This window comes from Thalassophryne amazonica, chromosome 19 (assembly GCF_902500255.1).
Source record: "Thalassophryne amazonica chromosome 19, fThaAma1.1, whole genome shotgun sequence".
Lineage (NCBI taxonomy): Eukaryota > Metazoa > Chordata > Actinopteri > Batrachoidiformes > Batrachoididae > Thalassophryne > Thalassophryne amazonica.
In genome coordinates this window covers 14094674-14238852 of record NC_047121.1, presented here as the reverse complement: position 1 = coordinate 14238852, position 144179 = coordinate 14094674, and positions in this window count along the sequence as shown.

Sequence of the window (144179 nt, the reverse complement as noted above, 5' to 3'; positions counted from 1 at the left end):
GAGCAGTGCAGAGTTTGGAGCTGTGCAAATCAGAATGGAGGACGATTCTTGTTTCTTGCCTGCAACAAGACAAGAGTCCCAATTAGTGACTTTAATCCGCACAAAAGTGACTCACGATTGACATTTTTAATTGGCTGTGAGAGGGGTTAAGAAGCAGACTTGGCGCTTCTGAAAAGCAGAGAAGCAATGAACCAATGAAACAGTAGGTCAGAGCACTGCTTCGCTGCTTTAAGCTTCAAGAACAGCCACTGGAGAAGCGGTTGACAACGTAGAAAAATGATCATTTTCCCGACAAACACCTTCAAAAACAACAGCCGGTCCAAAGGACCGATAAGGGAATTGTTAAGCAAAAAAGCTATTGATGTCGGTGGATCGAAGCATTTCGTGCCATTTCCATTTTGCGGCTTTGTCTACCTACCATCGGTTTGTGGCTTTTTATGGCTTTTTATGACAATGTTGTCTGGTTTGCAGCTTTTTCTCCACTGAGGAGATTTTTTTGTGCCATTTCCGGTTTGTGCCTTCATCTACCATAAGAGCATGCTTTGCGGCACTGCGCGGCACTTCACTCGTATTACAAAGACAAAACGAAGTTGCTCTTTCAATCTTATGAGGGGCATCAAAGTTTACCTGATACAAGGGTATTTATATCCATTACATGCTCCTTTATTTTAATGAGTTACAAGATGATAACATTTATTGTTTTAAAATTATTGTCTAGGTGGGATGAACTAACTCACACAATCATCTATATTTTTGTTATCCAAGCACTAAGCCATTGCCAGCACAATGACAAATACCCAGCCCAGTCTCACTTTTTTGTTGTTATTTTTTGTTTTGTTTTGGGTTTTTTCCATGATACTGTCAGGAAATATATTACATTTTTCATATCACAGTTATCTGTTGCTGACTAATTTTAACCGTAACCATAATCGCATGCCTCTCCTCCAGGGACACCCCAAATTTCATGACACCATCATAAACATTTTTGTGATACCATCATGAATATTTACTGTATTTTGTGAGGGTACCAAAAACTAAAAGATTAAAAAACTTTTCCTGACGCCATCATGAATGTGGCATGAGATTGGATTGTGAGTACCATAGAGACGAAAAATATCCTTCATTTGGTAGACTTTCTTTGTTGATTCATTTCAAATTTAAGTTCACTTCAGTCTTTGTTAGTGCATGTTCATGTCTGTCTATAATCTGCTGGTTCCCACTTTGCAGAGCATGTGGAGTTATTTGCATAAGTAATGATTTCTGCCAGCTGTTTTTATCTTATTCATTGTTCAGGGCGACTTCTGGATCTCAGATGAGTTCTTTCAGTTCAGTACATGTCTGGTAGAGAGTGCAGATGTTGCTGAGTGGTTTATCTTACTTCTTACACAGACAGTGTTGGCAGATGCCAAAAAATATAAATAAATAAAATAATTGTGCAGACAGAACTATTGTAGTTCTAAAACAATACAAAAATAAAAAAAAAACTATTGGTTATTCATTTACAAATGGCAGTACATCCACAACAGTGGCCCATGTAAAGTGAACAAGAATAAAAGTGTGCTGTACAGCAGGACAGTGTTGTCATGTGCTCACAACTTGAGAAAATGTGGAGGCATGCCAAAATTATTAGAGATTTATGCTGTTTTATAGCCATTGATTCTACATGGAATAAAGAGCTGCATTATCATGCAGAAACATCTGCCAACACTGTGTGTTGGATAAAATAGTTGGAAATCAATGGGGAGCCAAATGAATCTGAAGACATCTTTTTACGCATGCACTTAAAAGCTTTGGTTAAGATTCAGTCAACCATGACTGATGCACTGCTGCAGTCTTAAAACCTTTCAGTATTTAATGCACATGAATGCGTGTGAGGTTGCATGTGAAGCAATTATGCAGGTTTGTTATTGTGTTTGGTGCATGGATTTAACCCCCACCTGGAGCAGACAGATGGTTACCTTCAGGAGATAAAGATGGACCACAGCTCTGCCTCATTTGCCAATGCCCAGACGCAAGGCTGTTGCATGAGGAGTTAGATCTGGCAACATACAGCACCACTAACTGATAACAAATTTTTGTAGCATATAACTTGTGTGACTCTTGCTTGCCTCTACTGGTGGTTGGCTCTCACTGCGGTATTGTATCACTTCCTGTTCCGGAGCACAGCGGTGTTTTTCTGTATCTGTTAGCTGTTTAATCTGCGCAGTTAGATTGATCTAGATAATCTAGATAACTAGATAACGATTTGTTTCACAGTGTAATCTTCACGTGCCTTAACTAAAGCACTCCCTCTGCTGAATCACCTCTAAATTATTTACACATTATTCACTTTGTGTGTTTTTAGGAATCCGCTAGCTTAGCGCAGCTACTAGCTCTTAGCCGGTTTAGCGTGGCGGCTTCTCCTGTCTCTCCCGCACTTTTCTGCTCTGGGTGTGAAATGTTTAGTTATTTAGTTATTTTATTTAGTTATATGTAGGACTGCTTTTTTGCATTTACGCAATATCTCTAAAATCAGAAAGGTCTTGTCTCAGAGTGATGCTGAAAAACTAATTCATGCATTTATTTCCTCTAGACTGGACTATTGTAATTCATTATTATCAGGTTGTCCTAAAAGTTCCCTAAAAAGCCTTCAGTTAATTCAAAATGCTGCAGCTAGAGTACTGACGGGGACTAGAAGGAGAGAGCATATCTTACCCATATTGGCCTCTCTTCATTGGCTTCCTGTTAATTCTAGAATAGAATTTAAAATTCTTCTTCTTACTTATAAGGTTTTGAATAATCAGGTCCCATCTTATCTTAGGGACCTCGTAGTACCATATCACCCCAATAGAGCGCTTCGCTCTCAGACTGCAGGCTTACTTGTAGTTCCTAGGGTTTGTAAGAGTAGAATGGGAGGCAGAGCCTTCAGCTTTCAGGCTCCTCTCCTGTGGAACCAGCTCCCAATTCAGATCAGGGAGACAGACACCCACTCTACTTTTAAGATTAGGCTTAAAACTTTCCTTTTTGCTAAAGCTTATAGTTAGGGCTGGATCAGGTGACCCTGAACCATCCCTTAGTTATGCTGCTATAGACGTAGACTGCTGGGGGGTTCCCATGATGCACTGTTTCTTTCTCTTTTTGCTAAGTATGCACCACTCTGCATTTAATCATTCGTGATCGATCTCTGCTCCCCTCCACAGCATGTCTTTTTCCTGGTTCTCTCCCTCAGCCCCAACCAGTCCCAGCAGAAGACTGCCCCTCCCTGAGCCTGGTTCTGCTGGAGGTTTCTTCCTGTTAAAAGGGAGTTTTTCCTTCCCACTGTAGCCAAGTGCTTGCTCACAGGGGGTCGTTTTGACCATTGGGGTTTTACATAATTATTGTATGGCCTTGCATTACAATATAAAGTGCCTTGGGGCAACTGTTTGTTGTGATTTGGTGCTATATAAAAAAATTGATTGATTGATTGATTGATTCCTCGGCCTCCTTTAGCAGTAATTGTACTTGTAATAAGTGTAGCTTATTTATAGCTTTGGAGGCCAGGCTGGGTGAATTGGAGACACGGCTCCGCACCGTGGAAAATTCTACAGCTAGCCAGGCCCCTGTAGTTGGTGCGGACCAAGGTAGCTTAGCCGCCATTGGTTCCCTTCCAGCATATCCCGAGCAGCCGGGAAAGCAGGCCGACTGGGTGACTGTGAGGAGGAAGCGTAGTCCTAAACAGAAGCCCTGTGTACACCGCCAACCCGTTCACATTTCTAACCGTTTTTCCCGACTCGGCGACACACCCACCGAGGATCAAACTCTGGTTATTGGCGACTCTGTTTTGAGAAATGTGAAGTTAGCGACACCAGCAACCATTGTTAATTGTCTTCCGGAGGTCACTAAAATGAACATTGAATAGGTGTGTAACTTTGCAAAAACAATGTCGGACTCTGTAGTTTTCTCTGGACCCCTCCCCAGTCGGACCGGGAGTGACATGTTTAGCCGCATGTTCTCCATGAATTGCTGGCTGTCTGAGTGGTGTCCAAAAAATGAGGTGGGCTTCATAGATAATTGACAAAGCTTCTGGGGAAAACCTGGTCTTGTTAGGAGAGACGGCATCCATCCCACTTTGGATGGAGCAGCTCTCATTTCTAGAAATCTGCCCAATTTTCTTAAATCCTCCAAACCGTGACTATCCAGCGTTGGGACCAGGAAGCAGAGTTGTAGTCTTACACACCTCTCTGCAGCTTCTCTCCCCTGCCATCCCCTCATTACCCCATCCCCGTAGAGACGGTGCCTGCTCCCAGACCACCAACAACCAGTAAAAATCTATTTAAGCATAAAAAATTCAAAAAGAAAAAAATAATATAGCACCTTCAACTGCACCACAGACTAAAACAGTTAAATGTGGTCTATTAAACATTAGGTCTCTCTCTTCTAAGTCCCTGTTAGTAAATGATATAATAATTGATCAACATACTGATTTATTCTGCCTTACAGAAACCTGGTTACAGCAGGATGAATATGTTAGTTTAAATGAGTCAACACCCCCTAGTCACACTAACTGCCAGAACACTCGTAGCACGGGCCGAGGGGGAGGATTAGCAGCAATCTTCCATTCCAGCTTATCAATTAATCCAAAAGCCAGACAGAGCTTTAATTCATTTGAAAGTTTGACTCTTAGTCTTGTCCATCCAAATTGGAAGTCCCAAAAACCAGTTTTATTTGTTATTATCTATCGTCCACCTGGTCGTTACTGTGAGGTTCTCGGTGAATTTTCAGACCTTTTGTCTGACTTAGTGCTTAGCTCAGATAAGATCATTATAGTGGGCGATTTTAACATCCACACAGATGCTGAGAATGACAGCCTCAGCACTGCATTTAATCTATTATTAGACTCAATTGGCATTGTTCAAAATGTAAATGAGTCCACCCACCACTTTAATCATATCTTAGATCTTGTTCTGACTTATGGTATGGAAAGTGAAGACTTAACAGTATTCCCTGAAAACTCCCTTCTGTCTGATCATTTCTTAATAACATTTACATTTACTCTGATGGACTACCCAGCAATGGGGAATAAGTTTCATTACACTAGAAGTCTTTCAGAAAGCGCTGTAACTAGGTTTAAGGATATGATTCCTTCTTTATGTTCTCTAATGCCATATACCAACACAGTGCAGAGTAGCTACCTAAACTCTGTGAGTGAGATAGAGTATCTCGTCAATAGTTTTACATCCTCACTGAAGACAACTTTGGATGCTGACCCGTAAGTTGGAGAGGAAATGGCGTCTCACTAATTTAGAAGATCTTGACTTAGCCTGGAAAAAGAGTCTGTTGCTCTATAAAAACGATCCTCCGTAAAGCTAGGACATCTTACTACTCATCACTAATTGAAGAAAATAAGAACAACCCCAGGTTTCTTTTCAGCACTGTAGCCAGGCTGAGCTCTATTGAGCCAAGTATTCCTTTAACTTTAACTAGTAATGACTTCATGACTTTCTTTGCTAATAAAATTTTGACTATTAGAGAAAAAATTACTCATAACCATCCCAAAGACATATCGTTATCTTTGTCTGCTTTCAGTGATGCCGGTATTTGGTTAAACTCTTTCTCTCCGATTGTTCTGAGTTATTTTCATTAGTTACTTCCTCCAAACCATCAACATGTCTATTAGACCCCATTCCTACCAGGCTGCTCAAGGAAGCCCTACCATTAATTAATGCTTCGATCTTAAATATGATCAATCTATCTTTATTAGTTGGCTATGTACCACAGGCTTTTAAGGTGGCAGTAATTAAACCATTACTTAAAAAGCCATCACTTGACCCAGCTATCTTAGCTAATTATAGGCCAATCTCCAACTTTAATTTTCTCTCAAAAATTCTTGAAAGGGTAGTTGTAAAACAGCTAACTGATCATCTGCAGAGGAATGATCTATTTGAAGAGTTTCAGTCAGGTTTTAGAATTCATCATAGTACAGAAACAGCATTAGTGAAGGTTACAAATGATCTTCTTATGGCCTCAGACAGTGGACTCATCTCTGTGCTTGTTCTGTTAGACCTCATTGTTGTGTGGGTCGCCCGACGAGGAGGTACTGCTGGCCAACACCAGAGGGCGCCCTGCCTGTAGAAGAGCTTCAGGCACCAGAGGGTGCAGTTCGCCGCCAGGAGCTCCAGGGACCCTGACAGCTGTCACTCATCATCTCATCATGCCAACCATAAAAACCTGGAGAAGACACCACACACCTGCCGAGAAATCATCTGAAGTACTCAGGTAAAACTCTCAGCCATCTTCTTCTTGTTCAGCTAAGCTTATTGTCGCAACGTACTTTGCTGCTAAGATCGAAAGGCTGTAATTTATATTCTGAGTTTGCAGACATTTCAGTACACTTGCAGCTGGTCAGGAGGAGTTGGTGTTCCCGCTCCTCAGCTGTTAAGTGTGATTTGGGATCTGCACGACTGTAGATATTGTGAGAGTGGGATGTGGTGTTTTCTCCCCTGTATCAGAACTCTGCTGACTGTTTACTGGGTGTGTGCTCACACACCCACTCTTGACTGTTTCTGCTTCCTGCCAGCAGTACCCAATCTGACAGCTGGAGACGGTGGCCACCTGGTGACTCGGGACTTGGCGGCTCCAGTGTGTTCCAGATCCGTTGGCGGTGGAAATCGTGTGGGTCCCGACTCCTATCTGGACAGGCGTCTCCTATCCTCGAGCCTGCCCACACGACACCAACTGTATAATTGACTGTAGTATTGAATTGAATTGTATCTGTATCCGTTGTGCACATTTCACAACATTAAAAGTGTTACTTGTTATTTCCATTGACCGTTCATTTACGCCCCCTGTTGTGGGTCCGTGTCACTACACTTTTACACAACACTCAGTGCTGCGTTTGATACTGTTGACCATAAAATTTTATTACAGAGATTAGAGCATGCCATAGGTATTAAAGGCACTGCGCTGCGGTGGTTTGAATCATATTTATCTAATAGATTACAATTTGTTCATGTAAATGGGGAATCTTTTTCACAGACTAAGGTTAATTATGGAGTTCCACAAGGTTCTGTGCTAGGACCAATTTTATTCACTTTATACATGTTTCCCTTAGGCAGTATTATTAGACAGCATTGCTTAAATTTTCATTGTTATGCGGATGATACCCAGCTTTATCTATCCATGAAGCCAGAGGACACACACCAATTAGCTAAACTGCAGGATTGTCTTACAGACATAAAGACATGGATGACCTCTAATTTCCTGCTTTTAAACTCAGATAAAACTGAAGTTATTGTACTTGGCCCCACAAATCTTAGAAACATGGTGTCTAACCAGATCCTTACTCTGGATGGCATTACCCTGACCTCTAGTAATACTGTGAGAAATCTTGGAGTCATTTTTGATAAGGATATGTCCTTCAATGTGCATATTAAGCAAATATGTAGGACTGCTTTTTTGCATTTGCGCAATATCGCTAAAACTAGAAAGGTCTTGTCTCAGAGTGATGCTGAAAAACTAATTCATGCATTTATTTCCTCTAGGCTGGACTATTGTAATTCATTGTTATCAGGTTGTCCTAAATGTTCCCTGAAAAGCCTTCCGTTAATTCAAAATGCTGCAGCTAGAGTACTGACAGGGACTAGAAGGAGAGAGCATATTTCACCCATATTGGCCTCTCTTCATTGGCTTCCTGTTAATTCTAGAATAGAATTTAAAATTCTTCTTACTTACAAGGTTTTGAATAATCAAGTCCCATCTTATCTTAGGGACCTCATAGTACCATATCACCCCAATAGAGCGCTTCGCTCTCAGACTGCAGGCTTACTTGTAGTTCCTAGGGTTTGTAAGAGTAGAATGGGAGGCAGAGCCTTCAGCTTTCAGGCTCCTCTCCTGTGGAACCAGCTCCCAATTCAGATCAGGGAGACAGACACCTTCTCTACTTTTAAGATTAGGCTTAAAACTTTCCTTTTTGCTAAAGCTTATAGTTAGGGCTGGATCATGTGACCCTGAACCATCCCTTAGTTATGCTGCTATAGACTTAGACTGCTGGAGGGTTCCCATGATGCACTGAGTGTTTCTTTCTCTTTTTGCTCTGTATGCACCACTCTGCATTTAATCATTAGTGATTGATCTCTGCTCCCCTCCACAGCATGTCTTTTTCCTGGTTCTCTCCCTCAGCCCCAACCAGTCCCAGCAGAAGACTGCCCCTCCCTGAGCCTGGTTCTGCTGGAGGTTTCTTCCTGTTAAAAGGGAGTTTTTCCTTCCCACTGTCGCCAAGTGCTTGCTCACAGGGGGTTGTTTTGACCGTTGGGGTTTTTCCGTAATTATTGTATGGCTTTTGCCTTACAATATAAAGCGCCTTGGGGCAACTGTTTGTTGTGATTTGGCGCTATATAAATAAAATTGATTTGATTTGATTTGATATAACCCAAAACCCAGAGCAGTTAGAGGCATTCAATCCTTTGCAGCATCCAACAGAATTGACAAGCCTTTCTTGGCCATATCTTGCAAAATGTGAAGACTGATCCTGCATGCTTTGGGGAATTGCATCATCCAGCTCATGAGCAGAACCAGCAATGATGACTTATGGTCAAATTTTTGCAGTTTTTCCAGGGCCTTTAGGATGACAAGTAGGGAATATTTTGACCAGACAAAAGCAGAAATGTGGTAAAGGACCAAACAAGCTGGATTATTTGCAATAGTCCTTGCTGTGGCATGGTCAGCTAAAGCCAAAATCAAGAAGCTGTCTTTTTTTTCTGTTTGTTTTTGTGTGTGAATCTCTAATTTGTGCAATATGCATTTTAATGTGAAATTGCTGTAGCTGCTATTGGCATTTATTTCAAATGAACTCTATTTTGATCAGTCATTCTATATTTCATACATTCTTTCATAGCAACTCATATACAAAAACAGTATTTTGTAGCCACTCCAGTACAACTGGACACCACAGAGGAGAGAATCACATGGATGTAAGAGATTAACTACCTTTATTTGCAACAAGAATGGTCCGATCAAAAACAAAGTCGATGTCGAAACAAGCTTGTGGGTTAACCATGGAGACAGGTGCAGATGTGGTACATTGACAGGCAGTCCGTGAAGCGATAGTGTCTGTGAGGAAAGCAGCAGATGAATTAACCACAGAATGAGACTGAGATTCAGTCCAATGATCAGCAGGTAAGGTTTGAGTAACACAGGAAAGCAGCAGGAGCTGGCACTGGGAAATCAAACAGAAGAAGAACATGAGAGAGCAGGCATGAAAGCTAGATAATCTGGCACTGTAGTGAAGGCTGTGAACAGATACAAACAGCCCTAAATCAGAAAAAAAATTGTGAACATATTGAAAATGCATGTCATTTTGACATCATATTCAGCAACATCAAATAATAATTAACAGCTTTCACTGGAAATTTCTATGACTGGAAAAGAAGAAATGCAAATGGAAAATAGAAATGCAATTAAAAAAAACAAAATTCCAATGACTTAAAATGCCATGACTCTTATCCAGTTACAAGAAATAACTCTGCTGTTCACTTTTCAAACTCACACAGAGCTCTGACATACAGGATCTGCTGAATTATAAATGACACAATGCCTGACAATTCATTCTGTATCTCCGGATTGTGACGTTGTCCACCGTTGTCAGTGTATTCATTGTGTGTATTTCTTGAGTCAGCTGAATAACTTGCTTGAGAAAACTGCCAAGCCAAGCGAGGAAGACGTGGTATGCGCAGCATAAAACAAACACATTTTAACTGAAAATGTCAATCATTGAACATTTACCAACTTGAAAGTAAATGTGCCCCGAAAATGGTTTATCTGCTACAACAAGATTTGTCTGCTTTTTATTTGTAGTTGGAGCTGTCCACAGTGCTGAACTGTACTTTCAGCCCCAGTGTCTGACACTGGACAAACATAGCTGGCACCCTGTTTTCAAACATGCAGAAAACAGTCACAGTCACAGTCCTGTTAAATTTCTTCTGGGCTTGATAATTCACATTGTGTATGCTAAATTAACCCATTTGTATGTTCTCCCACTATTTTGTGCACTCAGGTAGACACACCCCAAACTGCATATTCATAAAGGCAAACATATGAAATGGACATGTGTTACTTTGCTGAATTTGGAAGAAGCAGTCACTCAAAATTGCTAGTAAATCAGGTCATTGCTGTCTTACACCCAAGACATCACATTTTGATGCAAACCCTAACCCCAAAAATGTAAAAACTAGCCTTTAGGATATGTGGATAGAGCGATCATCCATATAGTGCCTGATCACAGGATTGAACCTCTGTCGCTGGGAAATCTGAATTGCTATGTGATGATGCTAAAGCTGACATCTGTGTTTGCAGGTCAGGTTGGTGGTGGGACGAGTACTCTAACATTCACACAGGTCAAATTGACAAGTGGGTGGTGCTTGGCATGGTACTGTAGTGTATATCACATCTACCACATGCTCATTGACTTAGCCTAACAGAAAGGTACTTTAAATAAAATGTGTGATAATGAAATTGCCTTGAACTTGCAGAGTAATTTGTATCAAATTGGTGCCATACTTTTTAAGAAATGTTCCTCTGTGAATAGTCTCCACACTGCAACTGTCTTCACCACACTGAGAGATCTGTGTCTTAATTTCTGAATCTCTCTTGAGGAAAAAACAAAAAAGCACACATATCCTTCACTCTGGAGAAATCCTGGGGCCAGCTGAGATTGCATCATCACCATTACAAAGACTAGGTCAATGTGTACTGTATGTGCTCTTGGTGAGCTCTTCTCTCTTCTCTTAGATATGCTTCCTCGCTATCTCAGTCCCCACCTCTCTCATTGTCGCTAGCCTTGGGCGGCCTGCTGTGACCGCTCTGCAGTCTGCGCAGACACCTCAGTGGCCATATGCCATTAAGCAAGAGACCACACCAGCAGTACTCATAAATATTGACTCAGCTTCAACATATCCCTCAGGAAGTGGTCAAACCAGCAGGTACTGCTTTAGCACACCAACAGAAAATGCTCACTTCTGACTAGTCAGTGTCTAGACTACCTCACTCACTCTTGCAGCAAAAACACAAGGCATTGCATTCAGCCTGGGGGAGCTTAAGGTGTTGTTCCACAGAATATTTAATAAGCAGCTACAGTAAATGTCTACCTTGTAAATTACCACAGTCAGACTTCTGAGGGGGCTTGTGGATTTGGTTTACTTTGAAGAAGGGTTTTTCCCTTTATGCACAAGCAGGAAATGAATTACTGTGACATCTGGAGAAATTGAGCGCGCACAATCATGGCTGGTTCTTCTGGTATCAAATAAAACAATTGTTCATTACACCAGAACCTGAACATATTTAATTCTGCAGATGGTATTCTTTTTGCCTGTAGGTATGGTTAATTAAAGAGGGACTGTGTTTGCCGACTGCAGACAGAGATTATATGCAGACCTCTTTTAATCTGTCTCTTGGTTTAGGCTTGTTAATCAATCTTATTTGGGCGTTAACTAATTGCATTTTTCCTGGGGATGCAAAAAAGTAAATTGTATTGGAGGCAAAAGGGATTTCTTTCAGACTGAGAAAGCAGTCAGGTGGAATGAAGCAATTTATGAATGAAAGAAAATGTACAGTTTTCACTTTCACGTTTGGTAACCCTTGACAATGTGGGCAATCAAAGTCAAACGTATAAATTGGACATTAGGGGTCACTTTTGAACTGGTCACTGTGGCATTTTAAACAAACTGGACTCTTGTATTTGCAATGTTTCATCATCAGGGGAAACTCGATAACATGGTTTTATAAGATGTTGCGGTATGCTGAACTTTGAATTTTCTGAAGACGTCTAACTTGGAAAGAGACCCAAATCATCCAACAGGGATTCCATTGCTCTAGTGGTCTGAATGACTATGGGACATCCCAGGTGCAACTTGAAGGTATGACTCAGGTGGAAGACATTCCTCCTTCTCTTGATACCCCGTCACACTGAATAAGGCCGAATGCCGACCAAATGAAATGCATTCGCAGCCATCGGACAGCATTCTGAGCACAGTCCAAACAGTCGGGCACAGACGTGTGCCAGCCCTGAATGTTTTGCTCATGTTCCAAACTAAGTCGAAGTGGAAAAATATTGAACAGTAGTCGAAGTGCCGTCTGACCGCAATCTGACTGCATTCTAAACAGTCGGATGCTGTGAAAATGGCATTTGTGACATTCTGATCTTACTCGGGGGGGGCATTTGGCATGTTTCCACCACATCAAACCCTGGCTGAATGTCCCAAATGTGTCTGAATGCACCAGGAGTACTGCTGGAACACATTCTGCCGAAAAGCAATCGGACCTCAATCGTACACCTTGTAAGTGCATTTCTATTTGTTCTTACTCCATTCTAGCTGCTGTTCAGGTTCTCTTACAGTGTTCCACCTGCATTTTTACTGTGTTTGGAGGCTCTTGCACATTGCGTGTGCACAAATCAGTCGGTGTGGGTCGGAACACAATCTGGGTATTCAGTCGGCTATCCTCCGCAATTCTTATTCCCTTCCAGATGTGGCACATTTTTTTTTTTTGACATTCCGCCTGATTCAGCTTGGCTCATGCTCATTTGTAATAAGTGTAAGGGGCCCTGAAGGTTGAAGTCATTACAGTAAAAAAACATCCCAAAATACAACTGCAACAACACAGCTCTATTGGCAAGTAACTCAAAAGAAGATTTGCAATTGTTGAACAATCTGTGCAAAACCAAATAGAATTTGGCACCATTCTTAGCATGCAATGGACACAGTGTCAGTTGATTGCCAAACAAGATTTTTGCACCAACAATAAATAAATAAATTACTTTTAAGTGAATTCAGGAAAAAATGCACAAAGACAAATACAGCGCCATCATTTTCCTTCCACACATTGCAGATAAACCTTCCGTGCAACCAGCTCCACTTTTCTTCTGTCCGACTCAGCCATTTTACCCATTATTTTATGCATATTTTAGGAATGAGAAAACATGTTTGTTGTAATGGCTAAACAAAGGCTGATAGGGCCAATCGAGTGCTTTGTTAGCCTACTGATTAATTACAGAGAAGGACTTCAAAATATAACAACCTGCCAGAAGTGAACTCACTGAAGAAGAAAGGAAGCTACACTTTAGCCCAGAGGCTATCTTGGGCTTTTGCTGAATGAATGAATTAAAAAATGTTGTGCTGGGCTCATTTTTAAACTATCTGCAGATATTCATTTATTGCCAGCTTCTTAAGAATTAGCAATTCTAAAAAGCCGCAAGCGCTGCTTCCAGGGCATTGGGTCCGCCCCCGGGCTGCTCCTCTTTAAAGGGATTAATGTTCTTCTCACATGATAAGGAATTGGATGAGTTGTAGACTGCATGGGAACTTAGAAATGGTTTTCAAATCCATCTTGGCTAATGCAGACTGTTCATATTATTATTATTATTATTATTATTATTATTATTATTATTATTATTATTATTATTATTATTACTATGTCTGCCAAGGACATAATAAAATTATAGGTGTTTATTTATTTGTCTGTCTGTCTGTTAGTAGGATTACATCAAAACTATTTCACAGATTTTGCTGAATTTTTCACCACAGGTAGATATTAGGCCATGGAAGACTGTATTGAATTTTGGAGGTGATCCTGATCTCAATTCTGGATCAAGATTTCACTTTTGAAGGATTACGTCAAAACTACTTCATGGATTCTCTGTAAATTTGTACCACAGATAGATATTAGGGCATGGAAGAATCCACTGAATTTTGGAGGTGATCCAGATCCAGACTGGCGGACGTGAGAAATCTCAGATTGCTCTTGTTGTTATTATTATGATTATTTATTCATTGCTCAGTTTGTGAGTCATTAGCACAAGTGAGATAACAGTAAGATTAGAGACATGTGGCTTTATAACTACACAATCAATCATTAGAATTAACCAGGAGCCAGAATCTGATCCTTCAATCAATTATATGAAGTTTTTATGAGACATTTGGGAACTGGAGAGCAAGTCATTCATTTATGTATTATTTACATCATCATATGCCTAAATTTCCAGCATACCTCTTTAATCACATTTTTGAATCTCACCCTCACTCCCTTTGAGTAATTTGAAATTGCTCAGTTTCTGCCTCTGTCTTTATTATTATTTTTAAAGTATTTTATCTGTCCTTTTTGGGTCTACTATTCCAGTTGCTGCATCTGATATTCTTCAAGAACTTCTCCACACTACAACCTTCTACCCTGCCGAACATCTATACTCTTGTGTTGATGTTAAATAAATAGGAGCAGGTGACATGTGATTTATCTTCCCCCTGGTACTTTCCATTTATTGTTGGAGGAGAGACTTTTTTAAGTGCATTTGGTGATTTTAAAAAATCTATTTTGTATTGATGACTGAAATCATTTATTGATTGTGATGATGAAGAAGAAGTGTAGTGTGGTCCTTGACTTCAAAAATGCAGAAACAAATCTCACAATATTGGAAAAAAAAGCAAATTTCCTGGATCCAAATGTAGACTCCCATTTGTGCCAATATTTATTCGTTTGTTTCTTGGTCCATGCTCCTTCAGAGCTGTTGTGGGTGTCTTGGCAGCTTCCCTCACTTGTCTCCTTTGTGAACAGTCACTCAGTATTTGAGAACCGCCTACTCCAAGCAGCTTTACCGTACAGTACCATACTGTTTGTATTTCTTGTTTGAAGTGAATGACATCCAAGAAATATTCAGTGACTTGGAAAGGCTCATATATCAGGTTATCCTCTGAATAAAATCACAGTAAAATGTATGAAAAGTAATGTATAAAACTTCATGGGTATACTTACACATGTACACTTGTATACTTAGAGAGAGAGAGAGAGAGAGAGAGAGAGAGAGAATAAGAATGTGAGATATATATATATATATATATATATATATATAGCCCACTTATTCTTCAGCAGGCAGGCAGTGATGAAAATAGTTGACTGATCTTGCATAAAAAAGCAGAAATTTGTCTTGTCTTATTATTATTATTATTATTATTATTATTATTATTATTATTATTATTATTATTATTATTATTATTATTATCCTGACCTAAACCTTAACCAAAACATGGACCAATGTTTCTGAACTTTAGATGTGAAAAGTGTGCTGTGCATGTGCGTGGACGTTCATAGGAACATACATGTAATATTGTGTTTAACATTTCATAAGATATGTTATGAAACTAGAGAAGAAATTGCACACATCCATCCCCTGACTCATCTAAGGAAAACAGGCTCCAAAAATGTTAATGTACTCAAAATTTGTGAGCGTGACAATAATTGGTCTTCATGCACATTTTACTTGTATTTTATAAGTCAGATAGATAGATAGATAAACTTTGATCTCACAGAGGAGAAATTCACATGTTATGTCAGCTCTTACGACAACACACAAGGTGGTTGCAAGTAGAGGAAAATGTTCATCGAACAGCGTGTGCAAGGATAAGCAATAATAATAATGCTAACAACAGTACAAGAAGTAAGAAATGAGGTAGAAATAGAATATATATATATATATATATATATATATATATATATATATATATATATATATATATATATATACACACATACATACACACATATACATACACACCCACGTACATACCTATATACATATAAAGTATAGGTCCTTTTTATTTTTTTCAAAAACTATATGGATTTCATTCATATGTTTTTACGTCAGACATGCTTGAACCCTCGTGCGCATGCGTGAGTTTTTCCACGCCTGTCGGTGACGTCATTCGCCTGTGAGCACTCCTTGTGGGAGGAGTCGTCCAGCCCCTCGTCGAAATTCCTTTGTCTGAGAAGTTGCTGAGAGACTGGCGCTTTGTTTGATCAAAATTTTTTCTAAACCTATGAAACACATCGAAGTGGACACGGTTCAAAAAATTAAGCTGGTTTTCGGTGAAAATTTTAACGGCTGATGAGAGATTTTGAGGTGACACTGTCGCTTTAAGAACTTCCCATGGAGCGAGACGTCGTGCAGCACTCCCAGGCACCGTCATCAGCCTATTTCAAGCTGAAAAACTTCACATTTCAGGCTCTATTGATCCAGGACGACGTGAGAGAACAGAGAAGTTTCAGAAGAAGTCGGTTTCAGCATTTTATCCACTGTTAAAGGAGATTTTTTTTAATGAAAGACGTGCGGACGGGTCCGCGCGTCGGGACGCAGCCGGCGCGGGGCGGCGGCACAGGAAAAACACCTCCGTGTTGATAACCATTTGTAAAATCCAGGCGGCTTTTGATGGCTTTCAGTGGAGTGAGTATATGACAAATTGTTTAACAGCTGGACATGTTCCAACTTGTCCTTAAGGCTTCCAACGGAGGTGTTTTTCCTGTGGCGGAAGCGTCGCGGCGGCTGCGAGCCGACGCTGCATTCTGCCCGCACGTCTTTCATTAAAAGAATCTCCTTTAACAGTGGAATATCCGGATAAAATGCTGAAACCGAGTTCTTCTGAAACTTGTCTGTTGTCTCACGACGTCCTGGATCAATAGAGCCTGAAATGTGGAGGTTTTCAGCTTGAAACAGGCTGACGACAGCGCCTGGGAGTGCTGCACGACATCTCGCACCGTGGGAAGTCCTTAAAGCGACAGTGTCACCTCAAAATCTCTCATCAGCCGTTAAAATATTCACCGAAAACCAGCTTAATTTTTTGAATCGTGTCCACTTCGATGTGTTTCACAGGTTTAGAAAGAATTTTGATCAAACAAAGCGCCAGTCTCTCAGCAACTTCTCAGACAAAGGAATTCCGACGAGGGGCTGGACGACTCCTCCCACAAGGAGTGCTCACAGGCGAATGACGTCACCGACAGGCGTGGAAAAACTCACGCATGTGCACGAGGGTTCAAGCATGTCTGACGTAAAAACATATGAATGAAATCCATATAGTTTTTGAAAAAAATAAAAAGGACCTATACTTTATTGACAGACCTCGTATATATATATATATATATATATATACACATACATACATACACACATATATACATGCACACCCACGTACATACCTCTATATATATATATATTTTTTTTTTTTAAATATATATACACATATGCATATAAATCAAATCAAATCAATTTCATTTATATAGTGCCAAATCACAACAAACAGTTGCCCCAAGGCACTTCATATTGCAAGGCAAAGCCATACAATAATTACAGAAAAACCCCAACTGTCAAAACGACCCCCTGTGAGCAAGCACTTGGCGACAGTGGGAAGGAAAAACTCCCTTTTAACAGGAAGAAGCCTCCAGCAGAACCAGGCTCATGGAGGGGCAGTCTTCTGCTGGGACTGGTTGGGGCTGAGGGAGAGAACCAGGAAAAAGACATGCTGTGGAGGGGAGCAGAGATCAATCACTAATGATAAATGCAGAGTGGTGCATACAGAGCAAAAAGAGAAAGAAACACTCAGTGCATCATGGGAACCCCCCAGCAGTCTAAGTCTATAGCAGCATAACTAAGGGATGGTACAGGGTCACCTGATCCAGCCCTAACTATAAGCTTTAGCAAAAAGGAAAGTTTTAAGCCTAATCTTAAAAGTAGAGAGGGTGTCTGTCTCCCTGATCCGAATTGGGAGCTGGTTCCACAGGAGAGGAGCCTGAAAGCTGAAGGATCTGCCTCCCATTCTACTCTTACAAACCCTAGGAACTACAAGTAAGCCGGCAGTCTGAGAGCGAAGCGCTCTATTGGGGTGATATGGTACTATGAGGTCCCTAAGATAAGATGGGACCTGATTATTCAAAACCTTATAAGTAAGAAGAAGAATTTTAAATTCTATTCTAGAATTAACAGGAATCTAATGAAGAGAGGCCAATATGGGTGAGATATGCTCTCTCCTTCTAGTCCCTGTCAGTACTCTAGCTGCAGCATTTTGAATTAACTGAAGGCTTTTCAGGGAACTTTTAGGACAACCTGATAATAATGAATTACAATAGTCCAGCCTAGAGGAAATAAATGCATGAAATAGTTTTTCAGCATCACTCTGAGACAAGACCTTTCTAATTTTAGAGATATTGCGCAAATGCAAAAAACAGTCCTACATATCATTCAATCAATTCAATCAATCAATTTTTTTATATAGCGCCAAATCACAACAAACAGTTGCCCCAAGGCGCTTTATATTGTAAGGCAAGGCCATACAATAATTATTTTGTTTTGTAAACATATTTGTTTAATATGCGCATTGAATGACATATTCTGATCAAAAATAACTCCAAGATTTCTCACAGTATTACTAGAGGTCAGGGTAATGCCATCCAGAGTAAGGATCTGGTTAGACACCATGTTTCTAAGATTTGTAGGGCCAAGTACAATAACTTCAGTTTTATCTGAGTTTAAAAGCAGGAAATTAGAGGTCATCCATGTCTTTATGTCTGTAAGACAATCCTGCAGTTTAGCTAATTGGTGTGTGTCCTCTGGCTTCATGGATAGATAAAGCTGGGTATCATCTGCGTAACAATGAAAATTTAAGCAATGCTGTCTAATAATACTGCCTAACGGAAGCATGTATAAAGTGAATAAAATTGTTCCTAGCACAGAACCTTGTGGAACTCCATAATTAACCTTAGTCTGTGAAGAAGACTCCCCATTTACATGAACAAATTGTAATCTATTAGATAAATATGATTCAAACCACTGCAGTGCAGTGCCTTTAATACCTATGGCATGCTCTAATCTCTGTAATAAAATGTTATGGTCAACAGTATCAAAAGCAGCACTGAGGTCTAACAGAACAAGCACAGAGATGAGTCCACTGTCTGAGGCCATAAGAAGATCATTTGTAACCTTCACTAATGCTGTTTCTGTACTATGATGAATTCTAAACCCTGACTGAAACTCTTCAAATAGACCATTCCTCTGCAGATGATCAGTTAGCTGTTTTACAACTACCCTTTCAAGAATTTTTGAGAGAAAAGGAAGGTTGGAGATTGGCCTATAATTAGCTAAGATAGCTGGGTCAAGTGATGGCTTTTTAAGTAATGGTTTAATTACTGCCACCTTAAAAGCCTGTGGTACATAGCCAACTAATAAAGACAGATTGATCATATTTAAGATCGAAGCATTAATTAATGGTAGGGCTTCCTTGAGCAGCCTGGTAGGAATGGGGTCTAATAGACAAGTTGATGGTTTGGAGGAAGAAACTAATGAAAATAACTCAGACGGAACAATCGTAGAGAAAGAGTCTAACCAAATACCGGCATCACTGAAAGCAGCCAAAGAGAACGATATGTATTTGGGATGGTTATGAGTAATTTTGTCTTTAATAGTTAAAATTTTATTAGCAAAGAAAGTCATGAAGTCATTACTAGTTAAAGTTAAAGGAATACTCGGCTCAATAGAGCTCTGACTCTTTGTCAGCCTGGCTACAGTGCTGAAAAGAAACCTGGGGTTATTCTTATTTTCTTCAATTAGTGATGAGTAGTAAGATGTCCTAGCTTTATGGAGGGCTTTTATATAGAGCAACACACTCGTTTTCCAGGCTAAGTGAAGATCTTCTAAATTAGTGAGACGCCATTTCCTCTCCAACGTACGGGTTATCTGCTTTAAGCTGCGAGTTTGTGAGTTATACCACGGAGTCAGGCACTTCTGATTTAAGGCTGTCTTTTTCAGAGGAGCTACAGCATCCAAAGTTGTCCTCAATGACAACATAAAACTATTGACGAGATAATCTATCTCACTCACAGAGTTTAGGTAGCTACTCTGCCCTGTGTTGGTATATGGCATTGGAGAACATAAAGAAGGAATCTCCTTAAACCTAGTTACAGTGCTTTCTGAAAGACTTCTAGTGTAATGAAACTTATTCCCCACTACTGGGTAGTCCATCAGAGTATATGTAAATGTTATTAAGAAATGATCAGACAGAAGGGGGTTTTCAGGGAATACTGTTAAGTCTTCACGTTCCATACCATAAGTCAGAACAAGATCTAAGGTATGATTAAAGTGGTGGGTGGACTCATTTACATTTTGAGCAAAGCCGATCGAGTCTAACAATAGATTAAATGCAGTGTTGAGGCTGTCATTCTCAGCATCTGTGTGGATGTTAAAATCGCCCACTATAATTATCTTATCTGAGCTAAGCACTAAGTCAGACAAAAGGTCCGAAAATTCATAGAGAAACTCACAGTAACGACCAGGAGGATGATAGATAACAACAAATAAAACTGTTTTTTGGGACTTCCAATTTGGATGGACAAGACTAAGAGACAAGCTTTCAAATGAATTAAAGCTCTGTATGGGTTTTTGATTAATTAATAAGCTGGAGTGGAAGATTGCTGCTCATCCTTCGCCTCGGCCCGTGCTACGAGCATTCTGGCAGTTAGTGTGACTCGGGAGTGTTGACTAATTTAAAGTAACATATTCATCCTGCTGTAACCAGGTTTCTGTAAGGCAGAATAAATCAATATGTTGATCCATTATTATATCATTTACTAACTTGGACTTAGAAGAGAGAGATCTAATGTTTAATAGACCACATTTAACTGTTTTAGTCTGTGGTGCAGTTGAAGGTGCTATATTATTTTTTCTTTTTGAATTTTTATGCTTAAATAGATTTTTACTGGTTGTTGGTGGTCTGGGAGCAGGCACCGTCTCTACGGGGATGGGGTAATGAGGGGATGGCAGGGGGAGAGAAGCTGCAGAGAGGTGTGTAAGACTACAACTCTGCTTCCTGGTCCCAACCCTGGATAGTCATGGTTTGGAGGATTTAAGAAAATTGGCCAGATTTCTAGAAATGAGAGCTGCTCCAGCCAAAGTGGGATGGATGCCGTCTCTCCTAACAAGACCAGGTTTTCCCCAGAAGCTTTGCCAATTATGTATGAAGCCCACCTCATTTTTTGGACACCACTCAGACAGCCAGCAATTCAAGGAGAACATGCGGCTAAACATGTCACTTCCGGTCCGATTAGGGAGGGGCCCAGAGAAAACTACAGAGTCCGACATTGTTTTTGCAAAGTTACACACCAATTCAATATTAATTTTAGTGACCTCCGATTGGCGTAACCGGGTGTCATTACTGCTGACGTGAATTACAATCTTACCAAATTTACACTTAGCCTTAGCCAGCAGTTTCAAATTTCCTTCAATGTCGCATGCTCTGGCCCCCGGAAGACAATTGACTATGGTTGCTGGTGTCGCTAACTTCACATTTCTCAAAAGAGAGTCACCAATAACCAGAGTTTGATCCTCAGCGGGTGTGTCGCCGAGTGGGGAAAAATGGTTAGAGATGTGAACTGGTTGGCGGTGTACACGGGGCTTCTGTTTAGGACTACGCTTCCTCCTCACAGTCACCCAGTCGGCCTGCTTTCCCGGCTGCTCAGGATCTGCTGGGAGGGAACTAACGGCAGCTAAGCTACATTGGTCCGCACCAACTACAGGGGCCTGGCTAGCTGTAAGATTTTCCAAGGTGCGGAGCCGAGTCTCCAATTCGCCCAGCCTGGCCTCCAAAGCTACGAATAAGCTACACTTATTACAAGTACCATTACTGCTAAAGGAGGCCGAAGAATAACTAAACATTTCACACCCAGAGCAGAAAAGTGCGGGAGAGACAGGAGAAGCCGCCATGCTAAACCGGCTAAGAGGTAGTAGCTGTGCTAAGCTAGCGGATTCTTAAAAACACGCAAAGTGAATAATGTGTAAATAATTTAGAGGTGATTCAGCAGAGGGAGTGCTTTAGATAAGGCACGTGAAGATTACACTGTGAAACAAATCGTTATCTAGTTAACTAGATCAATCTAACTGCGCAGATTAAACAGCTAACAGATACAGCAAAACACCACTGTGCTCTGGAACAGGAAGTGATACAATACCGCAGTGAGAGCCATCCACCAGTCCACATATACACATACACGTATACATACACGTACACCCATACACGCATACCCATATGCACACACATACCTATACACATACACATATACATATGCATATACCGTATTTTTCAGACTATAAGTCGCAGTTTTTTACATGTTTTGGCCGGGGGTGCGACCTATACTCCAGAGCAACTTAAAAATGAAAAATATACCGGTAGATTCTCAATTAATTTACCGTAATAAAACAATTTTACATGAGAGAGTCGCTCTATGTTTTAAAATGGCCACCAGAAATGGAAATTCAATGCATCATGGGCACTGTAGTATGGCGGCCGCCCTATAGGTCACGCTGGTCGCGATAACCAATCAGAGAACAGAACAATGGAACGTGTATTTCTCACCTCACCCAGACAATGATTGTGAAACAGCGTGTGAAGCAGACGAACACGGTGCTTGCTCTTATTCCAGGAGGGTTAAGAAAGCAGCTTCAACCCTTGGATATCAGTGTGAGCAGAGTGTTTAAGTTGACGCTGAGAGCTGAGTGGGAGCACTGGGTGAGCGACGGCGGAGGATTAGCGTCTGCACTTGGAAGGAGCTGGTGTCGACACCACGGGGACGTCATGAGCTGCGCAGGTAGGTGCTGCACGAACATCGGCAGCTGACACCTGGTGTGTACTATGGTCCACAGCAGGTAATATGTTAGAAAAGAACCATTCAGCGATGGTGCGGGTTATGGTTTGGCTCGCAATGTGGTCTGCAAAATACAAACGTATCCGTGGGTAAAATGCAGCTCACGAGAGGGTACTCAAGGCTTGTGTGACTGTTCCTGCGACTTCTGACTACCATAGAAAAATAAAAATTTCGACATTACTGATAACTTAACAAGACAATGGAGAAGGCCCGAAAAAAATGCCACCAAAAAGAAAATCATACGCAGATTACAAGTTGCGACTGGTGAAATATGCATCCAAAAACGATAGCCGTCACAATATTATCATCTGAACTTTTCATGTTAAGTTAACATACCTGTATGTCCATGCGTCTTATAGTCCAGTGCGACTTATTTATGGTTTATTTTTCTTTATAATGGGTAAAGTGGCTGATGCGACTTATACTCCGGTGCGACTTATAGTCCGGAAAATACGGTAAACATGATTGGGATTGAAAGGGAGATAGGAGCATCTTCTTTACAATATGTGAAATGGAGTTTAGATGTTGTAAGGTGACATTAGTGCTGGGATTTGTAAACGAGTTGTTATTGCACATTATCAATCAATCAATCAATTTTTTTATATAGCGCCAAATCACAACAAACAGTTGCCCCAAGGCGCTTTATATTGTAAGGCAAGGCCATACAATAATTATGTAAAACCCCAACGGTCAAAACGACCCCCTGTGAGCAAGCACTTGGCTACAGTGGGAAGGAAAAACTCCCTTTTAACAGGAAGAAACCTCCAGCAGAACCAGGCTCAGGGAGGGGCAGTCTTCTGCTGGGACTGGTTGGGGCTGAGGGAGAGAACCAGGAAAAAGACATGCTGTGGAGGGGAGCAGAGATCGATCACTAATGATTAAATGCAGAGTGGTGCATACAGAGCAAAAAGAGAAAGAAACAGTGCATCATGGGAACCCCCCAGCAGTCTACGTCTATAGCAGCATAACTAAGGGATGGTTCAGGGTCACCTGATCCAGCCCTAACTATAAGCTTTAGCAAAAAGGAAAGTTTTAAGCCTAATCTTAAAAGTAGAGAGGGTGTCTGTCTCCCTGATCTGAATTGGGAGCTGGTTCCACAGGAGAGGAGCCTGAAAGCTGAAGGCTCTGCCTCCCATTCTACTCTTACAAACCCTAGGAACTACAAGTAAGCCTGCAGTCTGAGAGCGAAGCGCTCTATTGGGGTGATATGGTACTACGAGGTCCCTAAGATAAGATTATATAATATAATATATATAAGATAATATGTCCACATTATATGTGGACATATTAATAATATTGCACATGATTTGTGGACATATGGTGGCATGTGGTTATTTCACAGTGTTATTGTACAGCCTGACAGCAGCAGGGAGGAACGACCTGCGGTATCGTTCCTTCTTGTACTGAGGGTGCCTCAGTCTGTCACTGAACGAGGTGGTCAGCTCCACTACAGTCCGGTGCAGAGGGTGAGAGGAGTTGTTCATGATTGATTTGAACTTAGCTAACACCCTCCTCTCAGCCACCTCCTCCAGAGACTCCAGAGGACAGCCCAGGACAGAGCTGGACTTCCTGACCAGTTTGTTCAGTATCTTTCTCTCCCGCTCTGTGCTGCCCAGGGCCCAACAGCATAGAGGAGAGCTGAGGCTACAAACAGAGTTGTAGCCTCAGCCTCAATATTACTCATTTGAGCATCTGATTCTCCGCTCTGCTCAGGATATTACACATTGCCAAGGTCAGAAGAATAAAAATCAGTTGTATTACGTTGTCACTGTATATAGGCCTCCTGGCCCATATTCTGAATTCTTAGATGAATTTGGTGCGTTCATCTTTAACTTGTCAACTAGTGTAGATAACATTCTGATCATTGGTGACTTTAACATTCATATAAATAAGCCTTCTGATCCCCTCTGCAAATCATTTATGGAAATTGTGGATCCATTAGGATTTCAGCAATGCATTCGGGATTTGACACACATTAGTGGAAATACCCTGGATCTGGTTCTCGCACGTGGTATTGCTGTCACAAATATTGACATCATGCCTCTTATATCAGTGGTGTCTGATGACTCACTTATTAAGTTTACAGTTTCGCTGCCGTGTTTAATGGAACAACAACCTTATACATCATTACAGCGATGCATCAACTCCTCAACTAAGACTGAACTCGAAGCTAGACTGCCTGATGTCTTAGCTTCACATTTGACAAATACCCAGTCAGTAGACAGACTTGTGGATAGTTTAAACTCAGTGCTCAAAACTACACTCGACATGATTGCACCACCTGTGTTAAAACCGCGCTCCCCCAAATCACAGTCACCTTGTTTCAATGATTATCTGCGTGACCTCAAACATAAAGCAAGAGGTCTAGAGCGGAAATGGCGTTGTTCAAAATTAGAAGTATTTCACCTTGCGTGGCGTGATGCTATCTTAGACTATAAGCATGCATTATTGGCTACAAAGTGGACTTACTACTCTATCCCGGCATGCCTTAACCCAGCCACTACACCCTGCTATTGAGCTGGGCGCCACTACTGAGGTATTACCTAGATTTACAGAATTTGATAGTATCTCACTAGGCAAGCTGACAAAACTCGTAATGTCAACAAAAAGCACAACCCGTTTATTTGATCCTATACCAACAAAAATTTAAGGACCTGTGGCCCACTCTTGGGCCGACTGTGCTGGAAATGATTAATCTTTCTTTAACTTCGGGATCTGTTCCTAAATGTTTCAAATCTGCAGTGATTAAACCATTACTTAAGAAACCTAATCTTGACCCTAGTGTATTGACAAACTATCGGCCGATATCAAATCTATCATTTTTCCCTAAAATTCTGGAAAAAGTGGTGTCACGGCAGCTCGTAGACTATCTTACTGAGAATAATCTCTTTGAGCCACTGCAATCTGCTTTTAGAAAATATCATTTCACAGAGACGGCTCTCAGTAAAGTGGTGAATGATCTTCTGCTTACAATGGATTCGGACACCACTACGGTTCTGTTGCTGTTAGATCTCAGTGCTGCATTTGATACAGTGGATCATCATATTCTACTTGATAGGCTGGAAAATCATTTTGGGATTACTGGGAGTGCCCTTGCATGGCTGATGTCATACTTAACCAGTCGTTCTCACTGTGTTTTGTACAGTAACACTACCTATAACCTTAGTGACATGAAATTTGGGGTTCCACAAGGGTCTGTCTTAGGCCCCCTGCTTTTCTCCCTTTATATAGCACCCCTTGGGCACATATTGCGGCGTTTTGGGATTACCTTTCGCTGCTATGCAGATGATACTCAGTTATACATGCTGATAACTGCTGGTAATCTCATTCACATAAAATCCTTAGAAGATTGCCTTGCACCAGTGAGAAGTTGGATGTCTAGAAACTTCCTACTTTTAAACTCTGATAAGACTGAAATGATGGTTCTTGGTCCAGTGAGACATCAGCATCAATTTGACCAGTTAACGCTCAGCCTCGGCTCGTGTGTCATATATCACACTGACAAAATAAGGAACCTTGGGGTAATTTTTGATCCTTCGTTGTCCTTTGGCCTCCACATTAGAAATATTACTAGGACTGCTTTCTTCCACCTGCGAAATATAACGAAGATTCGTCCCATCCTGTCTATGGCTGATGCTGAGACCCTGATCCATGCATTTATCTCTTCTACGAGATTGGACTACTGCAATGTTCTATTTTCTGGTTTACCGCAGTCTAGCATTAGGGGTCTCCAATTGGTTCAAAATGCTGCTGCCAGACTTTTGACACAAAGCAGAAAGTTTGACCACATTACACCCATTTTGGCATCCCTTCACTGGCTTCCTGTCCCAGTGAGATCAGATTTTAAGGTTCTGGGTCTTTTAGTGAAGTTTAGGGCTAGTGGCCGGCGATCACCTTAGTATTTCTCTGTTTTTCTTGTTGTTTAATGCTGGCAAATTATACAGTATTTTTTGTCTTTCTGATGCCTGATTTTGTTTTTTATCTCTGTTTAAGGTGCAGCTCCATCCAGAGATGGGAGTTGTATTCATGTTGGCGATCCTCCTGTCCTGTGCACCAATAGCATTTCTTGTATATTCATCCGTGAATTGTTCTGTAATTTATGTTTGTAGCATGGCCCAAGCAGAGGGTCACCCCTTTGAGTCTGGTCTGCTTGAGGTTTCTTCCTCAGAGGGAGTTTTTCCTTACCACTGTTGCTCTGGGGGTTGGTAAGGTTAGACCTTACCTGTGTGAAGCACTTTGAGGCAACTCTGTTGTGATTTGGTGCTATATAAATGAAAATAAATTGAAAAATTGAAATTGAAAGTTGTAGAAGGTCTTAAGCAGAGGCCTGCTCACTCCAAAGGATCTCAGTCTCCTCAGGAGTTGGAGGCGACTCTGACCTTTTTTGTACAGGGTGTCGGTGTTGTTAGTCCATTCCAGTTTGCTGTTGAGGTGAACCCTTAGGTATTTGAGACTGTCCACAGTCTCTATGTCCTCCCCCTAGATGTTCACCGGTGGATGAGGTGGTGGTTTCTTCCTGAAGTCGATCACCTTCTCCTTCATCTTACTGGTGTTGAGACACAAGTGGTTGCGCTCACACCAGTCCACGAAGTATGTGATGACCGACCGGTACTCCAACTCATTCCCCTCAGACACGCGACCCACAATGACGGAGTCATCAGAGAACTTCTGGAGGTGGCAGCTGTCCGTGTTGTAGGTGAAGTCCGAGGTGTAGAGGGTGAAGAGGAAAGGCAAGAGGACAGTGCTATATGTATATGACTATATCAACTCAATCAATCAATCAACTTTTTTCTTATATAGCGCCAAATCACAACAAACAGTTGCCCCAAGGCGCTCCACATTGTAAGGCAAGGCCACACAACAACTATGAAAAACCCCAACGGTCAAAACGACCCCCTATGAGCAAGCACCCGGCCACAGTGGGAAGGAAAAACTCCCTTTTAACAGGAAGAAACCTCCAGCAGAACCAGGCTCAGGGAGGGGCAGTCTTCTGCTGAGACTGGTTGGGGCTGAGGGAAAAAACCAGGAAAAAGACATGCCGTGAAGGGGGGCAGAGATCGATCACTAATGATTAAATGCAGAGTGATGCATACGGAGCAAAAAGAGAAAGAAACAGTGCATCATGGGAACCCCCCCACAATCTACGTCTAAAGCAGCATAACCAAGGGATGGTCCAGGGTCACCCGATCCAGCCCTAACTATAAGCCTTAGCGAAAAGGAAAGTTTTAAGCCTAATCTTAAAAGTAGAGAGGGTATCTGTCTCCCTGATCTGAATTGGGAGCTGGTTCCACAGGAGAGGAGCCTGAAAGCTGAAGGCTCTGCCTCCCATTCTACTCTTACAAACCCTAGGAACTACAAGTAAGCCCGCAGTCTGAGAGCGAAGCGCTCTAATGGGGTAATATGATACTACGAGGTCCCTAAGATAAGATGGGACCTGATTATTCAAAACCTTATAAGTAAGAAGAAGAATTTTAAATTCTATTCTAGAATTAACAGGAAGCCAATGAAGAGAGGCCAACACGGGTGAGATATGCTCTCTCCTGCTAGTCCCCGTCAGTACTCTAGCTGCAGCATTCTGAACCAACTGAAGGCTTTTTAGGGAACTTTTAGGACAACCTGATAATAATGAATTACAATAGTCCAGCCTAGAGGAAATAAATGCATGAATTAGTTTTTCAGCATCACTCTGAGACAAGACCTTTCTGATTTTAGAGATATTGCGTAAATGCAAAAAGGCAGTCCTACATATTTGTTTAATATGCACTTTGAATGACATATCCTGATCAAAAATGACTCCAAGATTTCTCACAGTATTACTAGAGATCAGGGAAATGCCATCCAGAGTAACGATCTGGTTAGACACCATGCTTCTAAGATTTGTGGGGCCAAGTACAATAACTTCAGTTTTATCTGAGTTTAAAAGCAGGAAATTAGAGGTCATCCATGTCTTTATGTCTGTAAGACAATCCTGCAGTTTAGCTAATTGGTGTGTATCGTCTGGCTTCATGGATAGATAAAGCTGGGTATCATCTGCGTAACAATGAAAATTTAAGCAATACCGTCTAATAATACTGCCTAAGGGAAGCATGCATAAAGTGAATAAAATTGGTCCTAGCACAGAACCTTGTGGAACTCCATAATTAACTTTAGTCTGTGAAGAAGATTCCCCATTTACATGAACAAACTGTAATCTATTAGACAAATATGATTCAAACCACCGCAGCGCAGTGCCTTTAATACCTATGACATGCTCTAATCTCTGTAATAAAATTTTATGGTCAACAGTATCAAAAGCAGCACTGAGGTCCAACAGAACAAGCACAGAGATAAGTCCACTGTCCGAAGCCATAAGAAGATCATTTGTAACCTTCACTAATGCTGTTTCTGTACTATGATGAATTCTAAAACCTGACTGAAACTCTTCAAATAGACCATTCCTCTGCAGGTGATCAGTTAGCTGTTTTACAACTACCCTCTCAAGAATCTTTGAGAGAAAAGGAAGGTTGGAGATTGGCCTATAATTAGCTAAGATAGCTGGCTCAAGTGATGGCTTTTTAAGTAATGGTTTAATTACTGCCACCTTAAAGGCCTGTGGTACATAACCAACTAACAAAGATAGATTGATCATATTTAAGATTGAAGCATTAAATAATGGTAGGACTTCCTTGAGCAGCCTGGCAGGAATGGGGTCTAATAAACATGTTGATGGTTTGGATGAAGTAACTAATGAAAATAACTCAGACAGAACAATCGTAGAGAAAGAGTCTAACCAAATACCGGCATCACTGAAAGCAGCCAAATATAACGATACATCTTTGGGATGGTTATGAGTAATTTTTTCTCTAATAGTCAAAATTTTGTTAGCAAAGAAAGTCATGAAGTCATTACTAGTTAAAGTTAATGGGATACTCAGCTCAATAGAGCTCTGACTCTTTGTCAGCCTGGCTACAATGCTGAAAAGAAACCTGAGGTTATTCTTATTTTCTTCAATTAGTGATGAGTAGAAAGATGTCCTAGCTTTACGGAGGGCTTTTTTTATAGAGCAACAGCAACAAACTCTTTTTCCAGGCTAAGTGAAGATCTTCTAAATTAGTGAGACGCCATTTCCTCTCCAACTTACGGGTTATCTGCTTTAAGCTACGAGTTTGTGAGTTATACCACGGAGTCAGACACTTCTGATTTAAAGCTCTCTTTTTCAGAGCTACAGCATCCAAAGTTGTCTTCAACGAGGATGTAAAACTATTGACGAGATACTCTAACTCCCTTACAGAGTTTAGGTAGCTACTCTGCTCTGTGTTGGTATATGACATTAGAGAACATAAAGAAGGAATCATATCCTTAAACCTAGTTACAGCGCTTTCTGAAAGACTTCTAGCGTAATGAAACTTATTCCCCACTGCAGGGTAGTCCATCAGGGTAAATGTAAATGTTATTAAAAAATGATCAGACAGAAGGGAGTTTTCAGGGAATACTGTTAAGTCTTCTATTTCCATACCATAAGTCAGAACAAGATCTAAGATATGATTAAAGTGGTGGGTGGACTCATTTACTTTTTGAGCAAAGCCGATAGAGTCTAATAATAGATTAAATGCAGTGTTGAGGCTGTCATTCTCAGCATCTGTGTGGATATTAAAATCGCCCACTATAATTATCTTATCTGAGCTAAGCACTAAGTCAGACAAAAGGTCTGAAAATTCACAGAGAAACTCACAGTAACGACCAGGTGGACGATAGATAATAACAAATAAAACTGGTTTTTGGGACTTCCAATTTGGATGGACAAGACTAAGAGACAAGCTTTCAAATGAATTAAAGCTCTGTCTAGGTTTTTGATTAATTAATAAGCTGGAATGGAAGATTGCTGCTAATCCTCCGCCACGGCCCGTGCTACGAGCATTCTGACAGTTAGTGTGACTCGGGGGTGTTGACTCATTTATATGTCACTATATGAATATATTTTGTTGTTGCTGTTGTTTTGTTTTGGCACCACAGTGGCTTAGTGGTTAGCACTGTTGCTTCACTGCAAGAAGGTCATGGGATCGATTCCCACCTGTTACCGTTTGTGTGGAGTTTGCATGTTCTCCCCGTGTTTGCATAGCTTCCATCCGGGTGCTCCGGCTTCCTCCCACATCCAAAGACATTCAGCTTAGGTTGACTTTAAATTGTCTGTAGGTGTGAATGTGTTTGTGTGTCTATATTTGACCCTGCAACAGACTGGTGTCCTGTTCAGGGTGTACCCCACCTCACACCCCAGGACTGCTGGGATAGGCTCCAGCCCCCCGTGACCCTTAATTGGAGTAAGCGGTTGAAGATGTGTGTGTGTGTGTGTGTGTGTGTGTGTGTGTGTGTGTGTGTGTGTGTGTGTGTGTGTGTGTGTGTGTGTGTGTGTGTGTGTGTGTGTGTGAGTATTATTTTGTTTTGTTTTGTGCAATAACTTTTTTAAATTTTTGATGTTACAAAACTGGTTGATTGGCAATCATTTATGAATGTATTTTAAATTCTGGGTAACACATTATAATAAGGGTTCATTAATAAATGCAGTAATAAGAATTAACAAACATACTATATGAACATCCTTAAATGATTAATAAGGTATTCATTTATATATTATATAATCATGTATAAAGACACTGAACACATTAATTATTTGTTAATTAATAAATAATTAATCAACATGAGTTAACTATTAATTAATTAATTAAGTAATTAATTATTACTGCATAAACTAATGACAATTAATGTGCCCTCATTGCAATGCGTTACTAATGTATATAATTAAAATCTTGGAGTGCCAATCATTCTGACCAGGACTGTGTCTGGACCCTATAATCTCATATACGAGGGCTGTCAATAAAGTAACGGTCCTTTTTATTTTTTCAAAAACTATATGGATTTCATTCATATGTTTTTACGTCAGACATGCTTGAACCCTCGTGCGCATGCGTGAGTTTTTCCACGCCTGTCGGTGACGTCATTCGCCTGTGAGCACTCCTTGTGGGAGGAGTCGTCCAGCCCCTCGTCGGAATTCTTTTGTCTGAGAAGTTGCTGAGAGACTGGCGCGTTGTTTGATCAAAATTTTTTCTAAACCTGTGAGACACATCGAAATGGACACGGTTCGAAAAATTAAGCTGGTTTTCAGTGAAAATTTTAACAGCTGATGAGAGATTTTGAGGTGATTCTGTCGCTTTAAGGACTTTTCACGGTGCGAGACGTCGCTCAGCGCTCTCAGGCGGCGTCATCAGCCTGTTCAAGCTGAAAACCTCCACATTTCAGGCTCTATTGATCCAGGACGTCGTGAGAGAACAGAGAAGTTTCAGAAGAAGTCGGTTTCAGCATTTTATCCGGATATTCCACTGTTAAAGGAGATTTTTTTAATGAAAGACGTGCGGACGGATCCGCGCGTCGGGACGCAGCCGACGCGGTGCGGCGGCACAGGAAAAACACCTCCGTGTTGATAACCATTTGTAAAATCCAGGCGGCTTTTGATGGCTTTCAGTGGAGTGAGTATATGAGAAATTGTTTAACAGGCAGGACATGTTCCAACTTGTCCTTAAGGCTTTCAACAGAGGTGTTTTTCCTGTGGCGGAGCGTCGCGGCAGCTGCGTCCCGACGCGCGGACCCGTCCGCACGTCTTTCATTAAAAAAATCTCCTTTAACAGTGGAATATCCGGATAAAATGCTGAAACCGACTTCTTCTGAAACTTCTCTGTTCTCTCACGATGTCCTGGATCAATAGAGCCTGAAATGTGGAGGTTTTCAGCTTGAACAGGCTGACGACGGCGCCTGAGAGTGCTGCGCGACGTCTCGCACCGTGAAAAGTCCTTAAAGCGACAGAATCACATCAAAATCTCTCATCAGCCGTTAAAATTTTCACTGAAAACCAGCTTAATTTTTCGAACCGTGTCCACTTCGATGTGTCTCACAGGTTTAGAAAAAATTTTGATCAAACAAAGCGCCAGTCTCTCAGCAACTTCTCAGACAAAGGAATTCCGACGAGGGGCTGGACGACTCCTCCCACAAGGAGTGCTCACAGGCGAATGACGTCACCGACAGGCGTGGAAAAACTCACGCATGCGCACGAGGGTTCAAGCATGTCTGACGTAAAAATATATGAATGAAATCCATATAGTTTTTGAAAAAAATAAAAAGGACCGTAACTTTATTGACAGCCCTCGTATACCTCATATTGTGGTGCTGCCATTCAATCCATATCTTGACAATTCATATATTTTCATTTAAATTATTATGCCTCAAACTCTTTTAGATTTTTTTCAAGGAAGTCTTCTGCTTCCAGAAACATTATAAACATTATAAAAGAAAACAAACTTTTTTCTTAACCAAGCAGCCAAAAGGAATGACATCCAAATGGCAGTTTATCTATTAGTATTTGTTCCATCCAGATGATTTTGGTAGTATGAAGCAAGTCAGGTGTTTTTCGTCACTGTATTCAAAGCCACATCATAACGGTTTTGTGCGCAGATGACAGAACATTAATAACACCTCAGAAATGCCCCGTTGACAAGGAACAACTCATCTGAAAGCACCTTATTGGATGGAGGAGGACAAACTTCCCTCCTTTTCACTTGTCTAAATATTTAATAATATTCTTGGAGTGCTCTGAGTGTATTTGAATTCAAAGACGGAGGTGACACCTGGAATCTGCGAGGCAGGCAGGGGTGCCAGTTTGGAGGTGCACAATGATGTGGCGATGAATATAAATAAGGATTATGATTTATTGATCGTTTCATGATATTTTATTTATTATCCACAGAACATCTGACTTTGCTGTCTTGTCAGTTTTGCGCCAACACCAGACTTTGTGTATTTTTGAAGTTCCTTCATTAATAAGTGATCCAAACAGTAGTTGTGTATTGCCTATTAAACACTTGCCCGAGTCTGCAGTGATATTCCGAGCACATTCCACAAGCTGCAGAGAGACGCTTGAGGCCTTCAAGGATTCCCATTCTTTCACAACATGGTAAATAATATATTCTATTGGATTCCAGAGCCTTGTACTTTGCAGAGGAAAAAAACATCATTCAAATGCACGTGATGTAACGCGCCACGTCAGCGGCACGAAGGGATGAAATAAGTACCACAAACTGGTATCAGTAGAGATTCATGTTGTCATTACCAGCAGAGTTAACTGTGCTGTCTTCTCAAGCATAATATATAATGTTCCTCGTCTTTGTTTCCACAGCGGTTTGAGCTGCTGCATAACTGAATGTGAAAACAGTACATTATTTTGTCTGCGGGGACAGAATTGAAAAACATTACAAAGCCAGGAGAAGCGCCATTTGGCCCGGGCTGTTACTTTTTTCTATATCCAAGCACGTCGCCGAGCAAATGTAAGCCACAGATTCACAGGGTTGACCACTGAAGCATGACAGCATCCTCCACTGTCTGGGGACTGTCCAGATTTATTGTTTTTTTTACAAGACACAAAGATTCAACATAGGGGGAACACTCATTAAACCCTCATGAGGAGAGAACAGAACATAAGGGGACAACATTGCTCATGTCACTATGTCCACACTTGGACCAAAGCAAGTCCTGACCACGAGTTATCAAATTAAATGCTGATTTTTGTTTATATATACGAGGTCTGTTAGAAAAGTATCGGACCTTTTTATTTTTTTCAAAAACCTGATGGATTAGAAAATGATGCAATCGACAGGCGTGAAGAAGTTCACGCATGCGCACGAAGGTTCAAGGTTTGCTCATGCAAGCACACGTGATTCAAATCCATCAGGTTTTTGAAAAAAATAAAAAGGTCTGATACTTTTCTAACAGACCTCTTATATACAGTAGTGTTCAGAATAATAGTAGTGCTATGTGACTAAAAAGATTAATCCAGGTTTTGAGTATATTTCTTATTGTTACATGGAAAACAAGGTACCAGTAGATTCAGTAGATTCTCACAAATCCAACAAGACCAAGCATTCATGAAATGCACACTCTTAAGGCTATGAAATTGGGCTATTAGTAAAAAAAAAGTAGAAAAGGGGGTGTTCACAATAATAGTAGTGTGGCATTCAGTCAGTGAGTTCGTCACATGCCCTTGAAATGCGTGTTTCAACAAGACAATGACCCCAAGCACACTAGTAAACGAGCAAAATCTTGGTTCCAAAACCAACAAAATTAATGCCTCGCAGATGTGAAGAAATCATGAAAAACTGTGGTTATACAACTAAATACTTGTTGTATGGCTGGGGGGCCTGGCTGCCTTTTTGTTTCTGTCTTTTGTTTTTCCATCCAGGTGGCTTGCATTTGGGACTGAGTGGCTGTGTAGCTGAGTTTATCAGGACCTCACCCTGATCACCTGCGGCTCGTCAGGACTCACAGCTGTGGTGCATCTACATGGATTGGAACATGGTGGCATTTAAGACTGGAGGACACAGTGTGTATTTGCCAGAGACTCGACCTTGTGACCAGACGGGTGAGATCGTCGTCTCGGGAGCCATCTCATGGTCTGTGAAAGAGGAGAGGGTGAGGTCTCACGCTCGTCAGCACACTTCCTGAGGTACGTTAGATTTTGTGACTAACATTTATACAGTCAGTAAATGTGGTGTCCCTCACACCTTATTATATTGAGCTGTATGTTGGTCGTTTAAATCAGCTTCCGCTGCAGTGAGTTTGTGAACTGGATGTTCTATGCCTGCAGGGTGGGAAGCTGATTAGTAATTAAGCCAGGAAGTGTTTGCTGTTTGTGCACCTTTGAGCGTTCTCTCTGTGTGTTGAGTGTGGACTCACATAATGATTCCTTCTTTCACAGACTTGGTTTGTCGCGGCCACCTGGGGGGTGTCGGCGGGGTCCTTGGGTCCGAACCAGTTCTGGCTCCGGACCGTTAGCGCTGCTGGGAGCGCACCGCAATCCACCACACCAGACCGCGCACTTTTATATTTTTCACAGCACTGTTATGTTAATTAAACTCTGTTATCCTTTGTACCGTGCTCTGCTTATTTTATACTGGGTCCTTCAAATGCTGGTCAGTTCTCCGGGCTGCGTCCGACACATAACAGTAGTCTCTGGCCAAACATCACGGACCCAGCGGTAGCAGAGACGGTAACGCGCCGGGAAGGCGGCAGCAGACGTTCAGAAGTTATCTGGATCAGTTGCGGGTGCTCTCCGCCCAGATGGTGCGCGCTGGAGAACCCATTACTGAATACTGATTTGAGCACTCGTGCAGCCGTGTTCCTGTGTTTGTGCCTTATCCGTGGGTCGTGGTGGAGTGTGACTGGCGACGGCTTCGCGTCGCACTTCGACCGGATAAGAGGTTTGAACGGGAGCTGCAGGAGTGGGTCTGTAATGGGTGAACGCGCACGGCGGAGCTCTGTGGCACGGGTCGCGGTGCTTCCTGTGTTACAGTCGTAGCCCCGTTTCCCCGGGTAATGATAGCTACTGCGTCTGTTGTCAGCTCCGGTGTTATTTAGTTGAATCACATTTTTGGTTGTGTGCTGCTCACAGGAAAAGCAGCATGAATTATTTTCTGTCACCAAAGGGGGTTTTTATTTTTAGCACTTTGGCTCCCTCTGTTGGTGACTGAGTCACATTACCGTCAAGCTCTTAAGTTGGAACAGGTGTGTTCCATTTGTTTAAGCTTGACGGTATAAATCACTTATTTGTTTTGTGTTAGTTCATTTTGTGTGGGTGTTTTTTGAGTTGGTTTTTGTGTGGGATTTTATTTTTTGTTTTTCACTATTTAGTGTCTGGGGTCGTGACCCTGCAGTTCTGTCAAAAAAAAAAAAAAAAAAAAGGACCCAAGCAACCTTATGTTAGTCTGTTAGTCTTTCTTTTTATTTCATTCAGTTTCACCTCCCAGGGTTTGATGGGACGGTCCCCTGGGGGGTCATGGGGGGGTAATTGGGTTGTTTTTTTCTTTTTTTTTGTTTTGTTTTTTGTTATGCCCTCTCTTCTCCTCTGACTCCAGCCGGGTGAGTCGTAGAGTCGGCGTTGCTGGAGTGGTGCAGTTTGGTTATGCTGGGCATTTCCCAGGTAACCTCTGCACCCGGGAGGGGAGGGGGGGTTTGGGGTGTTTTCTTTTGTTCCCTCTCTTCTCCTCTGGCTCCAGCCGTGTGAGCCGTAGTGTCGGCGTTGCTGGAGTGGTGCAGTTTGGTTATGCTGGGCGTTTCCCGGGTAACCTCTGCACCTGGGGGGGGGGGGATGTTTTTGTTTGTTGTTTCCCTGTTCCACCTCCGGCTTCAGCACGCCTTTGAGCCGTCTGCCATCGGCGTGGCTGAGGTTTGGGGCAGTGGGATATACCCGCAGCTGGTGGCTGGTTTAGAAGTCGGAGGAGTGGCGCCGTTTTGTGCCGTCTGCCATAACCGCTGTTCCACTCCTCCCGGTTGGCTTCTGGGGTATAGTCACGGTTGGTGACACTGGACGTGCTTCCAGTTTCCACTGCGCCAAGGGGGTGGGTGGGATTGGGGTTGTTTTGTTTGTATGTTTTTTTTTCTCCTTTTGTTTTTCCCCCCAGTTTCCGCCCTCAGGGTTTGACTGTGGTGTCCTCTGGGGGGGGAAAGGGCTGTGGGTCCATCTAGCCATAGACGGCCGGGGCTGGGTCCGTTGGTCATGAGGGGAGGCGTCTCCTGGGGTTGATGGAATGGTCCTCTGGGAGGCGCTGGGAGTCCCCGTGGGTGATGTTGGATCCCAGAGGGACCTCGGCTGTGGTTATTACTCCTGGAGCTGGCGGGATGTCCTCTGGGGGGTGTTGGTCCCTACATGTCGTTGGGGGGGGGGGGGTGTTAGCAGTTTTATTTGCAAGCTTAAGTTTGGGTTGTTTTTCTTTTCTCCCCTTCCCGGGGTTTGATGGAACGGTCCTCTGGGGGGGGGGGTGTGGTAGTGTTTTTATTTGTTAGCTTAAGTTTGGGTTGTTTTTCTTTTCTCCCCTTCCCGGGGTTTGATGGAATGGGCCTCTGGGGAGGGGGGGGGGTGTTTTGGTTGTTTGTGTTTGTCTTTTTTGTTTTATGACTAATCAGACTGTGAACATGGTTGGACAAAGGCTGACCGCACAGGTTCAAGAACTCCTGGCCACACCTGTGCTAATTGACTGATAGAAACAAGGGCAAAGATGCAGCCAGAGGAGAAGACATCTACCGTTCTGTAGATGAAGATTCTGTTGGAAGATGAATGCGGATACCAGCCATGGTCCCTGGAGGGGGGTGTTTCTCCTGGGCCAGGTTTGTGTGGTTGCAGGGAGGCTTCCCGTGAGGGTGGGGTACTGTTGTATGGCTGGGGGGCCTGGCTGCCTTTTTGTTTCTGTCTTTTGTTTTTCCTTCCAGGTGGCTTGCATTTGGGACTGAGTGGCTGTGTAGCTGAGTTTATCAGGACCTCACCCTGATCACCTGCGGCTCGTCAGGACTCACAGCTGTGGTGCATCTACATGGATTGGAACATGGTGGCATTTAAGACTGGAGTACACAGTGTGTATTTGCCAGAGACTCGACCTTGTGACCAGACGGGTGAGATCGTCATCTCGGGAGCCATCTCATCATCAGTGGATGCAGAGAACGTCCAGGTTTGATGCATGGTCTGTGAAAGAGGAGAGGGTGAGGTCTCACGCTCGTCAGCACACTTCCTGAGGTACGTTAGATTTTGTGACTAACATTTATACAGTCAGTAAATGTGGTGTCCCTCACACCTTATTATATTGAGCTGTATGTTGGTCATTTAAATCAGCTTCCGCTGCAGTGAGTTTGTGAACTGGATGTTCTATGCATGCAGGGTGGGAAGCTGATTAGTAATTAAGCCAGGAAGTGTTTGCTGTTTGTGCACCTTTGAGCGTTCTCTCTGTGTGTTGAGTGTGGACTCACATAATGATTCCTTCTTTCACAGACTTGGTTTGTCGCGGCCACCTGGGGGGTGTCGGCGGGGTCCTTGGGTCCGAACCAGTTCTGGCTCCGGACCGTTAGCGCTGCTGGGAGCGCACCGCAATCCACCACGCCAGACCGCACACTTTTATATTTTTCACAGCACTGTTATGTTCATTAAACTCTGTTATCCTTTGTACCGTGCTCTGCTTATTTTATACTGGGTCCTTCAAACGCTGGTCGGTTCTCCGGGCTGCATCCGACACATAACAATACTAGTTTAGTGATTCACAGGATTGCTAAAAAAGCAGTTTGAACATAATAGTTTTGAGTTTGTAGCGTCAACAGCAGATGCTACTATTATTGTGAACACCCCCTTTTCTACCTTTTTTACTAATAGCCGGGTAATTCATTTTGTAATTCATATTGTAATTCATTATTATCAGGTTGTCCTAAAAGTTCCCTAAAAAGCCTTCAGTTAATTCAAAATGCTGCAGCTAGAGTACTGACGGGGACTAGAAGGAGAGAGCATATCTCACCCATATTGGCCTCTCTTCATTGGCTTCCTGTTAATTCTAGAATAGAATTTAAGATTCTTCTTCTTACTTATAAGGTTTTGAATAATCAGGTCCCATCTTATCTTAGGGACCTCATAGTACCATATCACACCAATAGAGCGCTTCGCTCTCAGACTGCAGGCTTACTTGTAGTTCCTAGGGTTTGTAAGAGTAGAATGGGAGGCAGAGCCTTCAGCTTTCAGGCTCCTCTCCTGTGGAACCAGCTCCCAATTCAGATCAGGGAGATAGACACCCTCTCTACTTTTAAGATTAGGCTTAAAACTTTCCTTTTTGCTAAAGCTTATAGTTAGGGCTGGATCAGGTGACCCTGAACCATCCCTTAGTTATGCTGCTATAGACTTAGACTGCTGGGGGGTTCCCATCATGCACTGAGTGTTTCTTTCTCTTTTTGCTCTGTATGCACCACTCTGCATTTAATCATTAGTGATTGATCTCTGCTCTCTTCCACAGCATGTCTTTTTCCTGATTCTCTCCCCACAGCCCCAACCAGTCCCAGCAGAAGACTGCCCCTCCCTGTTGTGTGGGCCGCTGAAGAGGAGGTACTGCTGGCCCACCACCACCAGAGGGCACCCTGCCTGGAGTGCGGGCTCCAGGCACCAGAGGGCGCTGCCGCCTCACAGGAGCAGCCGGGGTGACAGCTGACACTCATCACCTATGACAGCTGTCACCACTCATCGGATCAGCATCGGTATAACAGCAGGACGTCATCTCCACCTCTTTGCCGAGATATCGTTTCTACCTAGAAGGTAACGTATCTCAGCTGACGGATTGTATCCTTTTGGATTTTGTGCGTTGTTCTATAGATTACTTTTCCAACGAGAGGTGGAGGTAGCTTTCCTACCGTTCGGATTCCTGGGTGCAAACGCGCCCTCATTTAATTGTTCTTTGTTCCTCGCCAGCAGTACCAGGTCCGACACGCGGAGGCAGTGGCCACCTGGGAGTTCGGGACTTGGCGGCTCCAGTATTCCCGGGGTCTGGTGGCGGAGGAAACCGTGTGGTTCCGGTTCTACTTTGGAGAGGCGTCTCCTATCTTCGAGCCTGCCCACATGACACCTTTGTGAATTGACTTTTGTCCATTATTGTAATCTGTTGTATTTGTTGTGCACATTCACAACAGTAAAATGTTGTTATTTGACCTATTCCATTGTCCGTTCATTTGCGCCCCCTGTTGTGGGTCCGTGTACTTACACTTTCCCAACAGGATATCTCGGCCAGCGTCATGGATCCCGAGGGGCGTCAACCGGCTGTTGAACGGCCAATGGAAGAACAGGGCGCACAGGCGTCCGCAGGAGGAATGATCGGTGAGTTGCAGCGGATCCTCACCGCTTTCACGGCTCGGATGGATTTAATAACCGAGCAGAACGTCCTCCTTAACCGCAGGGTGGAGGCTCTCACCGCGCTGCTGCGGCTCTCCCTCCTGTCGACCCTGTGCGTAACAGTGACGTTCCACAGGTCGTTCAACGACCCCTCCCACCTTTCCCGGAAGCATACATAAGCCCTCCGGAGCCGTACGGAGGTTGTGTGGAGACGTGCGCGGACTTCCTTATGCAGTGTTCGCTCGTCTTCGCACAATGTCCTGTCATGTACGCGACTGATGCTAGCAAGATAGCTTATGTAATAAACCTGCTTCGCGGTGAGGAACGCGCTTGGGCTACAGCGCTCTGGGAGCAGAATTCACGGCTCCTTCAGACATATGATGGGTTTGTAAGGGAGTTCAGAACAGTGTTCGATCACCCAAATAGAGGAGAGATCGCTTCAGCCGTGCTGCTGTCAATGAGACAGGGGCGTCGGAGCGCAGCTGCCTATGCAGTCGACTTCCGCATCGCGGCTGCGAGGTCCGGCTGGAATAGCACTGCCCTCCGCGCCGCCTTTGTAAACGGACTGTCGTTGGTTCTAAAGGAGCACCTGGTGGCTAAGGACGAACCGCGGGATTTAGATGGGCTTATTGATCTTGTTATATGATTAGACAATCGGTTAGAAGAACGCCGTCGGGAACGAGACGAAGGGCGTGGCCGTGCACGCGCCGTCCCTCTCCCTTCCGGTTCCGCCCGCGTTCCGCCCTCCCCACGCTCCACGACCCCTACGCTCCGTGTGGTTACAGCTCCCCCTGCTGACGAAGCTATGGACACGAGCAGGGCCACATTTAGGGCACCAGATAGACAGAGGAGGCTGGCCCGCGGAGCGTGCTTTGTTTGTGGCTCGATAGAGCATCAGGTAAGAGACTGCCCCGAGCGGTTAAACACCAACGCCCGCCCCTAGAAACTGGGCTAGGGGTGGGCCAAGACATTCACGTGGGACACACCCACATTGCCACACGACTCCCAGTTACAATCCTTTATGAGGATTTAACCCTGAAGGCCCCAGCACTGGTGGACACGGGCTCTGAAGGGAATCTGTTAGACAGCAGATGGGCCAGGGAGATAGGGCTCCCTCTGGTGGCACTTACCTCGCCGGTGCAGGTGCGGGCACTAGATGGCTCCCTACTCCCTCCAATCACACATAAGACACCTCCAGTAACTCTGGTGGTGTCAGGAAATCACCGGGAGGAGATCGAGTTTTTTGTGACTCCTGCTACCTCCCGTGTGATTTTAGGGTTCCCCTGGATGTTAAAACACAATCCCCGGATCGATTGGCCATCCGGGGTAGTGGTTCAGTGGAGCAAGACCTGCCATTGGGTATGCTTAGGTTCCTCGGTTCCTCCCGGTTCCCAGGCTAAGGAGGAGGTCAGAGTCCCGCCCAATCTAGGGACGGTGCCGGTGGAGTACCATGACCTTGTGGATGTGTTCAGTAAGGATCTGGCGCTCACCCTTCCCCCCCACCGTCCGTACGATTGTGCCATTGATTTGGTTCCAGGCGTTGAGTTCCCGTCCAGCAGGCTGTACAACCTCTCACGACCTGAGCGCGAATCAATGGAGACCTACATCCGGGACTCTTTAGCTGCCGGGTTGATCCAGAATTCCACTTCCCCGATGGGTGCAGGTTTCTTTTTCGTGGGAAAAAAAGATGGCGGACTACGTCCATGCATTGATTACAGGGGGTTGAACGAAATCACGGTTCGTAACCGATACCCATTGCCCTTGCTGGATTCTGTGTTCACGCCCCTGCATGGAGCCCAAATGTTCACCAAGCTCGATCTCAGGAATGCGTATCACCTGGTTTGGATCCGGAAGGGAGACGAGTGGAAGACGGCATTTAACACCCCGTTAGGTCACTTTGAGTACCTGGTCATGCCGTTCGGTCTTACAAACGCCCCCGCGACGTTCCAAGCATTGGTTAATGATGTCTTGCGGGATTTCCTGCACCGATTCGTCTTCGTATATCTGGACGATATACTCATCTTTTCTCCGGATCCGGAGACCCATGTCCGGCATGTACGTCAGGTCCTGCAGCGGTTATTAGAGAACCGGCTGTTTGTGAAGGGCGAGAAGTGCGAGTTTCACCGCACTTCTTTGTCCTTCCTGGGGTTTATCATCTCCCCTAACTCCGTCGCTCCGGATCAGGCCAAGGTCGCGGCGGTGAGAGACTGGCCCCAACCCACTAGCCGTAGGAAGCTGCAACAGTTCCTCGGCTTTGCTCATTTCTACAGGAGGTTCATTAAGGGCTACAGTCAGGTAGTTAGCCCCCTGACAGCCCTGACCTCACCAAAAGTCCCCTTCACCTGGTCGGATCGTTGCGATGCCGCGTTCAAGGAGTTGAAACGGCGCTTCTCGTCTGCACCCGTTCTGGTGCAGCCCGATCCTAGTCGCCAGTTAGTGGTTGAAGTGGACGCCTCGGACTCAGGGATAGGAGCTGTGCTTTCCCAGAGCGGGAAGACCGATAAGGTCCTTCACCCGTGTGCCTATTTTTCCCGCAGGTTGACCCTGGCCGAACAGAACTATGACGTCGGCAATCGAGAACTCCTTGCGGTGAAAGAGGCTCTTGAAGAGTGGAGACATCTGTTGGAGGGAACGTCCGTGCCATTCACGGTTTTCACTGACCACCGGAACCTGGAGTATATCAGGACCGCCAAGCGGCTGAACCCCAGGCAAGCCCGCTGGTCACTGTTCTTCGGCCGTTTTGACTTCCGGATCACCTACCGTCCCGGGACCAAAAACCAGAGATCGGATGCCTTGTCCCGGGTACATGAAGAAGAAGTCAACGCGGAGTTGTTGGATCCACCGGAACCCATCATCCCGGAGTCCACTATCGTGGCCACCCTTACCTGGGATGTAGAGAGAACCGTCCGGGAGGCCCTGGCACGAAGCCCGGACCCCGGAACTGGGCCGAAGAACAGACTATACGTCCCACCAGAAGCTAGGGCTGCAGTCCTGGACTTCTGTCACAGCTCTAAGCTCTCCTGTCATCCAGGGGTGCGAAGAACCATGGCAGTTGTCCGGCAGCGCTTCTGGTGGGCGTCCCTAGAAGCCGACATCCGGGATTATATCCAGGCCTGCACCACCTGCGCCAGGGGCAAGGCTGATCATCGCAAGGCTTCGGGACTGCTCCAGCCGCTGCCCGTGCCCCATCGCCCCTGTTCCCACATCGGCCTGGATTTTGTCACGGGCCTCCCGCCGTCCCAGGGCAACACCACCATCCTCACGATAGTGGACCAATTCTCCAAGGCGGCCCACTTCGTGGCCCTCCCGAAGCTCCCTACGGCCCAGGAGACAGCGGACCTCCTGGTTCACCACGTCGTCCGGCTGCATGGGATCCCAACAGACATCGTCTCCGATCGCGGTCCCCAGTTCTCCTCGCAAGTCTGGAGGAGCTTCTGCCAGGAACTGGGGGCCACGGTGAGTCTCTCATCCGGGTATCATCCCCAGACCAACGGGCAAGCAGAACGGGCCAATCAGGAGGTGGAGCAGGCCCTGCGTTGCGTGACAGCCGCGCACCCGGCGGCCTGGAGTACCCATCTGGCCTGGATCGAGTATGCCCATAACAGCCAGGTGTCGTCAGCCACCGGCCTCTCCCCTTTTGAGGTATGTCTGGGGTACCAACCTCCTTTGTTTCCGGTGTTTGAGGGAGAGGTCGGTGTGCCCTCGGTCCAGGCCCACCTACGAAAGTGCCGTCGGGTGTGGCGTGCCGCCCGTTCTGCCTTGCTGAGGGCCCGGATGAGGACGAAGGCCCATGCAGACCGTCGGTGGACCCCGGCCCCTATGTACCGGCCTGGGCAGGCAGTGTGGTTGTCTACTAAGGACATTCCCCTTCAAGTGGACTCCCCTAAACTGCAGGACCGGTATATCGGTCCGTTTAAAATCATCAAGGTACTCAGTCCAGCCGCAGTGAGGCTTCAGCTTCCGGCCTCACTGCGGATCCATCCTGTTTTTCACGTGTCCCGGATCAAGCCCCATCACACCTCACCCCTCTGTACTCCGGGTCCGGCACCACCTCCTGCCCGGATCATCAATCAATCAATTTTTTTATATAGCGCCAAATCACAACAAACAGTTGCCCCAAGGCGCTTTATATTGTAAGGCAAGGCCATACAATAATTATGTAAAACCCCAACGGTCAAAACAACCCCCTGTGAGCAAGCACTTGGCTACAGTGGGAAGGAAAAACTCCCTTTTAACAGGAAGAAACCTCCAGCAGAACCAGGCTCAGGGAGGGGCAGTCTTCTGCTGGGACTGGTTGGGGCTGAGGGAGAGAACCAGGAAAAAGACATGCTGTGGAGGGGAGCAGAGATCGATCACTAATGATTAAATGCAGAGTGGTGCATACAGAGCAAAAAGAGAAAGAAACAGTGCATCATGGGAACCCCCCAGCAGTCTACGTCTATAGCAGCATAACTAAGGGATGGTTCAGGGTCACCTGATCCAGCCCTAACTATAAGCTTTAGCAAAAAGGAAAGTTTTAAGCCTAATCTTAAAAGTAGAGAGGGTGTCTGTCTCCCTGATCTGAATTGGGAGCTGGTTCCACAGGAGAGGAGCCTGAAAGCTGAAGGCTCTGCCTCCCATTCTACTCTTACAAACCCTAGGAACTACAAGTAAGCCTGCAGTCTGAGAGCGAAGCGCTCTATTGGGGTGATATGGTACTACGAGGTCCCTAAGATAAGATGGGACCTGATTATTCAAAACCTTATAAGTAAGAAGAAGAATTTTAAATTCTATTCTAGAATTAACAGGAAGCCAATGAAGAGAGGCCAATATGGGTGAGATATGCTCTCTCCTTCTAGTCCCCGTCAGTACTCTAGCTGCAGCATTTTGAATTAACTGAAGGCTTTTTAGGGAACTTTTAGGACAACCTGATAATAATGAATTACAATAGTCCAGCCTAGAGGAAATAAATGCATGAATTAGTTTTTCAGCATCACTCTGAGACAAGACCTTTCTGATTTTAGAGATATTGCGTAAATGCAAAAAAGCAGTCCTACATATTTGTTTAATATGCGCTTTGAATGACATATCCTGATCAAAAATGACTCCAAGATTTCTCACAGTATTACTAGAGGTCAGGGTAATGCCATCCAGAGTAAGGATTTGGTTAGACACCATGTTTCTAAGATTTGTGGGGCCAAATACAATAACTTCAGTTTTATCTGAGTTTAAAAGCAGGAAATTAAAGGTCATCCATAAATCATCATCGACGGCGAGCCGGCTTGGACTGTGCGCCGGCTCTTATATGTCCGCAGGATGGGCCGGGGCTTCCAGTATTTGGTGGACTGGGAGGGGTACGGACCTGAAGAACGCTCCTGGGTGAAAAGGAGCTTCATCCTGGACCCGGCCCTCCTGGCCGACTTCTACCGCCGCCACCCGGACAAGCCTGGTCGGGCGCCAGGAGGCGCCCGTTGAGGGGGGGTCCTGTTGTGTGGGCCGCTGAAGAGGAGGTACTGCTGGCCCACCACCACCAGAGGGCACCCTGCCTGGAGTGCGGGCTCCAGGCACCAGAGGGCGCTGCCGCCTCACAGGAGCAGCCGGGGTGACAGCTGACACTCATCACCTATGACAGCTGTCACCACTCATCGGATCAGCATCGGTATAACAGCAGGACGTCATCTCCACCTCTTTGCCGAGATATCGTTTCTACCTAGAAGGTAACGTATCTCAGCTGACGGATTGTATCCTTTTGGATTTTGTGCGTTGTTCTATAGATTACTTTTCCAACGAGAGGTGGAGGTAGCTTTCCTACCGTTCGGATTCCTGGGTGCAAACGCGCCCTCATTTAATTGTTCTTTGTTCCTCGCCAGCAGTACCAGGTCCGACACGCGGAGGCAGTGGCCACCTGGGAGTTCGGGACTTGGCGGCTCCAGTATTCCCGGGGTCTGGTGGCGGAGGAAACCGTGTGGTTCCGGTTCTACTTTGGAGAGGCGTCTCCTATCTTCGAGCCTGCCCACACGACACCTTTGTGAATTGACTTTTGTCCATTATTGTAATCTGTTGTATTTGTTGTGCACATTCACAACAGTAAAGTGTTGTTATTTGACCTATTCCATTGTCCGTTCATTTGCGCCCCCTGTTGTGGGTCCGTGTACTTACACTTTCCCAACACTCCCTGAGCCTGGTTCTGCTGGAGGTTTCTTCCTGTTAAAAGGGAGTTTTTCCTTCCCACTGTCGCCAAGTGCTTGCTCACAGGGGGTCGTTTTGACCGTTGGGGTTTTTCTGTAATTATTGTATGGCTTTTGCCATATATAAAGTATATAAAGTATATAAAGTGCCTTGGGGCAACTGTTTGTTGTGATTTGGTGCTCTGTAAATAAAATTGATTTGATTTGATTTTGATTTGATGTAGCGGAGCTGCAATAGTACTGAAATGTCGAATGAACTTACAATAAAAGTTGGCAAAGCCCAAAACACGTTGAACATCTTTGCGACTTTTCGGAACCGCCCAATCGCAAACTGCTGCAGCTTTCGCTGGGTCCATCTGTATGAGCCCTTCTGAAATCACGAAACCTAAGAAACACACTGTGGAACAATGGAATTCACATTCCTCAGCTTTGACACAGAGATTATTTTGTAACAAGGTCGATAAGATGGATCGTACCTGTTGAACGTGCGTCTCTAGATTCTGGGAATAAATCAATATATCTTCAAGATAAACAAAAATGCATCTATTGAGGTATTCGCGTAATACATCATTCACCAGATTTTGAAATACTGCGGGAGCATTAGTGAGGCCAAAGGGCATGACTAGATACTCGTAGTGACCCGTGGCAGTATTGAAGGCAGTTTTCCATTCATCCCCGGCACAAATGCGAACCAAGTGATATGCGTTCCGCAAGTCCAACTTTGTAAAGATTTTAGCTCCCTCCAAAAGCTTGAAGGCTGTTGAGATCAGCGGTAAGGGGTATCAGTTCTTGACTGTGACATCATTAAGGCCTCGATAATCAATAAAGGGATGGAGTGTTTTGTCCTTCTTTCTACAAAGAAGAATCCAGCCCCAGCAGGCGAGGACAAATTAGCCCAGCCGCTAGTGATTCTTGAATATAAATGCTCATGGCCTCGTGTTCGGGGGCTGAGAGCGAAAATAACTTTCCCCGGGGAGGCGTAGCCCTTGGGAGAAGATCAATCGCACAATCATACTCACAATGAGGAGGTAGTGATTTAGCTTTTGACTTACTAAACACATCAGCAAGATCATGGTAATATGTAGGAACTCCCTCCAGATCTGAGTTATGTAAACCAGACATTTTAACAGGCTTGGTTAAACAGACATTTGTACAAGCTGGTCCCCAGGACTCTATCCTCCTGAGCAACCAGTCCAGGCGGGTGGCGCTACAGCCAGGGATGCCCCAGGATAACCGGGTGAGTCATTTTATCAAAGATATGGAAACTAATGCTTTCTGAATGATTATCGTGTATGGTCATTTGAACTGACTGTGTCCGGAATATTATTTGACCCAGCGGGCTGCCGTCCGCCACATGGACCACCAATGGCCCTGAGAGCTTGTACCACTTAAGATGGAGGGAACTGGCGAGAGAAGATTGCATGAGATTAGAATCAGCACCAGAATCTATAAATACTGGGCAAATTAGGGAGGACGAATCAGACTTAAGTTCAGCATTAATCATATTCTGAGATGAGGGGAGAATTGAGCTCTGACTCACCCACACTACCGTTCTTGGCTGCACAGGGGCACCCCTGACTGGGCAATGTACAAGCAAATGACTGGGTTGACCACAGTAGTAGCACAGTCCTTCCATGCGGCAGCGCTCCTTCTCTTCGTTGGTGAGTCGGGCCCTCCCCACCTGCATGGGCTCCTCGGCGGAAGTGGAAGGGAGGGCACTCAGATGACCGGAAGTGGGCGGCCGGTCCATCGTGGTCCCGAGGTGATGACGTTCCCGACGAGGGTGCAGCTGACAGATGGCGATCGGTGCAGATGGCCAAGGCTATTAGGTCATCCAAGTCTTCCGGCAAATCTGTTGCAATGAGCTGGCTCCTGATGTTTTCATTTAATCCCTGAAAAAACACGTCTTGGAGGGTGGCGGGGTTCCACTCGCTCTTCACGGCCAGAATGTGAAAGTCAATAGCGTAGTCAGCCGTGCGGCGATGGCCTTGCTTCAGCCTCAACAGTTCCCGTGCCGCCTCACGTCCAGGAGAGCAGCACTGGAAAACCTGCTGCAGGGATTCAGTAAAGGCTGCCAGGGAGGAGCAGGATGGTGAGTTTAGGCTCCATTCAGCCGTAGCCCACGCTGCCGCCCAACCGGTAAGGTGCATGATGACAAATGCTATCTTCGACCGCTCGGTCGGAAACATTGGTACCATCAACTCAAAGTCTAATTCACATTGTAGAATAAAGGGTTTAACATCCCCTGACTCACCAGAAAAATGTTCAGGCCGCGACAGTTGATTGCAGACCTTGTTCGGGTCTTAGCCTGATGTTTTACAGCAATTAGTAGCTGCTCCATCTGAGCCCTTACTGTGTGCATGAATGTATCTTGTGTCTTCTAGTGCATTGAGACCAGAATTCAGAGCAACGAGTTGGTCCTCCTGTTGTGCTAATTGTTGGCTGTGGTGGCGAACCGCCCGCTGGAACGAATCTGCGTCTGCTGCGTCCATCGTTGGTCAGTTCAATCTACCAGGCTGGAAAGGCAGGACAGGCCGGATGCAAATGCACAACGCGGGTACACAGCTCTGTGGAGGAAAAACATTTACTAGATAAGCAGGCTTAGGTCAGTACATGGATAGGCAGTCCAAACAAAGCAACAGGATCCAGAACATCAGGCAACAAGCGCTGTCAAAATGCAAGCAGATAGTCGTCATAAACCGCACAATAAGCAAGGCAAGAGTACAAGAACAGAGCTGGTAAGAAGGCACTAGGCACATCGAAATGGCAGAGGACAGATTAAAACTGAGCAGCTTATAAAGCACCCAAGTGATTAACCAAAACACAGAACAGGTGTGTAGGGAAACACCCAGAACCGGGGCATGGTGAGACGGACGGAGACACCCACCACCAAGAACCAAGAGAAAAAGGCAAGAGACAACAGGACAGAGTAAACCCAAGCATAAAAGCAGAAAAAGAGACAAACCAAACACCAAAACCACCCCCACGACCCTGACACCACCACAGCACCACAAAAATTCATGTATCACGGCTTTGACAGAGCAAAACACCCATATTTACGCCTCTGTTATTCAAATCCTAAATTACAAAAAATACTAAACAGTCACACAAATAAAATATCAGGATCAAACATAACCACACTTTATGGGATCTCAAACATCAGTTGCTCTGTGATCTGTTTCATAAGCAACATGCCAATGGAGCTGATACTCTAGCATTATGCAGAATTGGTAAGGGCCATCAATTCAGTTTCATTTTATTTCATTTATATAGAGCCAAATCACAGCAAGGTTACCTCAAGGTGCTTCATACAAGTAAGGTCTAACCTTACTAACCCCCAGAGCAAGCACACAGGGGACAGTGGTAAGGAAAAACTCCCTCTGATGATTTGAGGAAGAAACCTCAAGCAGACCAGACTCAAAGAGGCAACCCTCTGCTTGGGTCATGCTACCAACATAATTGACAAAACAATTTATAAAACGAATACACAGGAGATTTTGCAGGATGGGAGGGTTGCAGAAACAGACACCACTCCCATCTCTGGATGGAGCTGCACCTCAGAGAGACAAAAACAGAATCAGGCATCGGAAAGACAACAAATAGAGTATAATTTGTCAGCATTAAGCAAGAAAAACAGAAGAAATACTAAGGTGATCACTGGCCAAAAGCTTCACTAAAAGACTCAGAATTTAAAGTTGAGGCTCTGGCCCACTCCGTTTCCTAATAAAATGAATTTAAAAGCATAGTAACATACTATGCCAGTATGCTAGCCATACGAAAGGGAAAATAAGTGCGTCTTAACTCTGAACTTGAGAGTCTCTACAGAATCTGACTGTTTTATTGACGCAGGGAGATCATTCCACAGAACAGGTGCATGATAAGAGAAAGCTCTGTGACCTGCAGACTTTTTATTCACCCTAGGGACACAAAATAAAGCCATATAAAATTATTTATTTACTTTATTTTGTTTCAAAAGTTCTAAAAATATTAAGAAGCAGCTTGGATTGAAGGTTGGGTTTTATTTTAATGCAGCACTGTCAAGCCTTTATACCCAAGGTCATGAGTTTGAGTCAAGAGCAAGTCCAACACAATTCAGGTATCTAAAATACAGTTATCACTCTAGGGCTCAGTACAAGCAGGAACTCAAAATTAAATAACTTGGATGGGGGTTGGAGCAAAAATAATGGATAGGGACATCGCGACACCCTTTATTTGTAGCACATCTTTTAGTAAACAATTAGCCTCTGCACTCAGAGAAGCCTTTTCGCTAACATAATTAGTTAGAATTCAATAAAACATCGTGCTAATTTCTCAGTGGGTCAGGCTGTTGTGGGATCCCAGTTGCGCTCGTTGCTGTGTGAGGACTTCTTTCATCAGTTGCACTCTTGCCACAGTCCGAATGAAAGCGTAGCATCTGTCACTGTGCCTCTGCAGCCTGTATTTTCACACTGTGGTGAGCACGAGCCCAGCACTGACAAGTATGAATCCTCCAAGTTATTTTCAGTCTTCAGCATTATTCCAACAAGGAAGACACTTTACCACAGTCAGGCAGTCTGTACTGTCAGACCCCTGACACCCACCCGGCACCCGCCCCACAGGACATAACTGCATGAACACGGCTTTAAAGCTGCCTGCAGTACCAACATGAGTCAACTGCACTTTGGCAAAGACAGAGCCACACATATACAATGTACAGCACCTCCATCACAAAGCTTTTCAGGGAGACTCCCTCAGATGTTGCCACAGAAGAACAAAGGATATATTTTCTGTCTGTAGAATGCCACAATACGAAACTGCAGTGCACATTGGACATGGCATTCGGTAAGCTAATAAACTTGATGTGAGGCATATTTGTCAGTTAAGCTGGTTTGTATGAATTTGAAACATATTTATGTATGATAAATACAGATATATATGGTTATGAGAGAGACCCTTCAGCTGCTCCCTTGTTTTCCCTCAGGGTCGCCACAGCAAATCCGAGATGGATCTGCATGCCTAATTGGCAGATGTTTTATGCCGGATGCCCTTCCTGACGCAACTCCACATTACATGGAGAAATGTGACAGTGGTGGGATTTGAACTGGGAACCTCCCACACTGAAACCAAGTGCACTAACCACTTGGCCACCACCTGACTCATATGGTTATGATGTATAGCTATTTAATATACATTGAATTTATTTGTAGCCTACTAATATTTAAATCTCATTCTTACCTATTCCATTTATGCGTCCGTGATGTAAACCAAAGTAGCGGGTTGCCTGTGAGGATCCAGGGGCTGGAGATTGGGTAGTGTTTATAAAATAGGTAGCTGACATTTTTCAAGGGTGGTAATAAATTATGCAAAGTTTCTATAAGGATTTTAACTGAAAGTGCAGGAAATAAAAATGACAAAGTTTTGTGAATAATTATATTTTTTTATTTGGCACATTTACACTCAACAAAAATATAAACACAACACTTTTGGTTTTGCTCCCATTTTGTATGAGATGAACTCAAAGATCTAAAACTTTTTCCACATACACAATATCACCATTTCCCTCAAATATTCTCCTTTGCTGAGATAATCCATCCCACCTCACAGGTGTGCCATATCAAGATGCTGATTAGACACCGTGATTAGTGCACAGGTGTGCCTTAGACTGTCCACAATAAAAGGCCACTCTGAAAGGTGCAGTTTTGTTTTATTGGGGGGGGGGATACCAGTCAGTATCTGGTGTGACCACCATTTGCCTCATGCAGTGCAACACATCTCCTTCACATAGAGTTGATCATGTTGTCAATTGTGGCCTGTGGAATGTTGGTCCACTCCTCTTCAATGGCTGTGCGAAGTTGCTGGATATTGGTAGGAACTGGTATACGCTGTCGTATACGCCGGTCCAGAGCATCCCAAACATGCTCAATGTCCGGCTAGTATGCCGGCCATGCAAGAACTGGGACATTTTCAGCTTCCAAGAATTGTGTACAGATCCATGCAACATGGGGCCGTGCATTATCCTGCTGCAACATGAGGTGATGTTCTTGGATGTATGGCACAACAATGGGCCTCAGGATCTCGTCACGGTATCTCTGTGCATTCAAAATGCCATCAATGAAATGCACCTGTGTTCTTCATCCATAACAGACGCCTGCCCATACCATAACCCCACCGCCACCATGGGCCACTCGATCCACAACATTGACATCAGAAAACCGCTCAACCACACGACGCCACACATGCTGTCTGCCATCTGCCCTGAACATTGTGATATCTCAAAAACTGTCTAACTTTTTTTTCTAATTTGGCAACGGCATAATATGTGTCATTGAGATTGTCATTGAGAAAGGCGGATGACACAAAATCCTTTTTCCTGCTGCTACACATCAGAATTTTGGCTCTCTGTTGGGACTGTTCACACTGAGACTGCTACCTGCTGCTTTGGACTTGAATTAACAGTCTTTTTCAAGACTTTTTTTTACTTTTTTACCTTTTTTTTTTTTTTTTTTTTTTTTACTTTTTTACTGTGCTCCAACGCCTAAAGAAGACCTCTAACGGTCGAAACATCGCGACGGAGCACTTTTATCTGCTAACTTTCATCAGCGTTGGCAAGCTAACTAGCTTGCTAACGCTTTCGTTTTTATTTTATTTTATTTTTTTTTTTTTTCTCTTTTAGCACTGTTGTCGTGCGTTGCCTGTGCTGCTTCATGGCCTGTTTGGTGCCTTGATTGGGGCACTCCTTCTGCTGAATCACCTTTAAATTATTTACACATTATTCACTTTGTGTGTTTTTAGGAATCCGCTAGGTTGCGTAGCTACTAGCTCTTAGCCGATTTAGCATGGTGGCTTCTCCTGTCTCTCCCGCACTTTTCTGCTCTGGGTGTGAAATGTTTAGTTATTCCTCGGCCTCCTTTAGCAGTAACGGTACTTGTAATAAGTGCAGCTTATTCGTAGCTTTGGAGGCCAGGCTGGGCGAATTGGAGACTCGGCTCCGCACCGTGGAAAATTCTACAGCTAGCCAGGCCCCTGTAGTTGGTGCGGACCAAGGTAGCTTAGCTGCTGCTAGTTCCCCCCTGGCAGATCCCGGGCAGTCGGGAAAGCAGGCTGACTGGGTGACTGTGAGGAGGAAGCGTAGCCCTAAACAGAAGCCCCGTGTACACCGTCAACCCGTTCACATCTCTAACCGTTTTTCCCCACTCGACGATACACTCGCCGAGGATCAAACTCTGGTTATTGGCGACTCTGTTTTGAGAAATGTGAAGTTAGCGACACCAGCAACCATTGTCAATTGTCTTCCGGGGGCCAGAGCAGGCGACATCGAAGGACATTTGAAATTGCTGGCTAAGGCTAAGCGTAAATTTGGTAAGATTGTAATTCACGTCGGCAGTAATGACACTCGGTTACGCCAATCGGAGGTCACTAAAATTAACATTAAATCGGTGTGTAACTTTGCAAAAACAATGTCGGACTCTGTTGTTTTCTCTGGGCCCCTCCCCAATCAGACCGGGAGTGACATGTTTAGCCGCATGTTCTCCTTGAATTGCTGGCTGTCTGAGTGGTGTCCAAAAAATGAGGTGGGCTTCATTGATAATTGACAAAGCTTCTGGGGAAAACCTGGTCTTGTTAGGAGAGACGGCATCCATCCCACTTTAGATGGAGCAGCTCTCATTTCTAGAAATCTGGCCAATTTTCTTAAATCCTCCAAACCGTGACTATCCAGCGTTGGGACCAGGAGGCAGAGCTGTGGTCTTATACACCTCTCTGCAGCTTCTCTCCCCCTGCCATCCACTCATTACCCCATCCCCGTAGAGACGGTGCCTGCTCCCAGACCACCAATAACCAGTAAAAATCTATTTAAGCATAAAAATTCAAAAAGAAAAAATAATATAGCACCTTCAATTGCACCACAGACTAAAACAGTTAAATGTGGTCTATTAAACATTAGGTCTCTCTCTTCTAAGTCCCTGTTGGTAAATGATATAATAATTGATCAACGTATTGATTTATTCTGCCTAACAGAAACCTGGTTACAGCAGGATGAATATGTTAGTTTAAATGAGTCAACACCCCCGAGTCACACTAACTGTCAGAATGCTCGTAGCACGGGCCGTGGCGGAGGATTAGCAGCAATCTTCCATTCCAGCTTATTAATTAATCAAAAACCTAGACAGAGCTTTAATTCATTTGAAAGCTTGTCTCTTAGTCTTGTCCATCCAAATTGGAAGTCCCAAAAACCAGTTTTATTTGTTATTATCTATCGTCCACCTGGTCGTTACTGTGAGTTTCTCTGTGAATTTTCAGACCTTTTGTCTGACTTAGTGCTTAGCTCAGATAAGATAATTATAGTGGGCGATTTTAATATCCACACAGATGCTGAGAATGACAGCCTCAGCACTGCATTTGGTCTATTATTGGACTCTATCGGCTTTGCTCAAAAAGTAAATGAGTCCACCCACCACTTTAATCATATCTTAGATCTTGTTCTGACTTATGGTATGGGAATAGAAGATTTAACAGTATTCCCTGAAAACTCCCTTCTGTCTGATCATTTTTTAATAACATTTACATTTACCCTGATGGACTACCCAGCAGTGGGGAATAAGTTTCATTACACTAGAAGTCTTTCAGAAAGCGCTGTAACTAGGTTTAAGGATATGATTCCTTCGTTATGCTCTCTAATGTCATATACCAACACAGAGCAGAGTAGCTACCTAAACTCTGTAAGGGAGTTAGAGTATCTCGTCAATAGTTTTACATCCTCTTTGAAGACAACTTTGGATGCTGTAGCTCCTCTGAAAAAGAGAGCTTTAAATCAGAAGTGTCTGACTCCGTGGTATAACTCACATACTCGTAGCTTAAAGCAGATAACCCGTAAGTTGGATAGGAAATGGCGTCTCACTAACTTAGAAGATCTTCACTTAGCCTGGAAAAAGAGTTTGTTGCTCTATAAAAAAAGCCCTCCGTAAAGCTAGGACATCTTTCTACTCATCACTAATTGAAGAAAATAAGAATAACCTCAGGTTTCTTTTCAGCACTGTAGCTAGGCTGACAAAGAGTCAGAGCTCTATTGAGCTGAGTATTCCATTAACTTTAACTAGTAATGACTTCATGACTTTCTTTGCTAACAAAATTTTGACTATTAGAGAAAAAATTACTCATAACCATCCCAAAGATGTATCGTTATCTTTGGCTGCTTTCAGTGATGCCGGTATTTGCTTAGACTCTTTCTCTCCGGTTGTTCTGTCTGAGTTATTGTCATTGGTTGCTTCGTCCAAACCATCGGCATGTTTTTTGGACCCCATTCCTGGCAGGCTGCTCAAGGAAGTCCTACCATTATTTAATGCTTCAATCTTAAATATGATCAATCTATCTTTGTTAGTTGGTTATGTACCACAGGCCTTTAAGGTGGCAGTAATTAAACCATTACTTAAAAAGCCATCACTTGATCCAGCTATCTTAGCTAATTATAGGCCAATTTCCAACCTTCCTTTTCTCTCGAAGATTCTTGAGAGGGTAGTTGTAAAACAGTTAACTGATCACCTGCAGAGGAATGGTCTATTTGAAGAGTTTCAGTCAGGTTTTAGAATTCATCATAGTACAGAAACAGCATTAGTGAAGGTTACAAATGATCTTCTTATGGCTTCGGACAGTGGACTTATCTCTGTGCTTGTTCTGTTGGACCTCAGTGCTGCTTTTGATACTGTTGACCATAAAATTTTATTACAGAGATTAGAGCATGTCATAGGTATTAAAGGCACTGCGCTGCGGTGGTTTGAATCATATTTGTCTAATAGATTACAGTTTGTTCATGTAAATGGGGAATCTTCTTCACAGACTAAAGTTAATTATGGAGTTCCACAAGGTTCTGTGCTAGGACCAATTTTATTCACTTTATACATGCTTCCCTTAGGCAGTATTATTAGACGGTATTGCTTAAATTTTCATTGTTACGCAGATGATACCCAGCTTTATCTATCCATGAAGCCTGAGGATACACACCAATTAGCTAAACTGCAGGATTGTCTTACAGACATAAAGACATGGATGACCTCTAATTTCCTGCTTTTAAACTCAGATAAAACTGAAGTTATTGTACTTGGCCCCACAAATCTTAGAAGCATGGTGTCTAACCAGATCGTTACTCTGGATGGCATTTCCCTGATCTCTAGTAATACTGTGAGAAATCTTGGAGTCATTTTTGATCAGGATATGTCATTCAAAGCGCATATTAAACAAATATGTAGGACTGCCTTTTTGCATTTACGCAATATCTCTAAAATCAGAAAGGTCTTGTCTCAGAGTGATGCTGAAAAACTAATTCATGCATTTATTTCCTCTAGGCTGGACTATTGTAATTCATTATTATCAGGTTGTCCTAAAAGTTCCCTAAAAAGCCTTCAGTTGGTTCAGAATGCTGCAGCTAGAGTACTGACGGGGACTAGCAGGAGACAGCATATCTCACCCGTGTTGGCCTCTCTTCATTGGCTTCCTGTTAATTCTAGAATAGAATTTAAAATTCTTCTTCTTACTTATAAGGTTTTGAATAATCAGGTCCCATCTTATCTTAGGGACCTCGTAGTACCATATTACCCCATTAGAGCGCTTCGCTCTCAGACTGCAGGCTTACTTGTAGTTCCTAGGGTTTGTAAGAGTAGAATGGGAGGCAGAGCCTTCAGCTTTCAGGCTCCTCTCCTGTGGAACCAGCTCCCAATTCAGATCAGGGAGACAGATACCCTCTCTACTTTTAAGATTAGGCTTAAAACTTTCCTTTTTGCTAAGGCTTATAGTTAGGGCTGGATCGGGTGACCCTGGACCATCCCTTGGTTATGCTGCTTTAGACGTAGATTGTGGGGGGTTCCCATGATGCACTGTTTCTTTCTCTTTTTGCTCCATATGCATCACTCTGCATTTAATCATTAGTGATCGATCTCTGCCCCCCTTCACGGCATGTCTTTTTCCTGTTTTTTTCCCTCAGCCCCAACCAGTCTCAGCAGAAGACTGCCCCTCCCTGAGCCTGGTTCTGCTGGAGGTTTCTTCCTGTTAAAAGGGAGTTTTTCCTTCCCACTGTTGCCAAGTGCTTGCTCATAGGGGGTCGTTTTGACCGTTGGGGTTTTTCATAATTATTGTATGGCCTTGCCTTACAATATGGAGCGCCTTGGGGCAACTGTTTGTTGTGATTTGGCGCTATATAAGAAAAAAGTTGATTGATTGATTGATTGATTGATTGAACAGTGTGAACCGGGATTCATCCGTGAAGAGAACACCTCTCCAACGTGCCAAACACCAGCGAAGGTAAGCATTTGCCCACTCAAGTCGGTTATGACGACGAACTGGAGTCAGGTCGAGACTCCGATGAGGACGACGAGCATGCAGATGAGCTTCCCTGAGACGGTTTCTGACAGTTTGTGCAGAAATTCTTTGGTTATGCAAACTGATTGTTTCAGCAGCTGTCCGAGTGGCTGGTCTCAGACGATCTTGGAGGTGAACATGCTGGATGTGGAGGTCCTGGGCTGGTGTGGTTACACGTGGTCTGTGGTTGTGAGGCTGGTTGGATGTACTGCCAAATTCTCTGAAACGCCTTTGGAGACGGCTTATGGTAGAGAAATGAACATTCAATACACGAGCAACAGCTCTGGTTGACATTCCTGCTGTCAGCATGCCAATTGCACGCTAGCTCAAATCTTGCGACATCTGTGGCATTGTGCTGTGTGATAAAACTGCACCTTTCAGAGTGGCCTTTTATTGTGGACAGTCTAAGGCACACCTGTGCACTAATCATGGTGTCTAATCAGCATCTTGATATGGCACACCTGTGAGGTGGGATGGTGTTGGGAAAGTGTAGGAACACGGACCCACAACAGGGGGCGCAAATGAACGGACAATGGAGGAAGTCAAATAACAACACTTTACTGTTGTGAATGAGCACAACAAACACAGCAGATTACAATAATAGTCAATTCACAAAAATGTGTCGCGTGGGCAGGCTCGAAGATAAGAGACGTCTGTCCAAAGCAGAACCAGAACCACACGATTTCCTCCGCCACCGAACCCCAGGAATACTGGAGCCGCCAAGTCCCGAACTCCCAGGTGGCCACTGCCTCCGCTTGTCGGATCTGGTACTGCTGGCGAGGAACAAAAACAGTTAGATGTGGGTGCGTCTGCACCCAGCAACACGTATGGTGGAAAACCACCTCCACCTCTCGTCGAAAAAAGAAACAGAATATCTGCTGTCCAACACACACACAAGCAACAGATATTCACAGTCAGCTGAGAACGTTACCTCCTCGGTAGAGTGATATCTCGGCAAAGAGGTGGAGATGTCGTCCTGCTGATATACCACTGCTGATCAGATGATTGGTGACAGCTGTTGTAGGTGATAAGTGACAGCTGTCACCCCGGCTGCTCCTGTGAGGCGGCAGCGCCCTCTGTTGCCTGGAGCCCGCACTCCAGACAGGGCGCCCTCTGGTGGTGGTGGGCCAGCAGTACCTCCTCTTCAGCGGCCCACACAACAGGAACCCCCCCTCAACGGGCGCCTCCTGGCGCCCGACCAGGCTTGTCCGGGTGGAGGCGGTAGAAATCGGCCAGGAGGGCCGGGTCCAGGATGAAACTCCTCTTCACCCAGGAGCGTTCTTCGGGTCCGTACCCCTCCCAGTCCACCAAATACTGGAAGCCCCGGCCCATCCTACGGACATCTAAGAGCCGGCGCACAGTCCAAGCCGGCTCGCCATCGATGATCCGGGCAGGAGGCGGCGCCGGACCCGGAGCACAGAGGGGTGAGGTGTGATGCGGCTTTATCCGGGACACATGGAAAACAGGATGGATCCGCAGTGAGGCCGGAAGCTGAAGCCTCACTGCGGCTGGACTGATGACCTTAAGGATTTTGAAGGGGCCGATGTAACGGTCCTGTAGTTTGGGGGAGTCCACTTTGAGGGGAATGTCCTTTGTGGACAAACACACCTCCTGCCCTGGCCGATACGCAGGGGCCGGGGTCCGCCGACGGTCTGCATGGGCTTTTGCCCTCGTCCTGGCCTTTAGCAAAGCAGAACGGGCGGCGCGCCACACCCGACGGCACTTCCGCAGGTGGGCCTGGACCGAGGGCACACCGACCTCTCCCTCAACCACCGGAAACAACGGGGGCTGATACCCCAGACACACCTCAAAAGGGGAGAGGCCGGTGGCTGAAGACACCTGACTGTTATAGGCATACTCGATCCAGGCCAAATGGGTACTCCAGGCCGCCGGGTGTGCGGCCGTCACACAGCGCAAGGCCTGTTCCACCTCCTGATTTACCCGTTCTGCTTGCCCGTTGGTCTGAGGATGATACCCGGACGAGAGACTCACCGTGGCCCCCAGTTCCCGGCAGAAGCTCCTCCAGACTTGCGAGGAGAACTGGGGACCGCGATCGGAGATGATGTCTGTTGGAATCCCATGCAGCCGGACGACGTGGTGGACCAGGAGGTCCGCTGTCTTCTGGGCAGTTTGGAGCTTCGGGAGGGCCACGAAGTGGGCCGCCTTGGAGAATCGGTCCACTATCGTGAGGATGGTGGTGTTGCCCTGGGACGGCGGGAGGCCCATGACAAAATCCAGGCCGATGTGGGACCAGGGGCGATGAGGCACAGGCAGCGGCTGGAGCAGTCCCGATGCCCTGCGGTGGTCAGCCTTGCCCCTGGCGCAGGTGGTGCAGGCCTGGATATAATCCCGGATGTCGGCCTCCAGGGACGCCCACCAGAAGCGCTGCCGGACAACTGCCATGGTCCTACGCACCCCTGGATGACAGGAGAACTTGGAGCCGTGACAGAAGTCCAGGACTGCAGCCCTGGCCTCTGGTGGGACATAAAGTCTGTTCTTCGGCCCAGTTCCAGGATCCGGGCTCCGTGCCAGGGCCTCCCGGACGGTTTTCTCTACGTCCCAGGTGAGGGTGGCCACGATAGCGGACTCCGGGATGATAGGTTCCGGTGGATCCGACAACTCCGTTTGGACTTCGTCTTCATGCACCCGGGACAAGGCATCCGATCTCTAGTTTTTGGTCCCGGGGCGGTAGGTGATCCGGAAGTCAAAACGGCCGAAGAACAGTGACCAGCGGGCTTGCCTGGGGTTCAGTCGCTTGGCGGTCCTGATATACTCCAGGTTCCGGTGGTCAGTGAAAACCGTGAATGGCACGGACGTTCCCTCCAACAGATGTCTCCACTCTTCAAGAGCCTCTTTCACCGCAAGGAGTTCTCGATTGCCGACGTCATAGTTCCGTTCAGCCGGGGTCAACCTGCGTGAAAAGTAGGCACACGGGTGGAGTACCTTATCGGTCTCTCCGCTCTGGGACAGCACGGCTCCTATCCCTGAGTCAGAGGCGTCCACCTCAACCATGAACTGGTGGCTAGGGTCGGGCTGCACCAAAACTGGCGCAGTAGAGAACCGTCGTTTCAACTCCTTGAACGTGGCTTCGCACCGATCCGACCAGGTGAAGGGGACTTTTGGAGAGGTCAGGGCTGTCAGGGGGCTAACTACCTGACTGTAGCCCTTAATGAACCTCCTATAGAAATTAGCGAAGCCGAGGAACTGTTGCAGCTTCCTACGGCTTGTTGGTTGGGGTCACTCCCTCACCGCCGCAACCTTGGCCGGATCAGGGGCGACGGAGTTAGAGGAGATGATAAACCCCAGGAAGGACAAAGACGTGCGGTGAAACTCGCACTTCTCGCCCTTCACAAACAGTCGGTTCTCTAACAACCGCTGCAGGACCTGACGTACATGCTGGACATGGGTCTCAGGATCCGGAGAAAAGATGAGAATATCGTCCAGATATACGAAGACGAATCGGTGCAGGAAGTCCCGCAAGACGTCGTTAACCAAGGCTTGGAACGTCGCGGGGGCGTTGGTGAGGCCGAACGGCATGACCAGGTACTCAAAGTGACCTAATGGGGTGTTAAATGCCGTCTTCCATTCGTCTCCCTTCCGGATCCGAACCAGGTGATACGCATTTCTAAGATCCAGCTTAGTAAAGATTTTGGCTCCATGCAGGGGGGTGAACACGGAATCTAACAATGGCAACGGGTATCGGTTGCGAACCGTAATCTCATTCAGCCCCCTGTAATCAATACATGGACGAAGTCCGCCATCTTTCTTGCCCACAAAAAAGAAACCTGCCCCCATCGGGGAGGTGGAGTTCCGGATCAGCCCGGTAGCTAATGAGTCCCGGATGTAGGTCTCCATTGATTCGCGCTCAGGTTGTGAGAGGTTGTACAGCCTGCTGGACGGGAACTCAGCGCCTGGAACCAAATCAATGGCACAATCGTACGGACGGTGCGGGGGAAGGGTGAGTGCCAGATCCTTACTGAAGACGTCAGCAAGATCGTGGTACTCAACCGGCACTGCCGTCAGATTGGGAGGGACTTTGACCTCCTCCTTAGCCTGTGAACCGGGAGGAACCGAGGATCCTAAACACCCCCGATGGCAGGTTTCGCTCCACTGAACCACCACCCCAGACGGCCAATCAATCCGGGGATTGTGCTTCAACATCCATGGGATGCCCAAAATCACGCGGGAGGTAGAAGGAGTTACAAAAAACTCAATCTCCTCCCGGTGGTTTCCAGACACCACCAGAGTTACTGGTGGTGTCTTGTGTGTGAGTAAAGGGAGGAGGGTGCCATCTAGTGCCCGCACCTGCAACGGCGAAGGAAGCGCCACCAGAGGGAGCCCTACCTCCCTTGCCCATCTGCTGTCTAGCAGATTCCCTTCTGACCCCGTGTCCACCAGTGCTCGGGCTTGAAGGGTTAAATCCCCGCTCAGGATTGTGACTGGGAGTCGTGTGGCAATTTGTGTGTGTCTCACTTGAATGTTTTGACCCCCCCTTAGCCCAGTCTCTAAGGGTGAGTGTTGTCGTTTTGGCCGTTTGGGGCAGTTTCTCTGTGTGTGCTCAGTTGAGCTACAGAGAAAACACTCTCCACGGATCAGCCTCCCCATTTTGGCCCTGTGCGTTTCCCTAACAACGTCAGCAGGGGGAGCTGTTGCCCCACAAAGCGCTGCGGCTGTGGAGCGTGGGGAGGGCGGCCCCTTTTCGAACCCAGAAGGGAGAGGGGCGGCGCGTATCCGGTCACGTCCTTCGCCTCGCTCCCGACGGCGTTCCTCCACCCGATTGTCTAACCGTATAATGAGATCGATAAGCCCATCTAAATCCCGCGGTTCCTCCTTAGCTACCAGCTGCTCCTTCAGAACCAACGACAATCCGTTTATGAAGGCGGCGCGGAGCGCAACGTTATTCCAGCCGGACCTCGCAGCCGCGATGCGGAAGTTGACTGCATAAGCGGCTGCGCTCTCGCGTCCCTGTCTCATTGACAGCAGCACGGTTGAAGCGGTCTCTCCTCTGTTAGGGTGATCGAACACTGTTCTGAACTCCCCCACAAACCCAGTGTATGCTGATAACAACCGTGAGTTCTGTTCCCAGAGCGCCGTAGCCCAGGCGCGTGCTTTACCCCGAAGCAGAGCAATCACATAAGCTATTTTACTAGCATCTGACGCGTACATGATGGGACGTTGTGCGAAGACGAGCGAACACTGCATAAGAAAATCCGCGCACGTCTCCACACAACCTCCGTATGGCTCAGGAGGGCTTATGTATGCTTCAGGGGATGGTGGGAGGGGTTGTTGAACCACCACTGGAACGTTTATATCCTGCACAGGGTCGGCAGGAGGACAAGCTGCAGCAGCGCCCTGAGCGCTCGCCGCCATCTGTGCGGAGAGAGCCTCCACCCTGCGGTTCAGGAGGATGTTTTGCTCAGTCATTTGATCCAACCGAGCCGTAAAGGCGGTGAGAATGTGCTGCAGCTCACCAATCACGTCTCCTGCAGACGCCTGCGCTCCCTGCTCTCCCATTGGTCGTTCAACAGCCGGGTGACGCCCCTCGGAGTCCATGACGCTGGCCGAGATATCCTGTTGGGAAAGTGTAGGAACACGGACCCACAACAGGGGGCGTAAATGAACGAACAATGGAGGAAGTCAAATAACAACACTTTACTGTTGTGAATGAGCACAACAAACACACCAGATTACAATAATAGTCAATTCACAAAAATGTGTCGCGTGGGCAGGCTCGAAGATAAGAGACGTCTGTCCAAAGCAGAACCGGAACCACACGATTTCCTCCTCCACCGAACCCCGGGAATACTGGAGCCGCCAAGTCCCGAACTCCCAGGTGGCCACTGCCTCCGCTTGTCGGATCTGGTACTGCTGGCGAGGAACAAAAACAGTTAGATGTGGGTGCGTCTGCACCCAGCAACACGTATGGTGGAAAACCACCTCCACCTCTCGTCGAAAAAAGAAACAGAATATCTGCTGTCCAACACACACAAGCAATAGATATTCACAGTCAGCTGAGAACGTTACCTCCTCGGTAGAGCGATATCTCGGCAAAGAGGTGGAGATGTCGTCCTGCTGATATACCACTGCTGATCAGATGATTGGTGACAGCTGTTGTAGGTGATAAGTGACAGCTGTCACCCTGGCTGCTCCTGTGAGGCGGCAGCGCCCTCTGATGCCTGGAGCCCGCACTCCAGACAGGGCGCCCTCTGGTGGTGGTGGGCCAGCAGTACCAACTCTTCAGCGGCCCACACAACAGGATGGATTATCTCAGCAAAGGAGAAGTGCTCACTATCACAGATTTAGACTGATATGTGGACAATATTTGAGGGAAATGGTGATATTGTGTATGTGGAAAAAGTTTTAGATCTTTGAGTTCATCTCATTCAAAATGGGAGCAAAACCAAAAGTGTTGCGTTTATATTTTTGTTGAGTGTAGTTGATGTCATGTTTTACAACTCACAAGGTTGAGATATACACTTAGACTAGACTTAGACTTGTTTTTATTGTCATTCAGTAAAAACATCACAGATGCTGTCACAGAACGAAATATCGATGCACAGCACGAATAGATAAAAACAGAATAAAAGCACGGAATACAAGTCCAAGGTGTGTGATAGTGATATTTTTTTTAATTATCGATAACTGTCTCTGTATCTGTTTATATACAACATACAATAAATAAATAAAGGGCACAGATATTGCACATATGAAGATGCTACAAGGATGAAGTTGCTACCAGATGCTACAGTGTATTCTATAATCCTACATTCTATATTGCAGACTTCTTTCTATCGATTTGTATTTAACTGTATTAAGGTAGTTGGGTAAAAGCTGCCCCTGAATTTGTGTGTTTTGCAACTCAGGCTATTTTCTTTGTTTGGAGCTTGTGTGGTTACCAGGGACTGATTAATGGTGATGTCCATGTCCATTGTTCACTGTTGTTACCTAATATCTCTAATTTCTCCAAAAATATTTGTCTTGTCAACTTTCCATTTTCGCAGCGTTGATCGCTGACCCAAAATACATAAGCATACCAAATGGCAAGTGTCAGCTCTCCCCATTTTCCCCGTGAATCAAAGTCACACACACACACACACACACACACACACACACACACACACACACACACACACACACACACACACACACACACACACACACACACACACACACACACACACACAGACAGAGGCCACTTGGCTTTTAATGTATAGACAGATAGAAATCATATGTGCAATAAAATACATAAATACTTGGAATAGAGCTAATTAGTATGATGTATTTATTTATTGTGTGTATGCATAGATTTGGGACTTTTTAATTTTACATTTTGAAGCTTTTTTAAGTATTTTTAGGCATCGATATTATAATAGCCAAATGATCTGTGTGTGTGTGTGTGTGTGTGTGTGTGTGTGTGTGTGTGTGTGTGTGTGTGTGTGTGTGCGTGCGTGCGTGCGTGCGTGCGTGTGCGTGTGCGTGCGTGCGTGCGTGCGTGTGTGTGTGTGTGTGTGCGTGTGTGTGTGTGTGTGTGTGTGCGTGCGTGCGTCAGGGGCAGAGCTATGGGTGGGCCCGGATGTGCACAGGCCCACCCAGATTGACAGATTGCCCACCCAGTGAGATTCATGAATTTATTTGTTTTAATATAAATTGCTTTAAAAGTTTTGTGTTTTTTTTTTCTTGAACATTTAGAATTTAATAGAGCCTACACAAAAAATAAAAACAAACTTCATCTTTCACGTGATTGACTGATGTCTCAACAGTTCAGTTCAACAGCGATCAGAAGGCGGGTTATTATGGTACTGGAGCAGGTGGATACAGCTGTGGAACAACGGCTAAACAGTTATCTTTGAGCCACTTCTTCAAAAAATCACGTCATCTACAGACTGAAGAAAATTCGGACCAGGCTGTGCAAGAGGTTGGTCATCACGAGGCGTTTATTGGCTCGGGGAAAAAACATCCTCATCGCCAACCCAGGAGAGTCATGCTAGCTTTTGTGCTAATGACCTAGCTGTGACCCACAGAACGCCACTGGTGCTATCCAGTGGTGGGCACAGATAACCAAAAAATGAACTTCGATAACAGATAATCAGATAACTGAAAAGTTAGATTTGATAAAGATAAACCGATAAACCACCCAAAAATGTATCAGAAGTTACAGTTAACCAATAACCGATAAATTCCAATATTGTCTCTCATACATTTGCAACTACTAACAAACTGAATTTGAGTTTTAACACCACGATCGCTTCTGGTAGTATCAAAAGTGACAACAGACCCAAACAATAAGCCCACACTTCTGTCTTTGAACATCTTTCCCCCTGTTGGAAACTCTTGTTTACTACAGGGCTTCCAACAGAGGCGCAAGCTGAGAGCTGCAAAGTTCAACTGTCTACCCAATCACAACGCTCTGGTTAGGTGGAGCTCTTGGAAAATAAAGCCCTGCTGAGTTATGGTTTGGTTTATAAATAAAATGAATACTGATAGAATAACTCCATTAATGTCAATTCTGTCATTTGTACAAAGTTAAAATATAACATATATCTTTTAATGTTGAATAATGCACTAAGTTTTGTAAAAAAAAAAAAAACACAGACAGATCACAAAGGATTCTGGGTAAAATGTGCCTCTTCTGCTAAACACTGATTGGTAGAGTCATTCGTTATGTAAACCAATACGTTAATGTGACATGTGTCATGTGTTGGTGTTTACAGATAAATGTGCTTTTGTAAAATATTCCATTTTTTATTTGTAAAAACAGGAATTTTTTCAGAGCACTGGAAGTGTCATCGCAAAATGCTTTGTATGTGGACAGAATGTGCGCTCATTTTATTATATTGTGCACTCATTTTATTATATTGTGCGCACGTTTTATTATATTGTGCGCACGTTTTATGATGTTGTGCACACGTTTTATGATGTTGTGTACATGTTTTGTTATATTGTGCACACTTTTGTTATATTGTAAAACGTGCACTCAATATTGTCTTGACACATAAATGCTGGCTATTCGCCCTATTGACGTTTCAAATCCCACAAAACCTCGGAGAGGTCACCGCACTGCAAGATCTCAGTAACACTGAGAACTGCATTGAGACGTTCTGATCACGCTGCACTTTAACCGCTGCACACGGACAACACCATTAACATCGCAGCATAAAACTATTTTTATATTGTGCCTAAAACTCTCATGAGTATATTCTCTGGGTTTTTAGACATTGTTACTGAGTTTGTTTTATGTAAACGTGAGAATCACAGGCTGTCTCTCCGTTATTTTCAATGGGAGCTGCTGTGAGCTACACTCGCTTCCTGATCATATCGTTCCCTCAGCCCCAACCAGTCCCAGCAGAAGACTGCCCCTCCCTGAGCCTGGTTCTGCTGGAGGTTTCTTCCTGTTAAAAGGGAGTTTTTCCTTCCCACTGTAGCCAAGTGCTTGCTCACAGGGGGTCGTTTTGACCGTTGGGGTTTTACATAATTATTGTATGGCCTTGCCTTACAATATAAAGCGCCTTGGGGCAACTGTTTGTTGTGATTTGGCGCTATATAAAAAAAATTGATTGATTGATTGATTGATCGTTCTGGGGGAAAGTGAAGTTTGCTCTTTAACATCTTGATTATTGTTCTTTACAACACTGTTTGTCCTCTTTGTTCGAGACTAATATATAATATGTCTGAAATTCGGTTTGCGTTTATTAAATTCCATGCAGATTAAACGTAACAGACACGGATTATTTGTTATAATTGTTTTAGCAAGTTTTCAGGGTATCATGCAGCAGTCTCTTATTAACATGACGAAAAGCATAAAAAATTACATTTTTGTAGTATAATATTAATTTACAACTGTCATCGTGTTGATTCTCTATATGTTGTTTGACAGCAGCAACTCTCTGGCACGCAAGGGATTATGGGATATGTCAATAGGGCAAATGAACACTACTGGCCAGTAGATGGCAGTAGAGACCTTGAAATTTGCCAAAACAAAATTCCAGATAATCCATGTCTGCTACATTTAAGATGTGTGGAACTTAATAAACGCAGACACAATATCAACGTCTGTAAACCCAGAGAATATATTCACAAGAGTTTTAGGCACTAGAGTTTAATGCTGTTGTCCACAGAGCCTGATCAGACTGTTTCCAATGCATTTCTCATGTGGTGAACGTACTGAGATTACCCTGTCCTACCCATAATGCACTGCTGGGCACAGCATATATCCACACTAAAACCTTAAAAATTAGCGCATTACTTTAAAACTAAAACATATATCTGATATTTTCACTTTATAAAACTTCAGACATGACATTAATTTAAAACTTGTCCGAAATTAGTTTGGTTAAAAGTTGAACCATAAGTTAAAAATGTATCCCTCTGGATGGTGACTTGGTGCTTTTTTTTTTTTTTTTTTTGCTGATTTTCACAGATCTGGCAACTAGCTTCTGACGGATTGTTTGTTGCTGTGATGCCACTCTGAACTTCACACGGTTGTATACGCTTCTTTTATTTCTGTTTAGCACTCTTCTGGTTATTAATTGTATCTACTCTGAACGTTATTTACCCCGATCACACTTGCCAGTGCGAAATGTGAATTGGTTCTCCCCCTTGGATTTGCCAGATGTGAAATCTCTGAGCCCACGAGGCCGAAACACCGGACTTTAGTGATAGGGGATTCTATCACCCGCAAAGTCAGGTTACAGACACCAGCTGACGTTAAATGTATTCCTGGGGCCAGAGCTCCCTACATTGCATCTCATCTTAGGGTGCTGACGCTGCAGAAGGGAAGACAGACAAAGGAACATGACATGAGATATAGTCACATAGTTATTCATGTTGGCACCAATGATATCATGATGAAGCACTCAGAGATCACAAAAATGGACATAGAGTGGACTTGTGACCTTGCCAGAAAGATGTGTCGGCATCGATTAATAGTCTGTGGTCCCCTCTCCTCCCGGGGTACTGATGAGGCATTTAGCAGGCTGACATCATTACATAGGTGGCTGGCCCAGTTTTGTAGACAGGAAGGCTTGGCCACCGTGGCTTGCTGATGCCGGACGGCCTCCACCCTACTGGGGAAGGCGCCGCCATTTTGTCTGCGAACATAGATAGAGCTCTACAGGGAGGGTAACATTAGGAATCTACAGCAGGCCATGGAGCAGGTGATTAGAGACCCTGCAAGGCTTATGACAAATGTGGCTGTGGAATCCATTAGCTTAGCGGGACATTTAGTGCAGAAAATCCACTATGGTGATAGTGCAGTTTATTTGCCAGGGAGGGAATTTCAACAAGTTGAGACTGTGGCCTGCTTCCGTAGTCGTGTCCATAAAAACCATAGAGGGATTTGCTTTCCAAACTTAATACCCATTACTATATTGGATGATGTTGAAATTGAGGATGGCCCAGTGGTTGTTCCAGCAATAGCAAAGATTTCATGTCTGCTACCTACAACGCTCGTGGAATGTCTTAAACCCAAACCTACTTCTAGGCATCTTATATATGCTACTCTGGAACCACCCCTAAACCCACACAGTTCAACTGTCAACCCCACTGAGGTCCTTAGACTGGGTCTCATGAACATAAGATCACTGTCCTCAAAATCATTGTTGATCAATGATCTAATTATTGATCATCACTTAGATATGATTGGTCTATGTGAAACCTGGCTTAAACCTACAGCTGTCCTCCCCTTAAATGAGGCCTGCCCACCAGCATATACATTTAGTTACATCCCTCGCGATGCGAAGCGAGGCGGGGGTGTTGCTCTTATTTATAAATCTAGGTTTAGCTTATTAGCTGTTGGGGGTTACAAATATCACTCATTTGAGCATCTGATTCTCCACTCTGCTCAGGATATTACATATTGCCAAGGTCAGAAGAATAAAAATCAGTCGTATTACCTTGTCAGTGTATATAGGCCTCCTGGCCCTTAGATGAATTTGGTGCATTCATCTCTAACTTGTCAACTAGTGTAGATAACATTCTGATCATTGGTGACTTTAACATTCATATAAATAAGCCTTCTGATCCCCTCTGCAAATCATTTATGGAAATTGTGGATGCATTAGGATTTCGGCAATGCATTCGGGATTCGATGCACATTAGTGGAAATACCCTGGATCTGGTTTTCGCACGTGGTATTGCTGTCACAAATATTGACATCATGCCTCTTACATCAGTGGTGTCTGATCACTCACTTATTAAGTTTACAGTTTTGCTGCCGTGTTTAGTGGAACAACAACCTTATATATCTTTACGGCGATGCATCAACTCCTTAACTAAGACTGAACTTGAAGCTAGACTGCCTGATGTCTTAGCTTCACATTTGACAAATACCCAGTCAGTAGACAGACTTGTGGATAGTTTAAACTCAGTGCTCAAAACTACACTCGACATGATTGCACCACCTGTGTTAAAACCGCGCTCCCCCAAATCACAGTCACCTTGGTTCAATGATTATCTGCGTGACCTCAAGCATAAAGCAAGAGGTCTAGAACGGAAATGGCGTCGTTCAAAATTAGAAGTATTTCACCTTGCGTGGCGTGATGCTATCTTAGACTATAAGCATGCATTATTGGCTACAAAGCGGACTTACTACTCTGATTTGATCAATAAAAACAAGCATAACTCAAAGTTCTTGTTCGACACGGTGGCAACACTTTTGCATGGATAACCACCTGTAGTTCGCTCTCCTTTTACAGCACAAGATTTCCTGGATTACTTTGGGAAGAAAATAGAAGACATCAGGTTAAACATATCCCGGCATGCCTTAATCCAGCCACTACACCCTGCTATTGATGTGGGCGCCACTACTGAGGTATTACCTAGATTTACAGAATTTGACAGTATCTCACTAGGCATGCTGACAAAACTCGTAATGTCAACAAAAAGCACAACCTCTTTATTTGATCCTATACCAACAAAACTGTTTAAGGACCTGTGGCCCACTCTTGGGCCGACTGTGCTGGAAATTATTAATCTTTCTTTAACTTCTGGATCTGTTCCGAATTGTTTCAAATCTGCAGTGATTAAACCATTACTTAAGAAACCTAATCTTGACCCTAGTGTATTGACAAACTATCGGCCGATATCAAATCTATCATTTTTCTCTAAAATTCTGGAAAAAGTGGTGTCACGGTAGCTCGTAGACTATCTTACTGAGAATAATCTCTTTGAGCCACTGCAGTCTGCTTTTAGAAAATATCATTCCACAGAGATGGCTCTCACTAAAGTGGTGAATGATCTTCTGCTTACAATAGATTCGAACACCACTACGGTTCTGTTGCTGTTAGATCTCGGTGCTGCATTTGATACAGTGGATCATCATATTCTACTTGATAGGCTGGAAAATCATTTTGGGATTACTGGGAGTGCCCTTGCATGGCTGACGTCATACTTGACCAGTCTTTCTCACTGTGTTTTGTACAGTAACACTACCTCTAACCTTAGTGACATAAAATTTGGGGTTCCACAGGAGTCTGTCTTAGGCCCCCTGCTTTTCTCCCTTTATATAGCACCCCTTGGGCACATATTGCAGCGTTTTGGGATTACCTTTCACTGCTATGCAGATGATACTCAGTTATACATGCCGATAACTGCTGGTAATTTCGTTCACATAAAATCCTTAGAAGATTGCCTTGCAGCAGTGAGAAGTTGGATGTCTAGAACTTCCTACTTTTAAACTCTGATAAGACTGAAATGATGGTTCTTCGTCCAGTGAGACATCAGCATCAATTTGACCAGTTAACGCTTAGCCTCGGCTCGTGTGTCATACATCACACTGACAAAGTGAGGAACCTTGGGGTAATTTTTGATCCTTCGTTGTCCTTTGGCCTCCACATTAGGGCTTTACGTTCTCAGGGTGCAGGACTACTTTGTGTCCCTAAGGTGAATAAGAAGTCTGCGGGTCACAGAGCTTTCTCTTATCGTGCCCCTGTTCTGTGGAATGATCTCCCTGCTTCAATAAAACAGTCAGATTCTGTGGAAACTTTCAAGTCCAGACTTAAGACGCACTTATTTTCCCTTTCATATGGCTAGCATACTGGTACAGTTTTGTTTTACGCTTTTTACTCTTTTAATTCATTTATTAGTAATTGGAGCGGCCCGCGGCCTCAACTTTACCTAAATTCTGGGTCTTTTATTGAAGTTTAGGGCTAGTGGCCGGCGATCGCCTTACTATTTCTCTGTTTTTCTTGTTGTTTAATGCTGACAAATTATACAGTATTTCTTGTCTTTCTGATGCCTGATTCTGTTTTTTCTCTCTGTTTAAGGTGCAGCTCCATCCAGAGATGGGAGTTGTGTTCGTGTTGGTGATCCTCCTGTCCTGTGCGCCAATAGCATTTCTTGTATATTCATCCATGAATTGTTCTGTGAATTGTTCTGTAATTTATGTTTTGTAGCATGGCCCAAGCAGAGCGTCACCCCTTTTAGTCTGGTCTGCTTGAGGTTTCTTCCTCAGAGGGAGTTTTTCCTCTGGGGGTTTGTAAGGTTAGACCTTACCTGTGTGAAGTGCTTTAAGGCAACTCTGTTGTGATTTGGCGCTATATAAATGAAAAAAAATTGAAATTAAATTGAAATGACTTGGGTGTTATTGCTCACGTTTCAGTATGGGGTTAGGAGAAATGAGTTTTTCTTTTGTGGGCCCAGTTCTCCTTTGTTTGCAGAGGATAGAGCGGTTTCTTCTTAAAGCAGATCTTCTCTGTTTTGCAGAGGGTAGAACTACACATCAGCTACGAAACATTGTGCAGGTAGGTGCTCAACTGATTTTAAGTTTTATAAATATTTGTAGCTGTTCAGCTTTATTTACCGCGTTATCGGTCTAAAAATTATCGGACAAAAATTTATCGCAAGATAATTAGTCCGATAATGGTTTTTAAAGTTATCTAAAAAGATAATCCGTTAATGAAAACATTAAAAACCGGAACTGTGCCCACCACTGGCACTATCTAATGAGTCAGTCTGAATACCTTTGGATTTATCATCACTGGAGGAACCAGCCACTCATCCCAAGCTGACAAGATTCCCAGCTACTGTAATAGGTGGAAAATGGCGGCCATTCAATGCCAACTGGTATGGGAAGTACAAATGGACTGAGTACAGTAAAGAACAAGATGCAGTGTTTTGTAAAGTTTGCAGACATTTTCCGGACATGCACACAGAGACTACTTTTATAAGAGATGGCTACAAAAACTGGAAATGCCTGCGACAAGCAAGAGTGTAGTAAGTCGCATGCCATTGCGCTAATAAAACTGGCATCATTCAGGAGCAGCCACGGACCACAAAGGACAGTGATGTGCCAGCATTTGTGGAGAGAAACCGGGAACATGTTAAGGTTGTCCTGCACATTGCTATATTGTGTGCCAAGTTTGAAATCCCACTCAGGGGCCACAGAGAAACCGAGGACGTGCTCAACAAGGGTAATATTTTGGAGCTTTTTAAGTTTGTGTCAAAATATGCACCAGAAATTGAAAACCGAGTGAAGGAACTGCCATGAAATGCCACATTGATGAGCCACCAGCTTCAAGATGAGCTGCTTGAGGCTGCAGCATCAAGCCTGCTTCGTAAGATAAAGGCTGAACTGCATGGATAATATTTTGCAATACTTGCAGATGAGTATAAATATCTGGGGAAATGTGAGTTAATTGCTGTTTGTGTCAGATTCATTCATGGAGGAGTGATGAAAGAGCGGGCAGTGGGCTTCGTCGAGGCCGCGGATTTGTCTGCCCATTGACTATCACAGAAGATCCTGGAGGTCCTTCATCCACTTGAACTGGATTCTACTCTCTGTGTCGGGTTCTGTTTTGATGGAGCATCTGTTATGTTACACAGGGGAGGAGTTCACGTTGTCCTGAGAGAACTTTTCCTGAAAGCCGTTTATGTACATTGTAACTCTCATCGGCTTAACTTAGTGTGTTGTGCAGTGCAGCCAAAGAATCTGGGCATGTCCGCACTTTTTCTCCACAACAAACAGGGTCCAGACACGCCTGAGATCATCCGTGCTGACTGGACGCCTCAAACATGCGACACTTTTGTCATTTGAAAAAGAAATGATTGACAGTTCAGATTATGATGACGTGTTTAACTCAAAGCCCAGAAGACTCCGCCTTGTGTAAAAACTGCTGGTAAGACAGTGACTTTATTTCATATATTCTGGTCTACCGTGGCATGTTATAATTGTGGTTGTGTAAGGAAGTTCCAAACTTAAACTTATTCAATTTGTCTGACATTTAATTTCAATAGCTGTGCTGTATCAGCAGGATTGTGCACACTGAACTGTCCAAGGTGCTAAACTGGAGCAGAGCAGCTCTGTGTCTCCCATGTCCAGACGTGTGACATTTTGTGCTATTAGCTAACTAAACATAAGAAAAACATGTCTGTCACTGAACAGCAGCAAAACAGTTGTGGAATATAGGTCTTTACTGTATATCCTCTCACAGGTATAGATATTCTTCATACCATAGGCTAATTTACAATGACCCGACAGATTTTATTGTATCAGAAAACTTTTACACACACACACATCTCATATCAGCTTTAAAAATAATAAGGCCCATACTGTTTTTTTCCAGGCCTACTCATTAGCCACGTTCTGGCTCCACCAATGTTGTGCATGCACGTGTATGGCCTTGATTACGCCAAAACCGGGGAGAGCTGACATTTGCCGTTGGGTATGCTTATGTATTTAGGGTCAGGGATGAACACTGCAAAACTGAAAGTTGATAGAACTAATATTTTTGTAGAACTTAGCAATTTTAGCTCACCAGTAAACCACTGTGGATCAACACAGCCAGAACATAACATTGATAGGACTAACATTTTTGGAGAAGTTATGAATATTAGCTAACAACACTGAAGAATGGACATTGCAAACTACATTCTGGACTCATACAACATTCTAGCAGGGGGCAGTACATCATCTTTCTCTTAAAAGCGTGACTGTGTGATTTTATTTCGTAAGTTAAATGTCAGTGCATACTTTAATTGTAAAAACGTTAAGAATACAAGGATGACACAAGAAAGTGAAAACTCTTATTTCCATTGTGGTCCATTTAATAATCAAATGACAAAATCCATCCATCCATCCATTTTCTTCCGCTTTATCTGAAGTCGGGTCGCGGGGGCAGCAGCTCAAGCAAAGCCACCCAATCGTCTCTGCACCCGACCCCCATGGCCCCCTCTGCAGGTGGTGAACTCACAGGAAGGCGGGCCCACGGCGCTCTTTCGGGCCGAATCCGGCCAGGCCCCATGGGCTAAGGCCCGACCACCAGGCGCTCGCGCGCCAGCAACCCCAGGCCTGGCTCCGGGGTGGGGCCCCAGCTCCGCCATACCGGGCGACGTCTCAGTCCTTGATTTTTTTACTGGTCATGGGAGCTTCTGAACTGCCCTTAGTCTGACCCGTCACCTAGGACCTGTTTGCCTTGGGAGGCCCTACAAAAGGCACAAGGCCCCCAACAACATAGCTCCTAGGATCATCCAGGTACGCAAACTCCCTCACCATGATAAGGTAGCAGCTGGAGGGGGAGCAAGTGACAAAATATAAGTAATAATAATAATACTGATAATAATAATGATAATAATAGTGTGTGTATATCATAACAAGAACCTAAACAATTTATCAATACAACTAAGACAGTAAATTAATTAAAAAATACATAATTAACAGGAAATAAAAATTCTAAAAATTGTTGAGGTTTAAGGTTCTAAAAACATGCTGGACTCACATGCCATTCCAACTCATTATACAAGCTTTGTTTAATTCAGTACCACGCTTGAAAAATGTCAGCTACCTATTTCATAAACACTACCCAATCTAGAGCCCGTGGATCCCCACAGCCAACCCACTAGTTTATGGATGTAATACAACACATGCTTGCATTCCACTCATATTCAATCATTGTTTGTGTTATTTTTATTTATTTAATATTTAAGTGTATGCGCGCATGTGCACAATTACACACACGCACAGTGGCTTATGGAATGTGGCTATAAAAGGCTCAAAATGTGTGCTTGAGATCCTTCATGCCCCTGCTGATTTGACAGTGGGACAATACTAAACCATCTTGTGCTAAGCGGGAACACACAAGTGTGTGAGTCGTTTAGGGCGATATTGGGATTGGGCATACAGCTCCCCTGGACAGGACGCCACTTTGACGTGGGTTCATTCCCTCACCAATTCTAGCTCCCGTTTACTCCCATGGACTGAGACAACAAAGATGAAGTGTCTTGTCCAAGGGCACAAACCCAGAATCAAACCCAGTACTGGTGGCCCAATTCCTTATAGCCCTGTGCTACCTGCTCAACATTGTGATATTTGTATCAGATTATTTCCAGAATACAAAACTGTTTCACTTCCACATTACAGCACCATAAATAAGAAGACAGATGTGCACTGCTGATTCTTTATATTCTGTGCACATTTTTTCCTGACAGGGTCCTGAAATACATTTTCAGGAAAAATGTTGAACTAAACCAAGTAGAATCTTGAGGAATTTAAGTAATTGAATTTTATTATTTCTAAAGGCAGAAGTCAGCAATGCTGCTCTTGCAGAGTGCCCACCCTCCACAGTTCATTAATTAAGTCCGCTGTTATCTAGCTCTTGATTGGCTGAGCACATCAGATTTAGTTAATTAGTATCACAACGCAACGGCACATTATTCCGCACATGTACAGTTTAACGTAAACTGCCCTAATAGTCCTGTCATTACCTACATTTTAGCATAGACTGAATTATTTTCTGGAAAACATTATATTTTAAAAGTTCAGTTGAATGCATGAAGCACTGATAACAGCAGGCGCTTGGAACAGGTTCTGCATATGCTGCTTCTGAAAGCAGATATGTCATAGCCACCATCTGTGCTCAACAACTCCACTGCGCACAATTTATGTACGCAGCGAACATTCAGGGCCGCTGAAATAAGTAGAGCGATGCTCATGTACCATGACAAAGTTGTCACCATCTCTGCCGTGGGTGACCTCTGCAGAATTTGAACTATTTATTTTAATGTCATTGTGGTCAATAGAATGTTGTGCTGCTAAAAATGGAAAGGTGAAATTTCGGCAGATGGAATGCATACCTCAACCACAGTCTAACATTCATAAAACATTATGTGTGAGACATAAAGAGATTTTTGTATTGTTTTTTTTTTTGTTATGTTTTGTTTTGTTTCTTGCCCTACTCATCCAAGGCCCTTTGGCTGATTTTCACCAAACTTGGTATGTGGATAAAAGGTCAGCCCTGGAGTTGACCTTTAAAGAGTTGATTTTGGCAAAGATTGAGGTCAGTGGGGTCAAGTAATTTTATATTCAGCCTTATTCAGACCCAACATGACACGTGTATGGAGGGAAATTCCAGAACTGCCCTGGCAAGTTCAGCCAAAAGTCAATCATTTGGGTGAAGGCCAAGGTCACTGGGCTCAAAGGTCATATTTACAACAGGCAGTAAACTGTGTTGTAATTGAGGTAATTCTATCCTAAACAAGGTGACTACATCCAGATGTTTTGCTTAAGCCTGGTGTCCACATGGTTCCCTTAATTTCCAGATGGACTCCAGACAGAAATTGCAAAGCAAACGACATCCAAAGTAGCAAAAACGGATGGAGCTGAAGCTGGTGGTGACCTTGCCACTGGCAACACCTATTCACAGGATGGAATGTTTCACCGCCTGCTTGCTGCACTAACAGATCGGGTATCGATCTGCATCAGTGTTTGGTATGAATCTAATGCTGTCAGCTTGCAGCAGTTTTCCTGGGATGTTGCAGACGGCCAGTTAACCTGCCACAAGCTTGCCAGCAACCCGGTTGGGTGCCTGATGATTTCTATCGGCATTGAAATTTTGAACCATACACAATTTTGTTGCCAATTATGCCGACGATCCCGACACTCCAGATGGTGGGCGACCATGTATGTTTGCAGATGGATTACGGCGGGGTTTGTGATTATTCCGTGAGTTTGCCATTTTGCATTTTTTTCTATTGGGAAACCAACCACAACCTAACAGAACACATGTGGACATGAGGTTTAACCCAGTTCCGGCTGTTAACACCAGTGTTGAAACTCGCAGCTGCACTACTTTAATTTTAGAGGATGTGCAAAGAACACTTGAAAGGAACAGAGAACACATGTTACAGCTGTGTTTTTAACAAGAAAATATTTGACTCATGCAAACAATGTGTTTATAATATCTGTGTATTCCAAAGCAAATTTAACACCTTGTTTGTCATTCGAGCATCACTGATTCAAATTTGATTGAATTTGGGAGTCCAATGTGTTAATTTATTTACATAATAATGCTTTCACACCTACCAATTGGGCCATAGTTTTTATCACTGCAGTTTAGTGTCACAGGGATGAAAGCTTCTCCAGAAGCAAAAACCAGACACTATTTGGTCAAACCAAAAGAGACAGTCTAAAACCTAGTTTACACATAGACAGTTTTGTCGGCAGGCAGTACGTAGACTGACGTTCGCGGTAGTTCCAGGTGTTTTTGCGGTGGAAAGGGGCGGAGCATTTCGCCGGTGTTTTGGCTGCCGTACTATTCGCAAATACGCGGATAAAACGCTGCTAAATCCACCGAATAAAGCGACGTTTTGACGCCGTAGCATCCGGCACACATCAGGCAATGGGGGTTAATACCCAGTTCTATTGCAGGTTAAGACGTGCATGAGAACGGCAGTGTTCTCCTGCCGCCGATAATGCACTGTGTACCGCTGGATTTATCCAGGCAAATCCTGCGTTACTCCAGGAACTTTTGCATATAGGCACCGCCCCCAGAGTATAATAGGCTGAAGCAGCAGGAATACATGCCTCTGTCACTGCAGGGGGAGGGAGATACTCAGCCTTTTCTTCTCCTTCCTTTTACCCTCCTCAAAGTGTTGCTCCGTCTCCACCACGGGGCTACCCTCTGCTTCTGAACCAGACCTCTTGGTAAGTCCTTGCCACTGCCAATTTTCTTTTAGGAGGCATACTGGAGCTTCTCTGCAAAAATATCTGGAGATGGCCGCGAGTGAGAGGCCTGCATGCAGTGTGCTAGCGTTTTTATATTGACCGCTGCCTATCGGCCGTTTGGAACGCCGTTAAACGAGAGGTGGCATTTAGAATGGCGTACCGTCCGCTAGCGCTGCCATTTTGTCTGCCTCTGTCGCCGGTTAAAATGCCCTTGAGGACACCGATGTGGGCTCTATCGTCATTTTACATGCCGTTGATTAGGCATACAATGCCGGCCGCCAATTACGGCTGTGTAAACTGCGGCACTACAGGAAGGGGCAGGATGAAACGGCGATTAAAAAGTATCAAACGCTGTTGTTCGCGTTGTCTCCGTCATCACGCGAATTCTCCGGGAGCGCTCCCGGAATTATTCGACATGTTGAATAATTTTCTCGACGATTCCCGGTAAAGCCGGAACTAAGCCACGCCCCCTAGTGCCGGCGTTAACAACGGCGTGTGATCCTTAAGACGGCCAAAACCTCTTCCAGGATGCTTCCGGGAGCTCTTACCGTCTATGTGTAAACGGGGCTTTAGAGTGGATCAAATTTTAATGTGATCTGGGTTGCTTATTGAATAAAATCATTTTTGTAGATGATTCAATGTTTTGGACCAATTACAGGAAGGTTCAGTATAGCAGGCTGTCGTTGCTCACCTGACTGGACACTCCCACCATGAAATTTACTGTGGCTCACTGAATGTTATGTCCTCATCTTCATCACTGCTATTGGCAATGACAAGTTTGGCACAACATTGTTCATTTGGCAAATTAGAAGCAGTGTGGTGTATTTAACTTAAAGATTTTGCTGCTGGTAGTAATAATTGATGACATTATACTGCTTTTTCATGTTTGATATGATGTCAGTAGTGGAAACTTCAGTATCTGCAGACACTGAAATCGATTCGATATCTTTTCTCTTGTCTTAAAACAAGCAAACTGTTCATCGAGCCATTGGATCTGTGAATACAGCAGAGTCTGCCTCGCGTCCACCACAGAAATCATCCAATCCAGCACATGGATCCAACTGCATCTCAGACAGAGAGAAAAAGAAAATAGAATCAGTTGGTCAGAAAAGCTACACTTCAGGTATAATTCGTCAGCATTAATTAACATGGAAGCAGATGAAAGGTGATCGCCAGCCACTAGCCCTAAGCTTCACTAACACACCCATACTTGAGATAAAGTTGAGGCAGAGACCCGCTCTGATTACTAATGAAATGAATTTAATAGGGTAGGAAGCATAGTACCATACCACTGTGAGTGTGCTAGCCATACGTAAGGGAGAATAAATGTGTCTTAAGTCTGGACTTGAATGTCTCTACAGAATCTGACTGTTTTATTGATGAAGGGAGATCATTCCACAGAACAGGGGCACAATAAGAGGAAGCTCTGTGGCCCGCAGACTTTTAATTCACTCTTGGGACTCAAAGTAGCCCTGCATAGCCCTGAGAACGCAGAGTCTGGGCCAGTATGTAAGGTTTGACTAGGTCAGTTAAATAGGGAGGTGCTAGTCCATGAATAATTTTATAGGCTAGTAGCAGAACCTTAAAATCTGATCTCACAGAGACAGAAAGCCAGTGAAGAGACGGAAAAATAACATAAACCAGTCTTTTTACTTTAGGGTCACCAAAATGGTAGAGAAGATCAATGGGTGCCCTATACCCACACTGGGGGACCTTCATAGCTCTTAAAAATACTTTACCAACAAACATTCAAAATATGTTTGAAAAAAGAGTAAGTAGTTGTTATGAACGAGGAGCGATCCAGCGTCTGACTGAACCCAGCGCTAAATAACCAGAAGCAGTTCCAAAAGAAACAAATTTATTTTCTTCCCCCCTGTGCTGTACACAAAATAGAAAATAAGAGTCTGGTGAGGTGAAGAGGCGGCGCGCTCTCTCAGCGCCTCAACGGATCGGAGCCCGAACGTTCTGGACTCTGCAGTTCCGCCGACACCCCCCCAGGTGGCTTTTCCCAGGACTATACTCTGAAGGAGGAACAGAGGTGAGGTTATTCAACACTGTTACCAAGAAATACAATTTAGAGGCACACTTATCAGCTACACGTTCAGGTCTGATTTCAAACTTAATTCAAAAGAACAGCTGCTCACAGCTTGTGGAGGATTATCAATCTGCGCGCCACAGCCGAGAGGAGCAAACGAGACAATTTTCTTCAGTACTTAAATTTAGCTGCGCAAAAACGCCACATTATATTCATAGATGAGTTTTTAAGAATAATCACCTCTGACGTGTGCTGACAGCGCTTGCCTCTCACCCTCGTCCTCCTTCACAGGCGCAATGTCAGATTCTGGAGCGGCCCTCAGCGTCCCCAAACGGTCGTCACAAGGTCGTATTCTCCGGCAATTAAGCCCAGATCACTGCTGGCTTAAATGCAGTTCTTCATCTCTTCATTGGTACCAGCTGAGAGTCCTTAGAACTGCACGTGAATGTCACAGGTGTCGTAGATCGTCCTGATTAGAGAATCGCACGTGAGTGCAACAGGTGCAGCAGATCACCGTGACAGAGGTGAGAGACTCTTCTGCAGCACATTCTCCCCAGAGATCAGCCCCAAACCACCTGGGAAGGAAAACAAACACAACAACAACAAAGCAGTGTCCAGCCAAGCCCCCAACACACAACAGTAGTTATAAATTGAAAGGAATAGAAGTCTTTAAAAAACCAAGATTTAGAACCAAAGTAAAGGAAAGGAGTATTGCAGTAAATAGTGTCAAATTATGGAACAATCTTAATAAAGAAATTAAAGAATTAAGGTCACTTAAATTATTTAAAAAACATATTAAATTAGATGTATTAAGTAAGTATGAAACTATGAAATAAGTCAGTGGGCTGCAAGAAAGTCAAAAAACAAACCAAAAAAAAACCAAAAAGGTAAACTGTTAATAATGTTTGGAGTGTCTTAAGTTTAAATGTAACCTGTCAGAGATGTAATCTATTAACACTAATGGTCATAATTATGAAATGGGTCAGTGGTATGTGACAAGTTAAAGAAATGCAATCTGTTAAATAATATTGACTATGATGCTGGATACTGAAAGATTGTATTGTTAAAATGGGCAGAAATCATAAGACTTGTTCTTCTTTCTGCTCCTTTTCATTCTGGTATTGTGGTGCTTTTTTTTTGCTTTTCTGTTTTTCTTTTAAATGAATGAAATAAATATTAAAGAAAGAAAAAAAGGAGCAGGGGAAAAACTACAGAGGATCTTAAGACAGCACAAAATCCCAGTTTACTTTAAACCGGTTAACACCTTAAGACAGAAATTAGTTCACCCTAAGGACAGGATCCCTAGTTACAAACAGAGCAATGTAGTGTATTCTATCAGATGTCAGGAAAACTGTAACGAACACTACATAGGTGAGACTAAGCAACCTTTACAAAAAAGGCTATACCAGCACCGCAGAGAGGGCGCCAGTGGACCTCAGTCTGCAGTTCATCTCCACCTTAAAGACACTAACCACACGTTTGAGGACAAGGAAGTTAAAATATTAGCCAGAGAAAAGAAATGGTTTGAGAGAGGTGTCAAGGAGGCATTCTATGTGAAACAGTTGGAACCCAGCCTTAACCGGGGAGGGGGTCTGAGACACGCTTTATCCCCTGTTTACAATGGGGTACTCAGGTCAAAGCAGTTTCAGTCTATTGTTCATGGTAATGAGTCATTCACGTCATCAGCAGAGTCGTCAAGGGAGCCATCAGGAGAGGGTCCGTCCCATCATTAGGAGGGACAGCTGCCCTGTCATTAGGAGGGTGCTAACTAGAGCACAATAGGTGCTAATTAGAGCTATTGTTTAGTCACTGGCCTATAGCAGTCTGCCTCTCTGTAGGAGGGGTCTGGTTAGGTCTAAAACTCCAGCTTTTGTGGCTTCTGTTTATTCTTCTCTACAAGAGTCAAGACAGAAGTCAGACCACCAGAGCAAGAATTTTAGCTGATGAAGCTTCTGCGATTTGAAGCGAAACGTCCTTGCGTCAAGCAACCCAGTCCAGTCGAAGATTCAAGCTTCTCTACTATGGAAACCACCTAGACAACTGAGAGCCTACACAGAAACACCCTTCACACATAGTGCGAATTTGGTCAAAGTCCGCATGAAGCAGGAATCATATGCAAAATGTGTAAATTCGTAGCTGCCTTGAACGCCTCGTACACCTGTTGCTACAATTATTTATGCACACCAGCGGCTGAAAGACAGTGTGTGCACTGTGCAAGCCCATCGAACCCTCTTGCGGCAGCTGACACACACAATCTGACACCGTTCTTTTGGCACTTAGAAAATGTATGGCCATTCGTACTATCACCACGAAAACAGTTGGCAGATGATCATTGTCAAGCTGGATGTGAAATTTGTCAAAGTGCCCCACGACTGTGGAGTTGCCGAGTACACATGTGACGTGCCAGAGTACCGGCTCCCCCCACAACATGTGTGTGTGTGTGTGTCGCGTGCCCCCTCCCCCACTCTCCCCCCAACACATGCATCTGTATCTGTATCTGTATTCCCCAAAGCAGGAGCACAGTAACTAAAATCTCTACATGTTGTCAACTTTTTCTTAACCTTAGAATCAGAGACAAAAACCTTAACCAAAAAATGATCAGAAAAGGGAAATATTAGAGGAAGCAATGTTATTCATAATTTTTTCCCCCCTGATCATTTTTTTTAATCTATTCCTTGTACTTGTCAAACTCTATATGAAAAATTTTAAATGACATTTTCTCCTCTATTCTTCCTTGCTCAATCATTTTCATATTAAGTCTTTTTTGCAAAGCGCCTGGGTTGCATTCAAACAGAACACTGAAGTGTGAGTTGAGGATTAGAATATAATCTCCGACTCTTTGCAACTTCTGTGCAGTGTTATCATTTCCAGATGTGCAGGGAAGAGGTTGTCTTTTTTTCTTTTTTTTCTTTTTTTTTTGCCTGTTGGTGGTAGGCCAAATCCAGTGTGTTTCCATTTTTCAACCTCTCCTGTTGCCCTTATCCAATTCAGGGCTTATGATTGTAATACTAAAACAGAGCGAGTTGTCAAAGCAGAAATGGTGATGATGAATGCCCCGTTGCTGCATGCACTTGTTTGCTTTGGAATGGTGTTGGCTGAGGGAGGTAGAATTGAATTCTATGCCTGCTTGTTTAGGTGCATTTTCTTGACCACGGCTGCTGCTGTACTCCAGTAGGCAGCAGTGATTAAATGGAATAGTTCTGTTATCTGGATAAAAAGGGTAGAAACACGAGGACGATAGTGGGCATGGTGAAAATAATGAGTTCTTTCATTTTGCCAGTGAGGGTGTCTGCGTCTTTCAGCCTTCCCAGGGAGATGTACACAGCTTAAGGAAACGTTTAATTAGAAAATGTCAACCTTGTGTCTGCGCGCTATGCATGCAGAATAATAACATTTTTGATGCGAATATGACAGCACATTTCCTTTTAGCTGCTTTCAGGCCAACTCAAAGACATGCAATGAATTGATTCTGAAGAGGGAGAGAAAATAATTAGCCACCTACATCACTGCCACTGCTCCAAAGACGACAAGGAGCTGTTAATGATTCTGTGTGCTTAATACATTTCATATCATTCCAAGGCGGAATGTAAAAAAAAAATCTCACACACACACACATCTAGAGAACGTAAACCAATCCTGGCATAACTCAAGATAATTAGCTTTGAAAAGCTGTGGACCAAAACAGTACATAATTATTTTTTAATTAACAGACAGTTTATATTTTACTAATACACTTATTTATTTATAATTGTACAAATGGAGCCTGTAATTGTCCTTTTTAAATTATTTACCACCCATTGTGTCTTGGAAAAAATAGTCACACAATGACTTTTGGGATTGTTTGGGTCACGGAGGATACCTGTTGTATCCTTTGTTTTTGGGAGAAAAAAAAATGGCATTTCCCTGCATCCCTTCATTGGTATGGGCCTCAAGATGAGTGAGTGAGTGAAAACTGCATTTGACAGCCATACTCCAAGGACAGTTTGAAATGGGACAGCCTATTTGAGATGAGATGAGATGACATTTATTGTCATTGTCATTACACGAATCATTACACGAGTGCAACAACAACTAAATTATGTTTACACTCCAATTACCTCAGACAAAATACAGCAATTAATCCACAGTTATTAGTAGTTTACCATAATAATGGCACACATCAGAATTAAAAACAACACATATATATATATTTGACATTGTTAATGTGCACTAAACTTGAAGCAGTCCGTCATCCGAATTGAGGCAAAGTGGGTGAAGGCTGCAGCAGCAGGGGCCTGTGCCACCCAGCTTGAGGAGTTGAAAGCTGCTGCAGTAAAAACCACACTGCCTTCAAGGTGGCAGGGAGGAAGCCAGGGTGAGGGGAGTGGAGAGACACGAGGGGGGAGTAATAGGGATGGAGGGAGGGAGACATGCATCATGTGCAGATGAGTTAAGTTTCTGTCCGTGTGTGTGTAAAGTCTGATGTGTGTAGGCAAGAGCAGGCTGGGCGGGGGGTAGATAGATGAGAAGGGAGCGCCGATTTCCTTCACCAAGGCCGTAGATCCTTCTGTGGGAAATTGCGCCACTATGATGTAGGAAATCAATGAAAGAAAACAGTTTGATCATATTACTCCAACTTTGGTGTCCCTTCAATGGCTACCTTTCTGAAAGAGATTAGATTTTAAGGTTTGGTTATTAATGTACAAAATCCTTCATGGACTAGCACCATCTTATCTGGCTGTTCTGATTAAACCTTATGTACCAGTCTGTGCTCCGTGTTCTCAGGATGCAGGACTACTGTGTGTTCCAAAGGTGAAAAAGAAGTGGGCAGGACACAGACACGCTTTCTCTTACTGTGCACCTGTCTGTGGAACAGTCTGCCTGCTGAGATAAAGCAGGTGTACAGAGCCTCTTGCACGATTACTGCTGCTGACTGGTTCCAAGGTTGTTACAGCTGGGGGTGGTAGTGGGGACAAGCTCCCACTACCTAAAGAGTGCTCCCATATGGCGTTCATCTCAAATAGACTCTGGCAACTAAGTCCAGGTCCTGGCCCACTTGTGTGGCTTAGCTTCTAAGCCCAGTGGAACTGCTTCTACTGACAGGAGAAGGGATGAGGGCGGGTCTCTGGCACCTCAAAAACAGTTGCTTCAAGTAGTTGGAGCTCATTAGCCTTGGAAGGCAGTTCGTCTAGGACAGGGGTGGCCATGTTCGGTCCTCGAGAGCCACCTTCCTGACACTCTTAGTTGTCTCCCTGCTCCAACACACCTGAATCCAATGAAAGACGAGTCTTTCAACTTGGCCACCCCTGGTCTAGGAGAAGGAAACTCTGATCTCAAACCTCCACTGCCTTGTGACCACACCCAGTCTTGGACAAGGCTTTCAGGAGTAAACCTCAAGGAACAATTCAGAGTATGAGTCTCTGTGGAGGCAAAAGTTCAGATTTTGGACTAAACGGTCTCTGGCTGTCGTGGAAGGAAGAGTCAAGAGGTTGACTGTTGGACTGTTTGTTTGTCTGTTGGTTGACTGTTTGTTAGACCTCCAGAGGGATTTGTGTTGGTTTTTGACTTAAATAATCATTTACTTTACTCTCAAAATATATATTTGTGTGGTGTTCCGCAGCGGGTTTGACTGTGTTGTGTGTGTTTGATTCACTGTGTGCCGTGGTCAGTCCGCGAGGGTGTCCTGAGTCTGCTGGGCTGGACCCTGTCCTGGGCTGGATGGCATTATGGGCACTTCAGTGGACCAGCAGTCAAACGTCCCACAGTATCTTCAGTGTCTCTGGGTCGGGGGCTGTTGTTGGCCTCCGATCAAAGTTCTGTGTGCCACGTTGAGGAGGACGTCCCCTCTCAACAGACATCATGGTGAGGGTGGCCGCAGATGTCTCTAGGCCATTCGTCATGGTGTAATGATCAGAGTCTTTTCTTTTGTTGGCTTTCCTGACCATCTTTGCGTCAGCATGAAGTGCATGTTTTAGAATGTCATTCATACTGTTGTCAGCCCCTCCTCCAATCAGGGTTTGCTCAATTCCCTGACGGACTTCTGACATCAGGCCAGGGACCAGACAGGATGATAGCACAGCTTCAAACATTGTCTCTCCCTTTGCATCATAGGCACATCAGCTTTTTTATGTCCACTGGGTGCAATGCACTCCTTCTCCAGCTGGATGAAAAAGACTGTCACAGTCTCACCAGGATTTTATTTGCAGGCTTGAATCAGTGTCATGTCCACTGTGGCTGGACATTTGGCCTTGATGTCATCACAAACTGCTTTGACATGCATTTCGTACTCGCTGGCATTTTCCCAGGTGATGTTTCAGCTCTGACTTTGTGCAGGTGGTCTTTTTAACCACAGCTTGGATTTTCTGGTATGATTGGACTGGAACAAGTGTCTTTAAAAGGCTAGTCAGTTCTTCACCTGTCGGTCTCCAGGTGTGACAGAAAGCCTCCAATTTTTCAGCAAACCCCTCTCCACCTTGACTGAGTGGAGGGAGATAGTCTTTTGCAGCAGTCATCATCTCAGTCCCCATATGGCGGTGGACAAGGACATTTTTACCATGGGCAAATCAAAAGCTTTAAGAGAACAATCAAAAATTTTTACGGCACAAAACAGTACAGATGTAGCACAAATGCACAACAGTGCTATTTTAATATTTTGAAGGAGGGAGCAGCTTCATGCAGGTAGCTCTGTAATGTCACCCAGAGTCTGGCTTGAAGGTGTCTCTGTCATGATCTGCATCGTGTCTGGGTCCCTATCTTGGTGTTGTCGTTTGTCTGTGTTTATGTCCCCGGGTTTGGATCCTCTGTTTTTAATTTTCAGTTTATGATTACTTTAGTCACTGGTTTGATTTTCTGTTTTTACCACTGTAGTCATTGGCTGTGTTATTTGTTTGATGTACTTTAGCCACGTGTTAGTTCCGTTCCAGTCCCAGCCTTTAATTTTCTTGTTGATCTCGATTCAGTTCTCAGCTTTGTTTTCCTGGTCTTGTTGCTTTGTTCCTTTCATGTGTGGAATGTTTGCATTTCCTTTGTATTATTTATTGGGACTTACCTCCCAGTCTAGTTATTTCTGCTTAGTGTTTACTTTACTACATGCTCTTGCACCTCCTCGCCTCATCTTTGTCTCTTTCTTCCACACCTCTATTTCTGTCTGCTTAGTGTTTAGGGACTGGTTTACTGCACTCTCTCGCACCTGTTTGCCTCATCTTTGTTCCTTTCTTCCACGCCCCTTCCTGAACTTTCTCACACACCTGTTCTCACTCTTCTGTCCATGACCTTCTGTTCTACCATGTTTCACCTTGCTTCATTTTTGACCTCACTTTTTGCCACAGCCTTTGGTATTTGGACTCATTGGGCCTCATGTATCAATGTTGCGTACGGCGATATTTGAGCGTATATGGGGTGTACGCCAAAATGGCTGTGGTCGTTGGCGTACGCTGCGCTGAAAATGTACACCAGGTCGAGAGGTGGTGTAAATTATACGCCAAAATGAACCAGCACTGGAATCCACATATAAATGAAAATGATCAACATGATGAACAGTGCCATTATACAAATCAATGCATATGTTAAATAAATAACACTTTCTTGATTATACTACATAATAATTAATACAAATCTCGCTTTTGCGGGATTGTTGGTCTATCGAGCACGATCCGTGGCCACAGCGCTGACCACAAAGAAAGCGCTGCTCGCCTTTTTCTCCAGACTTCAAGCCTGGAGCCAGAGCAGCGCTGAGCTTAACTTTATGTGGTGTGATCGTTGTAGACTGTGAAATTGATAATTACAACTGTAGTGTTGTCATTCCCTTCGCCCGTGCTGCAGTCAGGTTATGTCTTCTCCAGTCGTTTGTTAAAATAAAATAAATAAAGAAATAAATTTTAAAAATAAAGAAATCTGAAAAATTAGGCGTGTCTTATTAATTGAGCTAACAAATATCCACATGTCAAGAATTATTGACGTGAAAAGAGAATACAGCAGTTTCGCAGAGTTTTTTAGTCCAATTTTGCATGCCTTTTTCTACAGTTCATTGTGTTCTGTTTATAAGAATCTTCTCGCCCAGAAGAAAAAGAGCGCCAACAACTACTCATAACTGTGTTTTTCACTCGGAAAAAGACACCTGCAGCGAGGTTTGACTCAGTGGAAAAAGGCGCGGCACCAGGACGCAGAGGCTCGATCAGAGGAACTGTGAAATACTGGTCAGTCACTATTAATAATATCTTATGTGTCCAACCTCGTACGTTGATCGTTAAAATTAAATTTGTTAGTTCTAAAAGCCATCATAATTATTTATAGGAAAACGTTCTATTTTTATTTCTCAAACAAATGTTTGGGCCTGAAAACAGGTTGGTCTTATTTTTCTACTAAGGTTTGAACTTTGAGAGTGTTTACACACGAGAGAAAAGTGAGAAAATGTTCATGCCTGATTGAGAAAGTGTTGTATGGCTGGGGGGCCTGGCTGCCTTTTTGTTTCTGTCTTTTGTTTTTCCTTCCAGGTGGCTTGCATTTGGAACTGAGTGGCTGTGTTGCTGAGTTTATCAGGACCTCACCCTGATCACCTGAGGCCGATCACCTGCGGCTCATCAGGACTCACAGCTGTGGTGCATCTGCATGGATTGGAACATGGTGGCATTTAAGACTGGAGTGCACAGTGTGTATTTGCCAGAGACTCGACCTTGTGACCAGACGGGTGAGATCGTCGTCTCGAGAGCCATCTCATCATCAGTGGATGCAGAGAACGTCCAGGGTTTGATGCACGGTCTGTGAAAGAGGAGGGGGTGAGGTCTTACGCTTGTCAGCACACTTCCTGAGGTACGTTAGATTTTGTGACTAACATTTATACAGTCAGTAAATGTGGTGTCCCTCACACCTTTATTATATTGAGCTGTATGTTAGTCATGTATCGGCTTCCACTGCAGTGGAGTTTTGTGAACTGGATGTTCCATGCCTGCAGGTTGGGAAGCTGATTAGTAATTAAGCCAGGAAGTGTTTGCTGTTTGTACACCTTTAAGTGTTCTCTCTGTGTGTAGAGTGTGGACTCACATAATGGTTCCTTCTTTCACAGACTCGGTTTGTTGCGGCCACCTGGGGGGTGTCGGCGGGGTCCTTGGGTCCGAACAGCTTCTGGCTCCGGACCGTTAGCGCTGCTGGGAGCGCACCACGCCAGACCGCACTTTCTTTTGTTATTTTTTGTATCACTGTTATGTATTAAATTCAGTTAGCCTTTGTACCGTGCTCTGCTTATTTCATACTGGGTCCTTCAAACGCTGGTCGGTTCTCCGAGCTGCGTCCGACACATAACAGAAAGTGTATAAAGTGTGTAGTGAGGGGGTTTACAGCTTTAAAACGTCTACAATAATTATAAAAAAAATTACGCTGACTACGTCGCGGATTTCGCGTATTACGGGCTATTTTTAGAACGTAACTCCCGCGATAAACGAGGGACCACTGTAACACTTTTTTAATTATACCACAAAACAATTGATACGATGGCCGCTTTTGATGCTCTATTGGCACGCGTCGTGATTGGTGGAGTTATTTTTCTTTGCCGTCTTCCTGGCTTCCATGTCGTAAAATGAGGGTGTGTCTGAAGCAGAGTCTGGATATTTATGGGTGTGTTTATTATAATTACGATTGTTTTCACCCGCCGCATTTATCAAGGTCACGTCAGGCGTACGCCGGAACTGGCCAGGTGCGCACTGCTTGATACATGTCACGGCAACTTTGGTGTACTTCAAATTTACACCGTAAATTTACGCCACAAGTGCGCAACTTTAATACATGAGGCCCATTGTGTTTTCGAACCCTGCTTGTTCTTTTGACCATGCCTCACTTCTGCCGATTACCTTTGCTACACTGTCTGATTACCTGTGTACCATACCTTTGCCTGCTTATTTGAGATAAAGTATTTTTATTACTCCACCTCCCGAGTCCGTGAGTCTACATTTTGTGTACATCATTCTGTTCATTCCATGTCATGAAACCTGGCAGTCTCTTCTGCAGAAGTGGAGCTTTTCTTGGTCTGCAACCTCGCAGTCCATTCCTGTCCAGGGCTGTAGAGACTGTCTTCTTTGAGAGTACAATTCCCAAATTGATTAAGTCATTCAGTAGCATCTTGGGAGGTGTTCTGGGGTCTTTTGATACATCTCTCACTAGTTTTCTTTGCAGAGTATTTGAAACCTTTTGGTTTCTACTTCTTGTAGGCTTGTTTTGTACTGTGGGGCTCTCTTTGAATTTTTGATTATAGTTCTCACTCCAGTTCTTAACCAGCCCAGTCTCACGTTTTTTGTTGTTGTTTTTTTGTTGTTGTTGAATGAGAATGAATTTGTGCTGCCATGATGAAAATGAGGCGCTTTTTGTCACAATATCACGAACCAATAGATTAATGTATATTTTGTGCTGCTAAAGCAAGACTTGCCATCAGACCAGGTTGTTCTTGATACCTGTAAATGCTGTGATAACTTTTTTCAACTGTAAACTGTTTTCTTTTGATACTTTCTCAAGTGACAGCTCAAACCCTTACTGAAGTTGCTGACAGTGGTTTGTGCTATGGTTCAACAAAAAGGCCATTTATCAAGGGGGCTCATAATTACGATGCTGGTAGTTGTTGGTTCTTGTGAAATAATTTTGTTTCTGTGTACAAAATAAAATAATGTAAGTATCCCAAATAAAGCTATGATATTTAGAAATGCTGTGTTGAAAATTCCTTCTTCTGTCACAAAAAAAAACACGTGAAAATTTTGAAGAAAGTATTAAATTTCATAGGGGGCTAAGAATGTTGTCATATACAGTGAGGAAAATAAGTATTTGAACACCATGCGATTTTTCAAGTTCTCTCACTTAGAAATCATGGAGGGGTCTGAAATTTTCATCTTAGGTACATGTCCACTGTGAGAGACATAATCTAAAAAAAAAAAAAAAATCCGGAAATCACAATGTATGATTTTTTTTAATAATTTATTTGTATGTTACTGCTACAAATAAGTATTTGAACACCTGTGAAAATCAATGTTAATGTTTGGTACAGTAGCCTTTGTTTGCAATTACAGAGGTCAAACGTTTCCTGTAGTTCTTGACCAAGTTTTCACACACTGCAGCAGGGATTTTGGTCCACTCCTCCATACAGATCTTCTCCAGATCATTCAGGTTTGGAGTTTCAGCATCCTCCAAAGCTTTTTAAGTGAGTTCAGGTCTGGAGACTGGCCAGGCCACTCCAGGACCTTGAAATGCATCTTACAGAGCCCCTCCTTAGTTGCCTTGGCTGTATGTTTGGGGTCATTGTCATGCTGCAAGACCCAGCCATGACCCATCTTCAATGCTCTTACTGAGGGAAGGAGGTTGTTTGCCAAAATCTCGCAATACATGACCCCATCCATCCTCCCTTCAATACGGTGCAGTCATCAATCAATCAATCAATTTTTTTTTTTTATATAGCGCCAAATCACAACAAACAGTTGCCCCAAGGCACTTTGTATTGTAAGGCAAGGCCATACAATAATTATGTAAAACCCCAACGGTCAAAACGACCCCCTGTGAGCAAGCACTTGATTACAGTGGGAAGGAAAAACTCCCTTTTAACAGGAAGAAGCCTCCAGCAGAACCAGGCTCAGGGAGGGGCAGTCTTCTGCTGGGACTGGTTGGGGCTGAGGGAGAGAACCAGGAAAAAGACATGCTGTGGAGGGGAGCAGAGATCAATCACTAATGATTAAATGCAGAGTGGTGCATACAGAGCAAAAAGAGAAAGAAACAGTGCATCATGGGAACCCCCCAGCAGTCTACGTCTATAGCAGCATAACTAAGGGATGGTTCAGGGTCACCTGATCCAGCCCTAACTATAAGCTTTAGCAAAAAGGAAAGTTTTAAGCCTAATCTTAAAAGTAGAGAGGGTGTCTGTCTCCCTGATCTGAATTGGGAGCTGGTTCCACAGGAGAGGAGCCTGAAAGCTGAAGGCTCTGCCTCCCATTCTACTCTTACAAACCCTAGGAACTACAAGTAAGCCTGCAGTCTGAGAGCGAAGCGCTCTATTGGGGTGATATGGTACTACGAGGTCCCTAAGATAAGATGGGACCTGATTATTCAAAACCTTATAAGTAAGAAGGAGAATTTTAAATTCTATTCTAGAATTAACAGGAAGCCAATGAAGAGAGGCCAATATGGGTGAGATATGCTCTCTCCTTCTAGTCCCCGTTAGTACTCTAGCTGCAGCATTTTGAATTAACTGAAGGCTTTTTAGGGAACTTTTAGGACAACCTGATAATAATGAATTACAATAGTCCAGCCTAGAGGAAATAAATGCATGAATTAGTTTTTCAGCATCACTCTGAGACAAGACCTTTCTAATTTTAGAGATATTGCGTAAATGCAAAAAAGCAGTCCTACATATTTGTATAATATGCGCTTTGAATGACATATCCTGATCAAAAATGACTCCAAGATTTCTCACAGTATTACTAGAGGTCAGGGTAATGCCATCCAGAGTAAGGATCTGGTTAGACACCATGTTTCTAAGATGGGTAGCTGGGTATCATCTGCGTAACAATGAAAATTTAAGCAATACCATCTAATAATACTGCCTAAGGGAAGCATGTATAAAGTGAATAAAATTGGTCCTAGCACAGAACCTTGTGGAACTCCATAATTAACTTTAGTCTGTGAAGAAGATTCCCCATTTACATGAACAAATTGTAATCTATTAGACAAATATGATTCAAACCACCGCAACAGTATCAAAAGCAGCACTGAGGTCTAACAGAACAAGCACAGAGATGAGTCCACTGTCTGAGGCCATAAGAAGATCATTTGTAACCTTCACTAATGCTGTTTCTGTACTATGATGAATTCTAAAACCTGACTGAAACTCTTCAAATAGACCATTCCTCTGCAGATGATCAGTTAGCTGTTTTACAACTACCCTTTCAAGAATTTTTGAGAGAAAAGGAAGGTTGGAGATTGGCCTATAATTAGCTAAGATAGCTGGGTCAAGTGATGGCTTTTTAAGTAATGGTTTAATTACTGCCACCTTAAAAGCCTGTGGTACATAGCCAACTAACAAAGATAGATTGATCATATTTAAGATCGAAGCATTAAATAATGGTAGGGCTTCCTCGAGCAGCCTGGTAGGAATGGGGTCTAATAGACATGTTGATGGTTTGGATGAAGTAACTAATGAAAATAACTCAGACAGAACAATCGGAGAGAAAGAGTCTAACCAAATACCGGCATCACTGAAAGCAGCCAAAGATAACGATACGTCTTTGGGATGGTTATGAGTAATTTTTTCTCTAATAGTTAAAATTCTGTTAGCAAAGAAAGTCATGAAGTCATTACTAGTTAAAGTTAATGGAATACTCAGCTCAATAGAGCTCTGACTCTTTGTCAGCCTGGCTACAGTGCTGAAAAGAAACCTGGGGTTGTTCTTATTTTCTTCAATTAGTGATGAGTAGAAAGATGTCCTAGCTTTATGGAGGGCTTTTTTATAGAGCAACAGACTCTTTTTCCAGGCTAAGTGAAGATCTTCTAAATTAGTGAGACGCCATTTCCTCTCCAACTTACAGGTTATCTGCTTTAAGCTACGAAAAAAATGCAGTCATCCTGTCCCCTTTGCAGAAGAGCACACCCAGAGTGTGATGTTTCCACCTCCATGCTTCACGGTTGGGATGGTTTTTGTTAAAGATTTTGTATATATGTTATCACTGTTAAACGTTTGTACATTTGTCTTCTTTCTCATGAGAACGGTGTTGTGCTGTTTTGCACTTCACCCTGAGAATGTATGTGTTATTCAACCTTGTTTTAGCTTTGTCTTCTTTCTCATGAGAACGGAGATGTGCTGTTTTGCACCTGTCTTAATGCAATCCTGAGAATTCAATTTTGTTTTAGCACTCTGGGGTCAATCTGAGCTGGGAATGAAGGACTGGATGTACTTATTGTTATAACATAACTTTGTTTTCGCAGCCTCTAACGACTGGGAGCAAGAGAACGTTTTGACTATTGTGATGTGGTGTTTAGTGTGAAGGAGTGTGGAAGACAGGACACTTCAGGCAGATGCAGAACAGCTGATACCTGCAACAGACGAACGAGATGTGCTGACCTGAAGTGTTCTTCCTTACAGCTGCACTTGACGTATGCGTTTATGTTATGGGAAGAAACTTGTCTTGCGTCATTACCCCCACCCTTAGGACAAGTTTCTTGTTTATGTGATGAGGGCGTCTCTTAATAAAAAGAGCGGAAAAGCAGGCCAGACTTTAGTGTAGCCTTGGTGTACAGCCTGGCCGCACTCCGCGCGTAATATTTGATTTTCTGTCTCACTGGTGTTTCTTGACTCTGTTTGTCTTGTTAAAGGTTTTAAAAATGTTTGGAGGAGAAAATACCCAACAGTTTTCTTGGGGTTGTTCTCATCCTCTAAACATGGTAAGTGGAGTTGATTCCAAAAAGCTTTATTCTGGTCTCATCTGACCACACGACCTTCTCCCATGCCTCCTCTGGATCATCCAGATGGTCACTGGTGAACTTCAAACGGGCCTGGACATGTGCTAGCTTGAGCAGGGGGACCTTGCTGCCCTGCAGGATTTTACACCATGACAGCATCATGTGTTACTAATGTAATCTTTGTGACTGTGGTCCCAGCTCTCTTCAGGTCATTCACCAGGTCCTTCTGTGTAGTTCTGAGCTTTCTCAGAATCATCCTTACCCCACAAAGTGAAATCTTGCATGGAATCCCAGACCGAGGGAGACTGACAGTCATCTTGTGTTTCTTCCACTTTCTAATAAATAATCATCACAGGTGTTGTCTTCTAGCAAGCTGCTTGCCTGTTGTACTGTAGTCCATCCCAGCCTTGTGCAGGTGTACAGTTTTGTCCCTGGTGTCCTTAGACAGCTCTTTGGTCTTGGCTATGGTGGATAGTTTGGAGTGTGATTGATTGAGTGTTTGAGCAGGTGTCTTTTATACAGGTAACAAGTTCAAACAGGTGCAATTCATACAGGTAAAGAGTGCAGAATAAGAGGGCTTCTTAAAAGTAGACCTGCATTGAAATAAATGTGGTCAGATCTCAGAAAGAAATAGCTGATATGTATTTATAAGACCCTTATGAATGCAGTAAAGTAAATCTGCAAGCCCAAATTTGTAATTCAGCAGAGAAATCTTCATTTAAAAATGACAAATTTGCAGCTAAAATTTGTCCCTCAGCGAAAACTGTTTGTACATCCGGGTCATTGCAGTGACGTCCGGCAGAAGACGGAGTGCTCCCGCCTTCAGTCCAATCCCGCATTGAAATTGTTTTTATCTGTTAGTAATGTTACTCTTATACACATCCTGGTTTCAGCATCCAAAAGTAAGCAGCAATGAATGTGAGATACAGCTTTGCGTGCTCAGATCAGCGGCGACATCGACAGCGGGTGACGTTCTTCCCCGACGCCTCGCTCTCTGCCTCCGCTGCGCGTACTGAGTCTGCGTGCTCAGTAAATGCCGAAGCGGGCCACTCACATCGCCCCCGTGTCTGCTGTGCAGCCGACACCACGTCCCTGTCTACTGAATGGAGGTACAGCCAACCTGGCAAAAGTCCAGAGAATACGCTAGCTGTTTTGATGCGGAGCGGCCGGTGACACCTGTTGCTGCAAGGACAGACTTTCCGCAGCACCGCACGTCTCGGTAATCGGAGCTGCAGAGCTCTGTGGCCGCTAAGAGAGGTTTATATCTTTTTAATGACTTGGATTCTTTGTGGGTCCCGCCTCCGTACCCCGCGACGGTAACACCGGAGGCGAAAGACAGTAGATTTTCAATGCAACACCACTCAATCAAACGGCGTATGAAAAAGTCCCCAAAATAATTTTCAAGCACAAATAAAAAAAATGTGTACTCACCAAACGTGCCGCAAGACAATATGAAGTTTTAAAAAAAGTAGATCCTTCCGTAAAAGACAAGAAAAAGGTGCAGATGCAAACTGACGTAAATCCACAAATTACAGTTGGCACGCGCAATGCATGCTGGGATAGGGTCTTTTCCCTGACGTCTCGGCAGCGTCCCGGATGTGATGACAGTTTTGCGGAGGGCTAAATTTTAGCTGTAAATTTGTTATTTTTAAATGAAGATTTCTCTGTTGAATGACAGATCTGGGCTTGCAGATTTACTTTACTACATTCAGAAGGATCTTATGTGTAAATATAAGCAATTTTTTGGTCCAAAGATCTGACTGCATTTATTTCAATGCAGGTCTACTTAAAGAAAAATTAACTGGTCTGTGTGAGCCAGAATTCTTGCTGGTTGCTAGGTGTTCAAATACTTATTTGCAGCAGTAACATACAAATAAATTATTAAAAAATCATACATTGTGATTTCCGGATTTCTTTTTTCAGATTATGTCTCTTTTCAGACCTCTCCATGATTTCTAAGTGGGAGAATTTGCAAAACCGCAGGATGTTCAAATACTTATTTTCTTCACTGTAGATAATATTGTTATGCAGTTTGTCCCATCACCTCTGTCAATTACGATTCTGAACACAAAAAAACTATAATGACATTGATACAAACCTATATTTCTGGCCTGGCTGTGGCCGTGGATTGTGTCTTTATTTATCTTTCACATTCATGGGGGTGTTTGTATGGTCACACGGGGAAATGCACTCTCCCTCATCTAATGTTTTAATCCTAGCTAAACACACATAGATCACAATTAATGGGATTCTGTCTACCATCTCCAAATCCCTTTCATCCGCTTGGATACAAATGCTCTATATGAACCCCTTCCTCTTACAAGCCCTCTGTAAATTTGTTTTAGCGTGGATTAATCAAGTCTCAAAAAAGGATCAAGAAAGCTTCAAGTCAGGTTTCCAGGACTTTCCGGTCACTTTGCATATTTGAAAAAGATATGTACGGTGATTTCAAGGAGACATAAGGTCTCCAAAGTTCACCAAATCTCTCAAGTTTTGCACTCGTGTGATGTACAGACACACCAAACTCAAGAATTTCTTAAAGGCTTGGATCTTGTGCATGTCATGAATCAAGACCAAGTCCAGATACCAGCATCTTGAATCAGCTTCATTAGGAAGAATGTTGCTGGACCCCCTGATGCAATAACAACTCCGTGGCAGAATTTAACACTAAAACCGAAATGAGCTGTTTCAGGCTGAATATTTGCTTTTACTTGCAAAAAAAAAAAAAAAGAAACAAACAATATTGTACTTTTCTATCATGTGTAACATTTAACCCTAACCATATTTAAAACCATTTTAAACCTCAAGCAAGAAAAATAACAAAATGGTCCTTTACAAGACTCTTCACCTCTCTTAAAATTGGAGATGACCCTCTGATAAACCCCATGTTTTAAAGTGTAATGGCACCACATGCAGCCTGGTCTTCGAGCCTCTAAAACCAAGTTAAACATGAAGACACTGTGCCATTATTTATTGCTTTGGTAAAAGCTGGTGATTACAAAAGGTAAGAAGGGTGGAAGATGGAGGACAAGCTGAGAGATGGAGCAGCTGCAGGCTCAGGTTTCTGAGAGGCTGTAGTTTGTTTTCCGAAGAGGATCCAGCATCACACAAATCAAAGCAGGGATAAAATCACCAACACACACACACACACACACACACACACACACACACACACACAGTCACACATGAAGAGTAAGAGGTAGATGCTTGAATGATTCTACCTGCTGATAACAGCAGAACCACCAACATGACACTGATTCATATCCCAGGAAGCTTTTGACTTGGCCACAAGCACACACATGCACATGCACACACGATCGCAGCCCCTTTCAAAACAAAGAATTTCTCAATGAATCCCTTTTTGCTTTGTGGTAAAAACATGTTCAGAGAGGCTCAAAGAGGCAGCCTCAAACTGAAAGACTTCAGAAGAGGTTAATGGATTGTCTCCTCTTCTCTTTGTAGTGCAGAGTTGTTAACATATGGGACATATGTTTTATCCTATGATATCATGACTGTTGGTTACAGTGGGCTCTATATTACACAAGGTGCAAAACAGCACACAGTGCAAGTGTTATTGTTACTTTCTGGGCAATGTACGAGTTTTAGTTGGCGTTTTAACAACCAACACTATCTAACTTCATTAATACCTATGAGATGGACATTATCAGAAAAAAGGAGGAGTCAAAGATCTAAAGGAACATGAATAAGATTAGTGGAAAATGAGACGAATGCAGCAAGTTGGACCTGGGTCCAGGTAGAACACTTGGGACCAGACAGAGAGCATTGGTGTTCTTTGGCGGTGGCCTACAATGGAACTTAGTAAGAAAAGGCAGATAATGGTAAAAATTTGTGACATTTCCCTTATTTATTCATTATTTACAAATACAGTATATACCATATTTTCTGCAGTATACAGTGCAACGAGAAAGTATTCACAGCACTTCACTTTTTCCACATTTTATTAAAAAAAGAAATCACATGTACATAGGTATTCACAGCCATTTCTTTTCTTTGCAGCACCTCTCAAGCTCCATCCGGTTAGATGGGAAGTGTCGGTGCACAGACATTTTCAGATTTCTCCAAAGATGTGAAATAGTAGATGGGATGCGAATAATAGATGGGAAGTAGTAGGGGCTTAAACGTGTTTCAAATATTTGTACAGTATTCTAGGAATGGGTAAACTGATAGACAGGCCAACACAGCTTCCACATTTTGCAACACCATCCATCCATCCATCCATCCATTTTCTTCATTATATGGCGGTACGGGGGCTGGAGCCCAGCAGTCACTGGGCGGGAGGCATGGTACACCTAGAACAGACTGCCAGATTATCAGAGGGCACTCAAAACAAATCCCTGCATTTCTAAGATTGGACATATTAACAATAAATGTGGTCTATGTCTTGTTTTTTTTTTGTTTTTGTTTTTTTAATGCCAACAATTTCTACTGATAACTATATTTCAGTTGATATTGCTGATAATATTTTGTCATGGATTCAATGTTTCCTTGACAGTTATTTTATGGAGGATATAAACATCTGTACCAAATTACTGTCCTGTGTTCATTATTTTTTTCTTCATTTTTTTCTGTTTCACAAATTCAACATAAATCAAATTTCTTTACACACAAACCCTAAATCTAAGCTTAACATACAAAATAACAATTTGTGTATGGTGGAAGGGGGAAAAAAATCCCTAAAGCCAGATTCTGAAGACTGTAGTTAAATCAATGTCTTGATCCCTTAAAATAACCGTCTTTTACTGCCAATGGTGTCCGATCTGTGCGTGTGAACACAATCACGCAGATCACCTATAATCCCCCTGTATCATTACCAAGAGTTGTGTAGTGATAAAACCTCACCCTGCCCCTGAATCTGTATGACAAGTACTAAGCTTACAAAGATTTATTTCTGCCTTCAAGTGTAATGTTGTAGTACATGAAGAACGGTTATCGGCTGATTTTCTTCTTTTTCTTTTTTTAAGTTGTGAGTCATGGACTCCCAGGCTGCTGTCACAGTCTGAACATCTTCTCACCCTGGGCCATATCTCATTAGCATGGCAGACGCCTCCTTTAAGATACACGGAGCAAACCAGCCTAAACCACTTCAGAAAGCCAATCTCTCGCTCCTGTTTCGCCACAGTAGCCCGTCACCTGCTGCCAAGAACAATTTCAGGTGGATTTTCCTGCTCTACTGATGCACAGAAAGAGAACCTCCCTGTAGGTTTTTGTGCTCACTTTTCATGGTGGAGGACATCTCCTTTATGCAGAATAAAAACTCACCATTTTGACAAGAAGCCATTGGAAAGAAATGATCATTGTTGCATTTTTCATATCAAAATGCTCCACTGGGGACAGGTCAGGACTGCAGACAGGCCAGTCCAGTTCCAGTACCTTTCTATTCTGCAGCTATGCCTTTGTAATGTGTGCACAATGTGGTCTTGCACTGTCCTGTTGAAAAATGCATGAATGTCTTGTAGATAGCATATGTTGTTTTAAAATCTTAGTGTATTACCTTTGCCAAGGGTACTGACACAAACCCATATCATGACAGATCCTGGCTTTTGGACTTGTTGCTAACAGCAGTCTGAACTGTCTTTTTTGTCGTTGGTCTGCTGCACACATCATTCGTTATTCCATAAAACAACTGGAATACTGATTAATCTGATTATAATACTTGTTTCCACTGCTTCATGTTAACAAGGTTAACATGAGGCTTCCTCTTTGTGTGGTAAAGTTTATGCAGCATATGTGAATGTAGCTCTGTATTGAAGTGTTTGACAAAGTTTCCCCAAAGTAACCCCTTGCTCATGTGGGTATATCAGCTATTGATGAATGGACATTGTGTACAATGTGGCTATATCAGCTCTTGATGCAGTGCAATCAGAGTGACTGTCGATCATGACTGGCCATCTTTGGTATACACCTTTGCTTTTAATGCAATGACATTCCTGCATATTCCTTGAAGTGTTTGATGATATTATGCACTGCAGAGGGAGAAATATAAAAATCCCTTTCAATCTTCATTTCAGGAACATTATCTTTAAATACTTTTCTGCCCATCTTTCGTCCTCAGAGACTCAGACTTTCATGGATACCAATTTTGTACCAAATGAAGATCACAATCACCAGTTGACATCACCTGTTTGAAATAAGATCTTATTTATTTTATTTATATTATTTTATTTTAGTTATATTATTTTATTTATTTTATACTTTATGTGTATATCTGTGACTGCCCCATCACAATTCTGTGTATGTGAATTAGTTATGCCCCTGAAATGTGCAGAAAAATAATTCACAGCCCTTCACTTTGGAATGAGGCTGTAACATAACAAATTGTGGAATTTGTTTTGTTACAGCCTCATTCTAAAATGGAGTAATTTTTTTTTCCTCAAAATTCTACTCACAACACCCCATAATGACAACATGAAAAAAGTTTCTTTGAAATTTTTGCAAATTTGTTAAAAAAAAAGCTAAGAAATCACATGTACATAAAGACCTTTAAAGCATTTTAACCTTTTTAAATATTATTAATTCTTACCATTTAAATTATTATGATTATAATCAATCCACACTGATGACTAATCTTTGTAATTCCATGAAATAATTACAGACCATGAACTAAACCTTTTTATTCATTGAGTATTACTTCATAACTTGGCAAAATTACCGTGGTAGCTGGATTACGATGTTGAGGAGACCTTACAAGAGGGAAGTCTGGCATGATTTCAGACCTCCCTCTTGTAAAGGTGCCTTGACACTTGCATGAATTTGATCCACACCCTGGCAAGCAATCTGCCGTGCCAGATAGTAAACTCATTGTAAACTGTGAACAGCTTCATGCAAGTGTGCAAAGAAAATTCTGAAATGTTCAAAATTTCTGGCACACATTAATTATGTGAACTTCACATGAACATTGTGCAAACAATTCATAAACACAGAGTGTCAGTGCGAGTCACTGCATCAGTGCATCACATCATGGCATAGCTCATCTGAACAACTATGATGAGATGTTAAATATATAATTAACATAATTTTAATGATACTCATAAGAAGGAATGAAAACGCAATTGTTTTAACCAAGGCATTACAATATAAATATTACAAATAATTACCTTTTAGATGATTCCAAATGTGCTCTCCACATCATGAAGTGCATGAGCAAGAGAGAAAAAAAGCTGCAGCTGTAGAAAATTCCTCTGTGATTCATGAAGTGATTACAGTGTTTTCAGCAGACAAACTCTGTGGGGGTTAAATGCGTGCAAGTGTCAAGGTGCGTTAAGAAACAACTGTTTTTACTGGTTGTCACAGCAAAATATACATAAATGAGGGCAAACCTACTCAGCAGCAAGTTCATTTTAAGAAACAATATTAGATAAGAGACTTGAGTGGTATCTTCTTAGAAACCACCACACCATTCTTGTGGGAGGCGATAGTAGTGATCACTGCACTGAAAATAAGAAGAGAATTCCAAGAGGAGAGAAGATTAAGGTCATAATCTTAATTTATTATTTGTTTATAATGTTTCTCTAGTTTGCATTAACCTGTTCCAAGATCCTTGGTGTGCTGCTCCATGCTGAATATTAAGAACTAAATAATAATACCACATTAATGATGAGATCGTTATTCTAGGGGATGTGCTAATAATGTGAAAGTGAACAATTAAAATGGACACACATTTTTCACTTTTCCTTTCTCAAATGTGTTTTTGAGTTACAAATTGTGTTTCATTTTGAATTTCTGGCTGATGATTGTGCTGCACTATGTAATTTTATGAGGTTTTACAAGGATGTGAAGATTAGATGTCTTTGGTACTCGGTCTCCAGATCCTTGGGTGTAGCTGGAAGGCTTTTCTGTCAAACAAATGGTTAGTTAAGCCCCAGTCACACAGATAAAACTGTCAGCACTTTAGGAGAATTGTTGGCAGTCTGTGTCTTAGCCCCCTCAAGAATACGATTGTAGACTTTTTGGAGGGAAAAAAGTCACAGTAACATATATAAAACTCTTTTACTAACGGTACTGATGCACACATATGCATCATGATGGCAACATCGTTGCGGGACGGCTGAGTATGTGGCATGAAATTATAAGACTGTTGTACTTTTTGCCATCATTCCCTAGGGAGCTGTCCATAGTGCTGAACTGTGGTTCTGTCTGTTACAAAACATGGATGTCTACAGCAACACGTGCTTGCTAAAGTTGTGCGTATGGGAGAACACACTATGTGTAAATGGTTAATGTAATGTTTCATTAAACCCCTTGAATTAAAACTGAAATCTACAGCGCATCCAGAAAGTATTCACAACGCTTCACTTTCTACACATTTTATGTTATAGCCTCATTCCAAAATAGAGTAAATACAATTTTTCCCTCAACATTCTGCAACTCACAACACTCCATAATGACAACATGAAAACGTTTTGTTGAAATTTTTGAAAATTTATTAAAAAATTAAAAAACAAAGAAATCACATGTACATAGTAAGAAGTCGCACCCCAGTTTTTCCCATTCCTCTTTGCAGCACCTCTCATGCTCCATCAGGTTGGAGGAGCATCGGTGCACAGCCATTTTCAGATTTTTCCAGAAATGTTCAATCAGTTTCAAGTCTGGGCTCTGGCTGGGCCACTCAAGGACATTCACAGAGCTGTACTGAAGCCACTAATTTGATATCTTGGCTGTGTCCTTAGGGTCATTGACCTGCTGAAATATGAACCGTCACCCCAGTCTGAGGTTAAGAGTGCTCTCGAGCAGGTTTTCATCCAGGAAGTCTCTGTACATTGCTGCATTCATCTTTCCCTCAACCCTCAATCCTGAGTAGTCTTCCAGTTCCTGCTGCTGGAAAACATCCCGACAGCATGATGCTGCCACCACCATGCTTCACTGTAGGGATGGTGCCTGGTTTCCTCCAAACATGATGCCTGGCATTCACACCAAAATGTTCAAAGTTTGTCTCATCACAACAGAGAATTTTGTTTCTCATGGTCTGAGAGTCCTTCAGGTACCTTTTATCAAACTCCAGGTGGGCTGCCATGTGCCTTTCTCCCCTGATCACTCAGTTTAGACGGGCAGCCAACTCTAGGTAGAGTTCTGGTGGATCGGAATGTCTTCCATTGATGGATGATAGAGGCCACTGTGCTCATTGAGACCTTCAAAGCAGCAGAAATGTTCACAGTATCCTAACCTTATGATGAGTGCAAAATGAGTGTGGTATTATTACTGTTTTGTTTAAGAATGTTTAATTTTCACTGTTGCTGCACTTTGCATGAAATCATAGTCATATTGTATATCATATTGATATGACGATATTGCGATATGATAATTTGGCCATATTGTACAGCCTGACTCTCAAATAGCTGAAAAGTTTGAATATTAATTTACATCTACATTTTAAAAAATGCTTAAAGTGACCAGGGGTTAAAAGGACTGTAATTAGGGGGCGCTCCCCTCAGAAGCTGAAAGGCAAAAACAAAGAACATGTTTTAAAAAAGTTTAAAAAGGCAGGGTGTATGGGGGAGACAAAATGTGGAAAACATGAGACACTGTGAATACTTTCTGGATGCACTGTATGCAGGTTTGTCTTGTTTCATTTCATCTCATGTGTGGTAGAAGCAAAAATTACAACAATGTTAACATAACAATGTTATGTATTCAGCAGCGGTAGGTAAGTGCGTCACTGATGCTGATAAACATTCTTTCAACGTGATTCCAGCTAATGGCTATGCTAACAAAGAAATAATTTCCCTGTCCAACAGTTAAAAACAAATCCAAGTTACACCCCCATCACACTACAGGCCGAATGAGCCCGAATGACCTCCAAATGAAAATTCGACCCACATTCTCGAAGTGTCGAGGTGCATTCAGAAACGTCAGACAACATTCTCAGAGCAGTCTAAACAATCGGCACGGTTGTCGCGGCTGCCTCAAATGTTTTGCTCATGTTCAAAACATTTGTGGCACAGTCTAACTCGAAAAATATCCAGATGAGGTCGAAGTGGACTCTTAACTGCAGTCTGACTGCGTTCTAAATACTCTCACGGTGTCAAAATAACATTTGAACAGTCTGATCGCACTCAAGGGAAACTTGCCATGGTCAGGCATGTCAAATCCTGCTGGCATGTCCTAAATATGCAAAGTCTGCACCTCCAGTGCACCTTGATTGGGGTGCAATGACGCACCCAAAGTGAGCCAGACTGGCCCAAACTGACTCTGAACATGATTACTGTATATTAAAGACGTCACACATGTTATGGTGGTGTTTGTGGCGACCTGGAAATGCGGACATGCGCACCCACTGCAAAACGGCACATGAAAGCAAACAGCACTCACCTGTCCAGCGTGACAGCAGGATGCACAGCTCCTGCGTGAGGTGTCATAACATCTGATCGGTCAGCTGTGCCGTTCAGCTGTTATGACAGCTGAATGGCCCACAGCACTGATCAGCCATTCAAAAGGTCACCCGATTTCAATTTCTAGTATTTCTAACAACACTACAGGTGAATTTGGATGGCATTTCAGTCCTTCTTTTAATGACAGATACAAGATTTCCACTTGTTTGCCTGGTTCCTTTGAAGTTCATAAGTTGTGCCTAATTAACATACATTTGCATATTTAGGCCGTTTCACTCCTTCTATTGTTCTCTATTTTTAATATGTTATTCCTGAGGTATATCAGAGGAGAGTCTCACATAAAACTTTTTTTTTTTTTTTTAACATTAGTGGTGGGTCAAGTCTCAGTATGGCTGGACTAATAATGACTTTGTCTGTAGGTGAAAAACTCTTCAAAAAAATGGTGAAAATCAAAAATATATTTCCCTTGGAATGTTTTTATACACAGCCAAGAATGTATCCATGCACGACAAACTCCAAGTCATTATGAAAGAACAAAGCCTGTAGTGTTCACACAGAAATGGCACAGCTAACTAACACAGTCAGGATATAGACTATTGTCCTTAAGGGCCCCTTCACACATAGTACAAATAAGTACAAATCAGAGCGAATCACGGTTCACTCGTATGAGCGAACCAGAAAAACATTGACCTGACGGGCAGGTGAGAACGATGCCACTGCGACGGTTTTGTGCACGCAGGAACACAGTGCGACAAACTGCGCGATGTTGTTACTCCACATTGTGATCAATCACAATGTGGTCAAAGACACTGTCTTTCTTAAAGACATCCTCACAGTGGGACCTTTTCACAACCTCCAAGTGACCTCCGATGCAGCACTGTGATAAAAAGATTCTCTCAGATGAAAGACACCCTTTGATCACCACAGTACTGTGACCCACAAACACTGTGACAAAATCCATCAGTCTTGTAGATAAAAGGACAATCTTCAGCCTTTCAGTTGGGACTCTGTTTTCACAACCTGTTTTTTGGTTAACTCCCTGTTTTTGATTTGATAGATGCATTCTTTAGACACTGTGTGCATGACTGCCCACATGCGGGCCCCCCGTCCTGACGTGCATAAAAACAGAGAGCCACACTTCACACTCTCTCATCAGAATACTGCTGTATGCTGTATGACTGTGTCCAAAGCTTTGTATTAAAAAGCCTGTAATTTTGACAAATGGTCAATGTCTTGATTATGTCTTTCCACAGACAGCCTGAGACTGCTTGGTCTAAAATCCTTTTGCCTCCACAACCTTAAGGACTTTTGACTTTTGCATGTCCCCACACTTCTGAGTTTAATTGTTTCCGGTCCTTTTTACCAACGTTATGTGCTCTCATTACCAGATTATAGTAGGCTCTGCCATGCTGTCTAGCATTCCAAGTCCTCTGTGTTTTTATTCCACATTACTGACCTTTGCTACCATTACAGGCTTTATTCTGTTGCCATAAGGTACTCTAGTTACAGAATTCTGTCTGGGTTTGGTTTACCCTTCTGTGAGGATCCTGTTTGTGAACTTCAGCTTGGCATTTAACACCATTCTCTTTGAAGTCCTCCAGTCAAAACCGTTGCAGTTCTCTGTTCCAACCTCCATCTGTCAGTGGATCATAAACCTTCTGACTCACAAACTTTCTGACAGACAGTAAGCAGGAGGTGAGGCTGTAGAAAATAATGTCCAGTACCCGGATCCTCAGCACCGGTGACCCCCAGAGATGTGTGCTGTCCCCACTGCTATTCTCCCTTTATACAAACGACTATAGTGACCCATCTGTCCAGCTGAAAGTTTGCTCTTAATGTTCAATAATGTTAATGTACAATTCACAATATGCATATAAAATGTAAAAAGCATCTATAAAATTGTGCATACTTAGGTTTTCTTTATTCCTATATTGTTATTTGTGATTTCTTATGTTTCTTATGTCTACTTGTGCCTGGTTTGTTCTGTTGGTGTCTACCAATATTGATTGTGCAGTGTAAGCAAAGTGAGTCTGGAGACAAATTCCTTGTACATATGTACATTCATACTTGGCCAGTTAAACCTGATTCTGATTCTGCTTCTCCTCTCAAATAGACTGTCGCTGTTTGGACTTATTACCTTGTGCCTGACCTATGCTGCCTGCCTGATTTTTTTATTTTGAGAATAATGAATAATTTTTTATGTTGTTGTTTTTTTCCCTCTGCCTTTTACTATGGTTCTCTGCACTGAGGTCCTCACCTAGATTCATTATAGTAATTGTTTGACAAGGAACCAATCCATTTTAATTCAATTGCATTCCAAAGCAAACCAAGTAATGAGGAACATGCTTTTATCTTGCCTTGTGCGAGTGGAGAATGTTGTGGAGGGTTTATAGTGGGACTGTTTTAAATACTATTTTTAATTCTACAAATCCAGGAAGCCATATCCTATAGCCACCTGCTTTGGAAGTGATTTTACCTCTTAGCCAAAAGTCTCAAATATGAAATGCCATTTCGATTCATTATATTGCTTCAAACTTCCTCAAATTCAAGACCATGAATTCTCTGTAATACTTCATTGGTTGCATATTTTCTTAAAGCAGACAGTATGTCAAATGCTTACATGTGCTTTATGCTAAACTCAGGTATTTCTCAAACATGGAACACCTGACTGCAGATTCCCTTTCTCCATCAAAATGTCCATGAAGAAATCTGTCTTAAAGTATTTTAACAGTACATCGTGAGGGCAGTGACAGGCAAAGCTGAGACACAGTACAGACAGTATTTGTTGGGAGTACTGGAAATGTGGTAGCATCAGCGTTAAGACTCTAATCGCTTTACGAGCATGTATATGAAGGATGAGCGTGGGGGCGTATTCTGGTGCATGTTTACATCTGACTCAATCCAAAGCCATACATGATCAAAGACAGAGGCAGACAGACAGTGAGGGACAGACTGAGCCTGAGACAGCTGGGTCTCAGTTGTCACATCATAGCTTCTTTTTGAGTTGCAAGATTTACCGATGTCCGCTACAGCTGGGTGGACGTCTCTTCAAAATACACTGACTGTCTGTGAGAAACACAGCTCCACCTTTTCACTGGTATTTGATGTCAGTATTCATGAGCGCCATCCCTCCTCCCATATGTGTGCACATTCTGTGCACTGTGCATGCAGATACACACTGTTGTGAATTGTAGTGTCTGTAAACCCAAAGGTATCGAAGTAAAATGATAGCCAGAACATTTTTATTTCATTCTTGGCACCAGCTAGACAGTTTCTCCAAGATGTAAGATGGTGAGTTTTACACCCCTTTGTAAGCAGGTCTGTGCCTGTGTGCTCTTGAGCCCAAAGAGTTTTCAGCTGGTGCTTTACACACATATTTCTACTGGGGGGGACCCATCCCCCTAAAGAATGATTTAGTTGCATGTGCAGGCAGTTTGGAGCTAACAGGTGCACCCACATTTTCCCTTTTTTAATCTCTTAATCCACATTTGTGCAAAGCTGCTCATGTTTTAGAGAAGTGTGTGTGTGTGTGTGTGTGTGTGTGTGTGTGTGTGTGTGTGTGTGTGTGTGTGTGTGTGTGTGTGTGTGTGTGTGTGTGTGTGTGTGTGTGTGTGTGTGTGTGTGTGTGTGTGTGTGTGTGTGTGTGTGTGTGTGTGTGTGTGTGTGTGTGTTTAAGGTATTAAGGCTGAACTAAGACCCAAGATGGCAGTTGAGTCCAATGCGATCACAGCCATGGCTTTTAAGGATGTGGTGGATTACTTGCCTGCAGACAGGTGAGAAAGAAACACCAAGAGCCTTATATATGGGCATTTTCACATTAAAAGGATTATAATAAACAATGGGTATTAATATTGGAATTGTGAAATTTTTTTTACATAGTTTGCTTCAGTAATATTATTTCTTTTACATCAGTCCAGCATAATGATTTCTTAAAGGTGAAGAAGAAGAAACTTTGTCATTGTACAAGAAATACAATGAAATGCCATTTGACAGCATCTTCTTTTTAGACATGCCCAGAGATGGTCACAGAAGACATCAAATGCAATAAACTTTTTACTCATGTCCAGTATACAACCCCTGGAAAAAATTATGGAATCACCGGCCTCGGAGGATGTTCATTCAGTTGTTTAATTTTGTAGAAAAAAAGCAGATCACAGACATGACACAAAACTAAAGTCATTTCAAATGGCAACTTTCAGGCTTTAAGAAACACTATAAGAAATCCGGAAAAAAATAAATTGTGGCAGTCAGTAACGGTTACTTTTTTAGACCAAGCAGAGGGAAAAAAAATATGGAATCACTCAATTCTGAGGAAAAAATTATGGAATCATGAAAAACAAAAGAATGCTCCAACACATCACTAGTATTTTGTTGCACCACCTCTGGCTTTTATAACAGCTTGCAGTCTCTGAGGCATGGACTTAATGAGTGACAAACAGTACTCTTCATCAATCTGGCTCCAACTTTCTCTGATTGCTGTTGCCAGATCAGCTTTGCAGGTTGGAGCCTTGTCATGGACCATTTTCGTCAACTTCCACCAAAGATTTTCAACTGGATTAAGATCCGGACTATTTGCAGGCCATGACATTGACCCTATGTGTCTTTTTGCAAGGAATGTTTTCCCAGTTTTTGCTTTATGGCAAGATGCATTATCATCTTGAAAAATGATTTCATCATCCCCAAACATCCTTTCAATTCATGGGATAAGAAAAGTGTCCAAAATATCAATGTAAACTTGTGCATTTATTGATGATGTAATGACAGTCATCTCCCCAGTGCCTTTACCTGACATGCAGTCCCATATCATCAATGACTGTGGAAATGTACATGTTCTCTTCAGGCAGTCATCTTTATAAATCTCATTGGAACGGCACCAAACAAAAGTTCCAGCATCATCACCTTGCCCAATGCAGATTCGAGATTCATCACTGAATATCACTTTCATCCAGTCATCCACAGTCCACGATTGCTTTTCCTTACCCCATTGTAACCTTGTTTTTTTTCTGTTTAGGTGTTAATGATGGCTTTTGTTTAGCTTTTCTGTATGTAAATCTCATTTCCTTTAGGCGGTTTCTTACAGTTTGGTCACAGACGTTGACTCCAGTTTCCTCCCATTCGTTCCTCATTTGTTTTGTTGTATATTTTCAGTTTTTGAGACATATTGCTTTAAGTTTTCTGTCTTGATGCTTTGATGTCTTCCTTGGTCTACCAGTATGTTTGCCTTTAACAGCCTTCCCATGTTGTTTGTATTTTGTCCAGAGTTTAGACACAGCTGACTGTGAACAACCAACATCTTTTGCAACATTGTGTGATGAGTTACCCTCTTTTAAGAGTTTGATAATCCTCTCCTTTGTTTCAATTGACATCTCTCATGTTGGAGCCATGATTCATGTCAGTCCACTTGGTGCAACAGCTCTCCAAGGTTTGATCACTCCTTTTTAGATGCAGACTAACGAGCAGATCTGATTTGATGCAGGTGTTAGTTTTGGGGATGAAAATTTACAGGGTGATTCCATAATTTATTCCTCAGAATTGAGTGAGTCCATATTTTTTTTTCCCTCTGCTTGGTTTAAAAAAGTAACCGTTACTGACTGCCACAATTATTTTTCCTGATTTCTTATAGTGTTTCTTAAAGCCAGAAAGTTGCCACTTGAAACAACTTTAGTTTTGTGTCATGTCTGTGATCTGCTTTTTTCCTACAAAATTAAACATCCTCTGAGGCCAGTGATTCCATAATTATTGCCAGGGGTTGTATATACTCACTCATGGTAATGGTAACATGAGAATTAACTAAACTAACTAAGCCTATTGAACTACAAAACACAATAAATCAATAACACTCACAACACTGTTAAACTAACATGAACAACAATAACATTTAAAACCCCGAACTCCCGTGGTGCATTGCAGTAAACATCCATTGTTTACCGGTTAGATAAAATTGCTAATTTCTCCAAAAGTATAGTACTATTAACTTTCCATTGTTGCAGCATTCATTCTTGACCCAAAATACATTGTCAGGATGTGTGACGTGGCAAAAACAGGATGCTGGACACAAAAGCAGACTCAATGACTCAGGAGTTGGAGTAAGCAAAAGGCTTTATCTTGTAAAAAAAACAGCCACAGATTCAATACACGGGTAGACAGTCAGCAAAGCAGAGGTACAGACAGGTGCAAGGCAAATGGCATGGTCAAAAACAGGCAGGGTTCAGTGACATGGAGAGACAGTGTAATCAGAGCTGAGGCAGAAGCGAGGTCAAAAACAAGGCCAGGTCATACACGGCTGAACAGATGATCAAAAACAAAACTAGAGCTGCAATTCAAAGGCTGGAACAAGGGCTGACCTTACATGGCAACAAGCACAACAAACTGGTGGAGAGGAAGTGAACAAGGTGAGGCTTAAATGCAACCTGAGGTGATTAAGGAGAGTGAGAACAGGTCTGTGAGAAAGTTTGGGAAGGGCTGCGGAAAAAAGAGACACAGGTGAGGCATGGCTGGTGCAAGAGACTGCAGTAAGAGAAACACAAAGACAAAGTCAGAATGAAGATAAGCAAAAAATAGTGTAGTAAGACAGACAAACAGAATAAGAAAAAAATCCCATTTATAATCCACACATGAAAGGAACAAAGAAACAAAACCAGGTAAACAGAGATGAGAACTGAAAAGAGATCAAAAAGAAAATTAAAGGCTGGGGCAAAATTAGAATGGAACTTAACACGTGGCAAAAGTATGATAAACAAATAATTCAATCAGTGGTGAAAGTAAAACAAATAGGTTATCAGAGACAGTGGGTAAAAGAACAACATGGATGCAGACAAGGGAAAAACCATGACACAGACCAGACACAGAGCAGATCATGACATACATAAGCACACCAAATGGCAAACGACAGCGCTCCCCAGTTTTGGTGTGATCAAAGCCAAACACAAGCACACAGAAACCACTTGGCTATTATAATATAGATAATATTAAGTGCAGAATATGCTATATATAAATTGTCTGTATTACTGGTGCCAAAACAACCCAGTCTCACAGCAAGTCGTGATTCAGCAGCATGAAATATACATTAATCTATTGGTTCATGATATTGTGACGAAAAGCGCCTCATTTTCATCACGGCATTCATTCTAATTCATTCCGTGATGGCTGCATGAAATTAAAAGTGAAGGGTGGTTAAGGTTAGGGTTGGTGGTAGGAGTAGGGTTAGTAACAATGAGTTAAAAAAAACTCTGTCACGAAAATTTAACTCATTTCGTGACGGGCGCACAAAAAAACTACTCTACTCATCTAGATGTGGGAGTGGAGAGCCAATGACCCATTCTGCAGCCTTGATGACCTGCTGCAGCTGTTTCTTCTCAGATGCAGTGCAGCAAACAAACAAACAATTTTTTTGACATTCTTATTATGGGGTATTATGTGTACAAGTTTTTGGAAAAGAATGTATTTCATCCACTTTGGAATAAGAAATATTAAAATAAAAAAAAATACAGAAAACATGCAGGGCTATGAATACTTTCTAGATGCACTATAAACAGCTGTCTCAGACTTTCCAAAAAAGAGGCTCACCTGCAAGAAAAAAATTTGCAGTTCCATGACTGGCCACTTGAGGCTTGCTCCAAAAGGGAGCACATTCCTATAGATGCCCATTTTAAAATGCCCCCCACCCCCCCACCCCCACCCCTTTAGAGCAGAAATAACCATGTTTACAGCCTGGTACAAAAATAAATGGTTTTGGTCGCTACAGATACAACTGTGCAGTGGGTGGATATTTTTATACGAGGTCTATTAGATAAGAAACCGACACTTTTATTTTTTTTTTAACTATATGGATTTGAATGACGTGCGATTACACCAATCATGCTTGAACCCTCGTGCGCATGCGTGAGTTTTTTCACGCGTGTCAGTGACGTAATTTCCCTGTGGGCAGGCCTTGAGTGAGATGTGGTCCAGCCCTCTCGGCTGAATTCCTTTGTTTCACACGCTGCTCGAGACGGCACGCATTGCTTTATCAAAAATTTTTCTGAACCTGTGAGGAATATCCAAGTGGACACTATTTGAGAAATTTAGCTGGTTTTCGGTGAAAAGTTTAACAGCTGATGAGAGATTATGGGGTGTTTCTGTCGCTGTAAGGACTTCCCACGGAGCAGAATGTCGCGCAGCACTTCCAGGCGCCGTCGTCGGCTGTTTCGACCTGAAAACATCCTAATTTAAGGCCTAATTCACCCAGGACATCGTGAGAGAACAGAGAAGATTCAGAAGAGGCCGGCATGAGGACTTTATGGGGACATTCCACTGTTTAAGGACATTTTTTAATGAAAGACGTGCGCGCAAATTCGCTGAGTCGTTTCCGTGACGACTCGGCGAATCTGTGTGCGTCGTGACAGGAAAAACACCTCTGTGTTGAAAACCATTTGTAAAATTCAGGCGGCTTTTGATGGCTTTCAACAAGTGAGTAACTAAGAAATTGTTTAACAGCTTGGGCATGTTCCAACTTGCCCGTTAAGGTTTTCAACACGGAGGTGTTTTTCCTGTCGCGACCCCCCGCGGTCGGGTCCGGCCCGACATGCGACTCTGCCAGCACGTTCTTTCATTACAAAATGTCCGTTAACAATGGAATGTCCGAATAAACTCCTCATGCCGACTTCTTCTGAAAGTTCTCTGTTCTCTGATGACTTACTGGGTCAATAGAGCCTGAAATGTGGAAGTTTTCAACTTGAAACGGCGAGACGCTGCTGCCTCGAAGCACAGATCGCCGTCAGGCGCCGTGGGCCGTCTTTAAAGCGACACTACCAGACCAAAATCTCTCATCAGCCGTTAAAATTTTTACCGAAAACCATCTGAATTTATCGCATGGTGTCCACTCAGTTGTGCCTTACAGTTTTGAAAAAATTTTGATCAAACAAAGCAGCAGTCTCTGAACAATTCCTAAACAATGAAAAAATCGACGAGATGGTGGGCGACTCCTAACTCAAAGACTGCCCACAGGCGAATGACGTAACCGACAGGCGTGAAAAAACTCTCGCATGCCCACGAGGGTTCAAGCATGTCTGATGTAATCACACGTGATTCAAATCCATATGGTTTTTGAAAAAATAATAAGGTCGGATACTTTTCTAACAGACCTTGTAACTCCTTAGTATGAGTCATTTTAATCCATTGAGCTATACGTAATTAGTGGCGTGGTCACTTTGAGTGACAGCTTGTACATACAACTGAGCCAAGCTCAGAGCTTCAGTTGCATAGATGCCACTAACTGTGGCTGCTAGCTCTTGTGGAGGACTGTGTCTGAAATTTTTGAGCATTTTATTACATCAAATATCTGTAATAACATGACTTGTTGTGTAGTTACCAGCACCTGTAGCGCATTACCAGCGCCTGTAGTAATGGCTGGTAATGGCGACAGGTAGCAGCAGTGCGTGAGTGTCGTAGTATTGTGTGGCTCATTTTCGTCTTATACTGACTGGTTTGGGGTGTTACGGAAGAAAAAACTATGACTCACCGGGGTATGATGATGATCCTCTTGTTACTTCTTATGCTTTTTTGGCACTTTTGTTGTGGACTTGGGGAACCACAATACAGCCGTGAGTTCCTCCTCTTTTTACGGAATAATGCTGTTGGTACCGTGGATCCCATGGTGACATTTCCCATGGAGATTATCCGTCCTGAGCTTCCAGTGGAAAATTATGCTGGACGCCATGGGCCGTTCGGCCTAAGGAAGAGGGGGAGACGTGGTGGCATGCACCAAAGGCAAAAGAGACAGGGTCTCCGTCGGATACCTCTGCCTACGATTATTTTAGCCAATGTCCAGTCTCTCCGAAATAAAATTGACAAAGTCCAGGCAAATGTCATGTTTGTGGAAGAGTACAAAAGTGCTTGTATTCTTGCCTTAACGGAGACATGGCTCAAAGAACAAGACCTTCAGTCCGATTTGGAATTAGACGGCTTTGGGGAGCCCTTCCGCCTGGATAGAGACCCCTCCGCGACAAGCAAATCGCTAGGGGGAGGAGTTTGTCTTTATGTCAATAAAAACTGGTGTAACACGGTGATTGTTAGGGAGACACTGTGTACACCCGACATTGAACTCCTCACGGTGTCTCTTCGACCTTTTTATTTACCTTGGGAATTTCCACAGTTATTTGTAACAGTTGTTTACATTCATCCAAGGGCTAATGCTGAGGTAGCTACCCAGGCTATAGCCAGGACCGTGCTGCGGCTGCAGGCTTTGTCCCCTGATGCGCCGATTGTTGTTATGGGCGATTTCAATCACTGTCAGCCAGGGAGATCACTGTGTAATTTTTCACAATATGTGACTTGTCCGACTCGTAATGGTAAATGACTGGACCTCTGTTTTGGTTCGGTGAGGGGAGGCTACAGATCTGTCTCTCGAGCCCCACTCGGGTTGTCGGATCACAATGTTGTGTATTTACTTCCATCCTATAAACCGGTCCTGAAGAATCCACGTAAGGCCCCGGGCCCAGACTGTGTCTCTCCTGCCACCCTGAGACACTGTGCTGATGACCTGGCCCCAGTCTTCACGGAGATCTTCAACACCTCCCTGGAGTCATGCCATGTTCCAGTCTGCTTCAAGTCCTCCATTATAGTTCCAGTCCCCAAGAAACCACGCATCACTGGACTTAATGACTACAGGCCTGTGGCTCTCACGTCTGTAGTCATGAAGACCTTTGAACGCCTGATTTTATCCCACCTGAAGTCCATCACCAACCCCCTCCTGGACCCCCTGCAGTTTGCCTACAGAGCCAACAGGTCTGTAGACGATGCCATAAACCTGGCCCTGCACTCCATCCTACAGCACCTGGACTCCCCAGGAACCTATGCTAGGATCCTGTTTGTGGACTTCAGCTCTGCATTCAACACCATCCTTCCGGCTTTGCTCCAGGACAAGCTTTCTCTGCTCCACATGCCCAACTCCACCTGCAGGTGGATCACAGACTTCCTGATGGACGGGAGTCAGCATGAGAGGCTGGGAAAGAATGTCTCGAACACTCAGGCTCTCAGCACAGGATCTCCACAGGGCTGTGTCCTTTCCCCCCTGCTCTTCTCCCTGTACACTAACTGCTGCACCTCCAGCCATGACTCCGTAAAGTTCATCAAGTTTGCGGACGGCACCACCCTCATCTGATTCATTTCAGATGGGGATGAGTCTGCCTACAGGAGGGAGGTGGACCGGCTGGTGACCTGGTGTAGCAGCAACAACTTGGAGCTCAACGCCCAGAAAACAGTGGAGATGATCGTGGACTTCAGGAAAGCCACAGCCCCCCGCCCTCCCTCGCCCTCACCAACAGCCCCATCACCACTGTGGACTGTCACCGCTTCCTTGGCACCACCATCACCCAGGACCTCAAGTGGGAGTCAACCATCAGCTCCCTCATCAAAAAGGCCCAGCAGAGGATGTACTTCCTGCGGCAGCTGAAGAAGGCCATCGGCCATCATCGAGTCCATCCTCTGCTCCTCCATCACGGTGTGGTACGCCAGGGCCACAGCCAGGGACAGACACAGACTGCAGCGCATTGTGGCCTCTGCTGAGAAGGTGATCGGCTGTAGCCTTCCATCTCTCCACGACCTGCACGTCTCCAAAACTCTGGGCCGAGCAGGTCGGATCACAGCTGACCCTTCTCACCCTGCACACGGTCTATTCAAACCACTCCCCTCGGGCAGGAGGCTACGGTCCATCTGGACCAGAACCTCCCGCCATAAGAACAGTTTCTTCCCCTCTGCCGTTAGACTCATGAACACCTCATAACTTAGTCACCTTAACCTTAACTCTGTCACTTTATCATTTTATCACGGGTCACTTTAGACAATGTACTTTGGTTTTAATTGCACTCCTCCCACTGCACTGTTTTTTTCTGTTCCTCTTTCTTTCTGTTTTGCTGTTGCACACAGCCTTTCATATTTTATATGTCATTTTTTATCTTATATTTTGTCTTATTTTGGCACATATTGTATATTTTATCTTAGCATTTTATATTGCTCTCTGTTTAATGTTGCACCATTATATCGAAGCAAATTCCTAGTCTGTGAATCATGTTCATTGGCAATGGCAATAAACTTCTTCTGATTCTGAAGAAACACAAATTGGTGCGACGTTTGGTTCCGGTTTGGTCGGAGGCGGCAATTCGCATTCTGCAGGACTGTTTTAGCTGCACAAACTGGGACTTATTTAAAGGCGTATGCAGTAATTTAGATGAACTCACAGAGACTGTCACTGCATACATAACGTTTTGTGAGGACTTGGTTATCCCCTGTAAACATATCTCCATCTATCCTAATAATAAACCCTGGGTGTCCAAATCTATTAAAAATATAATTAATCAGTGCAATATCTGTTATAACCAAGGTGACACCAGCAGGTACAGAGAGCTACAGAAACAAGTTAAGAGGGAACTTAAACTTGCTAAACGTACCTATAAAGAGAAAGTGGAGTCATTTCTCCGCAACAATAATTCCCACCCAGCTTGGGATGGGGTAAAGGCAATGATGGGAATGCAGTCCAGGAAAGGCCCAATCTCCCTTGGGGATAAGTCGGACTATAATTTGTCCAATGAACTAAATGATTTTTATAATCGTTTTAACATTCATGATTTTAGTAAAGAACAGTCCCTCTTCAAGGTTGCAGTTCCTGGACAGAACTCCATCCATGTCAGTAAGGACATGGTTCAGAGGCTTTTCAGGACCACAAAGGAGAGACAAAGTCCGGTCCCCAATGGCATTGATGGTCGCATTCTTAGGAACTGTGCTGATCAGCTGGCAGAGATCTTTTCTTTTCTTTTTGAATGTTCTCTTTGTCTCCACAAGGTCCCCAGTTTATGGAAAGACTCAATAATTGTTCCTGTGCCAAAAATCAGTGTACCTAAGCAGCTAAATGATTATAGGCCTGTTGCACTTACCTCCTTGGTGATGAAGACATTCGAAGAAATTGTGAAAAATGCTCTTTTAGACCTTGTCAAAGATGATTTGGATTCTCTTCAATTTGCATATAGGTCAGGTAGAGGAACTGATGATGCACTCTGCACTTTACTGAATACAGTAATTGCAAATTTAGAGGGGGCTAAAACCTTTGTATGTCTTTTATTCATTGATTTTTCTTCTGCTTTTAACTGCATTCAGCCACATATCCTAGCAGAGAGGTTAAAAATTAGCACAACTTTGACCCAGGAATTTTATGCTGGCTTATGGATTTTTTAACTAACAGATCTCAACGGGTTAGAGTCAATGACGTTTTATCTGATGCTCTAATTTCTTCCACTGGTTCTCCACAGGGTTGTGTCCTTTCACCTCTTTTATTTGTTCTATATACAAACATGTGTCAAAGTCAACATCAAGGTCGACTTATCCTTAAATTTGCTGATGATTCTGTCATTGTGTCTCTTTTAAATTCAGATGATCATGACCATGGCCCTGTGGTGTCAGATTTTATCAGCTGGTGTAAGTCATCCTTTTTAGATATCAACGTGAACAAAACTAAAGAGATGTTAATTGATTTTAGGAAAAAGCAGGATGACATTTCTCCTGTAGTTATTAATGAACTGGCTGTGGAAGTTGTACAGAACTATAAGTACCTTGGAACCTTTATTGACAGTGGATTAACCTTTGAGCACCAGATTGACCAGGTATCAATCAATCAATCAATCAATTTTTTATATAGCGCCAAATCACAACAAACAGTTGCCCCAAGGCGCTTTATATTGTAAGGCAAGGCCATACAATAATTATGTAAAACCCCAACGGTCAAAACGACCCCCTGTGAGCAAGCACTTGGCTACAGTGGGAAGGAAAAACTCCCTTTTAACAGGAAGAAACCTCCAGCAGAACCAGGCTCAGGGAGGGGCAGTCCTCTGCTGGGACTGGTTGGGGCTGAGGGAGAGAACCAGGAAAAAGACATGCTGTGGAGGGGAGCAGAGATCGATCACTAATGATTAAATGCAGAGTGGTGCATACAGAGCAAAAAGAGAAAGAAACAGTGCATCATGGGAACCCCCCAGCAGTCTACGTCTATAGCAGCATAACTAAGGGATGGTTCAGGGTCACCTGATCCAGCCCTAACTATAAGCTTTAGCAAAAAGGAAAGTTTTAAGCCTAATCTTAAAAGTAGAGAGGGTGTCTGTCTCCCTGATCTGAATTGGGAGCTGGTTCCACAGGAGAGGAGCCTGAAAGCTGAAGGCTCTGCCTCCCATTCTACTCTTACAAACCCTAGGAACTACAAGTAAGCCTGCAGTCTGAGAGCGAAGCGCTCTATTGGGGTGATATGGTACTACAAGGTCCCTAAGATAAGATGGGACCTGATTATTCAAAACCTTATAAGTAAGAAGAAGAATTTTAAATTCTATTCTAGAATTAACAGGAAGCCAATGAAGAGAGGCCAACATGGGTGAGATATGCTCTCTCCTTCTAGTCCCCGTTAGTACTCTAGCTGCAGCATTTTGAATTAACTGAAGGCTTTTTAGGGAACTTTTACGACAACCTGATAATAATGAATTACAATAGTCCAGCCTAGAGGAAATAAATGCATGAATTAATTTTTCAGCATCACTCTGAGACAAGACCTTTCTGATTTTAGCGATATTGCGTAAATGCAAAAAAGCAGTCCTACATATTTGTTTAATATGCGCTTTGAATGACATATCCTGATCAAAAATGACTCCAAGATTTCTCACAGTATTACTAGAGGTCAGGGTAATGCCATCCAGAGTAAGGATCTGGTTAGACACCATGTTTCTAAGATTTGTGGGGCCAAGTACAATAACTTCAGTTTTATCTGAGTTTAAAAGCAGGAAATTAGAGGTCATCCATGTCTTTATGTCTGTAAGACAATCCTGCAGTTTAGCTAATTGGTGTGTGTCCTCTGGCTTCATGGATAGATAAAGCTGGGTATCATCTGCATAACAATGAAAATTTAAGCAATACCATCTAATAATACTGCCTAAGGGAAGCATGTATAAAGTGAATAAAATTGGTCCTAGCACAGAACCTTGTGGAACTCCATAATTAACTTTAGTCTGTGAAGAAGATTCCCCATTTACATGAACAAATTGTAATCTATTAGACAAATATGATTCAAACCACCGCAGCGCAGTGCCTTTAATACCTATGGCATGCTCTAATCTCTGTAATAAAATTTTATGGTCAACAGTATCAAAAGCAGCACTGAGGTCTAACAGAACAAGCACAGAGATGAGTCCACTGTCCGAGGCCATAAGAAGATCATTTGTAACCTTCACTAATGCTGTTTCTGTACTATGATGAATTCTAAAACCTGACTGAAACTCTTCAAATAGACCATTCCTCTGCAGATGATCAGTTAGCTGTTTTACAACTACCCTTTCAAGAATTTTTGAGAGAAAAGGAAGGTTGGAGATTGGCCTATAATTAGCTAAGATAGCTGGGTCAAGTGATGGCTTTTTAAGTAATGGTTTAATTACTGCCACCTTAAAAGCCTGTGGTACATAGCCAACTAACAAAGATAGATTGATCATATTTAAGATCGAAGCATTAAATAATGGTAGGGCTTCCTTGAGCAGCCTGGTAGGAATGGGGTCTAAGAAACATGTTGATGGTTTGGATGAAGTAACTAATAAAAATAACTCAGACAGAACAATCGGAGAGAAAGAGTCTAACCAAATACCGGCATCACTGAAAGCAGCCAAAGATAACGATACGTCTTTGGGATGGTTATGAGTAATTTTTTCTCTAATAGTTAAAATTTTGTTAGCAAAGAAAGTCATGAAATCATTACTAGTTAAAGTTAATGGAATACTCAGCTCAATAGAGCTCTGACTCTTTGTCAGCCTGGCTACAGTGCTGAAAAGAAACCTGGGGTTGTTCTTATTTTCTTCAATTAGTGATGAGTAGAAAGATGTCCTAGCTTTACGGAGGGCTTTTTTTATAGAGCAACAGACTCTTTTTCCAGGCTAAGTGAAGATCTTCTAAATTAGTGAGACGCCATTTCCTCTCCAACTTACAGGTTATCTGCTTTAAGCTACGAGTTTGTGAGTTATACCACGGAGTCAGGCACTTCTGATTTAAAGCTCTCTTTTTCTACAGCATCCAAAGTTGTCTTCAATGAGGATGTAAAACTATTGACGAGATACTCTATCTCACTTACAGAGTTTAGGTAGCTACTCTGCACTGTGTTGGTATATGGCATTAGAGAACATAAAAAAGGAATCATATCCTTAAACCTAGTTACAGCGCTTTCTGAAAGACTTCTAGTGTAATGAAACTTATTCCCCACTGCTGGGTAGTCCATCAGAGTAAATGTAAATGTTATTAAGAAATGATCAGACAGAAGGGAGTTTTCAGGGAATACTGTTAAGTCTTCTATTTCCATACCATAAGTCAGAACAAGATCTAAGATATGATTAAAGTGGTGGGTGGACTCATTTACTTTTTGAGCAAAGCCAATAGAGTCTAATAATAGATTAAATGCAGTGTTGAGGCTGTCATTCTCAGCATCTGTGTGGATGTTAAAATCGCCCACTATAATTATCTTATCTGAGCTAAGCACTAAGTCAGACAAAAGGTCTGAAAATTCACAGAGAAACTCACAGTAACGACCAGGTGGATGATAGATAACAACAAATAAAACTGTTTTTTGGGACTTCCAATTTGGATGGACAAGACTAAGAGTCAAGCTTTCAAATGAATTAAAGCTCTGTCTGGGTTTTTGATTAATTAATAAGCTGGAATGGAAGATTGCTGCTAATCCTCCGCCCCGGCCCATGCTACGAGCATTCTGACAGTTAGTGTGACTCGGGGGTGTTGACTCATTTAAACTAACATATTCATCCTGCTGTAACCAGGTTTCTGTAAGGCAGAATAAATCAATATGTTGATCAATTATTATATCATTTACCAACAAGGACTTAGAAGAGAGAGACCTAATGTTTAATAGACCACATTTAACTGTTTTAGTCTGTAGTGCAGTTGAAGGTGCTATATTATTTTTTCTTTTTGAATTTTTATGCTTAAATAGATTTTTGCTGGTTATTGGTGGTCTGGGAGCAGACACCGTCTCTACGGGGATGGGGTAATGAGGGGATGGCAGGGGGAGAGAAGCTGCAGAGAGGTGTGTAAGACTACAACTCTGCTTCCTGGTCCCAACCCTGGATAGTCACGGTTTGGAGGATTTAAGAAAATTGGCCAGATTTCTAGAAATGAGAGCTACTCCATCCAAAGTGGGATGGATGCCGTCTCTCCTAACAAGACCAGGTTTTCCCCAGAAGCTTTGCCAATTATCTATGAAGCCCACCTCATTTTTTGGACACCACTCAGACAGCCAGCAATTCAAGGAGAACATGCGGCTAAACATGTCACTCCCGGTCCGACTGGGGAGGGGCCCAGAGAAAACTACAGAGTCCGACATTGTTGTATGTCGGACTCTATGTATGTAAGAAAGCTCACCAGTGCATGCATTTTTACTGTAAACTCAGGCATTTTAATGTGGACAGTACTTTTATGAAGATGTTTTATTCCTGTTTTACTGAATCTGTTCTTACCTTTCTTTTATCTGTTGGTATGGGTTTTTAAATTTGCTAAACAAAAACCGTTTGGATCGTATTGTAAATGAGTGCAACAAGATTGCTGCCGTTTCCTTAAATGACCTGCCATCTATATATAAAAACAGATCAATTAAGAAGGTGAGGTTGATCATGGATGATTCCAGTCACCCCCTTTACCCTGAGTTCACAATGCTTCCATCTGGTCGTAGATTTTTGTCTAAGAAATGTAAGACCAATAGGTATAAGAACTCCTTTATTCCTATTGTTATTAGATTTTTTTTAAACACTATCACATGAGTGGTTTTTAACTAGGTTTTCTTATTATTGAGTTATTATGTTTACTGTGTGGTGAGTGTTGTGTGGGCCGCTGAAGAGGAGGTACTGCTGGCCCACCACCACCAGAGGGTGCCCTGCCTGGAGTGCGGGCTCCAGGCACCAGAGGGCGCTGCCGCCTTACGAGAGCAGCCAGGGTGACAGCTGTCAGCCATCAGTGGACACAGCTGACTCCACTCAGCACGGAGGTATATCACCAGGACGGCGTCTCCACCTCAGTGCCGAGATATCGCCTTAAGATAGAGGTAACAATTCTCTGCTATATTATATTGCCTTTCTGAGCATTGCAGGACAGCTGTCTACTCAACGATAAGTACTCACCTTCCTGCAGTATTGTGACGTGAGGTGGAGACGGCTTCTCCCCTCTCTGTGTTACTGGGTGCAGCCGCATCCACACCTGTGTGTTTGTTCTCTTGCCAGCAGTACCGGATCCGACGAGCGGAGGCAGTGGCCACCTGGGAATTCGGGACTTGGCGGTTCCAGTACTTCCAGGGTTCGGTGGCAGAGGAAATCTGGGTGGTTCCGGTTCGACTTGGACGGACGTCTCCTACCTTCGAGCCTGCCCACACGACACCAGTGGAATTCGGTTTAACCCCAAATTGTCAATTGTTGTATTGGTTGTGCACGTTCCACAACAGTAAAACCTTGTTATTTACCTTCTCCATTGTCCGTTCATTTGCGCCCCCTGTTGTGGGTCCGTGTTCCTACACTTTCACAACAGTGAGTTTTCATTGTGAGTTTTTATGCTATATTTTAGATCATGTTATGTCTATGTATGTCCAAATGTGTTCTACTGCTGGCTGCACAACGAATTGCCCTTGGGGGGCTAATAAAGTCTACTTGATACTTGATAGTTAATTGTCCTGATGGATTATCAAAGACATATGTGTTCCAGGATTTCTGTCGCATGAAATTTTCATGTGGTGTTAGCCCTTGTCAGTTACCGATATCTTGATGACATTGGATCCAGTAAATCCACGATTATGGAGGAAATAAGTGAACCATCCTTTTTAATGTCCACACCAAAGGCAAGGGATATGAAAACCATCGGCCATTTCACAAAAATGTGATTTAATAAAGGCCCAAATATAGGGTAGCATGTTAGCATAGCTTGTTCAGTAAGTGTAAGATAGAGAAGTGTTCTGGCTTCCCTGGTCCTGTCCAGGTCAAGCAGGGTCTCACCCATGCACCAATACTTTATCCAAATATGCGTTGGTCGTGATGTAGACAGAGTAGGCACTATCAACATGGCGACACAGAGAGCAGCAGATTTTTTGCTTCAAAACTGCTCTTCCAGTTTTTTATAGAAAACCTGTCAGTGATGTCATGCACATGGTTTGTCTAGTATGGTCTGGAACAAACAGACTCACTACACTCAAAATACCCAAAATTGTACAGGATTAATTTGTTGGGGTTTTCTGCCTGCTGAACCCCAGCCAGTAGTTTTATGTGGTGTGTGAACTCAAGGACTGACAGGAGATGGACTTAAAAACAAGATGTTGTATTAAAAAAGATGCTTACACTGAGGAACAGCGTCAACTACAACAGCGCTGGTATCTTGAAGCAAAACGTCACATGCACCGCTGCAAACAAGAACACTGACATTAAGGCTAGGCTGTTCTTAAGCCTGCACTTGGCCTGCCCCCAGGTGGGTGGGTCTTGGTCTGTCATGTGGATCCATGGAACTATGTGATTGGCTGCAAAGGGTGGTGCACTGACGTGGTAGGCGGGTGACGTGATCGCATTATGTTCAAAGCAGTATGTGTCATATCAAAACTTTGTGGTGAATGTATTTGTGTCAGCGTGATAAACAAAAACATGGCATTGAGGTTTGTCCCAGACAGATATGAAGCACTTGGCTTTATCAGTTTAGAGTGCACGCAAATGACAACACTTGGGTATGAGTCATGACTGTTCATATAACAGTCACGCCAAATCCAGTTTGTAACACTAAGTGGTCCGAGGACATTTTAACATATGTCATGGCATATTACGGTACTTGTAATAAGTGCAGCTTATTCGTAGCTTTGGAGGCCAGGCTGGGCGAATTGGAGGCTCGGCTCCGCACCGTGGAAAATTCTACAGCTAGCCAGGCCCCTGTAGTCGGTGCGGACCAAGGTAGCTTAGCCGCCGTTAGTTCCCCCCTGGCAGACCCCGTGCAGTCGGGAAGGCAGGCTGACTGGGTGACTGTGAGGAGGAAGCGTAGCCCTAAACAGAAGCCCCGTGTACACCGTCAACCCGTTCACATCTCTAACCGTTTTTCCCCACTCGACGATACACTCGCCGAGGATCAAACTCTGGTTATTGGCGACTCTGTTTTGAGAAATGTGAAGTTAGCGACACCAGCAACCATTGTCAATTGTCTTCCGGGGGCCAGAGCAGGCGACATCGAAGGACATTTGAAATTGCTGGCTAAGGCTAAGCGTAAATTTGGTAAAATTGTAATTCACGTCGGCAGTAATGACACTCGGTTACGCCAATCGGAGGTCACTAAAATTAACATTGAATCGGTGTGTAACTTTGCAAAAACAATGTCGGACTCTGTTGTTTTCTCTGGGCCCCTCCCCAATCAGACCGGGAGTGACATGTTTAGCCGCATGTTCTCCTTGAATTGCTGGCTGTCTGAGTGGTGTCCAAAAAATGAGGTGGGCTTCATTGATAATTGGCAAAGCTTCTGGGGAAAACCTGGTCTTGTTAGGAGAGACGGCATCCATCCCACTTTAGAGGGAGCAGCTCTCATTTCTAGAAATCTGGCCAATTTTTTGGGATCCTCCAAACTGTGACTGTCTAGCGTTGGGACCAGGAGGCAGAGCTGTGGTCTTATACACCTCTCTGCAGCTTCTCTCCCCCTGCCATCCCCTCGTTGCCCCATCCCCATAGAGACGGTGCCTGCTCCCAGACCACCAATAACTAGCAAAAATCTATTTAAGCATAAAAATTCAAAAAGAAAAAATAATATAGCACCTTCAATTGCACCACAGACTAAAACAGTTAAATGTGGTCTATTAAACATTAGGTCTCTTTCTTCTAAGTCCCTGTTGGTAAATGATATAATAATTGATCAACGTATTGATTTATTCTGCCTAACAGAAACTTGGTTACAGCAGGATGAATATGTTAGTTTAAATGAGTCAACACCCCCGAGTCACACTAACTGTCAGAATGCTCGTAGCACGGGCCGGGGCGGAGGATTAGCAGCAATCTTCCATTCCAGCTTATTAATTAATCAAAAACCTAGACAGAGCTTTAATTCATTTGAAAGCTTGTATCTTAGTCTTGTCCATCCAAATTGGAAGTCCCAAAAACCAGTTTTATTTGTTATTATCTATCGTCCACCTGGTCGTTACTGTGAGTTTCTCTGTGAATTTTCAGACCTTTTGTCTGACTTAGTGCTTAGCTCAGATAAGATAATTATAGTGGGCGACTTTAACATCCACACAGATGCTGAGAATGACAGCCTCAACACTGCATTTAATCTATTATTAGACTCTATCGGCTTTGCTCAAAAAGTAAATGAGTCCACCCACCACTTTAATCATATTTTAGATCTTGTTCTGACTTATGGTATGGAAATAGAAGACTTAACAGTATTCCCTGAAAACTCCCTTTTGTCTGATCATTTTTTAATAACATTTACATTTACCCTGATGGACTACCCTGCAGTGGGGAATAAGTTTCATTACACTAGAAGTCTTTCAGAAAGCGCTGTAACTAGGTTTAAGGATATGATTCCTTCTTTATGTTCTCTAATGTCATATACCAACACAGAGCAGAGTAGCTACCTAAACTCTGTAAGGGAGTTAGAGTATCTTGTCAATAGTTTTACATCCTCATTGAAGACAACTTTGGATGCTGTAGCTCCTCTGAAAAAGAGAGCTTTAAATCAGAAGTGTCTGACTCCGTGGTATAACTCACAAACTCGTAGCTTAAAGCAGATAACCCGTAAGTTGGAGAGGAAATGGCGTCTCACTAATTTAGAAGATCTTCACTTAGCCTGGAAAAAGAGTTTGTTGCTCTATAAGAAAGCCCTTCGTGAAGCTAGGACATCTTTCTACTCATCACTAATTGAAGAAAATAAGAACAACCCCAGGTTTCTTTTCAGCACTGTAGCCAGGCTGACAAAGAGTCAGAGCTCTATTGAGCTGAGTATTCCATTAACTTTAACTAGTAATGACTTCATGACTTTCTTTGCTAACAAAATTTTGACTATTAGAGAAAAAATTACTCATAACCATCCCAAAGATGTATCGTTATCTTTGGCTGCTTTCAGTGATGCCGGTATTTGGTTAGACTCTTTCTCTCCGATTGTTCTGTCTGAGTTATTTTCATTAGTTACTTCATCCAAACCATCAACATGCTTATTAGACCCCATTCCTGCCAGGCTGCTCAAGGAAGTCCTACCATTATTTAATGCTTCAATCTTAAATATGATCAATCTATCTTTGTTAGTTGGTTATGTACCACAGGCCTTTAAGGTGGCAGTAATTAAACCATTACTTAAAAAGCCATCACTTGACCCAGCTATCTTAGCTAATTATAGGCCAATCTCCAACCTTCCTTTTCTCTCAAAGATTCTTGAGAGGGTAGTTGTAAAACAGCTAACTGATCACCTGCAGAGGAATGGTCTATTTGAAGAGTTTCAGTCAGGTTTTAGAATTCATCATAGTACAGAAACAGCATTAGTGAAGGTTACAAATGATCTTCTTATGGCTTCGGACAGTGGACTTATCTCTGTGCTTGTTCTGTTGGACCTCAGTGCTGCTTTTGATACTGTTGACCATAAAATTTTATTACAGAGATTAGAGCATGTCATAGGTATTAAAGGCATTGCGCTGCGGTGGTTTGAATCATATTTGTCTAATAGATTACAGTTTGTTCATGTAAATGGGGAATCTTCTTCACAGACTAAAGTTAATTATGGAGTTCCACAAGGTTCTGTGCTAGGACCAATTTTATTCACTTTATACATGCTTCCCTTGGGCAGTATTATTAGACGGTATTGCTTAAATTTTCATTGTTACGCAGATGATACCCAGCTTTATCTATCCATGAAGCCAGAGGATACGCACCAATTAGCTAAACTGCAGGATTGTCTTACAGACATAAAGACATGGATGACCTCTAATTTCCTGCTTTTAAACTCAGATAAAACTGAAGTTATTGTACTTGGCCCCACAAATCTTAGAAGCATGGTGTCTAACCAGATCGTTACTCTGGATGGCATTTCCCTGATCTCTGGTAATACTGTGAGAAATCTTGGAGTTATTTTTGATCAGGATATGTCATTCAAAGCGCATATTAAACAAATATGTAGGACTGCCTTTTTGCATTTACGCAATATCTCTAAAATCAGAAAGGTCTTGTCTCAGAGTGATGCTGAAAAACTAATTCATGCATTTGTTTCCTCTAGGCTGGACTATTGTAATTCATTATTATCAGGTTGTCCTAAAAGTTCCCTAAAAAGCCTTCAGTTGGTTCAGAATGCTGCAGCTAGAGTACTGACGGGGACTAGCAGGAGAGAGCATATCTCACCCGTGTTGGCCTCCCTTCATTGGCTTCCTGTTAATGCTAGAATAGAATTTAAAATTCTTCTTCTTACTTATAAGGTTTTGAATAATCAGGTCCCATCTTATCTTAGGGACCTCATAGTACCATATTACCCCATTAGAGCGCTTCGCTCTCAGACTGCGGGCTTACTTGTAGTTCCTAGGGTTTGTAAGAGTAGAATGGGAGGCAGAGCCTTCAGCTTTCAGGCTCCTCTCCTGTGGAACCAGCTCCCAATTCAGATCAGGGAGACAGATACCCTCTCTACTTTTAAGATTAGGCTTAAAACTTTCCTTTTCGCTAAGGCTTATAGTTAGGGCTGGATCGGGTGACCCTGGACCATCCCTTGGTTATGTTGCTTTAGACGTAGACTGTGTTTCATAATTATTGTATGGCCTTGCCTTGCAATGTGGAGCGCCTTGGGGCAACTGTTTGTTGTGATTTGGCGCTATACAAGAAAAAAGTTGATTGAAGTTGAAGTTGATATTCCAACAAATTTCTCTGATCTCTCTTTGCATTTCTGTATTTCGTGTTTCCTTTGCTGCAAGCTCAGTGACATGTTAAACACAGGAAAGTACGAGGGCTGTCAATAAAGTTACGGTCCTTTTTATTTTTTTCAAAAACTATATGGATTTCATTCATATGTTTTTACGTCAGACATGCTTGAACCCTCGTGCGCATGCGTGAGTTTTTCCACGCCTGTCGGTGACGTCATTCGCCTGTGAGCACTCCTTGTGGGAGGAGTCGTCCAGCCCCTCGTCGGAATTCCTTTGTCTGAGAAGTTGCTGAGAGACTGGCGCGTTGTTTGATCAAAATTTTTTCTAAACCTGTGAGACACATCGAAGTGGACACGGTTCGAAAAATTAAGCTGGTTTTCAGTGAAAATTTTAACGGCTGATGAGAGATTTTGAGGTGATTCTGTCGCTTTAAGGACTTTTCACGGTGCGAGACGTCGCGCAGCGCTCTCAGGCGGCGTCATCAGCCTGTTCAAGCTGAAAACCTCCACATTTCAGGCTCTATTGATCCAGGACGTCGTGAGAGAACAGAGAAGTTTCAGAAGAAGTCGGTTTCAGCATTTTATCCGGATATTCCATTGTTAAAGGAGATTTTTTTAATGAAAGACGTGCGGACGGGTCCGCGCGTCGGGACGCAGCCGCCGCGACGCTCCGCCACAGGAAAAACACCTCTGTTGAAAGCCTTAAGGACAAGTTGGAACATGTCCTGCCTGTTAAACAATTTCTCATATACTCACTCCACTGAAAGCCATCAAAAGCCGCCTGGATTTTACAAATGGTTATCAACACGGAGGTGTTTTTCCTGTGCCGCCGCACCGCGTCGGCTGCGTCCCGACGCGCGGATCCGTCCGCACGTCTTTCATTAAAAAAATCTCCTTTAACAGTGGAATATCCGGATAAAATGCTGAAACCGACTTCTTCTGAAACTTCTCTGTTCTCTCACGACGTCCTGGATCAATAGAGCCTGAAATGTGGAGGTTTTCAGCTTGAACAGGCTGATGACGCCGCCTGAGAGCGCTGCACGACGTCTCGCACCGTGAAAAGTCCTTAAAGCGACAGAATCACCTCAAAATCTCTCATCAGCTGTTAAAATTTTCACTGAAAACCAGCTTAATTTTTCGAACCGTGTCCACTTCGATGTGTCTCACAGGTTTAGAAAAAATTTTGATCAAACAACGCGCCAGTCTCTCAGCAACTTCTCAAACAAAGGAATTCCGACGAGGGGCTGGACGACTCCTCCCACAAGGAGTGCTCACAGGCGAATGACGTCACCGACAGGCGTGGAAAAACTCTCGCATGCGCACGAGGGTTCAAGCATGTCTGACGTAAAAACATATGAATGAAATCCATATAGTTTTTGAAAAAAATAAAAAGGACCGTTACTTTATTGACAGCCCTCGTAAATTAAAACAGAGTAAAGTAAATTGCCTCTACTGGTGGTTGGCTCTCACTGCGGTATTGTATCACTTCCTGTTCCGGAGCACAGCTGTGTTTTGCTGTATCTGTTAGCTGTTTAATCTGCGCAGTTAGATTGATCTAGTTATCTAGATAACGATTTGTTTCACAGTGTAATCTTCACGTGCCTTAACTAAAGCACTCCTTCTGCTGAATCACCTCTAAATTATTTACACATTATTCACTTTGCGTGTTTTTAGGAATCCGCTAGCTTAGCGCAGCTACTAGCTCTTAGCCGATTTAGCATGGCGGCTTCTCCTGTCTCTCCCGCACTTTTCTGCTCTGGGTGTGAAATGTTTAGTTATTCCTCGGCCTCCTTTAGCAGTAACGGTACTTGTAATAAGTGTAGCTTATTCATAGCTTTGGAGGCCAGGCTGGGCGAATTGGAGACTTGGCTCCGCACCGTGGAAAATTCTACAGCTAGCCAGGCCCCTGTAGTCGGTGCGGACCAAGGTAGCTTAGCCGCCGTTAGTTCCCCTCTGGCAGATCCCGAGCAGCCGGAAAAGCAGGCCGACTGGGTGACTGTGAGGAGGAAGCGTAGCCCTAAACAGAAGCCCCGTGTACACTGCCAACCCGTTCACATTTCTAACCGTTTTTCCCCACTCGATGACACACCCGCCAAGGATCAAACTCTGGTTATTGGCGACTCTGTTTTGAGAAATGTGAAGTTAGCGACACCAGCAACCATAGTCAATTGTCAGGCGACATTGAAGGAAATTTGAAACTGCTGGCTAAGGCTAAGCGTAAATTTGGTAAGATTGTAATTCATGTCGGCAGTAATGACACCCGGTTACGCCAATCGGAGGTCACTAAAATTAACATTGAATCGGTGTGTAACTTTGCAAAAACAATGTCGGACTCTGTAGTTTTCTCTGGGCCCCTCCCCAATCGGACCGGGAGTGACATGTTTAGCCGCATGTTCTCCCTGAATTGCTGGCTGTCTGAGTGGTGTCCAAAAAATGAGGTGGGCTTCATAGATAATTGGCAAAGCTTCTGGGGAAAACCTGGTCTTGTTAGGAGAGACGGCATCCATCCCACTTTGGATGGAGCAGCTCTCATTTCTAGAAATCTGGCCAATTTTCTTAAATCCTCCAAACCGTGACTATCCAGGGTTGGGACCAGGAAGCAGAGTTGTAGTCTTACACACCTCTCTGCAGCTTCTCTCCCCCTGCCATCCCCTCATTACCCCATCCCCGTAGAGACGGTGTCTGCTCCCAGACCACCAATAACCAGCAAAAATCTATTTAAGCATAAAAATTCAAAAAGAAAAAATAATATAGCACCTTCAACTGCACTACAGACTAAAACAGTTAAATGTGGTCTATTAAACATTAGGTCTCTCTCTTCTAAGTCCCTCTTGGTAAATGATATAATAATTGATCAACATATTGATTTATTCTGCCTTACAGAAACCTGGTTACAGCAGGATGAATATGTTAGTTTAAATGAGTCAACACCCCCGAGTCACACTAACTGTCAGAATGCTCGTAGCACGGGCCGAGGCGGAGGATTAGCAGCAATCTTCCATTCCATCTTATTAATTAATCAAAAACCCAGACAGAGCTTTAATTAATTTGAAAGCTTGACTCTTAGTCTTGTCCATCCAAATTGGAAGTCCCAAAAACCAGTTTTATTTGTTGTTATCTATCGTCCACCTGGTCGTTACTGTGAGTTTCTCTGTGAATTTTCAGACCTTTTGTCTGACTTAGTGCTTAGCTCAGATAAGATAATTATAGTGGGCGATTTTAACATCCACACAGATGCTGAGAATGACAGCCTCAACACTGCATTTAATCTATTATTAGACTCTATTGGCTTTGCTCAAAATGTAAATGAGTCCACCCACCACTTTAATCATATCTTAGATCTTGTTCTGACTTATGGTATGGAAATAGAAGACTTAACAGTATTCCCTGAAAACCCCCTTCTGTCTGATTATTTCTTAATAACATTCACATTTACTCTGATGGACTACCCAGCAGTGGGGAATAAGTTTCATTACACTAGAAGTCTTTCAGAAAGCGCTGTAACTAGGTTTAAGGATATGATTCCTTCTTTATGTTCTCCAATGCCATATACCAACACAGTGCAGAGTAGCTACCTAAACTCTGTAAGTGAGATAGAGTATCTCGTCAATAGTTGTACATCCTCATTGAAGACAACTTTGGATGCTGTCATGACTTCATGACTTTCTTTGCTAACAACATTTTAACTATTAGAGAAAAAATTACTCATAACCATCCCAAAGACGTATCGTTATCTTTGGCTGCTCTCAGTGATGCCGGTATTTGGTTAGACTCTTTCTCTCCGATTGTTCTGTCTGAGTTATTTTCATTAGTTACTTCATCCAAACCATCAACATGTCTATTAGACCCCATTCCTACCAGGCTGCTCAAGGAAGCCCTACCATTATTTAATGCTTCGATCTTAAATATGATCAATCTATCTTTGTTAGTTGGCTATGTACCACAGGCTTTTAAGGTGGCAGTAATTAAACCATTACTTAAAAAGCCATCACTTGACCCAGCTATCTTAGCTAATTATAGGCTAATGTCCAAACTTCCTTTTCTCTCAAAAATTCTTTAAAGGGTAGTTGTAAAACAGCTAACTGATCATCTGCAGAGGAATGGTCTATTTGAAGAGTTTCAGTCAGGTTTTAGAATTCATCATAGTACAGAAACAGCATTAGTGAAGGTTACAAATGATCTTCTTATGGCCTCGGACAGTGGACTCATCTCTGTGCTTGTTCTGTTAGACCTCAGTGCTGCTTTTGATACTGTTGACCATAAAATTTTATTACAGAGATTAGAGCATGCCATAGGTATTAAAGGCACTGCGCTGCGGTGGTTTGAATCATATTTGTCTAATAGATTACAATTTGTTCATGTAAATGGGGAATCTTCTTCACAGACTAAAGTTAATTATGGAGTTCCACAAGGTTCTGTGCTAGGACCAATTTTATTCACTTTATACATGCTTCCCTTAGGCAGTATTATTAGACGGTATTGCTTAAATTTTCATTGTTACGCAGATGATACCCAGCTTTATCTATCCATGAAGCCAGAGGACACACACCAATTAGCTAAACTGCAGGATTGTCTTACAGACATAAAGACATGGATGACCTCTAATTTCCTGCTTTTAAACTCAGATAAAACTGAAGTTATTGTACTTGGCCCCACAAATCTTAGAAACATGGTGTCTAACCAGATCCTTACTCTGGATGGCATTACCCTGACATCTAGTAATACTGTGAGAAATCTTGGAGTCATTTTTGATCAGGATATGTCATTCAAAGCGCATATTAAACAAATATGTAGGACTGCTTTTTTGCATTTACGCAATATCTCTAAAATTAGAAAGGTCTTGTCTCAAAGTGATGCTGAAAAACTAATTCATGCATTTATTTCCTCTAGGCTGGACTATTGTAATTCATTATTATCAGGTTGTCCTAAAAGTTCCCTAAAAAGCCTTCAGTTAATTCAAAATGCTGCAGCTAGAGTACTAATGGGGACTAGAAGGAGAGAGCATATCTCACCCATATTGGCCTCTCTTCATTGGCTTCCTGTTAATTCTAGAATAGAATTTAAAATTCTTCTTCTTACTTATAAGGTTTTGAATAATCAGGTCCCATCTTATCTTAGGGACCTCGTAGTACCATATCACCCCAATAGAGCGCTTCACTCTCAGACTACAGGCTTACTTGTAGTTCCTAGGGTTTGTAAGAGTAGAATGGGAGGCAGCGCCTTCAGCTTTCAGGCTCCTCTCCTGTGGAACCAGCTCCCAATTCAGATCAGGGAGACAGACACCCTCTCTACTTTTAAGATTAGGCTTAAAACTTTCCTTTTTGCTAAAGCTTATAGTTAGGGCTGGATCAGGTGACCCTGAACCATCCCTTAGTTATGCTGCTATAGACGTAGACTGCTGGGGGGTTCCCATGATGCACTGTTTCTTTCTCTTTTTGCTCTGTATGCACCACTCTGCATTTAATCATTAGTGATTGATCTCTGCTCCCCTCCACAGCATGTCTTTTTCCTGGTTCTCTCCCTCAGCCCCAACCAGTCCCAGCAGAAGACTGCCCCTCCCTGAGCTTGGTTCTGCTGGAGGTTTCTTCCTGTTAAAAGGGAGTTTTTCCTTCCCACTGTAGCCAAGTGCTTGCTCACAGGGGGTCGTTTTGACCGTTGGGGTTTTACATAATTATTGTATGGCCTTGCCTTACAATATAAAGCACCTTGGGGCAACTGTTTGTTGTGATTTGGCGCTATATAAAAAAAAATTGATTGATTGATTAAATTACTGCAGAAAAAGTCCCTCATATGTTTCAAAAGCAATTTGACTATAATCTTTTTTAAAACACCTTCCAGCTCAACTGTGTGGTCAAAAAGGCTTCTTGTTGTACGTTTCAGGATAATTTTTAGAAAGTGCGACCTTTTTAATGTTCTCATTCACCGTCCTTCACTTTCCTCCAGCACTTGTGTGTGTGAAATGTGCGTCTCCTCTCTGTCTTCCTGTTGTTCAAGCTGGTGAATGGGAATCTGAATGAATAATTAATTTGGCTCTTATAATTGAGGGGTTTGGTTTTCCTTCTGCTGAACTACAAATATGCTTTGATGTTTGCCACCAAGGCTGACGAAGAGCACGATGACTAAAAATAGAAGACAGCTCCGTTACAGCAGGTTCAATGACTTCACTTGCTACAGAGGGTTTTAGAGAGTGAGAGGATTGAAAAACTAATCCCACCAACAGAGTACAGTATGAATAACGGCAGCAGAATTATGCCCATTACAAAGTTGCTCAATGACACTACTGCCAAAAGCTCTTATCTGATTTTGCTAGAAAATAAGTATGTAATGCCGGCAGCGTTAAAAGATATGTGACACTGACTCACAAACTGATGAACTACAGACCTACATTATGATCAGCAATTATGAATTTTTTTCTTTCCAATCAAAATGTAAAACAATGCATTTGAATTCTTATTTTTGACTGAAAACATTGAATATTATGCTCTCTGCATAGAGTCATATATGTCAAGTTCTATATCACAGCCTTCTTGTGAGAATCTCCAGTTTCATTGATTTCTGCTGTTGTCCTCATGGAATACACATCTGAGGTCAGAGAAATCCAGTAAAACAAGCAATAGGGGCCTTAAGTACACTACACAGTGATGCAATTGGAATACGCAACGTGCCGAGACTGCAGAGAAACATGCCTATTATTGCAGTATGTGTGAAGTTGCCCAATGTTGCTGAGTTTAGAATGCATCCCAGCAGTTTGAGTATGTTAAAACTTGTATGTGACATATCGGGTACTGTATTTGCCATATTAAGCAGGCTGTACACTACTATCAATTATAGAAAAGCAAGTATCTTCATGTTTGCAGTGCTTACTCTGCCTACATCATGAGTAAACTCACTCTCTCACTCATCTTCAGCTGCTTACTCCAGTTAAGGGTTAGCCTATCCCAGCAGTCATAGTCCCTCTGTGACCCTAAGGGAGTTCAGAAAATGGATGAATAAATGGACGTCATGTTGAGGATGTTCACACAGCTTTGTTACTTTGTAGCAAATATACAAATCATAGGTATGGCCCAAAGCAATTTTGTTCAATAGCTGAACATTCTGTCACTGTGAAATATACATCATACAAAATAAATTTAATTAGTTTAATTAAACAGAGGGGTAAAAATTGTGGAATTTCTCAGTGACGATGAAACAATTAAGAATTACCTCATAATTTACACAAGTCTGAACAATAAAAATAAGTCTGCAGATAAATGAGAGTGCTTACAGACCATAACTAGCTGTTTGCTTTAGTTAATTGAAAGAAAACATGGCCCAGCAAGAGAGTTGTCAATTTAAACAATAGAAAGGATTTTACAGTGAGCCTTAGAATAGAAAATGCACAACAAAACAAAGGAAAAACAAATGGACTGATACATGCTTCACTGCTTGCAACAAAACTGTAAGAAATCAGCTGACTGAAATGGGATTTACATAAAGTAAGACCAAACCAAAAACAGCACTAACACTGAAACAGCACAAAACAAGGTCACAGTGGGTGAAAGAGAAGAAATCATGGGGTGTGGATGACTGGATGAAAGTGATATTCAGTGGTGAATCACTAATCTGCAGTGGCCTGGGAGATGATGCTGAAATGTCTATCTGGTGCTGTTCTAATAATACATATGAAGATGATTGCCTAAATCAAACAAAATTCCCCAGTCAGCTATGAGGTTCCATGTGAGGTGAAAGACCAGGGGAGCTGTAGAAATTACATCAACAGCCAACGTACAGGTATACAGTGACATTTTGGACAGCTTTCTCATTCCCTCAATAGAAAACAGTTTGGATGATGATAGACTCCTGTGTCAGGACGATAAAGCATGTTGTCACAAAGCTAAGACTGTTTAAGCTTTTTGACACCAAATCATCTCAGTGACATGACCATCAAACAGTTAAGAGTTCAAAGTCAGGTCTAGTCTGGGATAATGCACTGGTGCTGAGCTTCATCCCATCCAGGACCTCAGGGATAAACATAATAGGAACTTGGTCAAAATTGAAAAATGTGCCATTTTCAAGTCCATACTTCTTCCTGATTATGTCCCTGCCATGTTCTCACAGTGTCTAACATGTCCTCATTAATTTCTTACCATGCACACAATCACACGCGTTAGTTACCATGTGCACTTCGTTCTTACCACAAACGATCACATCACATACACACGTGGCACATTCTCGCTGAATCCGTCCTGTCTTGGCCAATACTGCACAAGACACTACTTTTTCATTCATTCTGCAAGTTTTCTTGTGTCAGCTCTCCTGCCACCATGCATCTCTATTATAAAAACACTCAAATATGCTCCATGCATGCATTTGTATGAGGAAGTGGGGGATGTTTTTTCTGTGTTCAGCACCATGGACAGTGAATGGCATATTTCATTCTCAAAACAGTGGAAAGACAGCTGCAGGGAGAGGGTGTCCACACCACACTTGTACTACATCAGTGAAGTTGCTACTAGGATTTATTTAGTCGTTAATACATAAGTGCAGTCATTAATATGTCTTTATTTAATTTTTACTCCATCCTGATTTTCTGAACATGTCCAAAGTTCGACAGTGTCCCCCACATTCTTGGAGAGCACACCACACACACTTTTACATAATTTGTGCTGCATTTCTAATAAGTTTTACAGGTTCTCTCTGCATCCTCCCAGTTTTTTGAAAACATTGTGAAAACATTGATCAGTGTGACAGGGGTTTAAATAACAAAGTGGATCTGACCACTCCTCAAATACACTTGCACTATACACTTTATCCACGTGCTCTAGGTCATCATGATCGGACCTGTTGCAGCAAATTATCAGTCAGGTGAACAAATGAATATACGGGTCTCTTAAAGACGTATATTCTCCACCAATTCTTGGCTCATATGGGAGTGGGATAACAGAGTTTCTGAAGGGTCATTAGTTGTAGAGTTATGTGCTAAGTCAGTACTTGTAGTACTTGTAGTACTTGTTCTCAGCATCCTCCTTACTGTTTCAAACAAAACCTCATCATTGGACCTTAACAGTAAAAAGTAAATAAATAAATAAATAAATATTTATTGACAACTTTAAAAACTAACTTAAATTTGTATTTAGACATTCATCAATATTCAAATAAACCTTTAAATCTATAATCTTGATTCTCTTTTTGAAGCTTGTCTTCACTATTTTTTAAATCAAACTTTTCCAATGAAACCAATGGCAGTATGTTTGTGTTGACTAATGTCTGCGTCAATGACCCAGTGAAAACACATGTGGCTTTGATGACTGGATTTGTGGCTTTGATGATTAGATTTGTGGCTTTGATGATTGATTTGTACTTCTGGTGATACTGAACAGATGTTTAACAGAAAATATGTTTTATGCAAAATGTGTTTTCTTTCAAAGGAAACTATAAGACCATAATTTGGAGTTAAACGTACAACTGGAGTGAAACACAATCTGTAAAGGAAAATTAATATTGGATTAAAAATGTGGGATTCACCAGAGGGAGTAAACTCTTATGGCTGAGGGTCCTGTTGAATCAGAGACAAAGGCCCTGGCCTGGTAAATTTCCATCATATCACCTGCAAGTTTGAAAGTTTATTCTCATAAAAACAATAAAAACATAAAATCAGGGGTGTAAGGAACATGTGTATACTCCCCCTTGGAATTAATAACATACAATAACAACATAAATCATCAGTGTTGAAAGTGACAGATTTCATGAAGTGTTTAAACTGGTTGACTGACTTACTATTCACAATTTTAGAATCCAATTTGTTCCAATATTTCACTATTCTATTGCACCACAAATGTTTTCTAGCATCAGTTCTACTATAATAACTATACAAGTGTTTGTAAATTAGTTTGTATTTTAAAAGGGTGAATTATACTGTATTAAAGCATCATTCAAGAACCACAATTGCTAACAGTCTATGGCGAATGTGAGTGATTTAAGTGTACAATCTCACTGGGCTGCAACTGTGGAAAAGTAGCTATAGATGCAAATATCCGAACAAACATGCGGATGAGGAACAAATTTGCAGTTGGTATCTCACTGAACTGGTACTAAGGACACATTTGCATGTCTCCTGAAAGATAGCCGAATATTGCATGGACTTTCAGCAAAAACACCCACATATGTATGCCGTGAATACCGCTAAAATGCCATGCGGCACTCTCGCGAATGTCGAGCACCAGTTGTGGCTGAAATGATGACATATTTGCAAACGAAGTGCTCATAGCTGTGGCCTGGCTTTGTTCCACTGTTATCCTGCTATTATGTGAAAAGACGCTGTGGAAATACCCTAGGCTGTAGCCACAGAAAGCACAGTCCTGTAAATAATAATAAAATAAATAACTAAATAAGAATAAATAAAGAACAATGAATAAATAATAGCAATAAAAAAGCCTAGCATGGCTCCACTCAGGGGAAAAACTAACAGGAAAAATTGTGGACAGCACAAACACAGACTTGCAGATTGATGTCCCTGCTGGATCCACTGTCCTCTCCTCCCAGGAATGACCAGTATATGACCCCCGCTTATAGGATCCTTTTCTCCTCCACCCCAAGATCCGCACGCAGTGCTCATCCACACAATGAGCCAGCGTCTTCTCCATGACGTGGTCATGTCCAGCTGAGTGATCATACTGTCATATAATTCTAAAGGAGTTCACATAGCCTCATATCATTATTTTGAGATATTCCTTTATTCCTCCAACAATGTGGAAAAGAAAGAATCACAAAACTCACTCTGGCAATCTACACGTGTATCCTCGATGCCACAGATAATGGGCTGGGATATGACCAGTGTGGGGAACATAAGGGCGGAGAAACTGGATTCTGATCCATCCCATGCCAGAAGGAAGGTTCTGAATGGGCATTCTGTGTGACTCCTCCCACCTCCTCCTGCCAGCCTACATATTAATATGAACATCTCACACTGCTAAACATTTATGACATGTATTGTTTTGTTCATCTCCATGACAAAGACTTACCTCTTTTGTAGTCTCACGATAGTCCTTACACTCACTTTGTTGTGACAAAAGCTTTTAATCCATTTACATGGCATACAAAATGACTTCCTTAATTCAGGAACTGAGTGCGACCCTCATGGGTATTTAGGGAATAACCCTGTTGTGTCTGATGATTTGCAGATGTTAATGCTGGATTTTACGGTCACAAAATGAAAAAGGAGTTTTACCGGCAGCATGTTAGCGGAGCCGGTAAAACGGATATTTGTGACCTTAATCCAACATTTACATCCGCAAATCATCAGACACAAGGCGGTTATTCCCATTCTAATCCAATTCCGTCATTTGCATGGTTTATTTTTCTGTGAGTAATTCGGTCGGGGAAGCTTACCGTAGTAACAGCATCTTTGTCGCTCCACCAGTTTCTCTCTTCTTCTTCTCTTCTACGTGTTTAATGGCGGTTAGCAACCTCTTGTAGTCAGCTGACAGCGCCATTATTGACATCTGCGTAGCAACGCATGCGGTCAGGGTGTGGAGTAATACATCAAATGTGAAACTGTCAAATAATTTGCTACCATTGATGCAGTATTTTATGGTCGGAAATCTCACACGATTAACCAGTCAGATTTGCAGAACTCCCATTAACTAGCTATACTGAGTCTCTTCATTCCACCCTTTATGCTGCTCACAGTTTTAGACTTTTTTCACTGTTGATGTTACTGCAGTACATAGGGTTCCACTTTGGTGTCACCGATGACACTGTCCTGATTAGGCAACTCTGACATGGATGGATGGGGCGCATAGCTTCATTTTGTATTTTTTGGGCATTATTAATGGTGATTCACTATTCTCATGAATGCACACTGATTTACAAAGAGGCAGAATTCAGGTTTCAATCAATCAATCAACTTTTTTCTTGTATAGCGCCAAATCACAACAAACAGTTGCCCCAAGGCGCTCCACATTGCAAGGCAAGGCCATACAATAATTATGAAACACAGTCTACGTCTAAAGCAACATAACCAAGGGATGGTCCAGGGTCACCCGATCCAGCCCTAACTATAAGCCTTAGCGAAAAGGAAAGTTTTAAGCCTAATCTTAAAAGTAGAGAGGGTATCTGTCTCCCTGATCTGAATTGGGAGCTGGTTCCACAGGAGAGGAGCCTGAAAGCTGAAGGCTCTGCCTCCCATTCTACTCTTACAAACCCTAGGAACTACAAGTAAGCCCGCAGTCTGAGAGCGAAGCGCTCTAATGGGGTAATATGGTACTACGAGGTCCCTAAAATAAGATGGGACCTGATTATTCAAAACCTTATAAGTAAGAAGAAGAATTTTAAATTCTATTCTAGCATTAACAGGAAGCCAATGAAGGGAGGCCAACACGGGTGAGATATGCTCTCTCCTGCTAGTCCCCGTCAGTACTCTAGCTGCAGCATTCTGAACCAACTGAAGGCTTTTTAGGGAACTTTTAGGACAACCTGATAATAATGAATTACAATAGTCCAGCCTAGAGGAAACAAATGCATGAATTAGTTTTTCAGCATCACTCTGAGACAAGACCTTTCTGATTTTAGAGATATTGCGTAAATGCAAAAAGGCAGTCCTACATATTTGTTTAATATGCGCTTTGAATGACATATCCTGATCAAAAATAACTCCAAGATTTCTCACAGTATTACTAGAGATCAGGGAAATGCCATCCAGAGTAACGATCTGGTTAGACACCATGCTTCTAAGATTTGTGGGGCCAAGTACAATAACTTCAGTTTTATCTGAGTTTAAAAGCAGGAAATTAGAGGTCATCCATGTCTTTATGTCTGTAAGACAATCCTGCAGTTTAGCTAATTGGTGCGTATCCTCTGGCTTCATGGATAGATAAAGCTGGGTATCATCTGCGTAACAATGAAAATTTAAGCAATACCGTCTAATAATACTGCCCAAGGGAAGCATGTATAAAGTGAATAAAATTGGTCCTAGCACAGAACCTTGTGGAACTCCATAATTAACTTTAGTCTGTGAAGAAGATTCCCCATTTACATGAACAAACTGTAATCTATTAGACAAATATGATTCAAACCACCGCAGCGCAATGCCTTTAATACCTATGACATGCTCTAATCTCTGTAATAAAATTTTATGGTCAACAGTATCAAAAGCAGCACTGAGGTCCAACAGAACAAGCACAGAGATAAGTCCACTGTCCGAAGCCATAAGAAGATCATTTGTAACCTTCACTAATGCTGTTTCTGTACTATGATGAATTCTAAAACCTGACTGAAACTCTTCAAATAGACCATTCCTCTGCAGGTGATCAGTTAGCTGTTTTACAACTACCCTCTCAAGAATCTTTGAGAGAAAAGGAAGGTTGGAGATTGGCCTATAATTAGCTAAGATAGCTGGGTCAAGTGATGGCTTTTTAAGTAATGGTTTAATTACTGCCACCTTAAAGGCCTGTGGTACATAACCAACTAACAAAGATAGATTGATCATATTTAAGATTGAAGCATTAAATAATGGTAGGACTTCCTTGAGCAGCCTGGCAGGAATGGGGTCTAATAAGCATGTTGATGGTTTGGATGAAGTAACTAATGAAAATAACTCAGACAGAACAATCGGAGAGAAAGAGTCTAACCAAATACCGGCATCACTGAAAGCAGCCAAAGATAACGATACATCTTTGGGATGGTTATGAGTAATTTTTTCTCTAATAGTCAAAATTTTGTTAGCAAAGAAAGTCATGAAGTCATTACTAGTTAAAGTTAATGGAATACTCAGCTCAATAGAGCTCTGACTCTTTGTCAGCCTGGCTACAGTGCTGAAAAGAAACCTGGGGTTGTTCTTATTTTCTTCAATTAGTGATGAGTAGAAAGATGTCCTAGCTTCACGAAGGGCTTTCTTATAGAGCAACAAACTCTTTTTCCAGGCTAAGTGAAGATCTTCTAAATTAGTGAGACGCCATTTCCTCTCCAACTTACGGGTTATCTGCTTTAAGCTACGAGTTTGTGAGTTATACCACGGAGTCAGACACTTCTGATTTAAAGCTCTCTTTTTCAGAGGAGCTACAGCATCCAAAGTTGTCTTCAATGAGGATGTAAAACTATTGACAAGATACTCTAACTCCCTTACAGAGTTTAGGTAGCTACTCTGCTCTGTGTTGGTATATGACATTAGAGAACATAAAGAAGGAATCATATCCTTAAACCTAGTTACAGCGCTTTCTGAAAGACTTCTAGTGTAATGAAACTTATTCCCCACTGCAGGGTAGTCCATCAGGGTAAATGTAAATGTTATTAAAAAATGATCAGACAAAAGGGAGTTTTCAGGGAATACTGTTAAGTCTTCTATTTCCATACCATAAGTCAGAACAAGATCTAAAATATGATTAAAGTGGTGGGTGGACTCATTTACTTTTTGAGCAAAGCCGATAGAGTCTAATAATAGATTAAATGCAGTGTTGAGGCTGTCATTCTCAGCATCTGTGTGGATGTTAAAATCGCCCACTATAATTATCTTATCTGAGCTAAGCACTAAGTCAGACAAAAGGTCTGAAAATTCACAGAGAAACTCACAGTAACGACCAGGTGGACGATAGATAATAACAAATAAAACTGGTTTTTGGGACTTCCAATTTGGATGGACAAGACTAAGAGACAAGCTTTCAAATGAATTAAAGCTCTGTCTAGGTTTTTGATTAATTAATAAGCTGGAATGGAAGATTGCTGCTAATCCTCCGCCCCGGCCCGTGCTACGAGCATTCTGACAGTTAGTGTGACTCGGGGGTGTTGACTCATTTAAACTAACATATTCATCCTGCTGTAACCAAGTTTCTGTTAGGCAGAATAAATCAATACGTTGATCAATTATTATATCATTTACCAACAGGGACTTAGAAGAAAGAGACCTAATGTTTAATAGACCACATTTAACTGTTTTAGTCTGTGG